The following is a 120,455-nucleotide window of genomic DNA, read 5'->3' as shown; positions in this document are numbered from 1 at the left end:
TTGTTATGAAAAGGAATAAAATATATAAATATATATTTGTAAAGACATATTTGAAGAGTAAAACAAATCTGTATATTAAGAGGTAATGTGAGAAATTTCATCCCTCATGTGGACTGTGATGTGTTGTGCTACCTTGTAGATCCGTAAGAATATATTAATTGGCCCGTAACTCAGATTCTGGGGTTGGTTGTGAAGTCACTCCTGCTCACTGAAGAAAACTCTCATCTTGCAGAGAAGGGTTATCCCTGTCATCTCATGGTGATTTGGTAATGCCTATGGAGTTAGGTTTGGTAATGCCTATGGATTTAGGTTTCTGATTACTGATTCGTGCAGCTGCAAATTTTCTTTTGCTTTCATTTTATGCAGGTTTAACAGCCCCAAAGCCATACACCAAGAAGATATTTAAGAATTAAAAACAACAGCAAAGAAATTTTTTGCCACATCAACCATAAATGCTTTACAAAAGCCATTCAAACAATCTTAATTTATGAGTATCTGAAGTGGCTGAATATTTTATCAGCCATTTTGCAAGAAACTTTTCCCTGGCAGCAGTATGTTCGGAACAATAAAAGAAACATGCAATCACAAATCAGCCATTGACAAGAAGCAATTACAAAAAACAACAACATTGTTCTAGAGGAATCCCAACAGGACACCTCTTTATCTGTGTTGTAGGTAGCGCATAGCAACACGCAAGCATATATGACCATCTTAATTTGGGTATCATCACCATATAAAGATGGGGTGGGAATTCAAATTCAGTTAAGTGTTGAAATGACTTTTCTTCCCCTTGTTTAAAAGGGTAGTCTCACTCAGAGGGCAACATAACTGTAACTGATAGGAACTATATTTTTGTGTTATAGCCAAGCTGCAGCTGCTACTAGATATGGATATCTATAGGCCATCCAAAGACCATCCATGCAAGTCTGTTTTGTACATACAAAAGAAGCAGCAACCTTTGTGTTCTGTTCTGTCTTCATCAAATACACATTTGCTTTTTATTCCCCTTCCTCCCCAAGTCACGCATGCATGGTTTTACTTTCTTGTCCTGTATCAACCTTTATCCTAAGTCTATTCTATGGGTATAATATTCCAGCCACCAATGTGTGCACAGGCAGTTCTGAAGAAACCTGAAACAAAATGGTTGGGGATGGGGAGAGGGGAAACAGCCAAACCAAGCGGAAGATACAAGCTTGTTCATTGCGCATCACCTGTTGGCCGAGGAACAAAGGTAGGCATGAGGCCATCATTATTTTCGATGCACTTATGAGCCATGTTGGCAGGGTGCTGTGATTAAAATATAATACCATGTATTGTTTTCCACTTATAAAGCAACATAATTTCAGTTGGAGACACTTTATGTGTTGGTGTTAGGTTTTTGCATCTGCACATTGCATCTTTAATCCCGCTGTTCCTTCAGGGAGCTTAGAACAGAATACATGGTTTTTGCTTTCTGTTTTACACTCTACTCCCCTAAGGTAAGTTGGAGTGAGAGAATGTGGCTGGTCCAAAGTCACCCTGTGAGCTTCATATATATTTTTTTACAAAATTTATACCCCACCTTTCTGCCTTCACAAGAATCACTAAGACAGCTAACAAATTAAAAACATACATAATAAAATCCCATCATAGAAACCCTTAAAACCAGAGCTAAAATAAATATACAAAAACATAAAACAACAGTAACAGTGTTGAGCAAGATCACCGAGGGAGCACCAAATGAAACAAAACAAGTCTTCACCTACTGGCGAAAGAGGGTAGTAGAAGACAGATTAGTCTCCCTGGGAGGAGAGTTCCAGAGTTTTGGTGCCATGGCTACCCACCTAACCTCAGAAGGCTGGAGCACCCAAAGCTGGGCTTCACAATATGACTGCAGTGGTTGGGTAGGTTCATAAGGGAGTAGCCAGTCCATTATAGGGATTTGAACCCCGTTCCATAAATTTGAATTCAACACTCAAGCCATTAAGTCACACTAGCATCTGTTTACAACTCAAACTTGTTCAGTGGTATGGGTGAGTTGCCATGTTCAAAGCCACATATAATGTACAGTAATGATGAGATAACACAGAGAACAAGTCCTGAAACCAAAAACCTTAGATGTTGGAGTGTTAAAGTTCATGAGAAGGATCTTGGTCCCTTCATATATTATGTCACAGACCTCAAGAATGGAGAAAGCATTCTCACTGGCATATTGTGCAATGTTTGCTGAGGAATTGCAGTAGTATGAAGCAAGGTTAAATGTACACAAAGTATGGCGTATGTAATTCTACAGCAGTATTGAATGACATCAACAAGGATTGTGGTTAAAATGCTGAGAAAAGTGAGCTTCTGCTGAGGTCCCTAACAATATCTGAAAAAGAAAATGGCATTTCATGAGCCATGTTTCTTTAAATCTACTTCTCACTAAAATAGTTTAGTACATTGTTCTGTTGACTATACTAGAAACATCCAGGCCAGAAATTTCCCCATAGCTGTTTTGTTCTTGCTCCAGGACAGCAATTCTGCATTCAAATGAATTATGTGCACATGAAAATTGCACAGTATATGGCTGGCAATTCTCTCAATGGCATCCAGTCAACTTTAATGAGAAATCCAACCTGTAATAGGTAAACTCCTCTCATTGTTGATTCCCCACCCCGTTATTTTGATTGGCTCATACATCCTGAACATGATAGAGGTGCTTACTGTAGTCTTAATGAGACATCCATAGAGGTGCTGAAAGACAAATGAGATCCAAGCAATCTGATTTGAAGAATGAGCACAAGAGAAATACTTGTTGGGGTCAAGTGAGAGTAACCTTGAGTCATTGTTAAAGTTAGTTAAATAGCCAAAATACTTTAGCTTCAGTCTGTGGATTATAAAATAGGTCCAAGCTGTTGGGAGCAGGCGGTAAGGCTTGGTGTATCAATCTTGGTAACCTGTGAATAAATAGAAGGTGGCAGTAGAATGTTTTGGTTGCCTAAGTAGATAAGCATGCTGCCAAAGTATGAGCCGGTCAACCTATGATGAGGGGGTTGTTAGCCTGTCAAAACTAGGATTAAAATTCCAACTAGTGTTACTTCATTGCCTTATTTGGATGGGCACTGCTAAGAGATGCTGCTTGGAATCTGTGACCATCGCTTGTTTAGCCAACAACTATCAGAATTTTACTCTTCAGATAAAAACATTAATGAATTCTTACATACTTCATCAAATGCTGCAAAGTTTGGATAGCTTTTAAGAATGCAAAACACTCCCTGATGGATCATTCTGGTGGTACATAAAGCCCAGCATCCTTTATCACACAGTGCCAACCAGTTGCCCTGGAGGACCAACCAACTGGTCATAGAGACCAAAGCCTTCCCCTGCTGTATATATTTTATGTAGGGCTTGGAGCTCCCCAAGGCTCTGCCCTCTTCTCCTCTGAAGCCTGGCAGGGTCGAGCCAAAGGAGCTTCCTCGGCCTCAGACCATGCGGAGGGAGAGTCCGAATCACCCTATCCCGCCGAAGCAGCCAGGATTGCTCTGCTGTTGTTACCAGCAATAGGACCTCTGACCAGACTCCTCCTCGGTCTCCGCTCCACTGGCCTTTTTATAGGTCTGGCTCCCGTCCCCGTCCCACTAGCCCCGCCCCCAAGGCCTTATTAGGGCCAACGCCACGGTTCCACAACCCCGCGCACCCAACTGAGCCGCCTGAGTGTCGCCGGCGCGCCTGCGCCCCGGGCGAGCCCGTCCACTTCTCACCTGGGTGTCGGAGCTGCAGCTGACAGGCAGCAATGGGCCCCCGCGTCTCCGCCCCTCGTCGTCTCCTGGCCTCCATCCTGCCTCCTCATTCTGTCGCCCCTGGGGCTCCCCAGCTCACAACCTCTCTTCCTTGCTTTGTGCAGGTTCTTTGGTCCGGCCATCCCTGACACAGGGCCTCGGCTGAGCCCCTCTACCTGCGAGAAGAGAACCCCCTCCCCGGTAAGGGAGTGTTCATTCCAGGTTCTCGTTCTCCATCCTTCATCCTTCCCTGGGAAGGCTTCAGGGTCTTTGGCGGGGTGGGCGAGTCCCAGGCAGCCCGGGGTGAGGGCTGTCTCGGGACATTTTATGAATAAATTGTACACAGCAAGAAAATAAAATTTGAAGAGGATAACTGAGCAGTTCCCTCTATGGGTTGCAATGTTTATTCCTAATGAATGGGGAACAACGTTGTTCAGGGCTCCCTCCTTAGAAAGAAGGTAATGGTGGAGACTCAGTTTACCCAGTGACTTGGCAGGCTATGCCTGGGCCAAGGGCTGTTGCCCCTTGCAAAGCAAGGTAATAATGATGTAACCATTTCACAAGCAGAAGCAACATCAAAGCTATATCAGCAACGGAGAATGCTTAGTGTAGCTACAGCTGCCACTATCACTGGGATGATTGACAACATAATGACAAGGTTATACAATTCCCCTAGACTCAAATTGTACAGAAATTATAATCTTGAGGAAATAGATCAGTTACATGAGGATAAGGCAGCCTCCTTAGTCACATCTCTTGCTGCACGGGCAAGTTGTCATAATACAATGCAAATATTAACATAATATGCTGCATGGATCGGAAGTGTTTTTTACTTGTGTGAGGGACAGAATCCCTGTGTTAGCGCGTTATTAAAGTGATGAAAGCACAGCATCCTAGTATTCTGTCAGCGTTATCATCATGCGTTTGTCAATTTCTACAGGGTTTGCAAAGGAACAAAATACACAAGGTTTGTTTCTTCTCTCTTTGCCACTGAAGCAAATGATCTGCTCAAAAGTCAACAGAGGCTGTCGTTTCCTTCTTGAGGCTTCACTATCTGCAGGTGATGAGATGCTGACTTCCCAGCAATTTTGCCAACAATAATTATTGTCCTTCTTGCTTCCATGACTTGTCCTAATTATATTCCATTTCAAAGTGGTCAAATCACCATGGTGTGGCTTGGCCTTTGTGTGCTAAGCATTTGTGTGTTGTACCCCTTAAGCAGCGAGAGATGACATAGCCAAGACAATTTTAACTTTGGATCAATATGATAAATCTTGGAGCTTTCTATCCAGAGGTGCATTCACAAGAAATATTCAAATATGATAGTTACTGCCCAAATCATACCATGGTAATTTTATATCTTAAGGAATCTGAAGATGGGGTAATTGTGTAGCAGACTTGGACATGAAGAACATGTCTCTGTATCAACAACAAGATGGTCTGGTGTCCTTTCTGCTGGTTTAAACAGCTACTTCATATTTGAAATTGTTCCTTAAGATGCCTGGATGAATTCTATCCATATTTTTAGTGTGCCAGTTAGCAATAAAACATCATCCTTGGTCACCCTCTGGTTGATGTAGTTCTTCAGATGTACTGCCAGAAAACAGTGCTTTAACTGTTGGCTCAGCTTTCCTACAATCTCAGTCTTCCTTCAGTACTACCCAGAGATCTAAGAAGGTCTTTATGGCATAAGAAAGAGGCATATATTTCCCAAAAAAATGTAAAGAAGAAAAAGCATGCCAGAAAACACACTGGTGGGTACCAAGGGTCTCACAACTATGATGTTGGGAATCACTGCTGTATAACATAACCTTTGCAAAAGAAAAAATAGCACCAAAACACCTGGGGAAATACTTGGGGGCCTTGAGAAGCACTGTTTTAATCTCAAAACAGCATGAACGTCAGGAGCAGCCCCAGCCTTGGATATGTCTTCCACTTTTTAAAGAAGTAATCTTGCCTTCCTGAAGGAATCCAACCTTTTACCTGTACTTCCGTCTTTCTTTTTGCAAAATCTCCTTTCTGAAATTTTATATTAGTGATGGACTTTCAGGAGAGGGGAACTCACCCCCACAGTGTTGTAGCCTGTTTTTCCAGTCTTGTGCCAGATCCTCTGCATTTCTTAGTAAAGTCATTCTGCTTTTGATGGTTCCCAAGGCACATTTGTTTACTGGGAGATTAAATTAAACATTTTTTTTACATCAAGACCCAAAATAACATTTCTCCACTCAGTCTGAAGATAGTGAAAGTCACCTATCTTTACTGTATTTTCTAGACTGTTTCTCTGATTCTTTTTTCCTCCTAGAAACGGGGAGCAGTTGAGCACGTGCTTTGCATTCAAAAGGTTCCAAATTCAGCCTGTGGTATCTCTCACTAATTGACCAAGTAGGACTGAGCAAAACCGTTGCTTGAAACCTTAGATATTCAACAGCCAGATGGTTCAAGAGATGGTCCACTAGCTTCTATCCCCTCAAATAAATAGAGCAGCTCATGCTACAGTTACTCTCTAAAACCTCATGCCGTTCTGGGCCACGCATACAAATCCCATTCTTAATGTCTGTGGGGTGTGAGCCCCTTGGTCCTTTCTCCTAGGTTGCCCTCCAACGCCTCGCTCTGCGGCAGCGGAGTTTCCTCGGCCTCAGACCACTCAGCCGGGGAATCAGAACTCTCTTCCCCATCTGAGTCCGCCAGGATTGTGGGCTCCTCACAACCAGCCCGTCCTGGCTATCCTCCTCGGCCTCCACCCCATCAGCCATTTTAAGGGCTTCCTCCCCTGGCTCCACCCCACCAGAGCCTATAAGGCTCCGTTTCTCCCCTTGCCTCAGGGGCCAATCGGGTTGCCAGGCTCCGTTCTCGGCCCCGCCCCTGCCCGGCTCTCGCCCGGCCGCATCTCAGCTAGCCATCGGGCGTGGTTTCCCCTGCTGGTTCCCGCCACTCCCTGTCCCCTTCCCGAGACCCAGGGACGTCGGCGCGGCATCGCTCCTCGTGCTCTCCGTCCGCTCCCAGCTCTGGTTGCTTGCCTGCAGGAGAGAGAGGAGGGACACATGAGGGGGCGTCGCATCGGCCCGCCGGCCGGTGGTCAGACGCTGCATCATCCCCCTCCGCCCTTTCGGTGTCGACTGTCTGCTCGCCCAGAACGACGGGCTGACTGCCTGCACAACCCCGGCCTCGGCTCCCCGGCAGGTCCGTGCCCTGGCCGCCCACCGACTCGCTGCCTGTCCAGGTGAGTGGGAACCCGGTGGAAAGGCCTGCGAGCCCCAGGCCAGAGCCTGTCGCAGGACACACACACCCCTTGGGGGGCTGGTGAGCAGTTGTCCATCTTCCGCCTCATATGCCCGTGAGAGGTAGTCCGCCAATATGTTCTGAGCGCCCAGTCAGTGCTGTACCATGAACTGGAATGGCAAATGGGAGATGTTCCACCGCAGAATCCGAGCGTTATGATCCTTCATACAGGCGAGCCATTGCAGGGGCGCATAGTCCGTGACCAGTATGAACGGGTTGTTGGTGAGGTAATATTGCAGGGCTCCAATGGCCCACTGGAGGGCCAAGGTCTCTTTCTCCACTCTGGTGTAGCCTTTTTCTCCATCCTGTAGCTTCCAACTGAGGTATAAGACCGGGTGTTCCTGCCCATCACGGACTTGCATCAACGCCGCTCCTAAGCCGGATCCAGAGGCATTGGTATGGACTAGGAAAGGCTTGTCAAAGTTGGGATTCCGCAGTACGGTGTTTCGCGACAAGGCTGATCGCAAATCGTGAAAAGCTCGGGCCTGTGACAGCGTTCATTGCAACCGGTGCGGGTGGGTCTTTCGGAGACCATCCGTGAGGGGAGCGGCCCAACTGGCATAGTGGGGAATGAATCGGCTATAATAACCTACAATGCCCAAAAATCGATGTAACTGCCGTTTCGTTCGTGGGGGTGGGATTGTCTCGAGGGAGGCCACTTTTTCCGTCACGGGCGTCAGCATCCCTTGGCCCACGACATACCCAAAGTACCGGAGCTCACGGAACCCAATGCGGCTTTTAGACGGGTTGACTTAGCCTGGCCCTTGCCAACGCCTGTAGAACGGTGGCCAAGTGTCGTAAGTGGGATTCCCAAGAGGGGCTGAAGATCACGATATCTTCGATGTATGCCATCGTGAACTGATGGCACTGGGCTAACACACGGTCGACTAACCGTTGGAAAGTGGTTGCCGTTCCATGCAGCCCAAATGGCATTACCCTGAATTGGTATAACCCGGAGGGGGTGGCGAAGTCCTCATCGGTATTTGCCAATACGCCTTCGTGAGGTCTAAAGCGGACACATATTGGGCTGAGCCTAACTGATCAATCAAGAGGTTGGCTCGGGGCATGGGGTATGCATCGAACTGTGCTGCTTTATTCACTTTGCGGTAATCAATGCAGAAGCGTATGCTGCCATCCGGTTTGGGCGCAAGCACTATTGGGCTGCGCCATGCACTACGAGAAGGTTCGATGACCCTTATCTCTAACATCTTTGAGACCTCCGTCTCGACAGCATGCCATCGCTTCCTAGGTATGGGTCTCCAGGGAGCCCGCACGACCGTGCCAGCGGGAGTTCGGACTTCATGCTCGACAACCATGGTATGTCCCGGCTTCAGGGGAAAACTTTGTGCGTGACGATGGAGTAGCTCTTTGGCTTGGACCTTCTGGCCTGAGGAGAGTTCACTATCGATCTGCGGAAGCTTCTCTGGCCCGTCTTCAGGGCCCCAAGGTATGTCCCCTTCAGGCAATTCCAGGGGTTCTTCCTCCACTCCGCACAAGTCGGGTCCGTCTGCTTGGGGGACCCATTCTTTGAGGTCATTTAGATGGACTTGTTTCTGCTGTCGACGGCTTGCTCCGCACTGGACCTCATAAGTGCAAGGCCCCAGCACCTTAGTGACTTCGAAGGGTCCCTGCCAGGGTATCCCTCCTCCGGGGCCGAAGACCCTACTCTGGACCAGGACTTGGCTACCCAATTGCAGGCTGTGAGTCTTAGTGGACCGGTCATAGTAGGCCTTCTGAGTGTGCTGTGCTTCTGACAGATTATGTGCAGCTGCCTCTCGGGCGACACGTAGTCGGTCTTGCAGCTGTCGCACATACTCCAGGGCGTCTTGTCCTGGTTCTGGCGATCCCTGTCCCACCCATTGGCCTTCCACTACCCCCAAAATCCCCCGGGGGTTACTGCCATACAATAGTTCAAACGGCGAGAATCCGGTTGACGCCTGGGGAGTCTCGGACGGTGAACAAAACGAGGTCGAGATACAAATCCCACTGCTGGGGCCATTCTCCCGCTAACTTCCTCAACATCCCCTTTAGGGTCCTATTGAACCTTTCCACCAACCCATCGGTTTGGGGATGGGCCACTGACGTAAAGATCTGCCTTATCCCCAGTTTCCGACGTAACTGCCGGGTAGCAGCCCCCATAAAGGAGGCTCCGCGGTCGGTCAGGATCTCCTTGGGTAGGCCTACCCTGGCGAACAGGTTGAGCAGCGCGCAGCAGACCCGAGGCCTGCATCGTCCTCAGGGGTATTGCTTCAGGAAACCTGGTGGCGTAGTCGACAATGTCCAGCAGGTACCGGAAACCGCGGGAGGTGCGGGCTAGTGGCCCTATGAAATCCCATACCTATACACGGGGTCTGTATCACCGGCAATGGGTGTAGGGGGGCGCGGGGTGGGGCCTGTCGGGACCACTGTTGACACTGGGGGCAGGACCGGCAGTATGCTTTCACGTCCCGGGAGATGGTCAGCCAGAAGAACTGGGCTAACAACCTAGAGAGTGTGTTCTTGACGCCTTGGTGACCCGCCCAAGAGTGGTCATGGCTCAGCCGGAGGATCTCTCCCCGATACGCTTGGGGTACCAACAACTGGCTACGTTCCCTCCCGGCCTCTTTTACCACTCTATACCAGCTACCACTACGTAGAGCAATATGCAGCCAACGCCCCGCCCTTCTCCCATCCTGAATGAGCCCCTCACGGCCACCATGTTCCTCAATGCTTGGAGCGTCGGGGCTTGATTCTGGGCTTGCAGGAAAGCTGGATCTCCTACCCAACCTTGGACTCTCTGGGATACCTCCGTACCCCTTCCGTCTGCTTCTACTCAGGATGGACCTGCGGCGGGGACATCCTGCTCTTCCCCGACTCCGTCTTCCTCTCCCATGTGGACTTTGTCTCCAGACTCCTGTCCGTGGGGCCCACTGAGGGCTTGGAGCACTTCTGGGAAAAAGTCTCTTCCGATCAAGACTGGGTATGGCAACATCTTGACACGGGCGACCTCGCACCTGTAGTAACGAGCCCTCCATTCCATGCCAATTGTCACCACCGGATATTGTTCCTGATGCTGGTGGAAGCAGGATATGGTTGCGATGCGCACGATGGGCAAATTGGCAGGTAAGAGATGTTCTTGTACCATCAAGATCGACGACCCACTATCCACCAAAGCATGAACGGGTTTGCCCTGGAGACGGATGGTGACCAGTAAGGGATGAGATCGGGTTCCCGTTGCTGCGCCCACCTGCAGGGCTTCTTCCCACCCGACGTCACATTCCATGAGGGGGCATTTGCATTTGAAGTGCCCCCACTGGCCACAAGTGTAACACGGTCCTCGCCCTTTTGCTTCACCTGTCCCGCGGTCGTCCTTGGCAAGGGCTTTTGGCCCTTCCAAGGAAACCCCTGGTACAGGTCGAGGGGTACCGGGGAAGGGTACCCGGGCTCTGATGAGCCCCCCACCCGGAATTTGGGGTACCAGTCAAACTCTCCCTCCTCGGGGCCAATTGACATTATTCGGGTTCCGAGCCTCTGCCTTGTTTCCTTCTCTGGGCCCGTCACGTGTCTCGAGAGTGGTTACATTTTCTAGGAGGGTCATGGTCTCCTCGAGTGTCTTGGGTTTATTACACACTAGCCAGTCTTTCGCTTGTGGCGGTACTACCTAAACCAACTGTTCTAGTATCACTTTATCGCTTATGGCCTGTTCTCCCGGGGTTACGGGCTGCAACCAACGATAAGCGACATCCTTCAGAGCTGTGACGGACGCCCTAGGAGGTTCGCCCTTCTTCCATGCCATATTCCGAAACCGCTGCCGGTAGGTTTCTTCTGAGATCGCATACCTCTCCAAGATAGCAGCCTTTAGCTGATTGTAATTGGCACTATCGGTCTTTGATAAGGCTCTTAAGGCTGCTTGGGCTGGGCCTGTCAACTGGGGCTCAATGATGAAGGTGCACCTTTCCAACCGGAAGCTTCGGCTGTACGTTCAAACGCCTCTAGATAGTGGTCGATGTCATCTTCCACTACTAATTTGGCCAGGGGAATGGGGGCATCCGCCCGAAAGTACCATCTGAATTGGCTCCGCTTGCCGTCCCCCGACCTGCTTCAAAAGCGTTATACATATCACGCATCATGGCAGCTTGAGCCTCTTGCTGATGCAGAGACATCTCCTTAATGAGGCGCATCTGTGCTTCCTGCTGCTGATGCATCATCTCCTGCATGAGCCTGCTCTGCTGTTTGGACAGCCATTTCCCCACCTGTTCCAGCTCGCTTGGGTTGGCGCCTCCTGCCTTTGCAGGCTCCATGGTTTGCGTCTGGGATGCGAGGGTTGCCAACAACTGCGGTGGTCGCAATAGGGGTCTACCGGCCCGCCAGCCTGGGGGAGTGGGAATCTGGGGCAGGGGCTTCTTCAGGCTAGCCCCTCCGTTAATGCCTGCATTCTCCACTACTATGTGGGGTGTGAGCCCCTCGGTCCTTACTCTTAAGTTGCCCTCCGACGCCCCGCCCTGCGGCAGCGGAGTTTCCTCGGCCTCAGACCACTCAGCCAGGGAATCAGAACTCTTCCCCGTCTGAGTCCGCCAGGATTGTGGGCTCCTCACAACCAGCCCGTCCTGGCTATCCTCCTTGGCCTCCACCCCATCAGCCATTTTAAGGGCTTCCTCCCCTGGCTCCACCCCACCAGAGCCTATAAGGCTTCATTTCTCCCCTTGCCTCAGGAGCCAATCGGGTTGCCAGGCTCTGTCCTCGGCCCCGCCCCTGCCCAGCCCTCACCCGGCCGCGTCTCAGCTGGCCATCGGGTGTGGTTTCCCCCTGCTGGTTCCCGCCACGCTCCTTCCCGAGACCCAGGGACTTCGGCACAGCGTCGCTCCTTGCGCTCTCCATCCACTCCCGGCTCTGGCTGCTTGCCTGCAGGAAAGAGGAGGGACTCATGAGGGGGCGTCGCATCGACCCGCCTGCCGGCAGTCAGATGCTGCATCATCCCTCTCGGCGCCGACCGTCTGCTCGCCCGGAACGATGGGCTGACCGCCCGCACAACCCCGGCCTCGGCTCCCTGGCAGGTCCACGCCCCACCCGCCCGCTGACTCGCTGCCTATTCAGGTGAGTGGGAACCCCGTGGAAAGGCCTGCGAGACCCGGGCCAGGGCCAGTCGCAGGACAATGTCATTAGCAACAATGCACTTTGTAGACTACTTCTTGCCCATAGGCGCATAAAGTTATATATCTGCTCCAGCTGGATCTCTGGAAGCACTAGTAAAGAATGCTAATGGTGGAAAGCAATTGCAGATGCTTCCAGGCAGGTAAAGAAGGAGCTAGAAATAAAGAATGCAAGAAGCATTTCTAGTTGCCAGCCAGCTGGGGATGAGCAAAGCAGAGAGGCCAGTGAAGATATGACAAAGCTATTACAATATCAGAACACTGAACAGTTCCAAATAAGGTGTAATAGTAGCAGGACATGCTGTCTCATGAATGTGACTGTTTTTAAGACTGGTTGGTGGCTAGAGGTAAATTACTGATGAATATAAGGGAATTTCTCTGGCTCCCAAAGGGTGATAGCTGTGTGTGTATGTCAATTGTATGTTGAAACATGGAAAGCTGAATGGCTCAACGTCAGATCAGCAGGGTAATGGTGGCAACACTACTGTGGTTAGGTTTAGTTGATGGGCTTCATGTGCATAAGAAAGAAACATGATCATAAGGAAATGGCTGCGAGCCACCCTGAGCCTGACCTCGATCGGGAAAGGGCAGGATAAAAATCTAATAAGATGAACTAGGTAAAAGGATTGCTTATGGCAGGCAAAGCACAAAGGTCAAATTTGGAGCACAGGAAAGTTTTAACTCCTTGATACATGAAGGGCAAAAGCACAGTTTGGCATCAGCAAACAAACATGATTTGGATATGCTGTCAGCAACAGATACTGGGGCCAACATAAATGCCTGGATTTAATCACTCTTGGTTTCTTTACGTAGTCTCTGTTCCTTCTGGAGATTACAACATGCAAGCATCAAGCGAACAAGTTTCACTATTGTGTGTTCATCAAGGAACAGCCATAACTCCTGCAAAAAAAAACTCATACATTTTGTTTATTGAATATTCCTTTGTTTGCCCGTCAAGATAACAGAGTCACTTGTCATCTTGGAAACAGCAATGCTGAACATGCCATATAGGCTGAACGCGCCATCCCCGAGGAGAGGAAAAGAAAGCCCCCCGCCCCCCAATGTCCAGTTCTTTTCAGAGACACTTGGGAAAGCAGGAAGCAAAAAAAAATTTTTGGCCTTGTACGCCACTGTGGGCATATGCTTATCTGGCTGATCTTTTCTATGGCTGGGCTTGAATGTCTGGTCCAGCTCTGGGAAGGACATTTCTCAAGACTGTGATGTGGTACCCTTTCAAGAAGATCAATGTTTCCAAGAATGCTGAAAGTTTATTTCTATTAATTTTACTCAACAGATGATGATGATGGAAGGAAAATGTGACCACAAACCACAAAGCTTGCAGTTGCCACTACAGCAAAGTTGTATTCAGCTGTCACAAACAAACCACAATTTGTGACATGAATGAGTCTCAGATCTTTGGAAATAGGTGCTCACAGCCTCCTACCCTTGTGCACAGTGTCAAAACAAGAAACTTTCAAGTTTAGGTGATTTTTTTCTTTAAACACAGTCATGATGCCTGAATCTGGATACTTTAACAAATATGTTTCTTTGCAACAAAGAGACTGCAGGTCAGTGCAATACTGTTTGCAGTAATTTTCATAAACTCTTGTGAAGTAGAATAACAGAGGGATACGACAGGCCAATCTCGATTTAGATTATTTCCTCATGTGCAGGAAAACACAATGAAAAGGGGTGCAACAGACTAGGGCTGGTTCATCTTCACACCAATCTGATGCTTGTGAGGTTGCTCTGCAGAAGGGATGTGCAGAGCCAACTTGGGAATCTGATCTCCCTTGCCAAATAAGATCCTCTGGTGAAATCTGTAGCTCTTCTGAATTCTCTGACTGATCTTTTTGTGGATATCTTTAACGTAAATTCAAATGCCATATAAAAATAGAGATTTAACTTAAGAAAAGTCATGTGTGTGTGTGTGTTAAGTGCAGTCGTCAAGTCACTTCCGACTCATGGCGACCCTATGAATCAAAGTCCTCCAAAACGTCCTATCTTTGACAGCCTTGCTCAGATCTTGCAAATTGAGAGCTGTGGCTTCCTTTATTATCCATCTCTTGTTGGGTCTTCCTCTTTTCCTGCTGCCCTCAACTTTTCCTAGCATGGCTGGTTTTTCCAGTGACTCTTGTCTTCTCATAATGTGACCAAAATACGATATCCTCAGTTTAGTCATTTTAGCTTCTAGGGTCAGTTCAGGCTTAATTTGATCTATAACCCACTGGGGTTTTTTTGTGGTTTTTTTGGCAGTCTACAGTATCCGTAACACTCTCCTCCAACACCACATTTCAAAGGAATCTATTTTCTTCCTATCAGCTTTCTTCAGTTCCAGCTTTCACACCCATACATAGTAATAGGGAATACGATGGCATGAATTAACTTAATCTTGGTGGCCAGTGACGCATCCTTATACTTCAGAATCTTTTCTAGCTCCTTCATGGCTGCCCTTCCCAGTCTCAATCTCCTTCTGATTTCTTGGCTGCATTCTCCCTTTTGGTTGATGATGGAGCCAAGGAATAGAAAGTCTTCAACAATTTCAATTTCCTCATTATCATCCTTAAAGTTCTGTAATTCTCCTGTAGTCATTACTTTTGTGTTCTTGATGTTCAGCTCTAGTCCTGCTTTGGCACTTTCTCTTTTAACTTTCAGCTGTAGTAGTTTCAAGTCTTTCCTATTTTCTGCCAGTAATGTAGTATATCTCAAATTGTTAATGTTCCTCCAATTTTCACTCCACCTTCATCTAAATCTAATCCAGTTTTCCTAAATCTAATTCAGCTTTCCTAAGAAAAGTCATGCTGCCTTTTAAAGATGGGTCTTGCATGCCTGCTTCTAGTTTTCCATCTGCCCCAATAAAGCTGGAGACCATCTCTTTACCATTACTCACATGGGATTACCTAATAATAGATACCAATGAGGAGATGTGTGTGTTTTAAAGATATAAAATGATTGAATAACAAGGTTATGCTTACAGTGGTTATTACCTTGAATCACATAAGTGAGTCTCAATAGTAAAATTTTGTAAAGTGTCCATCAAAGTTGAATTTTAAGATCAAAATCTGAAGATACATGTGAAAATCAGAAGGTCAAGTTCTAAAATGTTGCCAGATTTTGAATTTGTACAAAATTACATTCTTAAAAACATTGTCTCTAGGATGGTGGCAGGTCTACTTCTATAGGGATGGTGCATTTTTGGCTAAAAGTTAAAAGCGAACCAAAACTTAAAAGAAAATATTGTCCAAGCGGAATTGAATCTATGTGTATTCACAAGGAATAGCCTGCACTGTTTACAGCTAGATCATGAAACCATTTGCCCCATTCCAGGGGTCCAGTAGTCATCTGTGAGCAGCCCATGTGCAGCTATGCTTCTGAGTCTCTGAAAACAATGTCTCTGCTACCTGACAAGGTAAGTGAGATAAAATACAATTTTGATCACCACAAACAACATATAATTGGGGGCAGGTTGAGAAATGTCCATCTTTTTATGATCTGAATGGACACATGATGTACCTGTGCTTTCAAACACTTTAATTTTGATGTGGAATTTCCCCCAAAAAATAAAAAACCCGTAACTCTCAACAAACAAAACTAAAAGTTAGGCCATGAGTCTCATCCTAAAAGACAAATGTTAAATGTGCTGTTTTAGCCTAACAATTCCAAGAGGAGTGGCCATATTAGTCCATTGTAGCAAAGTCACACAGAAGTTCAATAGCACCTTAAAGACTAACATTTTATTTCAGCATGAGCTGCTGGACTCCTATGTATTTTAGCCTAGTCTATTCTAGGTCAGATTATGATATGATTTTATAGATCCGACACCCCTCCCTGTCTCAGTGCTGATTATTCTCAGTTATAAAGACTCCTAAAAATCCCATTGTCTCTCCAAATTGCCATAACTATACTAATTCCTTTATGCCATACTCCATTTCCGGCTTTAAACCGGTTCAGAAGGAGTTAAAAAAAAAAGAGAAGAAGCTCATCACCTGCTTTGAGCAATGGAATGCAGGGGGGAAAAGATACCCTCCGGGAGTAAACCGAGCTGTTCAAATAAATGTCACACCAGTTCCCCAGCTACATCAGTGGAGCCCATTCACAGTGGGTGGGGTGGGATACCAAAAAGGCAGCTTGGGATAGCCTTCCTTTTATGATCTAATGGTCTGCACAAGGAGCAGGAGCTACCCCCTTTGTGACCACCAACCTCACTTCTGAAAGAAGTACCAAAGAAGGTCCTGAAATGCTGAATGCAGTGCCCAGACAAGATCTCATGGGATACATTAAAATGTGATAGACCTTACCTGAAGTTACACAGTCCTACTCTAATGCTGCTGCCTGTGTATTAAATAGACCAGGCCTAGTTGCTGTGCCTGACCAGCCTGCCAGGTGCCGCCAGGTTTGAGCTAGTCTAGTCTGATCTGCCAGAAGTAGGTATTTGCACTCTTATACTGCCATTTGAAAGGTACATGGAAGAAACCCACCAATATAATTGTTTTTGTCTTGGTTTGGAGACTGACAGTGTCAGATCCATGACCTGAACCAGAAATTCCACGGTCCCCTTCTGCTACACCAGCCAGCATGGTATAGTGGTTAAGAGCGGTGGTTTGGAGCAGTGGACTCTGATCTGGAGAACTGGGTTTGGTTCCCCACTCCTCTACATGAGTGGTAGAGGCTAATCTGGTGAACCAGGTTGGTTTCTCCACTCCTACACATGAAGCCTGCTGGGTGACCTTGGGCTAGTCACACTCTCTCAGCCTCACCTACCTCACAGGGTGTCTGTTGTGGGGAGGGGAAGGGAAGGTGATTGTAAGCTGGCTTGATTCTTCCTTAAGTGATAGGGAAAGTCGGCATATAAAAATCAACTTTTCTTCTTCTATGTATCCTATTATTGCTGGGTTGGCAACCTGATACCCTCCTTATACAGTACTCTTGTGAATCTCAACTCCTGGTCAGGAAATTGCTGGCATAGCATGGACTGAACTGGAATATATGATGCCAGTTCTCAATGGTCTGCTGGAAAGACTGGTTTGCTCTCTACACATTGGATGAAGAGAGGCTTGAAAAAGCTCCTATGCTACTTGTTCATTGAACCATAAGCTGAGGTCACCCAATTAGCAAACATTCCTCCCGCCCATCTCCACCCTTTATATGAGCTTTGCTTCCATTGTGCAATTGATATGCATGTGCGCACATAGATGAGAGCACACACAAGTGTACACGCAGATTAAAGATTTATGAGGGGGCTTGAATTGGTAGATTGTACTGACCAGAGGAAGTGTAACCATCTGAGATCGAATGATAAATCGGTGGGGGCAATGGGATCAGAAAATAGTCTCTTAGCACTACAGGAGCAGGCAGCTGGGCGAGGAGAGGGTTTTCTGTATAAACAATAACTCAAAATGGGCCTCCCGGCACCCAAATTTGCAAACTTGGTAGTTAGCCGTGTCTGCAGGAGCAACAGCAGGGGTGGAGTCACTTTCTGACCTGAGAGTCCAAATATGCATTGAAGATCCATAGTATTGTTCTCCCCACCCCGCTTTGTATTTGACCATCCATTTTCTTTATTAAGCTGGAGCACAACCAAAAGATGCCAGGTTTTTATATTGCCTCCCACTAGAGTTGCCCAGTCCCTTTTCACCACCAGCGGGAGGTTTCTGGAGCCTGAGGAGGGCGGGTTTTGGGGAAGGCAGGGACCAAAGCTGCCATTTTCTCCAGATGAACTGATCTCTATCGGCTGGAGATCAAGTTGTAATAGCAGGAGTTCTCCAGATAGTACCTGGAGGTTGGCAACCCTACCTCCCCCTCCAATTAGTAAAGTGAGGGTGGAACTTGTGCACTTGTTGACTTCAAACATGCACCGAGGGAAAGCAGGAATGCATTCCTGAAGACCAAGGAGAGCCCCAGTTGTGCATAGAAGGCCACACAGACTGATGGCTTCATGTGTGCATGGGCTTCCTGCTGCCATGGAACTCTGGCTGCATAAAGCAGTGTGCAGGAGCCAGCCCTTGAGAGCCTGGGCTTGCAGGCTGACGAAGGGCAAGCAAACTGGAACAGTCAGTTTCCTCTGACATTCTCCTCTTATCCCATGAAAATGTTTCACGTCCACGTGTGTGCATTATCTTTCACTGATGTGATTAAGGAAAGATTCGAAAGAATTAAGACCATTTACAATAATTGTGTTCTTCTACAGGTTAATATAATTAATCTTAGCAAGTCATTAGCCACATTTCATAAACAGAGCAGCCCAATCATATGAATGGTCCATGTGTTTTATGTTTGCCACATATTGAAAAATTAAATCTGAACAAAGGCAACTGAAGGAAATGCTAGAGCAAATTGGTTTTATGCTCAACTGGGGCCCAGAGATACTTCACAGAAGACTGACTGCGCGCTTCAGGTAAGAATGTAAATCTTTTCTTTCTGGATTCTCTCTGGACAATGGGAGGAATGCTTTCCATTTTACAAAGTCCATAAAGTTGTCATGTTTTGCCTTCCATCCTGCCACCTTTGCCTACACATGTACCCAGAGCAGCTCTGCTTCCTATGATGTGTCTGTTCTCATTTAGTGGAAGTGAGAGAATTGCTCCCCTATCGTCAAATGGCAAGTCTATAATGGTCCAAGTTTCAATCACCATTGTTTGACAGCCAGTTAGCTTCTGACGTCTGTCCAGGGGCTCAGGGGACTTTCCTGAGAAGTGTGGGCAAGCCACCGCACAAGCCTACTTATGGAAATATCTGCAAACATAAGGATCTTCATGAGTCAATGACTACATAGAGAACAGGAGCAATGGTGAAGCTGTTATCAATGACGTGAAAAGCCTCAGGGTCCCGTATGAGTCATAACTCGGCAAAATCAGCTCTTTTTTTTCTTTGACTTCTTCAACCCCAGCCCTACTGCATTATGTTGTTTTACTAGGAATCTTTGCTGTTAGATTCAAATGCTGTTAGGCTTACCAGGTCCCCCTTCTCCTTCGGCGGGAGGTTTTTGGCATGGGGGGGGGTCACGCGCGCCCGAAGTGCTGCATCACTTCTGGTTTACACCCGGAAGTGCTGCATCGCAAGGGGACTTTACCACTCAGAGTGGGAGTTTGAGTGGTAAAAGGCCCATTGCGATGCGGCACTTCCAGGTATAAAACTCATCACAAGGGGCTGTTTACCACTCAAACTCCCTCACCTGGGGACATTGCAGGGGATACTAAATCACATCCCCTCTGGGGATGTGAGATTATATGTAGAATTGATCCATCTGGCTAAGGTTCTAAAATATATTCCCTCCCTGACGTCTCAGATGACGACCATCATGGGTATATTGCATTCCTCAGAGGCAGGTCCTGCGGCCCTTCCAATGATTACAAGCATTTGGAGGTCGTCAATTCTAATCGGACCAAGCCAATCTTTCATTCCTTCTTCACCAAAAGAGTTGAGAATCTTTACAAGATCCGACGTGAGGACACTGATTTCCGTACCAATAGCCTGTCCCGAATTCTATGGTGGTCGAAGCCCTGTCAGGCAAATATGGTTCGTGTTCACTTTCCTTGCCCCTAAACCGGGAGGGACGCAGGCTGGATGCCTTACCCAGGAAAGTCTATACTTCCAGTGCCATTGGCCTTCACATTTCTATTTCATGGTAATCATGGCCAGATATTATTATGCCTTCTGGGATGGAATTCATCCCAAATTAGTATCCTACCAGAGGATCAATGCCCGTCAGACTAAACTGCTCAGAGCATAAACATGACCCTCAACAGACAGCAGTTTATTGCAGCGCGTCACGTTGCAGACCCTTCCAGCAATGTCATGGCCTCGTCCATAGTCCTTCGGAGGCATGCATGACTTAGCTAGTCCAACCCTCCGTATGACACTTGGTCGTGTATCTAGGACCTTGCCCTTGAGGGGACCTCCGTCACAAATTGGGAACCCACCCTTTGAGGGCACCTCGCTCTTCAGCGATTAAACGATGCCTTCTTGATCGTCTCATGAAGGATAACCGCTAAGTCCTTGGGCATCGCCCCCACTGTGCCAGCTTATAGCCAAGATACTTTGGCAGCCAGTCTCAACCATCCCGCCTATACAGGTACCAAGGTACCTTTCCCCTCCAATCTCATTTCCACCCAGTAGGAGAGGAAGCTTTTGGGCGCACCTAAACCCAGGAACATTAATAATTTGAGATATGCTGATGACACTACATTATTGGCAGAAAATAGTGAAGATTTGAAACAACTATTGCTGAAAGTTAAAAGAGAAAGTGCCAAAGCAGGACTACAGCTGAACATCAAGAAAACAAAAGTAATGACTACAGGAGAATTACACAACTTTAAGGTTGACAATGAGGAAATTGAAATTGTTCAAGACTTTCTATTCCTTGACTCCACCATCAACCAAAAGGGAGACTGCAGCCAAGAAATTAGAAGGAGATTGAGACTGGGAAGAACAGCCATGAAGGAGCTAGAAAATATTTTGAAGTGTAAGGATGTGACTCTGGCCACCAAGACTAGATTAATTCATGCCATCATATTCCCTATTACTATGTATGGGTGTGAAAGCTGGACAGTGAAGAAAGCTGATAGGAAGAAAATAGATTCCTTTGAAATGTGGTGTTGGAGGAGAGTGTTACGGATTCCGTGGACTTCCAAAAAAACAAATCAGTGGGTTATAGATCAAATCAAGCCTGAACTGACCCTAGAAGCTAAAATGACTAAACTGAGGCTGTCGTATTTTGGTCATGTCATGAGGCGACAAGAGTCACTGGAAAAGACCGTCATGTTAGGAAAAGTAGAGGGCAGCAGGAAAAGAGGAAGACCCAACAAGAGATGGATTGACTCAATAAAGGAAGCCACAGCCTTCAATTTGCAAGATCTGAGCAAGGCTGTCAAAGATAGGACATTTTGGAGGACTTTCATTCATAGGGTCGCCATGAGTCGGAAGCGACTTGACGGCACTTAACACAACACACAAACCCAGGAAAGGTCCTAGCCCATCTCTCAACCGCCCTACAAACCTAAGCAGGCGTAATTAGATGCTCAAGTGCGTTTCACAGTCCAATGGTCTCGTCGTTACAGTATATGATGTCCATCACTGATGATAATTGGGTTCTCAAGATAGTAAAGCATAGATGCTTTGTTGAGCTCGAGACGCTGCTTCCCTACCTATTCCGGTTTGCACTACATTGCCGGCTCCTGCCCAACCCCTACAGGAGGTTCAGGAACTTCTGGGGAAAGAGGCCGTCTGGGAGGTCCCCTCCGAGGATTGGGACTACGGGTATTATTCCCGTCTCTACCTAGTTAGCAAAAACAGGGGGAGCGCCCCTCTCTAGACCTGGGGGAATTGACAACGCTGTCGAGATCCACAAACTTATATGTTGCTCATATGTTAAATACCCAAGGTCCTGCCACTCTCAGATGAGCAGAAGCGGTTTGCCGTTGGGCTGGTGTGATGCATATTGCACATTGCAATCCACAAAGACTGCGGACACTATTGCATTTTCTTTGCAAAGGTAAGCACTATGGATATGCAGTTCGCCCTTGGTAGTGCTACGGCACCTCACGCCTTCAAGAAGTGCTTATCTTTGGGAGTTACACACCGGGCCCTGCAGGGCTGTGTCAATTTCCATACTTAGATGACTGGCCAATGGCCGGTTACTCAGAGCTTGCCTTTGCTAGTCAGGTGGAAGTTTTATTCTCCGTCCTAATTGATCTGGGCCTCCTGGTCAACTATAAAGTCTCCATTGACCTATTCTAATGCCATAGATTTGTGGTACCCACCTGCACTTGGCCACAGCTAGAGCTTATCTTCCAATACAGGGAATACGCTCATTGAAAGTTAGTTAACCTGTTCTAGAAAAGGTTCCAAATGACCCCTAAAATTCACTACTTGAGACTCCACTGCAGTTGTTGCCTTTGCTCGTTTGCGAATGCTTCCCTTGCAAGCTTAGTTTTTCTGACAGCATTCCAGCCGAACATTGACCATTAATACAAAAAGCTGTCGATCCCTACATCGGTGATTGCCTCGTTGGACTGGTGGTCCTCTTGGCCGGTGTTGCCTCTCAAACACCTGTTCCACAGGCTCATTTGTTCCTGACGACTCCTTATCAGGACGGGGAGCTCATTGAACGGCCCATGGTGTATGGCCTGTTCAAGTGTCTACCCTGCACATTAACTTTCTTGAGCTTCATTCTATTAGGCTTGCTCTCTGTTCCTTGCAAGGGTCCTCGAGGATTGACATGTTCAGGTCACAATGGACAGCATTGCCCAGCACAAACAGGGTGGCACAAGATCCATTTGCTATGCGCATAAGCCATGCAGTCTCGGACTGGCCATAACACATGGCTCCACTGTCACTGCCATTCACATTGCAGGCACAAGTAACATTCTTGTAGACTTCGTAAGTTATCATCCTGGCGATTGTCACAGACTCTCTGTAGACTCACGTTGTCTCCGTTATCTCTTCCTAAGCTGGGGCACCCCGCAAATGTTTCTCTTGTGACTTAGCACAATTCAGCATGTCCTCAATTGTGCTCCAGAGCGGGGGTGAGCCCAGGCTCCATGGGGGATGTATTCCAAATGACTTTGTGGGTTTCCCCCCCTTCCCCTTGCTGTGCAAGGTTCTGGCCAAGATCTGGGCGGACAGGACAAGTGGCATCCTGGTAGCACCATTCGGCCCAGGAGATCTCAGTTCATGATTCTAATGCCCCTGACTTAAGGGAGTACTGTCCCTCCCCAAGATATTTCTCACATTCCTTCCAGAATCAAGCTGGCAGCATGGAGAATTCTATGTAATCTATGGTCAGATGGGGTGGCTCAGGTGCCGCTGCACCCCATTTAGTTGTCCACGAGACATTTTTCTTGAGGCCGAGCGGAAACGTTTTTCCCTGTGGGCTGCTGACAATGGTTTGTCCAGAGCTGCTTCTCTCCTGTCATCAATTTTTTACTACCTCGTATGTTTAATGATGCTGGACTATCCAATCCCTCAACTACTGTTCGGCCCTTCACGCTGAGTTGGACTCTCTTTCTGTGTTTTTTCACACCCAGACTCACAGAGGTTTTTTGTAGGAGGACATAATCAACCACTATCCCCGGGTATCTCCACCTGTTCCTCAGTGGGGCTTTCCCTTCATGTTGTCCCAACTCATAAAACACCTTTTGAGCCTTTGGCCACCGGGGGCCTCTCTTTGCTATCCTTGAGACTGCCTGTCTGGTCACAATCACCTTGGCCAGTCGTGTTAGAGATTTAGCGGCTCTTGCCGTTCCTCACTTTTTACTAAGTTTCACGCTGATCAAGTGGTGTTGAAACCCAAGCTTTCTTTCCCACACAAGGTCTCGTCTTACCTGTGTCATTGCCGACCCCTTCTTCCGATACGGAGGGGGCTCTATTACAAAGAACCTTGTTTGCAGGGGAAACATTAATATGTTATTGCTGTAGTGACCGCCGTAGGGGGCACCGAGCTTCCCAGCAGACCCTGTCCAGGTGGATTGCCTCAGCCATTAGACTGTCTTATGAGAGAGCACATGTGGATTGCCCAGACATGATCAAGGTGCACTCCACAAGGGCTTATGCTGCCTCCGTCACCTGTTCGTCTAAAATTGACCTCCGAGACATCTGTCGAGCGGCGACATCATGACGCACTATGAGGTCGACGTGGATTCTTCTAGAGAGGCAGTAGTGGGACATGCCGTCTTGCCGTCATGGGTCCCACACCCACCATCCGGGGAACCGAGCTTGCTACTCTCCCAATGTGGGACTGCATAGAAGCCACGCAGATGAAAACAGAGTTTCACTTACCTGTAACTGTTGTTCATCTGGTGGATCTTCTATGCAGTAACACATCCCTCCTTCCTTCCCCGCTGTGGGACCTCTCCGCAATCATGTGGTTATTGGTTCCGTGGTTGCAGGTTGGAGAACTGGAGGGGAGAGTGCTCCCTCCCCCTGGGTCATGTGACCGCTGGGCGGGAAGGCTGCATGCCCCGAGGGGAGGGGGAGCACTCTCACTTTCGATTTTGCTAGAAGCTGACAAATTTTATCCGTGGCTGGCCTGCGCCTGCACAGTCCCAATGTGTTACTGCATAGAAGATCCACCAGATGAACAACAGTTACAGGTAAATGAAACTCTGTTTTATCATATTTTGTGACCAGAATGCTGATCGACTGAATAGCTCTATCACACTTATAATCTGCCTTGAGGAAGTGAGCAATGTGAATTATAAATGAAAACAAATACATGAATAAATAAAATAATAGGTAGGTTTGCCAGATTCAGTACCTGACAGGATTCTTGAGCCTTTAACGGTCAAACAAAAGAGAGAATTTCAGGAAGTGCAGTTTCTTCTGCCATAGTCCCCTGCATCTACTCTAATTTTCTATTTTCTGTTAAAAAATATTGAAGCCACGTTTCGTATTGCTTCCAAAAATCCAAGGTAAATGCCAGGGTAGTTCACTGAGTGCATGTGTACATCCATCGGTGCCCACATCACACTGAAGTACGATGTTTTAATTAGATTGTTTGCCTTTCCCAACTATCTGAATCTCACTTTCTAATACTAAAACACTTAAAGTTCCAGCCTAGCATTGCATATCTCACTGTTTCGATACCAGCACATCTACTTTTTTAGAACATTTGTGGATTTTCTTTGGTGAGTTCAAAACAACAAAACAAAGAGGGGGAAATAATGTACAGCATACTTCCCCCACCCTGTATAGAAAATAAGAAATTCACCGAGCTCCCAGGAGAGATGGTGACCTTTTCGAACCTTCGCTACTGTGGGTGGAAGCAGATTAGCTAAAAACAATTATGAACAAAATTGTGCCTTTCTGTTATTTTATGTCCCTGAAAGTACTGGGACAGCTTCCAAGCTTGTACATTTGCAGCCTTGAGCAACTGCCATTGTGCTTCGAGGGGTCTTGTCTGCACAGGTTGTTTTTGGTGGTCAGGGTCTACAGCAGTGATGCCGTACTGTGTATCTGGTTCCTGTGGTGCTGGTGGGATGATGTGTGTTATTTACGTGCAAGCAAGAGCCATGCCAGCATTGAGTTCTCCAGCATCACAACATCTGTACGTTCTTTCCCACTTCTCCCACTCTGGAGCCTAGGAAGTGCCTGTGCAGACAAGCAAGGAATGTTCCATTTTGCTGTTTCTGGGTGCCAACCTATTTGTACTTTTTCAACTCCGTTCATTAAAAAAACGTTTTCCTTTGGTGGAGACAGTAACAATAGAGCTGGAATGTCTGTTTAGTAATGGTAAAAATGGCTCAGAGGTATCACTGCGGATGCCTGAATTACTCCATTTTCTCATGCCTCCTTTGGCTCTCTTGGCTAGTTATGCGGTTGGCCAGCATGAAGGAGTCAAGGTCTGTCCTTTGTTGACTTTTCCCTTGCTGCACTCTCCTAGAATGTCGACAATCCTGCCTGTTTGATAACCGGATGTCCCAGTGAAGGAGACAGTGGCTTCTCAGCAGCTCTTATCCTATCTAAATATGAATTGAGCAAATCCAGTGAACATAGGCTAGGAAGTGACTCGAGGCTTCTTGAGAAAAGGGGATACCCCAGGCTGCTTAAGATGGGCCACCTGGTATAAAACATGAAAGTAAAGACCTACTTGTTCCAAACTCAGGAACTGAGACTGCTAGACATCATTCATTTTTGATCAACTGTGGCTGAGTTAGTTTCTGCAAAAACAATATAAAATATATTTTTAAAAAACCCTGTTATACCTTTCAAACTAATTTTTATTTGCTTAATTTTTGCATTTTCTGCCATGCATGGTGCATGCATAGTGAGATGAAAATGAATTCAGGGTGAGAGGAAACTAAAAAGATCCTCCTAATTTGCCTGCAAAAATTCAGATGTGTATTCCCTAATATTCTCAGCATTCTCATTTATAACTGCTGTATTGTCTAGGGTTTTTATGGGGGGAAACAGGTGACTTTCAAGCTTTCAGAAACCTGAAATTTATGCATTTTTTTTCTCCTACAAGGCAGTTTCCCCCCAGGCAAACACACTGTGCAGATACCCGCACATAAATAGTTAGCTGTTAATCATCTTGAATGTTCTATATTTCTTGTTAATAAGTCTCTTTTGCAGAGGCAGCAGTAAACCAGGGGTCTAACTGCATGTGGCACAGTCTTTGTGGTGGGTTCAGGTCATTCACAAGGATCATTCCCCACTGGGAGCTTAGTTTCCAGGTGTGCGGAAGCCTGATTCTGATCAGGACTGCAGTATGCAAGGAGAGGGTAGACCTGGGAAATTGCACATTGTAGAAGAGGTGGTATTTCTAATCACTCCCCCAACACACTGATTTTACAACAATCTGCTTCCCAGAGACAGAATCTCCCTGTTCATCTCTACCTGCAACCAGTCAATTGACTCAGATGAGCACCAGATTTTTAAACCAGATCGGATGCAAGGTGTGCCCGAACAGTATGTGTGAATACCTGCCATGCAGTTGGTTGTCTCTTGTCTAATGGTTAACAATTATAAGTTGATGGCATAAGAATCAACATCATCCGAGCAGAGAAGGCAAATGAAAATAATAAAGGGGTGATTCATATCAATTGTTGAGTGTGGATACAGGGAGAGAAGGAAGATGATTGGCCTCATGGATGCTGCAATGAATTTCTGACAGATTGTGGCTTAGCATGTTTGGAAAACTTTCAAAATGTGAGAGGAACTTGGTAAATCTTTAAGCCCAGAGCTGCCTTTTAACTTATGCTGGCATATTCACAAAAAGAAAGGCACCACAAGATGTCTGCCCCACACTGATACAGGTCTTAATCCTCAACAAAGGTCCCATCCACATTGCATGGGAAGCATCTAGTATTGCCAGATCTCCCCTGGCCACTGGCAGGAGATGGGGAGTTAGGGTTGCCAGATCCAAGATGGGAAACTCCTGGAGATTTGGAGATGGGGCCTGGGGAGGACAGGGACTTCAGTGGGTACAATGCAATAGAGTCTACCCTCCAAAGCATCCATTTTTCTCCAAGGGATGAGCTGTAATTCTTGAGGATCACCAGGTCCCACCTGGAGGCTGGCATCTCTAGTAGCAGCCCAGTTTAAACGAGATGGGGGGTGAATGCCAAGTCTCACAGAACAGAGCTTTTGCAGTTTTGCCTTTCCAGCATCACATTTAAATCAAGCCAAAAAGAGCAGAATTATACCCTGTGATTTTCTGGCAATGAAAGAAGACTTGCTTCATTCCTTATAATGAGGGGTCCAAGGGGAATGAGTCTGGATACCAAGGTTGGTTTTCTTTCCCTAAATTATCTTTATTATAAACACTGGCTGAGTTGGCCAGCTCTTTTCTGATTGAGTGGAAAGTTATTTCCACAAATGAATAGGATCGGTGCCTTGCACTGTTTTTTCATGGATAGGGTTGCCAGGTCCCTCTTCGCCACCGGCAGGAGATTTTGGGGGCAGAGCCTGAAGAGGGCGGGGTTTGGGGAGGGGAGAGACTTCAATTCCATAGAGTTCAATTGCCAAAGCGGCCATTTTTCTCCAGGTGATCTGATCTCTATCGGCTGGAGATCAGTTGAATTAGCAGGAGATCTCCTGCTACTACCTGGCAGTTGGCAAGCCTAATCATGGAAGCTACCACAGGCCTTTCCAATGTGCTGTTTGAAAGGAGTACATTTTGCTTGTCCTTGATAACAAAGGCTCTCTGGAAGAACAGGGAGGAGGGAGCAGCTACAGGAAGACAATTACTATTCTGTGTGAGTTTCTGTCTAGTTGTGGAGATGCTGCTGAGTGTTTCCAGTCAAGATACACGTTGAGAGCCAAGCAAGCACTTTTAAAGCAGATATTTTCATATATGCCTGTCCTTGGGAAAGAAAAGGGGGGAACGAAGCCAGAGGTCAAATGACAGGAAGAGCCAATGTGGAAATGGCATCTCCTATCATTGAAAGAATTTCCAAAAGGTTACCATAATGCTGGGACTTGAGTCATGGGTTTTCCCATGTTATTTGACAGGGTAGCTTTATTGTCTTTTTGGCGCCAGTTGAGGGTGGAGGGGGGGGTCTGGCTTGTGTCGATGGAGAATCAGATGGCTTTGCTTGAGAAAATGCAAAGTAGATCTACTATGTGAATCCCGATTGCAGCGTGGTAACACAAGATTCTGAGTCTGCAATCCAGAGAACATGTAGCTAAATTATACATATACTGTAATCTCATGTTACAGCTCTATTAAGACTGCACTATGTTACAGTGTGAGTAGAAGACCCTCTGAATGCCTACAATCTCACTGTCTCTGTTTGCGGAATACTATTTTGCGGCATTTGTTCCTGATAAAACACTAAGCCTATTTCTACCTCCTGCCTAAGATACATAAACCTGGGAACCCTGGATTCCCCATTGTTTCGAGCATTGGAACCATCACCGTAGGAGTATCAGGATATATGGACTCCCTTCTGAGACCATACGTCATTAATACCCCCAGCTATGTCCGAGACACCACAGACTTCCTAAGGAAACTACAGTCCATCAACCGCCTCCCAGAAAACAGCATTCTAGTCACCATGGATGTGGAGTCTCTATACACCAACAATCCCCCATGACGATGGGCTACAAGCCATTAGAAATACCATCCCTGACAACAACAGTGCAGATCTGGCTACACAACTCTGCAGGTTTGTTCTCACTCACAACTACTTTCAGTTTGGTAAGGACTTATACCTTCAAATCAATGGCACTGCCATGGGCACTCACATGGCTCCACAATATGCCAACATTTTCATGGTAGATCTAGAACAACGTTTTCTGAACTCATACCCACTGGCACCTCTCCTTTACTTGAGATTCATTGATGACATTTTCTTTGTCTGGACTCATGGCAAAGAAGCCCTTGAAAGATTTCACCAGGCTTTCAACAACTTCCACCCCACCATCAATCTAACTGAATTACTCCGAACAAGAAATCAACTTCCTAGACACCACAGTACGGATCCACGGGGGACACACAAGCACCACATTGTACCAGAAACCGACGAATCGGCAAACGTATCTACATGCGTCCAGCCACCACCCCAACCATATCAGACAATCCATTGTCTATAGCCAAGCCCTACGCTATAGTCGCATCTGCTCCAATCCTTCAGACAGAGATAGACACTTGAGAGACCTACAGCAAACATTTTTGCAGCTACGATATCCTGCTGATATGGTGAGAAAGATGATTGAGAAGGCCAGAATGATACCCAGGCACAACTTACTACAAGATAAGCCCAGAGAGAATGACAACAGAACACCTCTGGTTGTCACTTATAGCTCCCAACTAAAACCAGTCCAATGTATTATTAAGGACCTACAACCAATGCTGGATTGTGACACTTCCCTCGCTGAAGCACTGGGGGGGGGGCGTCCCTTTCTTGCTTACAGACAGCCAGCTAACCTAAAACAACTTCTCACCCATGATGATTAAATACTTAACAGGAACATGGACTCTGGCACCAAGGCCTGCAACAAACCAAGGTGCCAACTTTGCCCTCATATAGATTCTAGGAACATCATCTCTGGACCCACCAATGTCAGCCATACTATCTCAGGTTCATACTCCTGCTCATCTTCTAATGTGATTTATGCCATCACATGCCAGCAATGCCCTTCCACAATCTACATTGGACAAACAGGTCAGTCTCTTAGACAAAGATTAAATGGACATAAGTCTGACATCAGAAACCACAATATTCAAAAACCAGTGGGAGAACATTTCAACCTTCCAGGACATTCTGTTGCAGATTTAAGAGTAGCAGTTCTCTTACAAATGAATTTCAAAGGGAGACTGGAAAGAGAAACTGCTGAATTACAGTTGATATTCAAACTAAAGACAATGCATTTACCTGGGCTGAATAAAGACCTTGCATTCATGGCTCACTACCAATGCTGATTTCTCCACACCCATCTCTCCCCTGGACATCACAGGCTCTTCTGCAGACCACACCTAATCCCATCACACCTGCTATTCACATTTACATACTGTTAACATTTACATACTAATGCTTGTCTGAATTCACTCTCCTCTACTTAAAAACAGATAGATTCACATTCTAGCTGTATCTGAAGAAGTGAGCTGTGGCTCACGAAAGCTCATACCCTGCCAGAAAATATTTTTGTTAGTCTTTAAGGTGCTGCTGGACTCTTGCCCTTTTCTACTACTGCAGACAGACTAACACGGCTACCCACTGTGAATTAAGCCTATTTTGTCGGTTTTCCTTGCTGGGGACATTAAACTGTTCTAGAGTAAGTTCCTGGAGAGTGCCAATCCTAATCAGTTACACCCTTCTAAATCTACTGAAGTCCGTGGGCTTTGAAGGGTGCAACTCTGTTTAGGACTACAGTATAAATCATCTGCATTCTCTCTAGAGCACATCCATGCAGATATTTGCACATGGACACAATGTAGAGCACAAATGGCTTGCCATTTCACACGTAGCAGCTGCTGTGGAATAGTTGGAACTGTGGATAGCCTATTTTAGGGTGATTATGTAATATTAGTATATTATTAATGTAAGCATTGTTCTGGCTTTCAAATGAGTGGAAGGAGGGCTACTGAAGAGCACAGCATGTAGAAAATGGGGTGGAGCCTTCAGCAACATGTAATTGTTAGGTGGGAAAGGGCTGAAGAAATAATCTTTAGTATGAGAATTGAGGTGTTGTAAGCATGACCCCATGCTTGCAGGAAGAAGGCTGGAAGTCCCTGTTTTCTAAATGCAGGATATACTTTAAACAAGAGTATGTCCAGTGTGGTGTAGTGGTTAAGAGCGGTGGTTAGGAGTGGTGGACTCTAATCTGGTGAACCGGGTTGGGTTCCTCACTCCTCCACATGAAGCCAGCTGGGTGACCTTGGGCTAGTCACAATTCTCTTCGAGCTCTCTTAGCCTCACCTACCTCTCAGGGTGTCTGTTGTGAGGAGGGGAAGGGGAAGTGATTGTAAGCAGGTTTAATTCTTCCTTAAGTGGTAGAGAAAGTCGGCCTATAAAAACCAACTCTTCTTCTTCTCCTTCTCCTCCTCCTCCTCCTCAGAAAGGAAATGAGTAGCATACAAAATAGGTTCACAAACTCCGGGTTTGGAATTCCTGGAAATTTGGGGGTGGAACCTTGGCAGGGTGGAAGTTGGGAAGGGGAGGGACCTCAGTGAGGTATAGTACCATGGAGTCCAACCTCCAAAGCAGCAGTTTTCTCCAGGGAAACTGTAGGGTGGAGATCAGTTATAATTCTGGGAGATCTCTAGGTCTCACCTGGAGTTTGGCAACACGAGTACAACATATTCAGCACTAATACAAAAAAAGTCAGTGGCCTTAGAAGGGTGTGATTCAGCTTAGGACTGCATTTCTAATGCCTAACATAGAATAACATAGTGCCTTCCTTCCTGTGATGTTTCTGACTATACAGACAAATTAATAGTACAGCACCAGGTAACACCTGCAATTGTACAATGCACCATGCTCCTTCTGTGGGAAAACTTCATTTTCAGGACTAGCATTTTAGTAGAAAAGACAGCTGGAAACAAATTTCCTTGGAGTTTGGAGGATGGGGCCTATGGTTTTTATTATTTTACAACAAACCACTCTGGTTTGTAGTGGATTTATTAACCAGTTTCCCAAACCACTCTCTTAGATTGGGCGTTATATTCTATAGACCATTTTTTCACACAAGTAGGGTAGGGGCTGTGGCTCAGTGGTAGAGCATCTGCTTGATATGCAGAAGGTCCCAAGTTCAATCCCCAGCATCTCCAGTTACAAAGGGACCAGGCAAGTAGGTGATGTGAAAGACCTCTGTCTGAGACCCTGGAGAACCACTTCTGGTCTTAGACAATACTGACTTAGATGGACCAAGGGTCTGATTCAGTATAAGGCAGCTTCATGTGTTCAAGTCCTAATCAAAAAAATTAACCAAATTCCAGATAACAATACATACAAATGTATTTCCTATTTATGTTTTGGGGTCAGGGGTTAGCTGTTATCCCCATGGTTATAAATGAATCCGCCTGACTAAACAATGTCTGAGCTCTGGCCTTGGTCTGTGGGTTGGCTCTTCTCTCAAGTCTATGGAAGATAATACACCCTAAATGATTATGCAGTTTGGACAGTTAGTTGATTAGTTCCTTGGCACTGGACAAAGATTCACTGATCTGAAGAGTTTATGGGCAAAATTTCAGAGAAGGCTTTTAAGCAGCACACACATAAAGAGATCAAGAAGTTCAGCAACAGCACAACTTCTAGTAAAGCACATAATCACCGTTTGCCCTCTGCTGTTCCCTGCACTGATATTTAGTTAGTCATTCTGTACCTCCTTGTTTGTACTAAATAACTAGCAAAACCATGGAACACAACAGCTCAGCTTGCTAAATGCAAGCAGAGGCTGGGGTACCAAGACTGGATTTGGAGAGGGAAGCAAAGAAATAGGAGGGAGGGAGGAACATTTACAAAGCTGCCATAGACAAGATCCATGAAGTCAAAGGACAGTGGTAGCAGTTGAAAGGAGCATGAACGAAATCTGCCACTTTCCTACAAAGTAAAGAGGAGAAACTCCCAGTAAATTTTAATGAAACACCCTGAAACATATGAAACAAATAGTGCCACAAGTTTGCCAAGTCTCCAAATCTCCAAGTGACCTTTTTTTCCAGTGAAATCAACTCTCCCTAGAAATCAACCCGTGAAAACAATGAGTCAGTGTTCCCTTGTAAGACTTATATAATCAACCTGAGCCAAAAGGGAGAGGCTACTTTCGGAGGGCGCTCATTGCTTAATGAGCATTATCTTGAAAAATATAGGTATGTATATAAAAATTCTTCTTACATGAGGTAGAATAGATGAAAAATCTCAACTATCCAGAGGAAGGAAGGATTGAAAGAAAGAAAATTGTACATAAAATATTCTTGACTGTCATCTCTTTTTATTCTATCATTTATTAATAGGCTCCACGAGTCCTAGGGTTGCCAGGTCCCTCTTCACCACCAGCAGGAGGTTTTGGAGGCGGAGCCTGAGGAGGTGGGGTTTGGGGAGAGGAGGGACTTCGATGCCATAGAGTCCAATTGCCAAAGCAGCCATTTTCTCCAGGTGAACTGATCTCTATTGGCTGGAGATCAGTTGTAATAGCAGGATATCTCCAGCTACTACCTGGAGGTTGGCAACCGTAATGAGTCCTCACTTGTATTAGAAAACCCTATTTAGCTTCCCAAATTTTAATGAGCTCAGGCTAGTCTGGGACATCCAGGTCAGGACATATAATTACATATGCTAAGAAAATGTTATTGCACAAATCTGTAGTGTTGTTGGTGGAGACAAACTCAAGCACTCTGCCATGGAAGCTCACTTAGTGATCTTGAGTAAGTCTCTCTCTCTCTCATCCTAAGCTACCTCACAGGGTTGTTGTCATGAGAATAAAATGGAGGAGAGGAGAACAATGTTGTAAGCTGCTCCAGGTCCCCATTGAGGAGAAATGTGGGATAAAACTTTCTTAAAATACAAGCCCCAGACAGACTGGTAAAAGGGCTACCATATAGCTAGGCTTGCCAACCTCCAGGTATTACCTGGAGATCTCCAGCTATTACGACTGATCTCCAGCCGATAGAGATCAATTCACCTGGAGTAAATGGCCGCTTTGGCAACTGGACTCTATGGCATTGAAGTCCCTCCTCTCCCCAAACCCCACCCTCCTCAGGCTCCACCCCAAAAACCTCCCACCGATGGCAAAGAGGAACCTGGGAACTCTACATATAGCAGTCAACAGTGCTGAAACACCTGAAGTGTATTACTGAAAACTTATGGATGGCCCAGGCACAGAATGACCAGGATATAATTTCTTTGGTTCAAAGAAAAAAGGGGGAAAGGAGAGAGGGATTTCTTTTCTAGAACATGTAAACCTATCATCATAAGATGCAGAATAAAAGTTTCCTGCCCTAGGTTTATATAAAACATTGGTCTTTTGCCTCTTATTAAAATTTACTGAACAATTTTGGCTGCAATCACATACCCTTTGGCACATCCCACATATTTCCGAAAGGTCAGCAGTTTATTAGGAAAGTTTTAAGTAGGCAAAATTCAAAGCTGGTCTTTAAAGTTAGAAAGCAAACTTAGTTATAAGAGTTGCTTTTGGTATATTGCAGCATGATCAATACAATAGATACATATATAAACACAGTGTTACAATAAGGATGCTATCAAGAAGTAAATTATGTTGTCTCTTTTTTACTAGTCCCAGTGTAGCGCTTGTTCATTTCAAAAGGGCTTATGCCTAAGAACACTTCAGCTGATTCTGCTTGGTATTTTCTAGGGGCAAAGCTGATATGTTTTAGGGGCTTTCCTGTCCCAAATGCAGTTGTGCGCAAGGAAAATGGCCTGGCCCAGATGTATGAAACAGCTTGTATCCCGTGAGGGAACGGTAAATTGTGAACCTGTCTGAGCAACTGTGTGAACTGGATATCCTATTATTGGAATTATTAACGTGAAGATATAGTTGCTATTTGTATCCCATGAAGGGATTATGATATATATGAAACTGACAAGAAAAATTGAAGCTATTTGAATGATAACGAACATAGATGATTAAACGGGACTGAGGAAGAATTCAAGAAATTGAAATGATCATCTCCCAGTTTATTTTTTCTGCATATTGAAATTTTTCTACACTTGCAGACTTCAACCGTGGAGTGATTGTGACTGTACTATGTAATTCTATTGTCTTGTAGCGGTTGTTATTACCAATATAATTGTTGTTAAGTGCAGCTAGTAGCCTTGTTCTGTACTTTCTTTCTAACCCTTGGTATAGGTACAGAGGTGTTGTATTGGGTTGCTCAACCTTCAGGTACTATCTGGAGATCTCCTGCTATTACAAGTGATCTCCAGCCAATAGAGATCAGATCACCTGGAGAAAATGGCCACTTTGGCAATTGGACTCTATGGCATTGAAGACCCTCCCCTCCCCAAACCCCGTCCTCCTCTGACTCCACCCCAAAAACCTCCCACCAGTGATGAAGAGGGACCTGACAGCCCTACTTGGTGTACCAAAAGCAGTCTTTCCCATTTATGACAGTACAGTTTCCATTTAATATTTAATAACAGCTTATTTATAGAATCAGAAAATTTCAGGCTAAAAAAAAAAGATCAGTGGTGGCTGGTACCCACAGCACCCATTATAACAGTGCTCCAAGTTCTACCCATCTATTCTGTACTGCTCTGCCCACCTGAGATTTCCATGGGCTTAAGAACACTATTCCGCTTATCACACTGAACTTTTTCTAAAAATCCCCCCTTTAGCTTCTGTGAATAAAGCAGGGTTCTTAAAAGGGACAAAGAATACCTTGAGGGTTTGAATTCCCACTCTGCCTTGGGAGCTTGCTGAGTGACCTTCGGCCGGTCACATACTCTCAGCCTAGCCTACCTCACAGGGTTGTTGGGGGCAATGATGAAAGCTGTTTTGGGTCCTCACTGGGGAGGAAGACAGAGTATAGAAAAAAATTAACACATGAACAAATTTAAGGAACATGTTCATTATAAGAAAGTAAAATGTTCTCAACTTAAAAATTGTTATGAATATGAATAAACATAGAGAAGGGGAAATAACTTCTTCAACTACCATATTTCTGGTGCTAATGATTCATAGAAAAAACAATACAAACAGACTCTTGATCTTGACAAGAGGATTATACATGTTTCTTTTGGCTATCAGGGAATCACTGATTTTCTATTCATTTATTTCAAGCCCCACCGGAAATGTGGCAGCCCCACCTAGTGAGGAAGGCTGGTTACAGCCTGTCTCCAATCCAGAAGTAATATATCAGTAATCTGAACTGTGCCAACATTCCTATTTCAATCTCAAATCAGTTCTATCCATACAAGACATTCTGACCTTTACCCTTAGTAATAAGCACAAAAACCCAAGTATTAGGTATACTTCTATAAATAATGTTGTTGTTTTTTTAAAAAAAAACCTTGTCTGTTGTGTCCAAATGATCAGCAAGTATCAAGTTATTCTTTATTTGTTGTGGTTAAACTGGACATGTTTTCTGAAATTCGTATCTCAGTGCAGTCACATTTCTCCAAATTTCAAGATAGTATTTTATTCTTGAGACAATATAATTTTCCTAGGATAAGCATATATGCACACATATTATCTCTTTAAAAGCTCAGAAGAGAGTAGGATTTAAGGTGGACATGGGAATTATGTGTTTAGTGGCAATGTCCACTGATTTCCTGTGGGATTTTGGACAGATTAAGTCATCATTTTGAGTGTCTTTTCTCTCCCTACTCTTTATCCTGAATCCAAAATTTGCCTTCTGCCAGTGCAAGGAGGGCAATTTTGAGATTACTCCCTCCAACTGCAGACCCCCACTTCACCTGCATGTTGTTCATGATGGTCCCCCATCCCAAGACCATTATTGGTAACTTAATGGGTGGCAGCAGGAGGGGAGGACTGCAGAAAACTATCCCAGCTTACCTATCTTTTGCTGGTAGAAGTAACCTATACTGGTCTCAAAACCAATGGATTCAGCTGCCCCCCTTTAAGTATTGTTAATAATATTTGGAGGTCATGGCATGACATTAAATTAAGGCAAAGCAGTGTACACAGGAAAAGATTCTAGAAAAGATTCTGAAGTGTAAGGATGTGTCACTGGCAACCAAGATCAAGATAATTCATGCCATCGTATTCCTACTACTATGTATGGGTGTGAAAGCTGGACAATGAAGAAAATTGATAGGAAGAAAGTAGATTCCTTTGAAATGTGGTATTGGAGGAGAGTGTTACGGATACTGTGGACTGCAAAAAAACAAAAACAAATCAGTGGGTTATAGATCAAATCAAGCCTGAACTGACCTTAGAAGCTAAAATGACTAAACTGAGGCTATCATACTTTGGTCACATTATGAGAAGATGAGTCACTGGTAAAGACAATCATGCTAGGAAAAGTTGAAAGCAGGAAAAGAGGAAGACCCAACAAGAGATGGATTGACTCTATAAAGGAAGCCATAGCCCTCAGTTTGCAAGACCTGAGCGAGGCTGTTAAAGATAGGACATTTTGGAGGACAGTGATTCATAGGGTCGCCATGAGTCAGTGTACACGGGGTGCGGGGAATCATAGTTAAAGGAGGCAAAGTGGTTTGAAACTTCCTAGTGGTTACCAGTCTAGCTAGAAAGGCTGTCAAGTCTGGCAGAGGAAACTCCTGGAGATTTGGAGGCGGTGTCTGTGGAGTAGGGAATTTGGAGAGGGATTGCACCTAGAATTTATGGTATACTATAGAGTCTGCCCTCTGAAACTGCCATGTTCTCCAGGAGAAATGATCTCTGTAATCTGGAGATCAGTTGTAATTCCAGCACCAGCTGGAGGATGGCAGAAAGGGCTTGGAAACTATAATCTTTGTGACAAATATGATAGTACTGCAGAAATGTCAAGTACAATTTTGAGTTGCCTTAAAAAGTGTCAGGGACAGGCTGAAGCCTCATAGTGCAGGAATTTATTGACAACTGAGACAAAATATTTCAGTTCTTGTTATGAATGTTGTTCACCAGCACAGAGACCCTGAGGTCACTGACCATCAGTGACTTAAACAATTGGAAGCTGAGGACTAAAGTGCAGCAAACAGAATATATTTATATTGCATGCCTGACCAGGAGAAGAAGTGTTTCTAGTATTTCTTAGGCCTGGCTGATCCAAAGGCCAGCCAGTTGCAGGGATTATTTGTCTACACTGTTATTCCTGTCTGTGCCTGAAGAGGTCTCTGGGGCACAAGTCCCACCAGTCTCAAATCCACAAGTATCATCTTCAAGATTCTCAGAGTCTCTTCTGGCAATTAGGGGTGTTTTAAGGAACAGAAGACTTGGTTTCTGATCTACTCTAATCAGGCCTCAGCCAGTTCAGAGCATTCAGTTTGGGGCACCACAGTTCACAGAAGACATTGACAAACTGGTGAAGGTTCAGAGAACAAAGATAAGATGTGTTTGGAATGCAAGACCTATGAAGAAATGCTGGAGGAAATGGGCATATTTACTCATGAAAAGAACTGAAGTGCAAAAGTGATCGATAGTCTTTGGTTTTTTACCATCCAAAAAGAACGCAGGAGGCTGAGCCAGATCACCTGTTTCACAAACAAGTAGTTACTCTCCTTGAAGATTTCAACAGATTTCAAAACGATGTAATTTCCCGTCAGCTGTTGTCCTTGGTGTCGTGTGCCTGACCCTTGCTCTAATTGAGCTGACTGACTCTCATCACAAAGCTCCAGTGAGAACACTTGTCCCTCAACTGTGTCAAACAATGGCCCATCCTATGGAATGTTGTATACAAATGGATGCAAAAGGAAAGTCCAAAGCTGTTGGACACATTTAATAAGAACATGGAATGTGAGAAGTATGAATCAGAGTAAACTCGAAATCATAAAACAAGAAATGGAACGTTTAAACATCGCAATCCTGGGAGCGAGTGAATTAAAGAGGTCTAGATTAGGTCATTTTCAGCTAGAAAATTACAAAGTGTTTTCCATGGGAAATGACAAACACAGAAGATATGGAGTTGCTCTGACAGTGAGGTGAAATATAGCAAAAGTAGTCAGGGGCTATAATGCAAAGTTTGGCCAAATAATATAAATCAGACTTCATGGAAAGCCTATCAACATAACCATAATTCAAGTTGAAGCCCCAGCTACAGATGCTGAAGAGGAAAAAATTGAAAGCTTTTATTCAAGTGTCCAGGGGGAAAAACTGATCATACACCTAAACAAGATGTGCTGATAAGCAAAGGTAACTGGAACACAAAAGTAGGAAACAAAGCAGAATCAAATATTGTCAGAAGATTTGGGCTAGGAGCATAAAATGAAGCAGGAACGCAACTCATAGCATTCTGTGAAGACAAGTTGTTCATGGCAAACACATTTTTCAGACAACCAAACAGAGCTGTATATGTGGACATCATCACCTGATGGCCAATATAGAAATCAAATACACTACATCATCAGAAGCAGAAGATGGAGAAGATCTATTCTCTCTGCTAAAACATGACCAGGAGTTGATTGTGGTAAAGACCATAAATTGTTAATATCAAAAATTTGAATAAAGTTGAAAAAAAATACCAAAATATTCATAGCCCCAAAATACAAGTTACATCTCTGAAGAGTTTAAAGACCATGTAAAAAATAGATTTGCATTACTAATTTCAAGTGAACACGAGGAAGAACTATGGGTTGAAACTAGAGACATTATCAAGGAAGACTCATAGGATCGTCATAAATAGGATGCGACTTGATAGCACACACACACAAATTATTTACATACATGTTTGCAAGGTCAGAAATCTTCCACACAGGTTGGGTTGAGCATGCAACTTTGGATAAAAATACATCACAGTCCCCAGTTTGGTCTTCACTCAGAATCTAAATACAAAATATGATCAGGGATTTACACTGCTATCTTCAGAAGAGTTATACTATACCCTTCTTACCTAGAAGTGTATAACCCTTTGCTGGACAGCACTGTTAGATTCCATCACTTGCTGATGACTGCTGCCTGCTCTTCTCTCTCAGTCGGCATGCCAACTGCAAGGTATGTGGCATGTTACTCAATCACAACAGCCAGTATGAGTGGGGTTGTTATTGTGGGTGCAGCTATGTTTGTTTTCATCAGACTCTATCAATGTCATTTGAGGAGAGGAGAGCGACCAGAATGGTCAAAGGTCTGGAATCTATGCCCTATGAGGAGAGCCTTAAGGAGCTGGGTTTGTTTAGTCTAGAGAAGCGAAGGTTAAGGGGTGATGTGATAGCCATGTTTAAATATTTGAAGGGATGCCATATTAATGAGGGAACTAGCTTGTTGTCTGTTGCTTCAGAGACTAGGACACGGAGTAATGGATTTAAACTAAGAGAAAAGCGATTCCACCTAAACATTAGGAAGAACTTTCTGACGGTGAGGGCTGATCGACGGTGGAATGCACTGCCTCAGAGGGTGGTGGAGTCCCTGTCTTTGGAGGTCTTTAAGCAGAGGTTGGATGACCATCTGTCGGAAGCACTTTGATTGTGGGATCCTGCATGGCAGGGGGTTGGACTGGATGGCCCTTGTGGTCTTTTCCAACCTTGTGTGATTTTGTGATGAGATTACATAATCGAGGGCATGGGTAATTCTGTTGTCGGCTTGGCTGGCTGTTTCTCGTGTTTTCTAAGTGCGTTCCCTCTAATCTCGTGCTCACAGCTCACCAATAAAAGGTTCTCTTTAAACTCCCGCATCACAGATATAACTTCCTGGCAGCCTTAATCTAATGACATACCCAAGATGCCCATGGCTAACTGTATGAGTAAATGAACCATTAGAATATTTATTTTAAAAACTCAAAGAAAACAGCAAATATTTGCTTTAGAGACTTCCTGTCACAAATGCCCGAGACTCATAATCTGTCATGAGCTTGCTTGGGACACGTTATCTGCCACATGCCACTGGTGGTTCCTGTGACAAGAGAGAAAAAAGAAAATAATAACGTCAACCTGGGAAATCCTCCTGCACATGCATCCCAAAGTTAATGGAAACAGGAGGGACTCGTACATTTCCCATTCAATTCAACTGACATGAGCAGAAAAACATAGCTTGGTTTTTCTGGCTTCTTAGCATGTTATCAGATATGAACTACATGACCTACTGGATCACTTCTATGTTGCCACTTTTTACTATGAAAATGCACAGAGCTACTGCTAGAGAAGCACGTTGGGGCTCTGAATTCTGCTTTTACGTTCTTCAGAAGGGCACTGATTGTGCAACAAGCACATTCCAAGTAGTCAAATGAATTGTGTGTGTATTTGTGTGAGTGAGTGAAAGAACAAGTAATATGAAGTTTTCTGTAAATAAATCCAGGAGGTGGTGGCAGATGCCGAGGGAAAGGCTCCCGAAACCTGGGTGTGAGCTGTGAGGAAATCTTACTGAGAATGAGTTTCCCTCAGACAGAACAACTTTGCCCCTAGTTTCTGATAGTGGCCTGTCAGGGACTGGGGCAGAAACATTATACGGCTCTTAGAGGAAAAGGCAGGACACACGTGTGGCAAGTAAAGTATTAAAAAATACATCTGGCTTTATGTGGCGCCTACTGTTCAAATCACTGTATGTTGTCCAAAGTATAAGATGAAATGCCAAAACGTTTAAAATCAGTGCCTTGTTTTCCCAAGCAAGAATTGCTGTATGGTGTTGCTGAATGACAACTGGCTTTCTGAGTGGCCCCAACGGGCTGCCTCTTTGACCTGAAAAGCTATTTAAAGCTGGACTTGCTCAAAGAGATTATCAAGACAGGAATCCCTGTGCCAGTCCTGAGCAGAGAGTGGGTTGGAAGGGTGCATTAAATAAAGCGGTACTAATGAAAACAGCATTTGGAATATGTGTTTCCAAAACCTAGATGGTTGCCTCCCTGCTTAGCAAGTATGGAATACTATGAAAATTCGGTTCCTGTTGTGGTCAGGGTTCCCTCCCAGTGAACAAACATCAGTATCTTTTCTTGCTCCAAGTACAAGAAATATTATTCTTTCCACTGTCAGAGCTGGCTTGCACTGTTGTAACCTGGGTCTGTGTGAGAACACATGGTGTATCCAAAGGCCAAGAAGCCGTCCCAGATGATCTGGTCAGGAAAAGGGGCTGAAATGTGGCAGAGAACTCCGTTGTTGTCCAGTGTGAAGTATTGAAAGCAGATGAAAGCCGCCTTAGCCCGTAAACGCACGCAGGCGCAGGCACCCCCACCCACCCCCTTTGAAGAAAAATTAAAGGAAAAGCAAGCTGAGATCTGGTTACCATTAACACTTGCTGGGGAGCTCTGTCGAAGAACTTGCCAGCCCCGGGCCCTTTTGCCTATTTCAGAGAAAAGAAGCAACCCACAAGGAACCTTTCGCAAAGTACCACTTCACTTCATTTGCTCATATTTACCAGAAAGTACCGATTCCTCACTAAAAGACAAAAAATACTTTCAGGTACCGAAGCTGAAATGAACTTAAACATTCCACTATTAGTGCTTTGTGTCCAGACAACAACTCTAGATTTACACTTTTAGTGTCAAGAACATTTCCCTCCACATGAGGCGCCACTGTACAGCTGTAGTTTCCTACAGAGGTGGCATCCGGGATGGATCTTTTGTAGCGACTGAGTCATAAAAAGTTAAAAAGTGCAGTTAAAAGCTGTAAAAAGCAAAAAGCGTGTAAAAAGCCAGAGGTTTGATGTAAGATTCTGCTACAAGTGGTTGACAGCAATATTTTTATTGCTAACAGCTTGTTCGCGTCAGGTCAGATAATCTTTTCTTTGGGTGAAGAATCACTGTGTACAGTGTTGAGTATCAACTGTATCAAATGGGCAGCTAACTGAAAGAAAACCAAGAATGGAGCATTGCTATTTCCTTGGGAGAATGTCAGTCTGAACTCTACACTTCGACGTGTCTTTATCATGTTCCACTTAGTCTCTGCATATCACTCCCTGTGCTAGTGCTGTGCTTTGCACTTTTCCCATAGCTATGGGATTTGTCAGGGGTGGGGTGGGGCTTGATTTTATTTCCTGAAATACTAAATTAAACAAATGGAACTATGTACTTCCTAACAATCAATGCACAACGTGCCAAAAAGGTGATGGGGGGAGGGGGGAGCAAAAGGAAATACCCAAAGCAGCAAGGTGTCTCTGGTGATTCCATTTGTACAAAATCAGCTTGCTATTTGCAAGGAAAAAGGCAGCGATAATTTCAAAAAATAAAGGATAAGGCAACGGCCAGGAAAGCAACGAGCACAAAGATCTGTTCGAATTAATTGTGCGGAGGTTTATACTGCTTTAATAAAGTGCTTTTATATGAAAGGGAAAAAACCCTCAGGATAGGGTTGCCAACTGCCAGGTAGTAGCAGGAGATCTCCTGCTAATTCAACTGATCTCCAGCCGATAGAGATCAGATCACCTGGAGAAAAATGGCCGCTTTGGCAATTGAACTCTATGGCATTGAAGCCTCTCCCCTCCCCAAACCCCACCCTCCTCAGGCTCTGCCCCGAAAATCTCCCGTCGGTGGCGAAGAGGGACCTGGCAACCCTACCTCAGGAAGTTTAAAGCTAACCAGGGACTAATCACAGGATGAGATGCAGGCTCTACCAGCTCCTCAAACATTTTTCAGACAGATGCTGGAAATCCATTAGTGCAAACATACCTTAAATGAAATAAAAGTTCCCCATAGCGGAGCAAAAGCAATACCAGTAAACTCCTTCCAAATGGCCCTCTAGCCGGAGCTCCCCATTCAAGAATTCTGAAAATCTTACCTCCCAATAGTACTCCAAATGAAGTCGTATAACAAATATGCCCTGTAAGATTCCAGAGCATCTGTTTGAGCCCTAATTCAGATACAGTTGACGCCATGTAACCAGGTGATATAGACTATTCCCCCCCCCAAGAATGAGAAATAAGTTGGATCCCTCCAGTACAGCTGATCTGTGAACCCCAGACTGCTTTGCTTCTTTCCATTAATTTAGATCTATGGCCTTTGTGTTGCTTCCCAAGTACACACAGAGGGACCTGTCATAGGGAACCACACGCCAACCATTGTGGCACAGTGGTTATAGTGTCTTACTAGGATCTAGAAGACTCAGGTTCAAAAATCCCAGCTCTGCCCTGGAAGCTCACTAGGCATAAGATTGTTGTAAGGATAAAATGGAGGAGATGTGAATAATGTTTTAAGCTCCTTTCCCCCCATTGGGGTAAAAAAGGGGGGCAATAAATAACTAAATAAAATAAATTAATAAATAGAAGAGACAACATTTTTGTTCCATCTCATTCTCTGTTAACTGCTATGAGCCCTTACCTTTCTGTTCAGAGTGTTACCAGCACATGCAGAAGTACTGATGTTTTTGGCTTGTGGAAAGACAAAGAACCTTTCTCTGTTGGGGGGAACTCAGTTCAACATCTTAGAAATCCCCAGAGCCCTCTAAAATGTAAATTAGCTGAATCTTAAGAAGTTTCTGTTTTGCTGCCAGGTAGACTGACTGTGTAACTTATACACACACTGTCTGTAAAATGTAATAAAAAGAACATGAAACGTAATCCCTTTTCCCCTCTGGATGCCGTAAATCAGTTTGTTTTCTATGTTCTAAAGCCACAGGCCACACAGCCTGACATGCCAAGGCTCAGCCTGGGAATGAAGAAGGTAAAAGCTGTAGGATGGGATTCTCTAGAGGAGGCAGCATTGAAGAGGTAGGATTTGTGAAGAAAGGGGCTAAATCTGGCTTCCCCAGATTTTTCTTTGGACAATAGCAGGAAGCTGTGAGTACAGTTTCCTTGGAGCAAAGTACCACACCTGCCCTGCAGCACTGTCCAGAAATTATGGCTTGGGTCCAGAGGTGTCTGTCCACATGAAAAAAAAATTGTCTTTCACTGACAGTAAGGCTGCCTCTCGTGTTCTACAAGAAAAGTGCAACGATAACAAAATACTCTTCTACGTATGCAAAAGCTTTCCCAAGGAACTATTAGAGCACAGCATGAGTTCTTGCACAAGCTGTTGTGCAAGTATTTCCAGAACAGTGGTGATGTGATGGCCATTTCTCCTTCCAGCTGGATCTTACCTCTGTGCATCTAATAACACTCCCCTGAAGTGGGCCTGTACAAATGTCACTGTCAACAGAATTGGACAGCTCAGGTGCCCCATGGAGACAACCTGTGGCCTATGGAAACCCTGCCATTATTCTGAAAGCTTGAGATAGCTTGAAAGAGCTCAGAAAAGATCACTGGCTTCTGGTTAAAGATGGGTGATGCCTAGGGCTATGTGCATATAAGCAAAAAAATTTAAGGAAAACCAAAATGTTGTACCAAGGGGAACTCAAATTCTCTACAAAAGAAGGCTGCATTCTGTGACCTGAAGAATTATTGCAGTTAATCATAGTTGAACATTTGGAATCTAAATCCCAGCCACCAGACTCTTCTTCAGCCTTTCCTCTGGCTCCTGATGTTTCTTTAAGGCATTGCTCATTGTTCACAGTCACAAGGCAAAAGCTGCTTTAAAAAATGAGATTATTGTAAAGCTGAATTCTGGAACTAGTTTCATATTTTGAATTTTTCTGCATTTGCAAGGGATATATCCAGTCCTGGTTACAATGAGAATACTATTTAATTTAGCTATTACTGAAACAAATCACTTGTGCCAAGTCATTTTGTTCAATAGTTGCCATTTCCAAGTTATCTGGTACCAGAGATCACCTTTAACCAGCTCACTTGGCAGCTGGGTATTTTTTAAAATCACTCTGAGGCCATTTATTCATGGCTGTTTCCTCACGGTCACCCCGCTGACTACTTTGGGGTTTTGCTTTGATTATGCTTGCATTTTCTGACTGTCAGAGGTGGCCTTACTCTCCCCGTGTGTTTCCCCCGCGTTTTCTGCATGCTGGCTAAACACAAATCCAGAAAACATGGGCAAGATGCGTGGAAACGCATGGGAACACATGAAGCTGCCTTATACTGAATCAGACCCTGGGTCCATCCAAGTCAGTATTGTCTACTCAGACCGGCAGTGGCTCTCCAGGGTCTCAGGCTGAGCAAGGCGACCTCTCATGGTCGAAAAATGCAATCATAATCAAAGGAAAGCCCTGAAGTAATCAGCGGGGTGACCGCAAGGAAACAGCCATACATAAAGGGTCTCAGTGTTCTCTCTCCAGTGCCCAATTCATCCTTGTGGAAGCAGCTGTAGTTTAGGAAATCCAGCAGAACATAGGTTAAGACCTATTATTGCACAGTGTTTTACATCTCTACTAGGCAATAAATATGCGTTATCAGGCTGTTTGTGTTTCTTAGAATAAACTGGAAGGTGAACTCGTCTTTTCATGGCATATGGATTTGTTAATGAGATGGAAGGTGACTGAAAGAAAGCAGGTTGCTATGTATCTCTTTCAAGGAAATTTTCAATATTACTTTCCACAGTTTAAAACCTGTATCTTGAAAAAACTGCTCTAAATGCAGACTTTTTCCTAAAGAAAGCAGGTTGCTATTTCTTTCTTTCAAGGATATTTTCAATATTACTTTCCAGTTTACAGCCTGTATCTTGAAAAAACTGCTCTGAATGCAGATTTATTTCCTAAACGTTTTTCCTACTTTTCAACGGAAACTCCTAAAGCACCTTCTAATTAATATAATACAGCAATAAAACAGATTGTTTGAAAGCACATCTGGCCCCTTCAATCCCAGCATGTGAGCTGCTATAGTACATGTGCTACCAACCTGCATGGCTGCAGCCTCTCTTCCCATGCTCACCATGGGATAGGGCAGAAGGGTCCTTTCCCTGGTACAGTTCCGGTGCTCTTAATTGTGCATTACAGCAGGCCCTGTGTGTGTGTAAAGTGCCGTCAAGTCGCAGCCGACTTATGGCGACCCCTTTTGGGGTTTTCATGGCAAGGGACTAACAGAGGTGGTTTGCCAGTGCCTTCCTCTGCACAGCAACCCTGGTATTCCTTGGTGGTCTACCATCCAAATATTAACCAGGGCTGACCCTGCTTAGCTTCCGAGATCTGACGAGATCAGGCTAGCCTGGGCCATCCAGGTCAGGGCACAGCAGGCCCTACTTGAGTCCTACAAATGAATGTTGTAGGGAAATGGTCTTGCAAGCCCCATTTCTGCCCACATGGAATTTAGAAGTTCCGTGCCAGTCCTGGTCTCTGCCAATGAGGCCCCTCTTCTCCTTACTCCCAGTGTAATCTATTTACCTTGGACTGCCACCAACTAGTTGTTAAGATTATCTCCTGCTAAAGGATTAGTACTCCAGCACTCTTTGCTGCATTGCTGTTTAAAGGCTCTGCCTCCGTTTCCCCTCTTGTTTGCTTGCACTAGCTAACATGGGGATGAACATGTGGATTCTGAGGATGAAGGGATCAAAGGCTGCCCCCCTTCTTCACTTCTCCTCGATAAATTTGACTGAACAGGGCTTGACAAGGATACGGAGACTGGTCTACCAATATTCAAAATGTTAAGAAATTTAATAAAGAAATAACAAGTATGCACAGCATTTTGAAATCTCAATGGAATTACCAAGTATCAAAAAGCAAGTGAATCCTCCTACCCTGGTTCTAGGCTTATCCCTAACAATGATCAGAATAAGGATGGGCCATATATCCATGATGCTGCAAGTTTCAGAAAATTAGTAATTTAAATAATTTTTCCTTACATGTCTTTTCTTAAGCCTCTGGACCAAATTAGATGCTACAGGCATATGAAATAATCTCCCAATTTTTATCTTTTAAAATGAAAATCAACGGTGGGACTGGGAACTAAGTAAGGGTGGGAGCTGCTTAACCCCTTCCCTCAGGCCATTTTCTTCTCAAAATCCCCCACAACGTTTTCTATGGGGGAAGGGATAGAGAGACCACAGGAAAAATCTTTAGGCGAAAAGACACTGGCAGGGAGAGATCTTGAACGGGACAATGGTTTGAGGAGAGTTAAGCAAACGCTCTCCTATTCCTCCACTCCCTCTGGGATTCCCCCCCCCCCCAGACATTTCTTCTGATACCAAGAAATTTTGGTTGACATGTCAGGAGATTATGTCAGGTCACCCATTATGTCAGGTCTATATTCTTCTGTTTGTTAACACACTCCATTTTCTATTTTTTAAAAGTAGCTGTTCAATTTTAAATTAGGCCTGAAACATCTTTAGCCTCTTCATGTTTCATCGCCACATCCACAGAAAGGAACTCTCTTGTGAAGGATATATAATATGTATATTTTTGTAATAAACTGTGATATCAAGAGGCAGTTTTTAGAAGTGTGTGGGACCACATATTTCAAGAACCAACTTACAGGAAAATGTTTTTATTTGTCCATTTAACAATAAGACCATATATACAAAGTATGTCAGTCACCTAAGGCTGCATTTCACGCCTTGTACACAGAGTCCGCTGTAGAATTCCAGGCATCCAGCATAAAGTCACCTTTGGTCATGTCTGTCCATAACCTAAATGAATACAAACACAATGGATCTACTATTTGAACACAAAAAAATGGGAGTCTAGGGATTTTGGCCAAACAGGCTGATGACTTGTTTAATGAGTTTCTCTTTCAGCTTTTCTTTGTGGACACTCAGCAGACCAAAGCCCGGCCAGGAGTTCTTCTGTCACCTTTATAGCAAACACACTCTGGATTACAGCGTCAGGCCTGAAGGGCTAGGTTTGAGTCAGTATTTGACAGGGAGCCACACCTCTCTCTCCGTCTTTCAAATCTCCCCTTTCAGCTGGGCACTTCTCTCAACACAGATCATAGAGAGCTCAGCATTACATAGAGAGTGTAGGGGAGATATTTATTGAGTGTCCCCCTATCTTGTAAAATTTGTACAGGCTGCATCATTAGAACAGAACAAGCAGTATTTATATAAACTCCTTGCTGGCCCACAAGGCTCTCCTCAAAAACAGTTCAGACAGTCCAGGTCTGGCAGCCAAAGCCTCCTGTGTTCTTGCTTGGAGTTGTCTACCAACTCAGAAATCACTGTAGACCCTTTGCTGGCTAGAGGGAAATGTGTACATGTTGACATTAAAAGTCATGTGCATTAAGTGCATTAAAAAGTACATTAAAAGCTTCAATCAGTTCTCACTTGCAGGTAGTCCATACAAAAGAGGATTCTTAGTCCACATGAACACACCTGCCAGAATGAGAAGGTACCGTGGATTTTAGGTGGAAGTTTTGTTTTGTTTTTAAATGACTTCCCAGCAAATAGAAACTAGCCTATGCTAGTTTTCTACTAGTAGGGAGAATATGGTTGCCAGGTCCCTCTTTGCCACTGGCGGGAGGTTTTGGGGGCAGAGCTTGAGGAGGGTGGGGTTTGGGGAGGGACTTCAATGCCATAGAGTCCAATTGTCAAAGCGGCCATTTTCTCCGGGTGAACTGATCTCTATTGGCTGGAGATCAGTTGTAATAGCAGGAGATCTCAAGCTAGTACCTGGAGGTTGGCAGACCTAAGGGAAGATTTTTTGATGGTAGAACACCTCCTCACCTGAAGTACTATATCACCAATCTGTTTTGATGTGTAGACCTACAGTGGAGCAGCCCATGTCCCAGCCACGTTGTAGCAGTTAATATTTAGCCAAGCAGCCTCACTACAGTAGAGCATTCAGTGTCCAGCAACCAACATGCTCGCTTGCCTGTCATGCTGCCCCTTGAGGCTGGTAGGGTGAGGCCAAAGCAGGCCACTGCACAGGCCATAAGGCAACTATTTCCAGGGAGGAAAACCTCATCCGTTATGTTTGACTGTATTGATAGCCCGGCCGTTGGCATTGACAAGGTGCTTACTTTCCCCGCTCTGGGTTGGGGAGCTGCACAAAGCAATGGGGCTGAGGAGCCTGGTTGCCAGCTCTAGATTGCAAAATTCCAGAAAATTTTGGGGGTTGAGCCTGGGGTTTGGGGAAGGGGAGAGACCCCAGTGTAGGATTGCTAACCTCCAGGTACTAGCGGGAGATCTCCTGCTATTATAACTGATCTCCAGCAGATAGAGATCAATTCCCCTGGAGAAAATGGCCGCTTTGGCAATTGGACTCTATGGCATTGAGGTCCCTCCCCTCCCCAGACCCCGCCCTAAAAACCTCCCGCCGATGGCGAAGACGGCCCTGGCAAGTGGCAACCCAACCTCAGTGGGGTGAAATGCATAGACTCCACTTTCCAAAGCAGCCATGGTATCTCCATGAAGTTTTTCCTCATTGAATATTGATATTCTCTTACCTACCTGCAATGAGAAGAGCGCAGAATGATGTTTGTACTCTTTGAAACACGACATATATGAACTGTTCCCTTTCTTTCACCTTTGAGGTTGTTGATTATATGTCTGTTTCATGTTGTAAGAAGAATGATGTTTGTACTCTTTGAGACACGACATATATGAACTGTTCCCTTTCTTTCACCTTTGAGGTGGTTGATTATGTCTGTTTCATGTTGTAATTGCGTGGTGTATACAATTTGTAGTTGACTTATAACACTGACGTAGAAGGTTAGACACAGTCGCATATAAAGATAATTTTGCACTTTAAGCTTGATTTCGCTCCTGTACTAATTTCCTGATCTCCTCCATACTAGTACAGTGGTGTCTATTTCTCCCCCACCACCTGGAGGTTGGCAACCCCTACGTGAATCGGTCTCCCCAGCCGGCCCCCAAGTTGACCTTTGCAACTTTCAAAGCCCTGGACGCGGCAGCGTGCGTAAAGCAAGCGTCCTCGACCCCTTTGCGTAACCCTTAGCCAGCCAGGTCAGAAACCCTGCAGCCCGGCCAGGCCAGGCCAGGCCAAGCGACCGCAGCGGCGCGCGCGTGAGGGACACGTGCGAGGCAATGACCGCCCCGCCCAAAGTTATTTGAGCCCCTCGAGGCCGGCACCTGGCGCACCAGGTGCACCAGGGCAGGTGGCGCCTCTCTCGAGGAACGCGCCGGCCGGGCCGCCCCAGCTGCCTCGCGCCTGCTCCTGAGCCGCCTCAGAGTCCCCCAGTGGAGTTGGCGGCTTTGGGGCCGGGTCGTTGGGGGAAAGGCTCGCCGGTTCTCCCTGGGGGGGGCGTAGCCAGGAGCGGCTGAAAGTCCTCTGGGTCGCGACGAGAGCTAGAGGGCAAAGGGTCAGGCTTGCTGGCGGGAGCCGACGTGCGAGCGGCGGCGGCAGCGGCTTCTCCGGCGCGCGCTTTTACGCGCTGAAGGCAAGAGGGGAGGAGAAAGCAAAGTTTCATCATCGCTTCAGAGAGCTGGAGCCGGCTTATAAAAAGGGCCGGCTCCGGCTCCGACGCCTGGCTGGCTTGCTTGCCGTTCTGGCGCGGGGGAAGCAGGCAGCCACCTGACCGGGGCAGGCGGCGGAGCTGCGGAGGCCGCCTGTTCGCTCCCGCTTCGGACTCCGCAGGAATCGCTGGAGAGCTCAGGGCGGACAATGGGAGTTCGGGCCGAAAATGGCAACGCTCCCAGAATCGGCGGCGGCCGACCAGGGTTCAGCACCTGCTTCGGGAACAAGATCTATAACATAAAGGTACACACCCTTGCCGGCTCCGGGGGTATAGGAGGACCTCAACCGACCATTTATATTTAAATAAGCAAATGTGCTTTAATAAAGAGAGCACTTTGACACCGCCCAAATCAATAATGCACCTTCAGTCCCCTTTCAATGCACTTTGAAGGTGGGTTTGACTGTGTGAACTGGCAAAATCCACTTGCAAACCATCGTTAAGGTGCCCTGAAAGTGGATTGAAAGTGCATTATTTGGGCTGCGTGAAAGTGCCCTGAGTCTTAAGGTTTAAGTTAAACTTGCTCATTTGGGAGTGTCTTCGATTCTGGGCTGTATCTGCGCTGTCAGTGAATTCCATGGTGATGCGGTTGTGTGAGCAAGTGTGTGTATTTTGCAGATTTTAGAAGGATTGTGAATTTTTAGAGCCGGTTTAGGGAGAATCCCTAAGCGAGCCTGCTCAGAAGTAAGTTCTGTATTATTCAGTGGGGCTTACAACCAAGAAAATGTCCATGCGATTGCAGCCTTAATCTTGTTGATTCCTGTGGGACCATATCGATTTATGTCCAAGTCCCCTAAACTTTAAGGGCTCTTGATTTCATAATGGTATATCTCCCTCAACTGTGTCCTATATATGCTTACTTGAGAGTAAGTACCGTTGAACTCTGTGAAGCTTACTTCTGAGTCGGCAAGCATAGAGTCTGTCTGCATAGGTAACTTTGATTTCAGCACAGTATTTACAGTTGGGGGTTCTTCTGATGTCAAATAAATCCTACAATGTTGCACTAACCCAAATTTATAGTGTTGGTTGCTAAGGTGGTGTTCTCTTCAGCAAAACACAGGGCTTTATTTACATACACCTGAGTTCTTTCATCCTGATTCACAGTTTTAGTGCATTCCTGTGTGTCACCTCAAAAGCAAGCTCCATAATGTGTGGTGCTTTTCCCCAGGTAAGTGTGCATAGGATTGCACTCTCGGAATACTACTTTGTAAATCAATGAGAATCTGATGAAGTTTCTTTTCTAAACTGGGGGGTGATTAATCTGTCAGTGAATGGAATTGTATTTTTGTGGTTTGCTGTTAATCTTCCAGTGGGACATCTAAAAGCCTCACTTCCCCTCCCTCTGATGGTGATGGCTTGCTGTAACTGCATGAGGCTTTTTGGAGGGTGGGTGACAGCATTGCCTCTTGGGCATGTGTGTGTTCTGTGCATTCAAAGAAAGTAGCAGTCCCTGGTGTACACTCTTGCCAATTGAAGAATGTTGAAATGCTGAAAGATGCAGTCTTTGCAGAATAGAGCCTGGTAATGATGGGTTTTTTTCTTGGGCTGGAAGAAATGAAAGGCAGCTGTTCAGCAGCTGGGAGAATAAGCATACCATCTGAGCATCTCTTCTGGCCCTTTGATGGGCCACCAAAGAAGTTCAGAAAGATTAGAAGAAAGTGGATGGAAAGAAGAGACTAATGAGTTTCCTGAGTCAGAGAGCAGTCTTGGTGCTGGGTCTTAGGCTGCTATTCAGAGCATGCGTATTTGGGAGAGAATTCCATTTAAATCTATGAGACTTGCTCCAAGTGAGTGAGCATAGGCTTGCAGTCTTGTGGAGGAAAGCTGGTTAAAAAATCATCTAGGCCGTACAGGTCACTGTGGCAAGACTGTGGAGAAAAGGGCCTGTAACCAGGCACTGTGTAACAAGTTGACCAAGAGAGAAACTCTAATCAAAAGTCTGTTTCTTGTTTGTTTGAAAGAAGAGACCACTGAGTCCCAAAAGTGCATGGAAAGGCCCAGAGAGAGCAAAGCATTTGTAAGATGAACGAGGAGATACGGATGCTGGGATTACTGAAGTAATCTAGAGTGAAAATGGAGTGGTGCAGTTTACTTACATGCAGTGCCCTTTGGGGATGGAGGCAGATACTGATGAGATTGCTGTAAGCTGCCCTGAATCTACAAGAGAGGATAAGGCATAGATCTTCCGAGGCTTTTCATGAGAACTTTGGCTGATAGTGGTAGAAAAGGAAATATGGGATCATTCTTATTTGAATGGCAGGCCAATAGGGACAGGGTTTTTTCATTGACTCTCACTTGTCCATTCCAGAGCTGAGAAAGAGGTAAAAGTGCTATGCTGTCTGTTGGCATTATGTAAGAATGCTGTTTACAGTCTGACAGTGACTTTCCCTCTGACGATGAGGAAAAGTTTGCCAGCATTCAAACCTGGCATTTCATGATGCCGCTTAGCAGGCTGGAAATGCTTTGGCTAACCCCGGACATGGAGTAGTAGCATGGAGGTAGGAGCCGCTGGGAGTGTGGGGGGAGAGGTAGTTGTAAATTTCCTGCATGGTGAAGGGGGTTGTACTAGATGTCCTTGGTGGTCCCTTCCAAATCTTATGATTCCAGGACCTGTAAGAAAGAAAGCCTTGAAATTGGTTCTTAAGAACCAATTTCCCTTCCCTTGTATTCTTCTATCATCATTTATGCTTGGTCGCTTTACCCTCCTTTATTCCCTGTTTCAGCCGTTACCTCATTTTTTGGAAGCTCAATGCTGTTTCAACGCAAAACGAACCTGGCTTTTCCCATTGGCCCGAATTAAACTGTTCATCCTGGCTCATTCCGGAGTCACAGAGCATGCATACTCTGTTCTCAGGTTGAGCTTTGCCCCACCCTTTTCCAAACCCCTCTTCAAGGCAGCATGCAGATAGCCAAACAGGGGAAGCACAGAAGATTGGCTTCTCTCACAGCCAATCATGAAGTAGTGTGTAAAGAAGCAGGAATTCAAGGGCTTCCTGCTACCTCGGAGCTCTTTCTGAGCAAAAGAAAGGTTTTTTAAAAACGAGGCTTGAATTCCCCCCCCCTTTCAGATTGCTCCATTTTTTGTTCTTAAAAAGCTTTTTTATGAGGCAGTTGGGTCTGGGGGGAAGGAAATCTTCTCTCAGGGTGAGTACTGCTAAGTCAGCCAATTACAGAGCAGCATTTAAAGGGGTGGGACTTGATTTGAACTTGGGAAACTGCTTTTCTGTATTCATGCCTCCATTAGCACACAGTTTCATCCCTGATCATTCTAGCCAATGCATACAGTTTCCCCCAACCCGAGTTACTTTGATCCTGGCTGAAACGGGGAATAAAGGAGGTTAAAGAGACCATGCATAAATGACCCATGACAAAATCCATTTTCTTGGCCCATTCTCTCTCTTGCATTCTGCAATTTCATATGTAGGCTGTTCACTAGGTTGGCTCTTTGCAGAGAGTAACAGGTATAATTTAGGAAACTTTTTGATAGAAGAGATGTAGTTGCCACCATCTGCTTACTGTAGCAAATAAAATATTCGCTTTGCTGCTCCTTCACCCAAGACAAGAGGAACTCAGTGTTCCGCACAAGGTCTAACAATATCCTCAACTATTAACCTGCATCATAAACTATGTAGAGCAGAGCTTGTTGCGTGTTAATAAACGTGTCTTGTATAGTAGGTGCAAGTCTCTCAACACTACAGGGTGATCTTCACCCACTCTGAGTGAACAGATTGCTTATTTACTGGATTGTGTTTTAAACCAACCTCTCTTTGAAACACCCCTTTCTGCCGTGAATATAAAATATACACCTAACAGATTCACACTTCAATGCATCTGATGATGAACTCTGACTCACAGTATCTTATGCTGGAATAAATTTTATTAATCTTTGAAGTATCATAGAATCATAGAGTTGGAAGGGACAGCCAGGGTCATCTAGTCCAACCCCCTGCACAATGCAGGAAATTCACAACTACCTCCCCCCACACCCACAACATTGGAATCAACATTGCTGACAGATGGCCATCTAGCCTCTGCTTAAAAATCTCCAAGGAAGGAGAGCTCACAACCTCCTGAGGAAGCCTGTTCCACTGAGGAACTGCTCTAACTGTTAGTTCTTCTTAATGTTTAGACGGAAACTCTTTTGATTTAATTTTAACCTGTTGGTTCTGGTCCAACCTTCTGGGGCAACAGAAAACTACTTGGCACCATTCTCTATATGACAGCCCCTCAAGTACTAGAACATGGTTATCATATCCCCTCTCAGTCTTCTCTTCAGGCTAAACATACCCAGCTCCTTCAACCTTTCCTCATAGGGCTTGGCCTCCAGACCCCTTACCATCTTTGTTGCCCTCCTCTGGACACGTTCTAGCTTGTATACATCCTTCTTAAAACTGAACACAATACTCTAGGTGAGGTCTAACCAGAGCAGAGTAAGCGATACCATCTCTTCGTGTGATCTGGACACTACTTCTTTTGATACAGCCCAAGATTGCATTTGCCTTTTTAGCTACCGCATCACACTGGTGATTCATGTTCATTGTTTGGTCTACTAAGACCCCAAGGTCCTTTTCTCACACACTACTGCCAAGATCTACCCCATCCTATAATTAGACTCCTGTTTTATTGTTCTGCTACAGATGGCTACCCATCTGGAATAGATATAATTTTTTTAAGGCAATGGTGAGTAGTATAAAGGATCTGAGGCCACTGGCATCAACTGTCGTAAGACCTCCTGTTCCAGCAGTCACTCTTTATAGGTTCAGTGAGGCAGTTGGCCCCACCCACTGAAGAATGTTTCCTAGCAACCTGGGACAGATAGTACCAAGGACAGAAAGATAGTTCTTGTCTTTAGGGAGTGAGACTTTTCTTCATACAGGTAGAGGGAGAAGAGGTTCTGACTACTAGCATGAGCAGTGGTGACTGATGAAGACACAGAGGCAGGGACAGACTTGTGCGCTGTCCTTTCCCTGGTTCTTTTGCTCTAACTGCTGTTCTTTAAAGGTTCTGTGATGGAAATAGCCCACGTGTGCTGCCTAGCAACCAGTGCCTGATGTTTTGGTCCAAGCCTAGGTATCAATGGATACTGTAGCTCCTGGCTTTTCCCAGTGCCTTGAGTGATGAAGGTTTGTCTCTTGCTTTATGTATTTAAAATATTTATAGTCCTCTTTTTTCCGTTTGTGTGTGTGAGCGCACACGGTCAAGTCATAGCTGATTTATGGCAACCCTGTAGGATTTTCAGGGCAACAGACGTTCAGAGGCGGTTTGCCTTTGCCTGCCGCTGAGAGAGCTCTGAGAGAACTGTGACTGTCCCAAGGTCACCCAGCAGGCTTCATGTGGAGGAGTGGGGACTCAAACCCAGTTCTCCAGATTAAAGTCTGCCACTTTTAACTACTGCACCACGTTGGCTCTCCTGTTTTCTTCCTGACAAGGATCCAAAGCAGATAACCCCATTTGAAACAAATATATTTTTGAAGACAAAACCAAACCTGGAATCCAGAAGAAACAGACACTGTTGTTGAAGTCAGACATCCTCCTGCCCCTGCTGAAGAGCTCATATTTTCCTCCACCTCAGAAGCCTTAAGAGTATAAGCTTTACAGACATTTTCAAGAAGGCCAAGAGTGTCAGCAGAAATGTGCTGGGGGTCTTTTTTGGGGATGGGTATGATGCTCCCTTTTTTGGTTAATCCGCAAAGTCATTTTCTTCTGCATTCCTGGTGAATCCCCCTAGTAGATAGACAAAGGGGGCTTGTTTTTACTTGCATTTGGGGACCAGCTATGACTATTAGATATAGTGATTATGATGTTAATAACTATATCTTGGCATGGCCTTAATTCTTGTAGTGATTGTATGCATTGAAGTGGTTCTTCTGCAATCAGTTGCCATCAAGCCAAAGGAAATGGCAGTTTGGGTTAAATTTCCTCTCCTTATGGCAACAATAGTTTATTTATTCATTTAAATATTTATATGCTGATTTTCTTCCTAGTAGTAGGGGAACTCAGAGTGACTTACAGCATCATTCTCTTCTCCATTTTATCCTCACAACTCTGTGAGTTAGGTTAGGCTGAGTGAAAGCTGATTGTCTGAAGGTCACCCAGTGACTGAGCTTCCATGCCAGAGTGGGGATTTGAATGGGTCTCCCAGATCCTAGAGTGCTGCTGTAACCACTACACCACACTGCTCATTCCCCCCGGTGGAATGATGTCTGGAGCTGAGATTCAGCAGGTGCCCCTCTGTGCAGGTGTTTAGTTGCCACCTTTCAAGAGTTGGAGCACTCCCAAGAATCTACCTGTACAGAACATGTTGGCTGTGTTGGAAACTAAACAAACAGCATAACTCTCATAAGCACCACTGGTAGCTGCGAAACACTGCTGTAGTGCCAGTACAAGACATTCCTTCATGAAATGCACTCCAAGCTCTGGGCTGTCAGCTCAAGATAATGGGACTTCTATTTGTTTTATGATGCTGTGTTTACAGAGTGCCTTTCTCAAAAGTTTCTCCAGAAATAATAAACAGAGTATTTTCAGATAGAGCAGAGGGCCCCTGAGCATTCTCCCACCTCCTGCTTCTGTTTGATCTGCTGGAGTTGCTCATATCCCTGAATCACTTCAGCATGACTGTTGTTAGGGGTGGCCCCAATTACTGATGCTACAGTCATGAGGACGGGGGACCGAGTGCCTCTCCTACCTTTGTGCTTAGATATTTACTGTCCAACTTGTAGCAAGCTTGTATGTTTTAGGAATTATGGATAAGGGGCAACAAAAGAGAAATGTTGAGGGCCTCCCCCCATGAAATTAATAATCGAGGGCTTGAAAAGAACCCTCTGAATTAAGCTGTCAGAATTGCCCAGGAAAAAGTATATCTCAATTGCCTCTCAGCTTTAAATGCAAGAATGTCTAAGGTCCAGGAAAGCCCATTTTGAACTAGACTGTTTAAATAAGCAGGGATTGTTTGAAGGGGCGGGGATTGCTAGCTAGTCCAGCTCTAGCTCAGTAAGAATCCAAAAAAGCAGCAGCCTGTAAGCAGGACTGTTGAGTATTCTGGCCCTAAAAAAACTGCAACTATGGATACATTTTGTAATTTAGATTGCAAGCCTATGTACACTTACTTGAGTGTAAGATCCATTGGCCATTAGAAAATGTGGGTTCTTGACGTGCCACAAAGGACTCAACCTGGACAAGTGGGCTCTTAAAAAGTTTTGAAGATAACTGATTTGTGTGGATTTATTTTCAAGGATGGCAAGATCTAACCCTTCACTTGCAATGCGTAGTCCTTATACTACAAAAGCAAGCCCCTCTGATTTCAGCACTGTCAAGTGTAAGAAAGGTGAGGGATAGCTTGCCTACTCGAGCTTTCCCCCACTTATCTTCCAAGGAGCTTAGGGTGGCGTACATGTAGGGTTGCCAGGTCCCTCTTCACCACCAGTGGGAGGCTTTTGGGGTGGAGCCTGAGGAGGGTGGGTTTGGGGAGGGGACTTCAATGCCATGCCATAGAGTCCAGTTGCCAAAGCAGCCAGTTTCTCCAGGTGAATTCATTTCTATTGGCTGGAGATCAGTTGTAATAGCAGGAGAGCTCCAGCTAGTACCTGGAGGTTGGCAGCCCTACATACATGGGTTTCTCATCTCCATTTTATCTTCAAAACAACCCAGTGAGATAGGTTAGGCTGAGTAAGAGTGACTGGCATAAGATCACCCTGTGAATTTCATGGGGAATGGGAATTTGAACCGAGGTCTTCCCAGGCCCAGTCCAACTAACCCATGCTGGCTTGCGTATAGGGCATTTATGCATGGTCGCTTTAACTTCCTTTATTCCCTGTTTCAGCCAGGATCAAATTTTTCAGTATCCACTCTATCTCATTCATTGGAAGCTCAACGCTGTTTCGACGCAAAACGAACCTAGCTTTTTCCATTTCTCTTCTGGCCCGAATTAAACCATTCATCCTGGCTCATTCCAGAGTCACAGAGCATGCATACTGCATTAGGGGGAAACACAGAAGATTGGCTTCTCTCACAGCCAATCACGAAGCAGTGTGTAAAGAGGCGGGGATTCCAGTGCTTCCTGCTACCTCGGAGCTCTTTCTGAGCAAAAGAAAGGCTTTTTAAAAACGAGGCTTGAATTTCTCTTCTCCCCCCCCCTTCAGATTGTTCCGTTTTTTGTTCTTAAAATGCGTTTTTATGCAGTAGTTGGCTTTTTCGGGAAGGAAATCTTCTCTCATGGTAAGCCAATTACAGAGCAGCATTTAAAGGGGTGGGACTTGATTTGAGCTTGAGAGACTGCTTTTCGGTATCCATGGCTCGATTAGCACATAGTTTCATCCCTGATCATTCAAGCCAATACATACAGTTTCCCCCAACCCGGGTTATTTTAATGTGCAATGAACCCAGGTCCAAGCAGGGAAATCCAGCCCATACATAAAAGACCATAGGGAAATTGTTTCTGATGCCATTCTTCACACTGTGCACATTTTAGTTGGGCTTGGGAACCTAATTCCTTCAAGTTCTGAAAATGCCTTTCCTTAGAACCAAAATCTTGACAGTTAAAAGGCTGTTGTAGGGCAGTGTTGCTGGCTGCTTTTCTACTTGGCTGCTGCCGAAATGTTGGTCAGAAAACAGGGTGTAATAACTTGTGATTGAATCAGGATGTAGCTGACATTTATCTTGGAAGCACTGAGAATAAGGGTAGACCAGAGGAAAATAAGTCCTTGCAAATAAGAGAGATGTGATTTTGAGAATTTCGTTGCTGAGTGCCTGGATGCAAAGAGCGAGCAAGACAATTGAGAAGAGAGAGGTCAGGATCACAGGAGATGAAGTTAGCTTATCTGTTACCTTGGAGTAAGTGGGTGATACTGAGCTTCTGAAACTTTTTTAATGTGCATGTGTATCACAAGGTGTTCTTTACTCTTTATGGATTTTTGTTTTGGCTGGTGCATTTGTGCCAAGTGGAGTTTTTAAATGGAAATCTGATAACCAAAAAGCAGGACGCTCCCATGGGGAACATTAGTGGCTGCTAGCTTAGCCAGACTGTTTTGGGGATCTAAGAGTAGGTCAGCCCATTTTATAGAGGGAGGGGTAGCTAAGTGCCTGAGTTTCACCAAGGAGCGGTCACTGTAGATAAGATTAGCATGAGGGAGGGGAGTGTTGCTGGTTCTCAGAGTAATGCTGCGCGGCTCTCAGAGTAATGGCATGGCCTCAGGTGCTGGTATGAGAAGAGAGGTTGCATAAGGTATAGGTCAAAAAAAGCAAAAGGGATCTGAAGCCCCAGCGGAAGGCAGTATTGCACCCTGGCACTTATCTGCAAAGTAAGAGAGAGCACACAAAGTACAAAGATCAAGCCCTAGCGTAAAAAAAAAAACATGCACACACACGCTGGGAAGCAAACAAATGAAAATAGTGGCAACAGGATTCAGGAAGTGGGGTGCTCTGCAGGTACTTTCTCTGAACTTTCTCTTGCCAGAGAAAAGGATGCAGAGACCAGTGGATTGTTGGATAACTGAGACAAGTTATTGGCCACTGCAGAGATGGGGGAAGTACAAAGATACTTGCCAAAGGGGGAAGCCCCAATCCATTGGGCATTTGATACTTTGGCCATAAAAATGATCTCTCTAAGGACTGGGTGTGGGTGTTTTTTTTTTCCTTTGGCAAATTTAAATTGGATGTTAGCATATCAGTAAAAGGTTTAAGGTATTTATTTATTGGTTTGTTTTATTTTGTATCTCACCTTCACCCCACCAGGGACTCAGGGTATCTTGCGCAGATTTCTACCCTTTTTATGCTGACAATGACCCTGCTAGGTAGGTTAGCCTGAGAGATGGTGAGCTGCTCAAGAGTCGCCCAGTAAGCTTTGCTGCTGAAATCCAACACTGACAAAGTGCATGCATTACTTGCAAATGGTTTCAGGTTCAGCCCTGGCCAATCCAGTTAAAAGGATCTTGTAGTAGGTGTGACCTATTTTACAGGACTGTTTGTAGAGATTACTAATATGAAGCTGTTCAAACATTTGAAATATGCTGCCTAAATGATTAGTATGGCTATATCATGTAGCAGATGGATTCTTTAATTAGGATCATAGGGTTAGATCCAGCCAGCCTTTTCACTAAATCTCAACCCAGTTTGGCTCCTTACAACAGTCCCCATCGTGTATGGATTTTGCCTATGTAGGTCCCATGATCCCCAGCATGGCCCTTTTGGGTGGTCAAAGGGGATCCTTTTTTCACAAGCAGAAAAGCTGGTTGGATCCATCCTGTCAAGACTGAGGTTCAAATCCCTTCTCCCTGGTGGCCTTGAATCGGTCTGTACCTTTTAACTTAGCATCTTTCACAAAGGTGTGTTGAGGATAATCCAAAGTAGGCAGCTTCTTCACTATACAATTGTAATACAGCCTTGCAGCAGTTTAAAAGTTCCACAGTTGCACAGAAGATGTGTGTGTGGGGATCTGAAGAAATGTAACAGGAATAACAAGAGCTTCGTAAGCTTACTGTAATGTACAGTGTGCACAATTGATTTTAAATAATGGAGCCAGACAAATTTTTAAAAATGCACAAGCTAGCAGCAGAGTTTGTGTGTGTGCCATCAAGTCGTTTCCAACTCATGGCGACACTATGAATCAGGGTCCTCCAAACCGTTCTATCATTAACATCCTTGCTCCAGTCTTGCAAACTGAGGGCCGTGGCTTCCTTTATAGAGTCAATCCATCTCATGCTGGGTCTTCCTCTATTCCTGCTGCCTTCAACTTTTCCTAGTGTTATTGACTTTTCCAGTAACTCTTGTCTTCTCATAATGTGACCAATGTATGATAGCCTCAGTGTAGTCATTTTAGCTTCTAGGGGCAGTTCAGGCTTGATTTGACCCAGAACCCCCATATTTGTCTTTTTGGCAGTCCACGGTATCCATTACACTCTCCTCCAACCCCATGTTTCAAAGGAATGTTGTTTGGAGTCAGCAGTTTGGCAATCAGTCAAAGCTCTTCTACTTAATACTTTAAAGGTTAAGATTATTTATTTAATTTATGAATGCATTTCTCTGTAGGGTAAGTTAGCCTGAGTGTGTACAACTGGCTTAAGGGCACCCAGCAAGCTACCATGGCAGACTGGGGATTCGAACCTGGGTCTCCCAGACACTGGTCCAACACTAGTTGCTACAGCACAGTGACTCACAAGATAGTACATTGGGGGGGAAAACCTTACATGTAAGTTCAATTTTTTAAAAACAATAGTGGACGGATTTAGATACTACCCCACCCATACACAGAAAATCTCTAGGGCACTGGTTTTCAACCATGGCTGTGGTGGGGGGGTTTTTTGGGAGGGGGAGGCTCAAGAGTCACTCTGGCATGTTGCAATAGCCTATGGAATTCTGTTTCCCCTGTCCCTGGTGACAAGTAATTTATTTAAACCAATTTGTACTAATTAATCCTTATCACTTGAAGAAAGTGGAAAGCCAGAGCTAAGAAGCTGTAGGGAGTTTTGCAAAACCACTAAGGGATGCTAACAGAACCCAACAACTCCACAGAACCTTGGTTGAAGAACCTTGCTCTATAGGGCTGCCTGTGAACGTAACATTAAGTTGCCAAGATAGGCTCTTCTTCCTTACTCCAGCTTCTTTGTTCCATGCTGGCAGTACAAAATGGTTCATGGTTGGGCTTAACTGTACTTGTACCCAGACATGAAGCAGCTGTTCTTTACCAGTTTACCAGTCTTGGCAGTGGGTAGACTGACTTTCTCAAGCTGGCACTGTTCCTTCAGAGATGAAGGAAGCGCTATAATTGGCTTTGTGTCCTGACTCTAGATCAACCTGCTTCCATTGAAAATCAATACTCCTGACCCATAATCTTTAGCGATAATAAATTTGGTGGTTGCCATATGCTTGAATTTGGCCTTAATGGCTGGTGTTGAACCTCTTCAAGTACTTGAAGGGCCATCATATAGAGAGGATGGTGTGGAGTTGTTTTCTTTTGCCCCTGAAAGTTGAACCAGAACCAACGGGTTGAAATTAAATCAAAAGAATTTTCAGCTAAACATTAGGACGAACTTCCTGACAGTTAGAGCAGTTGATTCTGTGAACTTAAGCAGATCATGAGAGGGAGGGTAGGAAGGGTTGGGTCAATGATTGGCTCTCGTGGCTCTTTCTTACATGCCCAGGGTAATGCTGATTGCCACTTTGAGGTCAGGCAGCAATTTTACTCCAAGCCAGATTGGCAAGGGACCCTGGAGGTTGGGGTTTTTTGTTTTGTTTTTTGCCATCTTCTGAGCATGGTTGTGGGAATGTGGTGGTGGTGGGGGGTAGTTATGAATTTCCTGCATTGTGTAGGGGGTTGGACTACATGTCCCTGGATGTCCCTTCCAGCTCTATTTTTCTATGATTCTGTGTTCCAGCAGTTGTACTTTATGATTTCTGCTAAGCTTGGGAAAGATACTTTGAAAGTGTATACATCATAGGCTGTATTTCATAATGGATGTTTGAGTGTAGTCTTAGTAATTGTTTAAGGGTAAACAAAAGTGTTGACTGACTGTGTTATCTTATATAAGCTGTGAGAAAAAGGAAGGTATACATGATGAAAGAGTACAGGCAATGTCAGATACTAACTGTAAGTATATGTAGAATTTAGTTGGCATGCTGAAAGCTAAATTGTGCTCTAGTTTTTATATGTTGTTGTCATAATATCTTATAGAAGTGGCTAAATTGGGCTCCCCAGCCGCCTTGAGCCTGTGGGCACCTTTGGAATTCTGATACAAAGTAGTGGGCGCAGTCACAAAATGGCTGCTGCATAAGGTGGATCCAGACACAAAAATGGCTGCTGCAGCTTATCTTCAGTCACACAGTAAAGATCCTTGTGCTGTGGTGGCAGCTGCTGTCCGAGCAACATTTTTAAAAATCTGCACAGCCAATTAAATCTCCAGTGGCCAGTCAGAAGCCTTGCTGAGCCAAAGCTTCACCTGGCCCCACCCTCTTTCTAAAAATATTTGGTGGGTGTCAGGAAAGGTGAGTGCCATGATACCCACAGGCACCATGTGGGGAACTCCTGGGCTACGTTATGGGCTAAGGGCCATATCTAGTCTGCCCTTCAATTTGTTGGGAACATCAGCCCACCGCACTGCAGCATCTTTCAATCAACAGATTTAACAAATTGTTAAATAGTGCAAGAAGAGAATGGAAGAGAGGATCACATGTAGGTCTGAGCCCAACTTGGAACCCTCAAACGTGGGTTCCCAAACCTAGTGGTTCTCATGCCAAATGGTCTGCCCCTCCCTGTTAATACAGCCTAAACAGAACTGAAATCTGTTTCTCAAGGTAATCATAAGGGCAAAACAGTATCCCAGAAGGGAACATAGGTATCTGTGCATGCAAAGGTCCCAGGTTTGATCACTGGCCTACATGAAGGTCTAAGACAGTTGCAGAACATGTGATGTGCATGTAGAGGTTCAATCCCTGGCATCTCCATTAAATGATCTCAGATGGCAAGGTGGAGAAAGACCCATTTCTGCCAGGAACCCTGGAAGGCCATTGCCAGTCAGAACAGAAAATTTTGACCTAGGTAGACCAGTGATCTGACTTAGCTTAAGGCAGCTTCATATACTCACTACCCATGCATAGGGAGAGCTCACTTGTTTATACCACACCAGGGGTCGGCAAACTCATTAGTCAAAAGAGCCAAATATCAACAGTACAACGACTGAGATTTCTTTTGAGAGCCAAATTTCTTAAACTATATAGGTAGGTACACTATTTATTAACTTAGTAAACTTTAATTAAAGTTTTAAGTCTTAATTAAACTATAGGTACACTGAATAAAACTTGATATCATACTTAATAGTGATCTTATTTATTGATAAAAATTAAATTGTAAGTCCCTGCCATTTCCCCCTCCCCATCCGGAGTCCTCGTCTGGAGGCCTGGTCTACTGCCATAAAAGCCTATTGGTAGACCTGGCCTCCGGCTGAGTTCCTTTGGGAGGCCAGGTCTACCCATTGGCTTTCTTGGCAGTAGACCTGGCCTCCGGAGGCCCATAGAAGCCAATTGGTAGACCTGGCCTCTGAAGGGGGACTTTTTCCCCTCCTCTGAGTCCAGGTCTACCGCCAAGAAAGCCAGTGGGTAGACATGGCCTCTGAGGAGGGAAAAAAGTAAGTAAGGTATCCATAAAATTAAATCATGACAATGACTGACAAACACTTAATGTGAACATTGTGAGCAAACTTTTCTCTAGATTCACAGACGCAGTAAACACATGAGAACATAAGAAAGGCCGTGCTGGATCAGACCAAAGCCCTTCAAGTCCAGCACTCTGTTCCCACAGTGGCCAACCAGGTACCTCCAGGACGCCCACCAGCAAGACCAGTGCAGCAGCATTGTCCTGCCTGCGTTCCATAGCACCTGATATAATAGGCCTGCTCCTCTGATCCTGGAGAGAATAGGCATGTATCATGACTAGTATCCGTTTTGATTAGTAGCCATGGATAGCCCTCTCCTCCATGAACAGGTCCACTCCCCTCTTAAAGCCCTCCAAGTTGGCAGCCATCACCACCTCCTGGGGCAGGGAGTCCCACCATTTAACCACGCGTTGTGTGAAGAAATACTTCCTTTTATCAGTTTTGAATCTCCCACCCTCCAGCTTCAGCAGATGACCCTGAGTTGTACCATTACGTGTGTCCTGGGTCGGGGGCCCCACCCCACCCAATTTTTCACTGAACAGTAGAAAGGAAACCTTTATACACCACTTCATGTTACTGAAGTGGCTAATAGAGCATAAAAATGTACAAAAAGCCATACTGGATCAGACCAAGGTCCATCAAGTCCAGCAGTCTGTGCACACAGTGGCCAACCAGGTGCTTCTAGGAAGTCCACAAGCAAGATGACTTCAGCATCACTATCATGCCTGTGTTCCACAACACCTAATATAATAGGCATGCTCCTCTGATACTGGAGAGTATAGGTATGCATCATGACTAGTATCCATTTTGATTAGTAGCCATGGATAGCCCTATCCTCCATGAACATGTCCACTCCCCTCTTAAAGCTATCCAAGTTGGCGGCCATCATCACACCCTGGGGCAGGGAGTTCTACAATTTAACTATGCGCTGTGTGAAGGAATACTTCCTTTTGTCTGTATTGAATCTCTTACCCTTTAGCTTCAGTGGATGACTCTGCTTCTCCCTGACTACTCTCTCCACACCATGCATAATTTTATACACCTCTGTCATGTTACTTCCCTTTTTTCTAAGCTAAACTGCCATAAGCAGTTTTAAACGCTCCTCATAGGACAGTTGCTCTAGTCTCCTCATCATTTGGTTGCTCTTTTCTGCACCTTCTCAAGCTCTGCAATATCTTTTTTTAGGTTTGGTGACCAGAACTGTACACAGTATTCCAAGTGTGGTCTCACCACAGATTTGTATAAGGGCAGTTTTATTCTCTATTCCTTGTCTATGACAAACACTTTCCACTCATGGCTGTTTCCTCATGGTCACCCCGCTGACTACTTCAGGGCTTTGCTTGGATTATGATTTCATTTTTCGACCGTGAGAGGTTGCCTTGCTCTTCCCATGCGTTTCCGTTCATCTTGCCCACGTTTTCTGGATTTGTGTTTAGCCAGCATCCCAAAAATATGGGCAAAACACGTGGAGAGAGTGAGGTGACCTCTGATGGTTGGAAAATGCAAACATAAGCAAAGCCCCAAAGTGGCCGGCGGGTGACCATGAGGAAACCACCATGCATAAATGGCCTGAGTGTTTTCCCAGCTCACCCTATTCTTCCTCCCTTACCTAAACGACTTACCTAAACGACTTACCTAAATGACAACCACAACACGCTTTTGGATTCTGACCCACAGTTTGAGAACCACAACATGAAATTATTCCGGGACTCATATTCCTTGTCACTTAATTTAATGGATTAGTTAATCTTTAATGATTTGTAGCCATCCTATCATGTTGACAGTCATAGCAACTACAGGGTCAGAGAATGACTTCTGAATAGGTTTTCCTAATCTGTATTACTGATTTTTAATATGGAGCCCAAAAGAAAAATATATTTCATGTTAAATAACAAAGACTATAGTCAAACACACAGATAACTGTGGCATCGTAAAGATGAACATATTTATTGGGCCATAAGCTTCCATGAACCCACTTTCTCAAATATATGACAGGTTACACTCAGTGGGTTGAAAGCGCAAACAGAAGAAGGGGGAGTATTATGAAGGGATGACAGCAGAAGGTCAGGTGTGCTATACGCTATATTGCAGAGCACAGATGAAAACAAGATCTTGTCAAAAATTAAGAAATCCAGTCAGCTGGTGTTAAACACTCCCAGCTCCTGATGAATTTGGCAAAGTAAGATGAGTAGCATATATTTGGAATATGGCATCAGAAAGTAAATCGTTGAGAAGGCCACTTTCTCTCGGGGCCCTGGATAAAAGTTCAGGATGGGCCCTCAGAGTTACTGCCACCCCTCACCAGGATCAAGCTAGGAGTGGCCCCGGCCCCTGCACGGCAGGTGGGAGCCATTGCTGGCGGCTGGCTACCCAAGCCCTGGATGGAGCTGGCACAAATGAGCTCACTGCCCAACTCCAGATAGCACGGACCTGAGTGGCTGTTGCCAAGAGTGGGCAGCCTGAGCCCCTAACAGTCTAGGTATGAGTGGTGGCAGCCGGAGCCTACTCCTTTTCTTCTTCCTTTTCCTCCAACAAGAGTATGCCTTCTCATGGAGCCCCCCAGCATGGAGGTGTGGGACTGCCCCCCCCCGGTCTACGTGAGATGGAAGTCTGTGCTTTCCTAACAACATCTTGTTGGTACAAGACTATGTAGCATCTGGGCGTGAAGAGAGAGATGCCTGCGTAATCTGTCTCACTTTAAAAGTAAAGCTTGGCTTGGAAAACAGGGAAGCAGCTTGTATAAACAGCCTGCGGGCATGATCATTCATCCATTCTTAAAGGGTAAACATTAGAGTGATTGAAAAGGTGATTGAAGAAAGCCTAGGTGCGTATGCCGGGTGATAGGTGCGTGTGCATGCATGCCTCATTTTTTTGCGTGTCTTTCACGGCATGCCTGAATATTGCTCATGTTTGCCTGAAGTTGAGAAACATGATCTGGCTTGGGTGCTCCAACTCCCTGCTCTATGAGAGTCACTTAACTTACAGTGAAAGAGGATGAAATAGCTGTGCACCCGACTGGTTTTATAGCAAGCTTTTCTTTGTTCTTAATTTTTTCTGGGTTGGCTGGTGTGCAATGTTGCCTCTTTTGTTCACTTGTGCGAGTCATCCATTTGCACAAGCAGTGGAACAGCGGAGGTATGTAGCTTCCAGATCACAGCTGCTCTTGCAATCGTGTTGTTGATGAAGAGAAACAAATCAATTGGGATTTCCTTTTTGATTTCCTTTAGTGTGCTTCCAGATGTTGTCCTTTTTCCTGCAGCGCTTGCAGTATTATCTCTGAGACTGTACTTTCTGAGTTAGGGCTACTGATTCTTGCTTTCCAGTTGTGTGTATGACAGACTCAGCAGACTTTTGCTTCCCTGAAAATGTTAGCTAAATGTCCATTTGCCTGTCTCACACACAAATATACACACTTGAGCAGGCTGATTTATCTCCCCACCCCCCACTTTTTACCTCTCAACACTCAATGCCTGCAGCATTTTCAGTCCTCATCAGGCAATTTTAAAAAGGGTTTTGTTTTTGTTTAGATTAATTTGCAATGTCGTACATTTCTGCATACCTGAAGAGACCATCAAGTGGTAGAGAGCCTTGCCTTGTATGTGAGTGGCCTGGTTTTGCTGATTACAAGATTGTTGTGTGTATTGGGGGGGCACAGTTAAAACTGCTTCAGGGGAAAGTGGGAGCCAGCTAAATATAGATCAAATAGTGAACAGCCTACTGTGTCTCAGGATGTGGAACGCTTCCTTTCCTTAGCCTAGTCAACATACATCCTCTAGGAAGCTCTCATCCTTGTTTCTCTCCTCTGTCTTTTTCACAACAAAAATATGTTCAATTCTTAAGACTGTTCATTCATTCCACGTCTGTGTAGTATTGCAAGACTCTGAGCAGCTTACATGATATGTAAGATTTTATAGCAGGAGAAGGGGGGAAACCACAACGAAATGAAACATGACCAAAACAGCTGTGGTCCAGTGGCAGTGATGCTAACAACAGCTTGCAGTTGTTATGCATGTCCATTCTGGAGGTTATTAGACAGTGACTGGTGCCAGATTGTCTCCCCACTTGCATCTGCTGCCACAGGGCAACTGGTTGTTGTGGTTGTATTCTTTCTTGAAGGGAAGAAAGCAACTATTCCAGCAACTATTGATTCTGTGGCCTATGGCTAAGGCTAAGCTGATATTTCCCTTGCTAGATTTCTTCCTGGGATGGTCTAACTGCACCCTTATATAAGGAGCCATGCTGGATAAGACCAGTGGTCCACCTATCTCAATGTCCTGTTTTGCGCAAAGGTCTACCAGATGCTTTTGTGAAGTCTGCATGCAGAGAATGAAAACTGGTCTCCATAATTGATTCTCAGCGGCTGATAGTGACATACTGAACCTGGAGATTCCACTGTCCTGTCATGCTGATAGAACTTATGCTTTGTGAATTGGTCTGTTCTCCCTTTAAGGCTGTCTAAGCTAGCGGCCGTTACCACATATTGGAAGAGTGAGGTCCATAAGTTAATTACACGCTGTGTGAAGAAGTACCTTCTCTTGTCTGTCCTGAATTTTCCACTCATAAATTTCACTGGGGACACCCCAAGGAAATGTATGGCATTTCACAGTTTTATGAGAGCAGGAAGAAAAGACTTCTTTATTCACTTACTCCATGCCATGCATAATATTAGAAATGTCTGTTATGCTCCCTCATCATGTCTTCCAATCATCCCTTCTTCTTCTGGCTGCTACAGCTGTAAATCAATTATAGAGATCACCTTTGTAGTGCACACATAACCTAATAAAAGGGATAGCTGGAACTGTGTCTCTGAGATGCATGGCCAGTATCCTTCAGTACCAGCAAGGTCCGTGTTGGCTGTATGGCTATGAAACAGCTATAAACCAGTGTGCTGGCTAGAGTGTCTGACTAACAGGGGAATCCAGGTACAAGTCCCCACTCTGGGTGACGTTGTGCCACTCACAGAGCAATCTTAAGGGGGGGGGTGCCACATAGGAGCCGACATGACCCCTACACCAGCATCTGTGCCACTTGCGCTGTGCAAAGTGGCACAGACGCTGGCGTAGGACAACTTACGCCAGCCCCAGGAATGACACTGCAGCACGGGCCTTGCATGCTGGTGCTTCCATAGGGTTGCCAACTGCCAGGTAGTAGCAGGAGATCTCCCACTAAGTCAACTGCTCTCCAGCCAATAGAGATCAGATCACCTGGAGAAAAATGGCCGCTTTGGCAATTAAACTCTATGGCATTGAAGTCCCTCCCCTCCCCAAACCCCGACCTCTTCAGGCTCCACCCCCAAAATCTCCTGCCGGTTGAGAAGAGGGACCTGGCAACCCTATGCTTCCATGTTCACAGAAGTTAATTCCTCAGCCGGCATCAGTGTTCCCAGGGTGTTTTTAGGGGCAGAGCTGCCATTAGGCAGCTTCCAAATGCCTGTTGGCCTGGGAATGCCCCTTTGTGCTGCTGTGGGGCTACACAAGTAGCCCCATGAAACATCAATGGATGAGTTTCATGGGTTTTCCTTTAATTAATTTAAGAAATTTTCTGGCCAGGAAGCCTCTCAGGAGGTGGCATGCCTGCACTATTCCTGGCCATCACTTATCTACCCCCCTTAGGATTGCTCTGTATCTCTCTCCACCTAATCTACCTGGCAGGGTTATTCTGAAGCTAAAATGGGGAGAGCATGTACATTGCCTTGAGTTCCTTGACGTAATGTTATGCCAAATAGAGAGGTCTCCTTTTATTAGGGGAAATTAGCTAGGAGACTTGTAGAGCTTTGCGAGAGGCTGGCATCAGGAATCTTTCAGACCTATTTTTATGGGGGTGAGCACATCAGTGGAAAAAGTTCCCAATAACAAAGCCTTTATCAAATAATCAAATTTGTATACACACTCACAACAAAACACACAAATCCCAATACATTCAAGAACTAGGAAATAAAAGGTAGGAGGGGATGGACACAGTGGTTGCCAGGGGAAAGTATATTTACCGATCAGAGGGGTGATGTCCAGAGAGGCAGCTGTGTGGAACAAGAAACGACCAGCATTTCTCTTAAGGAAAGCGAAAGGGCTGTACATGCAAGTACAGGGGTGCGCACGTTTTGGTTCCAAGAAAACGGTCACACTTTGCAAGAGGGGAGATATTTATACCTGAAACGTATCCTGGGGCAGTATGAAGTCACTGGTAACCAAACATTCCCGGTGGACAAAGGCTTGATTGCTTTTTGATTAGTTTAGGAGTTCGGGTGAGAAAGACAGAATGTGGGTACAATGCCTAGGATCTTCTTGGTTAAGTTCTGCTATAGATTTCTAGATGAGGGGAAATGTCTTGGGAAATGTTTTTCAGGAAAGAGGGGGTGAGTCTGAGGGGTTTGGTTTCTGGCTATTTTGCAACTTAATGGGTTTGTTTTTGGTCATCTGGCCATGCCGAGTAAGGATTCCAGGTTCCCTGAATGGTGTTTCATTATTGATGAGATTACTGGGGTTTTCTTATCAGCTGCAGGAGAAAGCTAAACATATGCTGAGCAAAGTGTGTTTCTGTCTTATTGTCCTCTTGGTTGCACCTGGCATAGCCTGTGGGGGGGAGGCAGGCAGACAAGGCTGAACTTGCCCAGTCTGCTCTGGAGTGTGCAACAAAGATGGTTGCCAGAAAAGTTCCATTTTGTCTCTGGCTCACTGGGCATATTTAAGGTGTCCTGGTGGGGTAACAGTAAGGGCAGGATAAAATAAATGTTAGGTGAATGTGCTGGATATCTGGGACATTATACATTTTTTGGGGGGTCTAAATTGTACATGAGGATCACATATATCACTACATTAAAAAAAAAACTGTAGAGGATAAAAATGTTTTCCTAGCACTTGCTGGTACCAAAAAGAGACTCTTGATTTGGAAAACACACCCTGTACTGAACTGAGTACTGCACTGAATAATGAATTGTTTCCTGTTACATTTACACGATTGCAAATGTAATGAGATTATATTCCAACCTGTACTGTCTCTATCCTATGATACAACAGTAGCTGATAACCAGCGCACGCCCGCCCTATCACCTGATCATGATACTTGGCATCATCATCAAACAGCTGCACAAACTGTGGTTAAGACATGGGCTTTAATAAAGCACGTACTGTTCTCCAGAGAGACATTTCTTTCTTCCTAAGCACTAGCAGTCCGCTTTCAATTACTAAAGAAGATTCCATTCCTGATCTCACAAATACCCTGGTTCACAGTAGGTTTTCTTTGCAGAAGATTTCTGGAAAGAAAAGTTGCAAGCTTGGCCATTAACAGTGGAGCTCAAACTCCTTTTAAGACCCATCACAGTCACAAAAGTTGACTGGCAGCTTATTTTGTAGATGGAGAGAAATGTCCACAATGTCCCAGCCAGCATCAGCTGTGAGGGGTACAGGTGGCACTTCCTGCAGAGGGACCTGCAAGCTGCTGTGGGTGGTGGTTGTGGCTAGCAAAAGTTCATTAGAGGCTGGAATACATGCCAAGCTTTTCAAAAGCCCAGATTTATTTGCTGTCTTTAGTTAGGTATATTGAGGACTTTGTAAATAATTATTTTGTTACGTCCATATCCTACCTTTCTTTCAACATCTGGAAACTGTAAAGATTCCCAAGGAACCAGTGGAATAAGATCTGAGGCAAAGCCACGAAGCTAGGCTTCTCCCTTCTTGGTTTCCAGACATTCAAGCTTTTTAGTCATAGGAGGAAGGGGCTAGAAAGCACACATACCAACACCCCAGTTACTGCAGTTTCAGAACCACCAATGGAATAACATCAGAGACAGGGTTGCCAGGTCCTCCCTGACCACCAGTGGGGGATGGAGGGGTAGGGTTGCCAGATCTAAGTTGGGAAACTCCTGGAGATTTGGGGATGAGCTTGGGGAGGAAAGGGACCTCAGTGGGGTACAAAACGATAGAGTTCTCCCTCCAAAGCATCCATTTTCTCCAGGGGAACCGATCTCTGTAGTCTGCAGATGAGCTGTAATTCCAGGGGAACTAACCAGTGGAGCCTAGGATCATGCACTTGCTCCCCCCGCTAAGTAAGTCATCACCCAAATGTGGGGGGGGGGAGCGGAGAGCAAACGTACAATCCTAGCCTTTGCTGGCTCTCTCTGCGATTTTTAATAGTATTTTGGATTATATGATGATATATCAGTATTCCATTGGATCAGCAGAAAAAACAATTTAAAAACGCGGTGTGGGGGCACAGAGAAGGAACCAACCATGGCTGCCTCCATCTCATATGTGGCTTCCTGGGGCATTGCGGATGGGATGGCTGAAGGCTGGCTGAAACAGGAGCTGGAGGAGGGGTCGGAGAATGGGGGCATGTCATGATGTAGGAAAATCAACCTGTGGCTGAACTATGCACCTACTCACATTTGAGATAAGCTCAGAAGTAAGCTTATTTTCAGGATAAAACAGGGATTAGAAAACCCAGGGAAATTGTGGAACAGAAGCAAACTGAGCCCTGAGGGAGGGGCACATCATGCATAATCTCCGCAGAGAATCGGGACATTCTCGGGAGAATCGCAAGACAAACCAGCCATGCATAACCAACCTGGAAAGGCAGCATGGTGCAGTGGTTAACAGCAGCAGACTCTAATCTGGAGAACTGGGTCCAATTCCCCACTCCTCCACATGAAGCCTGCTGGGTGATCTTGGGCCAGTCACAGTTCTGTCAGAACTCTCTTAGCCCACATGGAGGCAGGCAATGGCAAACCACCGCTGAATGTCTTTTGCGTTGAAATCCTTACGGGGCTGCCATAAATCACTGCAGTCTAACACGGCCACCCAACTGAAACTATCGTCATCTTTTTGCATGTGAGCTTTATTCATATGAATATTGATAACTGTGGTGCACCTCAGTATTGCCAGTGGGAGGGTGCTGCAGCTGGGTATGGGGGATTCCTGGGGTTTCATTTGATCATGCGCCTAATTCTGTGTGATTTCGCTGACAGGTTTTTGTGTTCTGCCATGGCATGCTACAGCTGTCTCAGCTCCTCTACAGTGCATACTTCAAGAGCAGCCTGACGACCATTGAGAAACGCTTTGGCCTTTCCAGTTTCGCCTCTGGCTTCCTCTCCAGCTTACATGAGGTAACGATGTTGAGCGTAGTCCATGAGAAGGATGCTGGAGGCACTTCTGAGCTCATTGTGTGTTGACTTGAACCTTCCAGGTATCCATGGTTAAGTAGTGGTTTTTTCCCTCTAGCCCAAAAATGGGGTGGGCTAGGGGAAAACAAAAGAAAAGTGCTAGTTTTATGGTGTGGAAGAAGATGCTTATTATGGTGTCTTGCCACCAGTCACCAACTGGAGAATCTGTTTGTGAACAGTAGAACAATGTTACAGTGAGTCAGGATAGCTTTGGCAGCATACTCTAGAGAGTAACTGTTAGCCAAACTAGTATTATGTAAATGTGTGGCTCTTGCCAAAACAGCAACTTCACGTTTAGCTTACTTTGCCCCACCACGTCTAGTAGAACTTACTTCATGTCATGATGTTCTGTGTTCCTCTGCCCTGTGGCATTGGCTGCTGCAGTTGAAAAGCAGACCACTGAGACATCGCAACACAAATGAGCCTTGTTTGGGAGCAAGTGAGCATTTAATGGAATGTGTAGTTGGGCTCTCAGTAACTGTGAAACTGCCATTCAAAGTAGAACGCTTGTCTGTTTCTGTTCCTTAAGTTGTTTCCCTGTTGCTGCCAATATTTAGGAGGGGCCCATCAACTCCCCTGTACAAGTTTTTCTACCACATTGTGCAGGTGGCTGTCTTTGGGCTCAAAAACAGTGCAGTGTTATTTATATTGTTGCTTGCCCTACAAAAGACTGCTGGTGGGGACTAGCAATTGCATGTGTGTATGTTAGAAGGAGAGATTTAAAGAAAGGTGGCACAGATACTATTTTGGAGTAGCACCTCCCCCCATCAAGTGATAGGAGAGCCTCCCAGGGAAGAAGGTAGTGAGAAAGTCCTTGTGGGGTCCAGTGGCCTCTGGCTTTGTAACTGTTCCTCTGAGAAAGAAGAAGACCCAACCTACATTTCTGTACCTCCCCACAATGGAGTCCTGCTACACCCATGGATTTAATAGAGATGCGCTTTCTGCCAGGCCTTCAGAAGTGTTGCCGCATATGATGTCTAATGCCATGTTACACATTAGTGCTTTATTACAAGAAGGTGCAACCCCCCAATTTGTTACGGAGGCGTGAGTCAGACCATTACAGCATCCCCTGCCTGATCCAAGACTTAAGACTGGAGCTGTACATAGCCTGGTAGGATTTCTTATAGTAACACCTTTAGTCATACCCCCATAATTAAGCTTCTGTCAGTGTTTCCCATGAGAAATCCCTCTTTCTCAGGGATGTAGTCATCCCTCTGGATGGGAATCCAGCCAACAGCAACAGTTTTGTTGCTAGATTCTAGGTTTGCTTTAAACATAAGAAAGGCCCTGCTGGATCAGACCAAGGCCCATCAAGTCCAGCAGTCTGTTCACACAGTGGCCAACCAGGTGCCTCTAGGAAGCCACAAACAAGACGACTGCAGCAGCACCATCCTGCCTGTGTTCCACCACACCCAAAATAATAGGCATGTTCCTCTATTACTAGAGAGAATAGGTAAGCAGCATGACTAGTATCCATTCTAACTAATAGCCATGAATACCCCTCTCCTCCATGAATATGTCCACTCCCCTCTTAAAGCCCTCCAAGCTTTGCTTCTCTGAGCTCCACGTGGAGTTCAGAAGACCCTCCAGCTCCAATTATTTATTTTCCTCAAAGATTCTCTGTTTCCTAAGGCAGAGTTTAAAGTCTTTTTCTCTTAAAAGGGTTCAGAGCCCCCCCCCTTCCTTCATCAAAAAGATCAGTAGCTTAAGGCCTATTCTGAGGGGCTCAAATACCCTGGGCAGTTCTCTGGATTTGAAGTGGGATGAGGATCTCCATCCGTTGTTCCCAGCCGCTCTGCATCCCTTCTTCACTTACTCCACTGTATCCAAGCTCATGGTCTTCCCTTTGGAACTGACCCAAGGGAAAAGGAGTAGCTTTGGATGCTTATAGAGATAAGAGTCAAAAGTGTCTGGGGCAGACTTGCACTACAGAGGGCCACTGAAAGCCAAGCGTTGCAACTGAAGTCAGATTTCACCCATACTCAGTTGTCAGCAGCAAAAAACATATTGTTTCCTGTGTGTGTGTTTGTGTGTAAAGTGCCATCAAGTTGCAGCCAACTTATGGTGACCCCAGCAAGGGGCTCTCAAGGCAACTCTTTCTTGGCGGTCTCCCTTTGAAGTACCGACCCTGCTTAGCTTCCGAGATCTGACAAGATCAGGCTATACCATGCCACCTTCCCTCCCACGTTGTTTCCTACAGTCCCCGAATCAGGTTTGGGTTCAGTGAGACATAAACGGGTCTGGATCTGGGATCTTGTCCGCCCACTGCCATAGCTGCTGTAAATGAAGCATACCCACTCACCTGTGGGAGATCCTCACCCCCCCACCCCATGCAGTATTGTTTTGCGCTACTTGGGGCTACAATTAGATTTTGGCCTTGTTTGAGCAGCTTTTGGTTTAAACCCTAAGGACTCAGAACCAGCTGCAGTTTTGATTTTTGTTGATATTTGGCAAAGCATCTGGAGTCTGGCAAGAGCTGCCATCCAGTTCTAGGAGTCTTGCAGGGGGAGAACACGGAGGAGATGCGTTGAACTAGCAACGTCCCCGCTGCATGTGCACAGGCTGTACTTTGAGCATGGCTTTGGAACATGTGCCACACGTTGGCAGAAATGTAAATCTTATGGGGCTGAAGTAAACATGTGGCTCAAGTCCTGGCACAAACAAAAAGGAGACCAGAACCAGCAGTTAGCCATCAGGGTGAGCACTGTTGTCTCGCATAGCTCTGCAAGGAAAAGGATTTGCCAAACCCTCACATTAACTAGGAACATAAGAGCGGCTGTAACAGCATTAGTACAATGACCCATCTGTTTAAGTTTGCTGTCTGTCACATTCTTCAAAGAATGTCCTAGAGAAAGAAGAGCCTATGGTTCTAGAATAATATCCTGTCTCCTGCACTGATGAAAACTTAACAGTGCAAGGTGCTATCAATTATAGCACCCTTCATTTAGTCTACAGGTAAAAGGGAATCCAGAAATTAAACCATACAGTCCCCCAATGTTATACTTCCTGGGCCAAACAAATTTCCTACTCAGAGTTCCAGGTTGCTCCTGCAGGCTACTCTGCTACCTATGTAATTTGCATACTGTTAAAGAGCACTTGTATGGATACTTCTTTCAGTAGGCCAGGATAGTAGGAACTGGGCTGGAAAGTAAAAAGAGGACAAATGTTGTATCTTTTCTGGCATATTATAGCATATGTGTATGAGCCTATTTCTTCCAGTTTACGAAGTAGTTATCCTTAGAAGAGAAGTACAGTTGGTAGGTAACATCTGAGCCCCTCTTGTGCCCTGAAGATGGAGCCTCAGTTCATCTGCATGAAGTAACATGTCTGCAGAGAAGCTTTAGTCATGGCCAATATTAATTCATCCAGTATTCATTGTATGAGTTCCTCTAGCCTGGCCTATAGAGGTATGTTCGCTCCACAACTAGGGTGTTTTGTGATACAGGCCTCACATTGGCACAGAAGGTATGTTGGATTGAGGCTGCTGATTTTGCCAGGTCTCCAGTATGTCTATAAGGATGATGATAAGCAAAAGTTCTCAACTGGGTCTAATTCATACATTATCATAAAACCCCATGTATTAGGTACTTGATCCTAGTTTTTAAAGGATCTTTTCCTCATAAGCCTTGTATGAAGAGAATCCCAACACTGCAAACCTTCTCTCTCACCTCACCTTCTCCCCCAGCTCAGCCATACACTTAGCAGCTTTGGAGGATAAACAACTTCCCTCTGGCAAGCAGATCTAGCTATGGCATTTTTATCCTACCCATAATCCAAAGAACTCGAAGCTGCATATATGGTTATTCCCTCCTTTGGTTTAACCCCACCACAGCTCCCTGAGGTAGGTGAGCGTCATGGCTGAGTGGAGATACGCTTGCCATTAGAGCACCCTAGCAAGGGAAAGCAAACTGCTGTTTCTCTGTATAATTTTTACTGGTCTGATTGACTGTATTAATAAATTGAATTGAATTGAACTGCAGTTTCTTTCTGGTTGGGTAGCTCAGTCTTTCCCCTATCTACCATCACATTATAATACTACCCTGTTTGGGATGGCAGCATTTATCTCCCCACTTCAGTTGAGCTATAAAATACAGTACCCTCTGAATCATTATTTGCAAGACTGATCAAGAATTCATTTTTCATCATTCGTGCAAATGTAGAAGCTGCTGCTTGTGTTGATGGTACTGGGTCTATTACTACAAGCAGTATGTCAGTCTGTGCAAAATGCTGTGCGTGCTGATTTCTTTCATGCTTATGCAAATACCACATTCATGTTGATTGCCTTTCATATCAACGTTGTGGTTTCACCGTACGAACAGACTGCTGTCAGCACAAGCAACAGTCGCCATGTTTGGGAGAGTCATGAAAAAGGGCTGTTAATATGTCAACATCCACATCTGCCTTCCATCAGGATGTGGCTTTTGCATTGTCTAGCATAGCACTGGTTCCATACCTAGTGCATACTTTTCTTACTGATTTTGAATCTTGGGGAAAATATGAATGTGTCAGAATTGTACTTAAAAGCCACCCTCTCATGCCCTGAAATGCTCCAGCAAAAACCTGAACCATACCCTTCCATTCATATTCACAGCAGGGGACACAGGAACTTCCTAAGTACTGTTTATACAAACAAGATGTTTGCTTGCACTTGGGTGACCTGCGTGGCGTGGCGGCCTTTTCTGTGCATTTTGCTGTGGCAGTAGCCCTTCCAGCCCACAAGCAGATATCTTTGCCATCCTCCCTAAGTCCTTTGTTTGTACTTCAGGGCATTTTTCATACTTTTATAAGGGCTCCCCTGCCTGACTCTTTCTGGGATTGTAATGTTTTCTCATTTATTAGAGCAATTCCAAAAGCCACAAAACCAGGCAGGGGAGCCCACGCTACATACACAAGAAAGGACACTTGGGCACAATTAGTGTGGCTCAAAATGTTAAATTTGCCTCAACGTTTTTGGATCCAGCCAGTGTAATTGTAACTTTTATGAAAACCACACATTACGCTTAACCATGGCATCCCATGCAATATATGGATGTTTTGAGACAATGAAGAAGGGAATTAACTCATACAAGAAAACCCTAGATCCACATAATTCCTACTGAACAGAGTCTAAAATCCAGGCTTTTAACTGACACCAGGGAGAAATAGGATTCAAATCTCATGTTTGTATTCTTGCACAATGCTGACTATTAATGTTATGGTTCAGTAGATTTGTGAATGTATTGACATGTAGGCTCAGAACCTCACTTGATTTAAATCAGCATCCTGAATTGGCTTTCATCCCCCCCCCCCAAAGTGTATTTGGCAGAAATGAAAGCTGAGTTATTGGCAAACCATATTCTTTGGGGCCATTATTTGTTTCTGAAAGTGGCCTTTGAAAACAACCCTAACAGTTTCAGGCTTGATGGCAAAGCAATCAATTAGGCCAAACTTTAATATTTCATTTCTCCATATTAGCACTTTAAGAAAACATTGCTTTTATTATGGACAATAAGCATGTTTGCGAAACTGAGCCTATCGCCATCCACTAGCTACACTTTGTTACATAGGGTACACACCTAATTCCTGGAACACATGTTCTTAGGAATGTGAATCTCACTATTGAAAAATTGCCAGAAATTGAAGAAGCATGATGCGAAATGGGGACTAATACCAGAATCCCATTTTTCCTGGCTTTTAGATTCATGAAGAGTTTCCTGGTTTGTCTGTATCCATGAAGAGACTTTTTATATTTACAGTGTCTTTATTCTCTTGGACGCAAGAAGTATTGTATTATTACAACATTAACATTGTGATTTTTCTGATTTCCATTATTGTTTCCTATAAGGATTATTTCTGCATTGCTTGTATTGCTCTGCATTGCTTGTATTGCACATATTGCCTTGCATTCTTTGAATTGGTCTTATAAATTGTTTGGCAATTGTTATATTGGTTAATGCCTGGTACTTCCTTGTTATAAACCTCTAGGTAGTAGCAGGAGATCTCCCGCTAAGTCAACTGATCTCCAGCCGATAGAGATCAGTTCACCTGGAGAAAATGGCCGTTTTGGCAATTGGACTCTATGGCATTGAAGTCCCTCCCCAAACCCTACTTTCCTCAGGCTCCACCCTAAAAACCTCCTGCCGGTGGAGAGGGGGGACCTGGCAACCCTATTTCATTTATGTAGTTTAAGCAAAACCCACTGTGTGTTTGCATGAATGCTGGGCTCCATTCACACATACCCTGCAGACCCAGCCCAAATCTCCCCCTCTCCCTCCTATGCTGACACACCCAGGTAATGCTGGAGAACAAAATACAGCACATAGGCTCACTTATAATTTTAACTGGAAACCTCAATCATATACTCATACATATCCTTAATGAAACAAACACATTTAGTTCTGATAGAAACCATTTCTTGATGGTATAGAATTTTTTGGTCATGTTCATTTGTTTTTATTTTTGTCATGGGTTATGAAATGCAGGCATGCTGTTAATGCCTGAAATTATGTATATCTAGTAAAATGTGTTTCATTAAGGATATGAATGAGTATATGATTGAGGTTTCCAGTTAAGATTATGAGTGAGCCTACGTGCTGTATTTTGTTCTCCAGCCTTTAGGTACTAGCTAGAGATCTCCTGCTATTACAATTGATCTTCAGCTGACAGAGATCAGTTCACCTGGAGAAAATGGCCACTTTGGCCATTGGACTCTATGGCACTGAAGTCCCTCCCAGCCCTCCTCAAGCTTCATCCCAAAAATCTCCAGGTATTTCCCAACCCGGAGCTGGCAACCCTAGTGGGGGAGGGTCTATTGTAAAAAGGAATGTGTCACACTTTGATAATCTTCCAGCTTTTGTCAGCTGTCTCTGATTGTCTTATCTCTCATCTCCCTTTAGTGTATATTGATTTAGCCCTTTGTTAATGAATTCTTCAGTGCATTTTACTAAAATTAGAAAGTAAAAGAACATTCGTCTTTCCTAATGCGGTCAGGGGAATATGTGGAATATAATTTTACTATGCCAGATTTTTGGTCTGGGCATCATTTTACTGGCTGTGATCTTGTTGGTGTCATATTCCTCAGCTATGATGGGTGAATCAGAACCTCTTGAATCTCATGCTTGGAGTCTTTTCTCACCTACAGTGCGTGTTAAATTAATAAGTTTCACCTAGGGGAGGGCTGACTCGATCATAGCAACATCAGGCAGTGACTTGAACTTGTAAATTGAGCCTTCACATAACAAATATCAGATCAGGCATTAAAAAGATTGCTGATAGAATTTTCAAATCATCTTAGACATTATCCTTTTCAGCGGATTTGTTGAAGCGCTTGGCTGCAAATCACCAAATGCTGAGTGATCTGGAGACGCACAAGCATGTGTAGACCAGCCCATAGTTTTTGCAAGCATCTGGCCTCCCTTAGCATCCTACTAATCTCTTGTTCTCTCTTCCTGCCTGCTGCCATGCTTACGTTTTAGCCCTTCTGTTATGTGCTGGGATTTCATTTTCTTCAACAACTCATGGGTGGAGAGGGATGCTGGGGTTTTATTGGTTTAGCACAGAAGGCAGGCCTATATTTGAGTTCCCTCTCCCTTTGCACACAGTGCCCTGCAAGCTATTCACGTTGTTTTCATCATCCTTAATTGTTTACACTGCTGTATGCTGAAGAGGCCTAAGTATATAGAACAAGGAGATAAAGCAAAAGGATTGGGATCCTATGTAGGACCAAGCTAACATTCCTCAGCTCTGCAGTGCTGTCTCTAGGGTTGCCAGGTCCCTCTTCGCCACTGGCGGGAGGTTTTTGGGGCAGAGCCTGAGGAGGGCAGAGTTTGGGGAGGGGAGGGACTTCAATGCCATAGAGTCCAATTGCTAAAGCGGCCATTTTCTCCAGGTGAACTGATCTGTATTGGCTGGAGATCAGTTGTAATAGCAGGAGATCTCCTGCTGCTACCTGGAGGTTGGCAACCCTAGCTGTCTCGTTTAAGGATGGTGTACTCATCAACGTGAGTGAAACAGTCTCTTCTCTTGGTTTTTGCTACTGCTGTGGCTATCCCAAGTCTTGTCAGTCGGAAGTGGTTTCCTGCAGGTGTGACTGGTGTGACTGCAGATTAAAGCACAGCAACAACAGGGCTTCCACATGTCAGGTTTCCCTGCCCCAGTATCCCAGAAGTGGCCACCACCACCCCTTCCCTGGTCCACCAGGGCTCTTGCAATTTAAAAAAAAATGGTACCAGATTATTGCTATATCGATATACCATTGTAACAGTGGGTGTAGCAAGTTCTCTGAATTCTCAGCTTTTTAATTAAAAAAAATAAGTCTCTAGTTCCTTCCCTTTCAAAGACATGTTTTTTTTCTTTATATCTCTGTAAGGGTAGGGGCTGGAGACTTTAAAAAGAAAAAGAAAGCTGAGAACTCAGAGAACCTGCTACACTTATTGTTATTACGGTATATTGATATACCAATGTTCTGGTGCTAATTTTTTTTTACAAAAAAAAAAAAAAAACAATGGTGATGGGAAGGAAATGGCTGCCATGTGGACTGGAAAATCCAAATATCCCCACCCTCACAGTAGTCATACAGGCTTTACTATGATCTTCCCAAAAACTTTGAAGCAAAGCAGGTTTGGGGAAGGTTGGATAAGAGCCATGGAAAACCCCAGAGGTGCACGAATGCCGCATGATGCTGGAGGAGGGGGGAAAGTGGGGGGGGGGGGAATGCCTACCAAGAGCATTGAACTAGGGACTGAGGGCCTGTGTAGAAAATGGCCTCATTCAGCAAAGAAGGAGTTACAAGTTTTGCAGCTGTGTCAATTTCACATGTGTGGCTCAGCAGCAACTTCACTCTTGGGAAATGTCTTGAACCTACCACAGTTCTTCCTACTTAAAGTGCGTGTGCGCACGTGCGCAGGCACGCACACACACACACACACACATACATATATATGGCACCAACCATGGCATACATAAGCTGAAAATGACTAAAACTAGGAAGTTAAAAGTAGAGGTGCAGATGCAGTCACTGCTCTTTCTCCTGTCTCAGGGTTGTTTCCACCTTCTCAGCTGTGCTCTCCATTTTTCACAGATTGGCAATATCGTCCTCATCATCTTTGTCAGCTACTTTGGGAATCGAGTTCACCGGCCTAGGGTAATAGGCTTTGGAGGCCTGCTGATGAGCGTAGGAACCTTCCTTCTGACTCTTCCACATTTCCTCTTACCCCCGTACAAATATTCAGCAACATTCATCGGTACGTATTTTCCCAAAGATCTTCCCTTCCGTAGCCCTTGTGCAGAAAGTCAGGGGCTTTGTGAAATCATGCTGCCTCCTGTCCTTGGGGGGTCTGTCCTAAAACACAAACACTGGGCAGACTTCACAGATTGGCTTTCACAGTATTTTGTGAGGTAGGTATGATGTCTCCCTGGTAAATAAGCTTAAAAAATGTAATTGAATGTGTAACTACTTGGCTTTCAGCCGTCCTTTCTTCCAAGATCCCCTGAGGCATGCTACAGTCTCTGTGCAATGACTTGCCTGTTGTGGGTGTGCCAAACTGGATTAGTGCCAGAGCCACCTGAGGCAATGCATGTTTTGGTTCATGTCTCGTATCAATGGACGCTGTTCTGTATTGAATTGCTTTGTTCAAAGTGCCCATGTCAACAGACAACCCACCAAAAATGAGCAAGGGTTGTTTGCAATGGAGAGGTAAAGGTAGCCCCTTTGTAAAACATACATTTTCCCCTGCTTCCTAAGTTCAGTAACACAAAAAAGGACAGGTGCGCTACTCTTCTTGTAATCAGCCTTGCCTCCAAAGGTTTGCTCCTTTCATTTTATATTAAGCAGCATGTCACCTATACCCACAAACAATCTCATAGGCTGGCTGGAGGAAGTGTTGCTTCTCATGGCACCAGCTGATGTTACTTGAGGTGGTGCCAGAGGTATGCTGAGAAATTCAGCATGTCAGTCGCTATGTTCTTCTCAAAGAGCATAGTGTGAAAAGGGGAAACTGCTCCAAGATGGTTGGCAGGTACATATAGCTTCCTTCAGTACCTTCTAATCATAGGAAATGAACATGTAATAACTCTTAGTTCTTCTGTCACATTCATCTGAAATGCATCTGGACACCTGCATGCAGGAAGTAAACTGAAAAGTATTGTTCCCACTTGCCATTAAAAAGGAAGGGAATAGAGGCATCAGAAGGCCCAGGAACACTAAGGCATCTCCTGCAGTAAGACTGCTAGGTACACCAAAAAATCTTTGCATATAATCAGCTAATTTTGCAGTACTGTGTTTCTGTATGCAACCACACTGGAAGTATGCCTGTGAAGAGAAAGCATATGGAAAATGTCATGTTGAAGTTGAAAGTCCCTGTGGATTTTGCAGGCATGTTCTTGTAAGCGAGAGTCAGCCATAGTTCAGTGTCCAGTTCATAGAGCTTTGCTGTGGATTTTCATACGTGTTTTTTCGTGGGAAGTGGTCCAAAGTCACACCCATTAGATGCGAACACTGTAGCCTGTAATGGGCTGTTTGTTGAAGGATGTGCAAGGGAAATGACCTTTGTCCAAATGATAATTCGGGCACTAAAGCTAACAGGGTCCGTCTAGGTCTGCTGAAGTTTAGAGGAAGATATAATTAGTAAATGGAAACATTAGATAACTACCTAAGTAAAGTGCACATTTTAACAATGAAGGCCTGTGTCTGTGGCCTGTGTCTCTGGGTTGGACCCAGCAGTCTTTCAGTGGAAGTTACTTCCCACAGGTGTTCCCCGCTTTCCCTTCCCCCGGTAGCCATTTCTGGCCCTGGGAAAATTGATTTCCAGGATTGTGGAACCCCCATGGAGTAACACCCATGTCAGTTGATGGGCTGCAGTGAGGGTATGAAGGGAGTGAAATCACTGCACCTGCCTCTACTGTCAGCAAGGTTGTGCTGATGGAAGAGGGAGCAAATTGCAGCCCACCAATGTAAGTGGCTATTACTGTGTGTAAGTCCTGCAACCCCAGCAATCAGCATTCCCAGGGTTGGTGATGACTGCATGGAGGAAGAAAAAGGTGCCAAGATCATTAGTCCTTGTGCATCACTGGATCTTAATCCTGTTTCTTTAGGCAGGATGAATTTTCTCAGTTTTGAGATTTAGATACCTTCCTGATGGGCACTTTTACAGGTGTGTTCCCTGTGATAAATTCTTAGAAAAATTCAGACAGGATGGCTTTGGAGATAATTTCTAATTAATAGAGAGCCAGTGTAGTGTAGTGGCTAAGAGTGCCAGACTAGTATCGGGGAGACCAAGGTTTCAATCCCCACTCGTGCCATAGAAGCTCGCTGGGTGACCTTTAGTGTTGCCCACCTCCAGGTGATAGTGATCAGTTCCCCGAGAGAAAATGGCCGCTTTGGCAATTGGACTCTATGGCATTGAAGCCCCTCCCCTCCCCAAACCCCACCCTCCTCAAGCTCCACCACAAAAACCTCCCACCGGTGGCGAAGAGGGACCTGGCAACCTTAGTGACCTTGGGCCAGTCACACTTTCTCAGCCTAAGCTACCCCACAGGTTTGCTGTGAGGATAAAATGGAGGCAAGGAGAATGACGTCAGCGGTTTTGGGTCCCTATTGGGGAGAATGGTTGGGTACAAATGAATTAAATAAATAACGTATAAGAATGAATGACAAGTTCTCTGAAGGAAATGCATTGAAGTTCTTTATAAAAACAAAAGCCTTCTCATCAGTTGCTCCATTTTTCATTTATATCAGTTTGCTCACGACACACACTTGTGATTAGGTTTTGTCTCTTGTTTTTGGAGTCCCCTTTAACCTTTCTGTGTTCATATGTCCAGATTTTGATCTCGGGACAGATTTAGGTCTGGTCTACATATGCGGCAGAATGGGGTGGAAGAATTCTGAAGCAATAGAATGAGCTGTGTGCCGCTTCAGACTGTAGGTGGGAAGAGCTACATTTCCCTACTCCTCAATGTACAAATGTGATTACATCAGGGAGAGTCTAGACTAGTCTAATGCAGTGCTGGGTTACCTTTTACAGGGAATTATTAATGTAGGGGGAGTTTGAACAATATACTCCCTCCCCTGCAGTCTGAAGTGGCCCAGCCATTTCTTCCCCCTCACTCAGCTGCCTGTCTAAACCAGGCCTTAACTAAAAGTATATTTGATGCCAGCTGTGTGCCCTGTAGTAGGTAATTCCAAAATGTGTGTGTGGGAGGGGGTTCTGCCCCAGAACAGGAAGGGGGAGCAGAGGGGTGCAAAGCAAGCTGGCGGGGGGGGGGGGGGCTCTGTTCTCCAGGAACAGCTGAGGATGCTAATGCAAGCTCCCAACAAACTTTATTCCCTACTTCAGTCTCCCATAGGGACATTGTGCCACACCCTGATTCTCTTCACTGACTTGCGTGGTTCTGCCCCCCCCCCCCAGTTTCTTACCACAACCTCCTTTAAGTTTTCCCCCAGCAGACATCATCATCCAGGAAATGAGGGGAGTGGTTCTTTGATCCTACTCCAGCCTCTCCCTCACCATCCTAAGGGCTGCAGCTGATCCTAACATTCAGCTGCAGCCCGTGTTGTGCCCTTCATGCCAAGCCAAGGCTGTCCCACTGGCTTAACCCTCACAGGGTTTCCAGTGCCATGACCGAGGCCAGCCCTCCAGCCCCACAACCCCATCACACAAAGTATTTTCCCCCGAATGTTTCTCCCAAATTTGCTTATCATTTCTTTGTAAGGAGGAAGAAACTCTCAGAAGGGATCACTTAATATATTTTAGGGCAAAGTTAATTTATTTGGTATTTTTATCTCATTAATCCCAAACCATTTTCACTTAACAAAAACATATTTTGGCATGAAATACATCTCTAAAATAACCCCCATGGTAATTGAATTTATAAGGAAAACCCCCCGAGATGGTTAGGAGAGCCCCTGTTTTTTGGAAATAACATTCGAACCTCATGTAATAATGGTTTCTTAATGAACATGTATATGACTGTTTGTGATTCTGTGCCATGGTTTGTGGGAAGCTCTGTTATATCAACACAAACCCCTAAATTATTCGGTCAGCATTTTTCCTTCTGCCATGTTGAAATTTGATCACACCCTACCACATGGCCACAGAGTTGCTCATTAAGTGCTGTGAGTTGACGGGAATGTTAGCAGTTGAGAAAATGAATACATAACAATGTGCAAAGAAAGAAGAGCATTGATGTGCATGGCAAGAGAAGTCGCATGTGGCTTAATTTTTGTACTGGATTCTCAGCAATAATAAGAATTGTTTTGTTCACTCTAAAAGGAACCGCAAGTCCTTTGATTGATAGGTTGGGATTGACTTCACTGTTTCTTCCATGGACAACTTGTTCACCATAAAAGCTAATGGATAATGTGAAAGCACATGAGAGCCGTGGCCAACCCAGCAGTGTCCTTATGAACCCTTCCATAATCATCCAGCTGGCTTTTGATCTTGTCGCCTTCAATCCAGCTGCAGAAGACTCGGTTCCAAACACATTGCTGCATTTTGGTTCAAAGCCCTTTCTGAACATGGCCCTAAAAGCAGTGTTGCAGTAATACCTTGAAAGAAAAGGGCGATGACAGCTGCTGATTAAAATGAGGAAGTTTATGGTTCTGGCAAGTCTCCAGGAATGAGGGCTCATTAGGGATGTATTTAGCTCAGAGCATTTAAGTCAACCTCATTAGTGAGGTTTTGGAATGTGTAAGTGCAGCTACTAATGCCACAAACTGCTGATCTCCAGAAGATGATTTTACAAAAGCCACTGAAAGGAAAAAGTCAACTCTCAACTCAGTTCAAGCATACATAGGGACTTCTTCGGATCCAGGACAAGGTTCTGGGGCCCCCATGTTCACTATTGTTTATTTGACAAACCAAATGCCTGGTGCATAAAAACACTAGTAGGGTATCTGACTTTCCCCATATGAAGCTCACTTATACTCCCTTATATAGATGAGACAACTGGCCCACCAAAGTCCGTATTCTCTATTCAGATGGACAGCAGCTCTCCAGGGTTTCAAATGGAAGTCTCCCACATCACCTGCTACCTGATCCTTACTGGATATGCCAGTGAGCCTGACCTCACATATTGGGCTCTGTTTACGTACTGTGTATAGGGGCTTCCACAGTGAATCATGAGAAATCTACATTATACTTCCAGCACGGGTGAATAATGTATGTGCAAAGAACAGTAGTATGGGATGTTTTCCCAGCTGTATATTTTTAGACAGATTTTGAGATGAAAAGTTATGCTCGTGATCAGTTGGCACTCTGTTTTTCAGAACTGTTGCTTTGTTTTCTTCCAGATAATAACAGCAACATTACAACTGAGATCTGCCTCAGAGAGAGTGAACGCCCAGTCACAAACTTCACCGTGGATACCCAGGCAGAAAAAACCTCTTTGTGGGGGATAATGGTAGTTGGCCAGCTGTTGGCAGGAATTGGGACTGTCCCAATTCAGCCTTTTGGGATTTCCTATGTGGATGATTTTGCAGAGCCAAACAACTCTGCATTGTATATAGGTAAGTGCTTTCCTGTAATCTAAGTAAGACAGTGCCTTTCTGTTTGCGGCTTGGGCTCACATTACCTTATTGTACGTGTGCTTTGGGGGAGGATCCTCACTGCACAAAAGTCTTCCCATTTCTGACGTACAGCAAGTTTAACTAAATGGCACAAATCTGACAGTCCCATCCATTGATAACGTCCTGGCTTCTTCCACGGGTCTCGAGTCACGTGACCTCTCTCGTTAGTTTTGACTCCACATCAATTCGGTGTTGTCAGTTAGGTCCAAAGTCACCCAGGGAGCTTTATATAGATTTGCACCCATGTCTCCCTACTCTTACCCAGACACTACTACCACTACACAGCACTGTCCTCTGTAATATAAACTGTAATATTGAAAGGACCAAACACCCAGCAAGACTAACATGGGTATCCTCAAAATCCCTAAAATTATTCTCATTGTAATTACTTGAGTCACAGAGGTGGCTGAGGGGGTGCACTCCTGTAATTGCAAGAATTGCCATAAGGAACTCCCTTCTGTTGAAGACCGCTCAGCCGAGCATCATAAAAGGCCTTGTGACATAGATATGAGGACCATGAGGAGAACATGGACTGAAACAGGATTCTGTAAACTATCAAGCAGTTCAGCTTCAAGTTTTAAAATTGTGACTGGATTTGCTCACAGGTCAGGACAGAGTTTGATTCATGTTTGAATGAAAAGTTTGTGCCTCTTATGGGTGGAGGAGGAGAGGACGTTTTTAGCTTCTTTCTGCCATGGGTTACTAGGCTGTGAATTTAACAGGTAGACTCTCTATTGGAGGCTTTGGGGAGGGTGTGTGTGTGTGTGTGTGTGTGTGTGAAGTCCAGTCTTAAAATCCATTGCCTGAGATTTTCCCCAGTGTTGTACCAGCACAAGGAGCCCAAGCCTCTTCCAGTCATCCTTATCATATAACACAAGGTGCTGCTAGCATTCCATGCCGATTCCACAGGGGTAAAGGTGACAGCTGTGTCCCAGAGTTAGAACCAGCTCTTGGCATTCTGTCCCTTGGGCCTCTAATGCCTGACTGATGTCCTGCTGCCACTGTGCAAAGGGAGGTGGCCTGAGGCTGCTCAGTAAGTGGAAATTTTTGGATTTGGCAGCTGGAAATTATAAGACTACTAGTTCCTGATCTAAAATGTTTCCATTTGTTGCTAAGGCTGTAAAATGTTTCCTCCACCACAATTCCAAATGACTCTGCTATGGACTTTAGCCTCAGGTTGGCTATTAGTATCCCAATTGCTTTTTGTTTTCTCCCTATATTTATACTCCGCCTTTCTCACCGAAAGCAGACGATTCTGGATGACTCAGGTCAGGCCTGATTCAGGTATAGGTGAGCACTTAAGAATCCCTCGGTGTCTAAGTAGCTTTCCTATATCAGATCTGTGAAGCTCGGGCTTCTCTGCAGACACCAGGGTGCCCTCCATAGCCTCCTTGACCCACACCAGAAGAGCTTCCTCAGCCTCAGACCAGTCTGAGGGAGAGTCAGAGCTATCCTCTCGCTCGGTGGTTGCCAGGGTGCCTTCTGAGTATAGGACTCTGGTAGCCTGTGTTTCCTCCTTGGCCTCGGCTTCCCTGCCAGCTTTATAGGGAGAGCACCCAGGAAACCCCTCTCAGGTCCTCCCAGTCCCTGCCCCCAGGAGGCCATATAGGGGCCTCCAGCTCCACCCGCCTGCATCCTGGCAAGGCTGGCTTCAGCCAGGGAGGCCTGCTGAGCCACGTCGCCTTCTGGGCGTGGGCTGATGCAGTCCGCCAATCCAGAGCAGGCTGCTGAAGATGTGGACATAGTGAGCCTCATTCCCCTGCCTTGCAGGTGCCCCTGGCCTTCCCAGGTGATGGTGGGGCACAGGTTGTGGCTTGCGGCCCTTTGGACCTCCTACGAGCCCACAAAATTAGGACGAACAATGCGATAAAGAACACTGTATAAGATATGCCATAAACAATGCAGCAACTAGGTTACAAAAATTCAAAATCGATGCAATACAAAAAAGATGATACATACAGAAAACAGTGTAAGAAAATAGAACCCAATATAACGCATACAACAAAACAGTGCAATAAACTATAACCCTATTCCCTACATGAAAGCGCAAAAACAGAAATATAAGAAAATCTAAAATAAAGTGGAAGAAGTATCCTGGCAGGAAGTGCTATATTTATGCCTGAACGAAGTGGTTCAGTTGAGGGTTTATTCCCCCACTCTTGTGTTCTCCAACTGATGTTGGCCTTTTTGTTAGATGCCAAGCAATTGTCAAAAGGTGGCTCAAATAAGTTGAGAGCAGGATATGGTAAAGGGTCATAGAGACTTGCAGGCATTAAGGATTGTGGCTATCAGTGTATCTTGATAATGAGGGTTCGTTGTTCCAAACTATAGTTATTGAAAAGGAAACCAATTACATGATAACATTTCTTTCCAATGTAGTAAACATAGTAAATTTAATGATTAGCAGGCTGTAAAAGATTGGTAAAATGAGACCAGAGGGTTCAATTTTACAGCGCTTGCGCATGCTAGTGAATAACAAGCAATAATACTTTAGCATATTAGTCATTGGGGCCCAGGCAGGTCTGATTGTACACTGAGCTTAAAATAGAAAAGTAAATCAGTTATGCTCTGTTATGTAGACTAAGCAGATGTAGGTGAATTTCCTTATTTTGCACAAAATATTTCTGCAAGTCACAGGAAGGGGCAAGGAGCTGTCTAGGTTGAATGCTCCATTACTACATCCATTCTCTGAAACAATGTGGTAATTGAGTAGTAAGCATAGATAGTCAACTGGATCATGACCCTCTTTTTACTATCCTCACCCTACTTCACTTCTATAGAATTAACAGCTATGGGTAGCAAGGCAGAATGTCAAAACTCTTAATGATGCGGAATGTGGAAACTGAGACTGGAACCTCTTGGCCAGTATGAATCTGTTTTATTCCACGTGGGAGTTCTCGCTCCACAAGCTTTCCTGTGGACACCTCAGGTTGTCATTCTGAGTTACTGTGCTTTTCCCTGAAATGCTCAGTCTTGTTCTGTGATTTTCTAAAATACTCTGTTGCAACCACAGTGTAAAAATAATGCTGCCATTTTATAGCAAGTACAGTTTGGTCTGGGAACACTTAATCCATATTTTTGGTACAAAAGACTGGGTGGCCATAGTCAAAATAAGTAAGAACAAAGCACTTTTGTGCTAATTGCTGAAAATTCCAGACTCTCTGTTGCCTTTATTTTCCAGAATGTTCAATTTTGTTGGCAGAGTTGATGCTTACGAAGTACCTGTTGTCAGTGCTGCTAATTTTTGTGGAGCTGAGAGATGATACAGCATCCCCAGTCTGAGCTGCTGAAAAATCTATGGATTTTGGAATCCATACTCTACAAAGCCAAATAGTCCTCAAGAAATATTGTGGCATGCATCTTCATCTACGTGGCAACCACTGTGATTTAGTTGTTAGAGAATCAGACAAGCAGTTGGGAGACCCAGGTTCAAATCTCCATTCTGCCACAGAGGCTCACTGGACCAGTCGTATACTCCTACCTCACAGAATCATGGTTGTGAGAATAAAATGGGGGAAGGGAGAATGATGTTATAAGCCACTTTGTGTCCCCACTGGGGAGAAAAGTAGGGTATAAATATATAAATAAATAAATGCATCTCATGCTGAACATTAAACATTTAATGTAAGTGCATAAGATTAAGAGTGATTTAGTCTGTGTTATATCTTTTTACTTCTTCCTATTAGCCCCACTTCTGTAGGTATTGCTTGGCAATAATCCTTTTCGCCTTTGAAAACAATCTCTTGAATGCCTTCAATGAATTTAAGTAGCTTAACTTTGTTCAGGATTGCTGCTGTCACTGTTTGTTCCCAGTTAGGATAGAGTACTCATAAAATTAGGATCTAAAAATATGTATGACTATAATTACTAACAACAGTGCAATCCAAAATAGAGCGACACCCTTCTAAGGTCATTGACTTCAACTGTACTGTGAGACTGTGGTGTCTGTAGAATGTGGCAGCACCTGTAAGATACTGAGGAAATCTGAGCTTGTCTTTTTGCAAGCAAGTATGTTTCCAGTATGTTTCCATCCTGACCTGGATGGCCCAGGCTAGCCTGATCTCATCAGATCTCAGAAGCTAAGCAGGGTCAGCCCTGGTTAGTACTTGGATGGGAGACCACCAAGAAATACCAGGGTTGCTGTGCAGATGAAGGCACTGGCAAACCACCTCTGTTAGTCTCTTGCCATGAAAACCCAAAAAAGGGGTCACCATAAGTTGGCTGCGACTTGATGGCAGTTTACACACACACACGTTTCCAGACCCCATTTAAGAACTCTCTGTCAGTAGCTTCTGCAAATGCTTAAAGGCTTTGGGTAAGAAGGTACAATTCTGAAGCTTCCAGATGCTACAGGTCCAGGATTTCCCCTTTGACAATTCATCTCTGTGATTCTGCCAATTTTCATCTGTTATCCCAAGTGTTTTGGGAGTCCTCCATTTCTAGCCTTCAGTCCCTCCAAGCGCTTCTTTTGTGTGCTGTCAATTCACAGCTGACTTATGGCGACCCCGAAGGGTTTTCAAGGTAAGGGATGTTCAGAGCTGGTTTGCCATTGGCTGACTCTGTGTCACGCCCCTGGTATTCCTTGGAGGTCTCTCATCCAAATACTTGCCAGGGTCAAGGCTGAGAGTATTGTGACTGGCCCAAGGTCACCCAGCAAGTTTCCATGGCGGACTAGGGATTTGAACTTGGGTTTCCCAGATCCTAGGCAACATTTTAACCACTACGCCATGCTGGCTGTCTTCTAAGCGCATAGTTCATCCCAAATAAGCATTCTGTTTTCAGTGTGCATTTGTGCCAAATCCAGAATGTGTGTCCTTATACATATATGTGCTGAGCATTTTCATAAGTTTGAGACAAATGGTGGATGGAACATTGTTAATTAAGAACTGGTAAATTTCAAGAAGATTGGTGGCGTCCTTTCAGATGGCAATCTCTCTTTTCATAAGCATAGTTAAATTGTGGAACTCCCTCCCCAGGATATGGTGATGGCTGCCAACTTGGAAGGCTTTAAGAGGGGCATGGACATGTTCATGGAGGCTAGGACTATCCATGGCTACTAGTCAAAACGAGTACCAGTCATGATGTGTACCTATTCTCTCCAGTATCAGAGGAGTATGCCTATTAGGTGCTGTGAAACACAGGCAGGATGCTGCTGCAGTCTTGTTTGTGGGCTTCCTAGAGGCACCTGGTTGGCCACTGTGTGAATAGACTGCTGGACTTGATAGGCCTTGGTCTGATCCAATATAGCTTTTCTTATGTTCTAAGTAAGTGGTAAGTGAGGGTCCCCGTGGCGCAGAGTGGTAAGCTGCAGTACTTCAGTCCAAGCTCTGCTCACTGCCTGAGTTAGAAACCAACAGAAGTTGGTTTCAGGTAGCTGGCTCAAGGTTGACTCAGCCTTCCATCCTTCAGAGGTCGGTAAAATGAGTACCCAGCTTGCTGGGGGTAAAGGGAAAATGACTGGGGAAGTCACTGGCAAACCACCCCGTAAACAAAGTCTGCCTAGAAAACACCGGGATGTGACGTCACCCCATGGGTCAGGAATGACCCGGTGCTTGCACAGGGGACCTTTACCTTTACCTTAAGTGGTACAGCATTGTAGTGCTGAGAGAATATTATCTTTTTTGTTTTAAAGTCTGTTTACCACTCCTGTGTCCTAAAACATGCTCTGCACGGAAAGACTGTATTGGGTGGTAAGCAGCTTAACTGACATGCCTGATTATCCGTTAATTCATTTACTCGTTCCATCTCTCTCACTTTCAGCAATCTTATTTGCCATATCAGTGTTTGGGCCAGCATTTGGATATCTCCTTGGCTCAGCAGCACTGCAGATCTATGTGGACGCTGGAAGAGTTGACCTGAGTGAGTATCTATTATTTATTTAAACTATTTTTATGTTGCCTTTCCACCTAGTTAGGATGCAGGCCTTACAGTTTAGGGAGGCTCTAAGCTGTGGTTGCCAACTTCCAGGTGGTGCCTGGAGATCTCCTGGAATTACAATTTATCTCCAGACTACAGAGATCAGTTTCCTTGGAGCAAATGGATGCTTTGGAGGGTGGACTGTGTGGCATTACACTCCATTGAGATCCTTCCCCTTACCAAATCCTGTCCTTCCCAGGCTTTACTCGCAAATCTCCAGGAATTTCCCAACCCAAAGAGGGCAACCCTACCCTAAGGTCTCATACATTCATGAGCCGATACTCTGAGTCATGTAATACGTCTGACACTTGGAAATTGACCCACAGCGATGCAGAATCTGCATCTGTATTTTTATTGATAGAGTTGTGGCAGAATGCATAGAATGACTTATCTGGCTACTGGCTCCTGTTACAGAGTCTTGGTATTTGCTGAGTGACTGGCAAACCAGACTGTTACAGTCAGAGATAATGGCATGTAGCCTACCAGTAAAGTTTGAAGCCTTCCTACAGGGTGAGGGCTATATGTTACAATGGACACGAGTCATGTCAGAGGTCCCTTGACATGACTCCCAGCTATACATGCATAGGGGGACTCACCTTTACAATAAGCTATGCTGCTTGATGCTGCTTCAAGCACTGTGAGGATGAGGAGGGAGGATGAGCTTTACAGTTCCCTCCCACACTGTTTTGGCAAGCAGAAATAGCCAGATGGAAGGGATGTTTGTGAGTTGTGTCCATTGTAACATATAGATAAGCCCTCAGGAGCCTTCTTCCAATGGTCAAGCCGCTTAAGCTGGAAGAAGATAGGAAACATGACCTGTGGTTTTCCCTGATTTCCTGTACCTGAAACAAAAAAAGGAGCACATCTTCACTGAGCCGATGAGTGCTATAAAGCCAGTAGCAGGTTAGCAAATATTATTGCTGTGAGCTTCATAATGTGATTTAAGTGAGCAATAAGATAATTGGGCATGCAGTGGGCAACAGTGACTCAGAGCTGTACCATTGCCCATGATTTTGAATGGGGATCACAACGTACAGTTGTGGATAATCAGTGCCCAATAATAATAATAAGAGTTGGTTTTTACATGTCGACTTTCTCTACCACTTAAGGAAGAATCAAGCCGGCTTACAATCACCTTTCCCTCCCCACAACAGACACCCTGTGAGGTAGGTGGGGCTGAGAGAGCTCTAAGAGAGCTGTGACTAGCCCAAGGTCACCCAGCTGGCTTCATGTGGAGAAGTGGGGGAACCAACCCAGTTCACCAGATTAGCCTCCGCTGCTCATGTGGAGGAATGAGGAATCAAACCCGGATCTCCAGATCAGAGTCCACTGCTCCAAACCACCGCTTTTAACCACCACTACACCACACTGGCTCCCCAGTAATGACTGGGAATCTGCTTTTCAAAAAAAACAAAACTGCATAATCACATTTGCTAATAAGTACCCTGAACTTGTAAAGCCAGCATGTGTGATGGTGGAACTATTCACTCTAGGGTGTTTTCCAGTGGGAAAGCAGCCATGTAAACATTGAAATAAATAAGATAAGCTATCCATAAAAATAGTGAGTTTTCCACAGTAGTTGTTAGTGCAGCAAGACAGATTTCATGGCCTTCTGTTCTATAGATAACTGGATCCAGAGACTGAGCCTAGAAGATTGTTTTATAGTGCAGCCCTAAGCAGTTACACCCTTCTGAGTTTGTTGAAGTCAGTGGGCTTAGAAGGAAGGGCTGAGAGCGTATCACTGATTCTGCCAGTTCCCTCCGTTACAGGTCCAGAGGTGCACTGTTTATTCTAGCAGCCAGAGGCTTCTCTTTTTAGATTGTTTCAACGCTGAAGAGTTCTGCGTTTCTTTGGAGCCATGTAGGTTTACAGGTTTAACAACTGAGAGATACTGAAAATTAAATGTGCTGAGATTAGGTGAAAGCAAAACCTTGGGTTCCTTCTCTGTGTTGACAGGCAACTGTGGTTGCCCCTTGACGATGTCATCCAATGTGGAGTGGCATAGTCATGTCCAGGGAAGCTGCGCCATTGTTTTGGAAGGGCATGGGCTCTTTTTGCATGCACGCTTCCTAATCCTGGAGGGCAGGAAGTCTGGGCAAAGCAGCAAAAGGCTGGAGGCTGCTGTTTATTCCTTCCCCCTCATAACAATGAGGGGAGACACCTTCCATGCTAACCCTAGTGAAATGCAAACCTCTTCTGAGTAAGGCCTCCTGCCTGGAGGATGTCCGCACTAGAAGTGGAATGACTTTCTGTCTCTTGTCTAGAGTCCCTGGGGAGTGCGGACTGAAAAGCCGGCCTCATTAAAACTGTTGTTCCACTAACATCAGTGGCAAAGATTGTGCTTGACTCTCAGCCAGCAAACCTCTGCCCAGCCTGGGAACAATGGTGTGGGAGATTCTTTTCAGGAAGAGAGCAGCTAATGTTTCCAACCACCCTGCCTGCACATATCACTAGTTAATTGGATTCAAAAAGCATCAGGAATCTAAGGGAAAGAGAGTGGGTTCTGATTGTGAAGAAGAAGGGGGGTTGGTTTTTACATGCCGACTTTCTCTACCACTTTAGGAAAAATCAAACCAGCTTACAATCAGCTTCCCTTCCCGTCCCCACAACAGACACCTTGTGAGGTGGGGGGGGGGCTGAGAGAGCTCTAAGAGAGCTGTGACTAGCCCAAGGTCATCCAGCTGGCTTCATGTGTAGGAGTGGGGAAACCAACCCGGTTTACCAGATTAGCCTCCGCCGCTCATGTAGTGGGGAAGCAAACCCGCTTCTCCAGTTCAGAGTCCACCGCTCCAAACCACCGCTCCAAACCACCGCTCTTAACCACTACCCCATGCTGGTAAACAATTCGTAGGATGTATCGCTTCCTCCCTGAGGCCCATTTCTTAGTCGTGATGTGAGCTTTCCACTGTGACTGCCTCTCCCAATGTTTGTTTGATGACTCTGCTCACAGTTCCAGCTCAATGCATTTAGCCACCAGAGGGCACTCATTGCCATGCCCCCTCCCCCTACTGATGCCCCTGTGTCTGGCTCTGCCCAGAATCTTAATCCTCCTTGCCCCCTCCCACAGCCCTCTTTAAAAAGTGCAGTGAGTCATGCATGCCCTATAGAACTTCCCAAAGTCTTGCAATACTCTTTCCTCTCATGAGAGTTCTGCAATCATTTTGTTTACTCAGTGGTCGCTTAAACAGCCAAAATGATGCTTTTTGTGAGTGACAGAAGCCCCATAGGGCACCCGCAGCTTGTTGCACTGTAGGCAGGATGTAAGGTTGCTGCTCCCCCAAAGTCCACAACCTCAGGGGGTTTGTGCCCATCAGACTTGTCACTGAAAGGAAGCGAGGGCAATTCAAAGTGATGGAAATGAGGGCCAATAAATACACAGGTCTGTATTTTTCCCCCCAAGGAATGCTGAAAAATCACATTTTTTTCTTTTAGAAACTCTTGAACTGTACCTGTAATGAGGGAGGCAGTTCTTAGAATCTCAATTTGGATTTTATTAACTTTTTTGGAAAAAAACAAATATAACAACTTTTTTTTTTTTGCTCCTTATTTATTTCCTACACAGAAATGTGCTGGGCGGTACAGAGCCCCACCAACATCACACACACACACACACACACACACACACACTGTGCTACACAGCAGCTAGGGTTCCATTGAATCCGGCCCAGCACTAAGGGAGTTCCCTCCCCAACCCCAACCCCCCGGCCATACAGCTGATAACTGGCTGGCTTAGGTGACTTTGCTTCATCAATAGATGCTTCAAGATGCTCGCCAAGTTTTCCTGCACATCTCATTTTTAAAAATTGCTTGTTTATTCATTTTAAAACTATTTAAAAAAGTAATCAAAGATGCAAGTTTGTACTTAATTATTTTCAAATAAACAACCCTAAATCTGGTGTGAGCTGCCACCAGCAAGTGGTCTACCAAAGCTTGGAGTGAGTCCGTGGCCAGTGCTACTGCCAGCTTCATAATTGCCTCGCCCCACCCCACCCCCGTATTAGGACCTTATCAGTCTACTCTAACTGGCAACAGCCTCAGTTGGCTTCTTAGTAGAACCAGCTCAGTGACATAAAATAGTTCTCTCTTGTGTTTGCAAACCTTTTTTTTCTCCACGTGTATTTTGAAGGCATTCTAGAATGCCAGCTAGTTCCCCAGTAAAAAGGTTTATTGTCATTACTGGTAACAAGAGGGAACCCACAAGGATTTGTGGGAGGCATGTTATTTCCCCCTCCACCACTGTTTCTTCTTTCCCTTTCCTGAAAGCCCCCATAGACGCTTCCCTTTTCCTAACCTGCAGCTGGTAACCCTATCTCCTTCCCATCCAACAGCCAACCTTCCTTTATCTGCCCCTTTGTCTTAAGCTTTCCCTCTCCCCTCCCCTCGGCAGCCTCTACTCAGGAAAACAGGCACCCAGTTTTGTGGTGCCAGTCATTCACCAACCTACCTTTTATCTATCCTCCCATCTTCAGTTATATTTATTATTTATTTACTTTATTCTTTACCCCACTTTTCTTCACAGTGGGGACCAAAGCATACATTATTCTCTTCTCCTCCTTTTTTATCCTCACAGCAGCCCTGTGAGGTAGACTGAAAGTATGTGACTGGTCCAAAATCACCCAGTGAGCTTCCACAGCAAGATGGGAAATCGATCCTGAGTCTTGCAGACCCTGCTCTGAACCTGTAACCACTATATCACACTGTTTTTCAAAGGGTGGCTGCTGTTGAACAGGAGCCAGCAGCCAGGCCTAGTTGTTTCGTGCAAGTCAGGTGGTATCAAGTAACTCAGTGGTTGCTGACAGGCCTGTGTTTGCCTACCTACAGGTGGGGCTTGCAGGTCTCCCAGAATTATAACTGAACTCCAGACAGCAGGTATCTGTCCCCCTGGAGAAAATGGCTGTTCTGGGGGGCGGGGTGGACTCTATGGCATTATATCCAGCGGAGGCCTCTCCAAACCTGCCCTCTTCAGACTCCACCACAAAATCTCCAGGAATTTCCCAACCTAGAGCCAGCAGCCCTGTTCCCCAATGTATCCTCCCTCAAAGGCCAAAATAGGCCTGGAAAGGGCCCTGTCCGCACCTTTTACTGACAGAAATTGAAGCCTGGAATGCTGTGATTGCCACTGAGGGAATCCGTTGCTTAAAGCTATAGGCTTCTTTTATCATTTTGGTGTTTTTAAACCCTCCCAATGTATTTTTTTCTTAGATATCACTTCTTCTTTTTTTACAAACCTGGGGCCCTTTTGAGGTTTGTAGAAAGATCTGTCTTGCCCGTTCACAGCTCCTGTCAACGGGTTTAAGTACCCTCAGATTTGGCAGACTTCGCTATTACATAGATACATAATAAATGCAGGGTGGGAAAATAATATCATAAGTAGATCTCATCCCTGACCCCACTGCTGGTTTCCACTGACTTCATCCCCTTGCCCTTTCATCCCCAGGCAGGGTGGAGACTAGACAGAGCAAAAGAAGATCTAGGCAAATGCAGTTCTTTAACAAAGGGCCAGTCTTAGTACCAGGCAATGAGAAAAGGATAGTTTGTAACTAATTTCAAACAATTTAAGAAACTCTTAGGACAGGTTGCCTTCCACCTAGTGGTCTGGTCCAGCATATTTCTTGTCCCGTACTGTATTCTGGGAGTACTGGTAGACTTCGGTCATTTATGCATGGTTACTTTCACTCACGTTCACCTGGGGTCTGACTCGGTTGTTCCTTAGAGTTATGCATGAGTTTACCATTCATTAGAGATGACCTTACGCCCAGCCCTAGGAAATCCCTGGTTTTCCCGTTCCTGTAATAACCCAATTCTTTGATCTCCCCTGAGATCAGCCCAAGTGAAATCTCCATGCATGTCACTCCATGCATGTCACTCCATGCACGTGACAGGGGAGTTGGGGGTGGTGGTGATATTTCTCTCACAGAAAGGACTACAGCCAATTACAAAGCAGCGTTTCAAGGGACAGGGACTCAAATGCTTCCTGGTTTCTTTCTGAGCAGACTCACACAAGAAAGGATTTTAAAATGATGCTTGGCTTTCTCCCCCCCCCCATTTTTCAAAAAGGTTTGTAAAATGGCATTTTGGTTTCTGCCAGGGGGGAGGGGAAATGGACATTTCTCTCACAGAAAGCACTACAGCCAATTACAAAGCATCTTTTCAAGGGGTGGGAACTCAAATGCTTCCTGATTTGAGCTTGGTGACTGCTGGTGCATAGATTCGCAACAGAAAAGTGTGGGTCGAGCAACCTTCGAACCCCAGGTAAAACTCCCATGCATGAACAACTTTCCACTGCTGGAAAATTATCTTCTTGGCCCTTTTGAATCAGCCCTAAGGGCTATGCAACATTTTCCATATTTTGAGGGTATTGCTCAATATTTTATGTATAATTCTGTTTAGTGTGGGATAATGTTTAGCACCATATTTTCCTTGTAATTTCATGCCAGATAGAAAAATACAAAATGACCTAGGAGAACCTGCATAGCCTCCAACTGAGAAATGTGGTCACTCGATTAAGCATTCTAATCACAACTACCAAATCCTATCATTTCAGTATAGGTCTTCCTTGTTCTAAATATGGCTGAGTTATCAGTAGCAAGATATCAAGGTCTACAGTAGCTTCCAAATAGGATTCATCCCAGGTCTGGAGGCCAGTGTGGCAAAGAGAACACACAGCCCGGCTGTGCTTAGGCTTGTAGGAAATCCAGAGTAGACTGGGGTGTGCTTTTTGTAAGTGAATTGGCTGCCTGAAAAATGGATTTCTCCATGTGTGGAAATCTTTGTTGTCTGTTGCTCATCTGATAAGAAGTGAAGAGAAGACATTGCATGGAGAATGTAGAGAGATCTGTGATACCAGCCAAGGACATCCTTCCAATCTAGATGGAACAAAACGCCATGCAAACCATCTCAGGACCACGAGGTTGATTCATTGGGCTTCATCTTTTCTTCCCTGTGTCTTCCAGAGACTATAGACTTGACTCCTGGAGACCAGCGTTGGATTGGCGCATGGTGGTTGGGACTTCTCATTGCCTCAGGTTGCTTGATGCTCTCATCCATTCCCTATTTCTTCTTCCCTCGATACATGATCAAAGGGAAGGTAAGTGTCAGGAGCTAGTTTGGGGTTAAGCCTTTTGAACTGTGACTGAGTGAGCAGATGGGTTTGTCTGATTTGAAACAGCAGCCAAACCTTGTCAAGGGAAAAGGTCCTTTAATAAACCTCACTTGTTGCACAGAAGAGAGTCTGTTTCACTCTCCTTTTGCCTCCTGGCATGTCCTGGGTTAGACCTTGTTTTGTACCATCTGTCTGCTTCCTAGGTTGCAGGCTGCCTGAGCTAGGACTCCCTCTAGTTATTTTTCTTCTAAATAGCAGCTTCCTAGTTTACTGGGGCTCATCAGCTACCATCATCTCTGTGAAGGAAAAGCCTTCCTGTATTCCTAGTAGGGTTGCCAACCTCCAGGTGGTGGCTGGCAATTTCCAGCTATTACAACGGATTTCCAGCCGACAGAGATCAGTTCATCTGGAGAAAATGGCCGCTTTGGCAATTGGACTCTAAGGCATTGAAGTCCCTCCCCTCCCCAAACCCCGCCCTCCTAAGGCTCTGCCCCCAACATCTCCAGGTATTTCCCGACTCGGAGCTGGCAACCCCAATTCCCAGAGAAGTAAGACTCCAATATGCTTGAGCACAACAGCTTGTACTGTAAGCTAGTTTTGGATTTCCATTGGGTAGAAACTCCCATGGATGAAAAAGTGCCTGTAAGTTAACTCCATGTCTTGCCGTGTCTTGGGGCCTTTGTGTCATTGCTGAGAGTGGTATACCAGGATCAGGTCATTTTGACAATGAAGTTTACCTGCTTGTTCTGTGGCTAAAGAATGAGCCACAAGTGGAATGAAAGAAACATGCTGCGGGTGCCATTTGACAGCAGAGAATGCAGCTTATAAACGCTTCCCCGGGGGGTTGGGGAATTTAAAGTGAAGAAGGAAGGAAATGGCTGCCTGGAAAAGAGGAAACTGGAGTCCGAAGGGGAGGAGTCAAGGAGCTAGAGGGGGAAGATGGGAAAAATTGGGTGTTGGTAATGGGAATCCCTGAACCGCTGTATGCATGTTCGCGCCCCCAGAGAAGACATCACTGAAACGGAGAAACCAAATAAATTGGCTTAAAGGGTTTTTTGGATAAAATGGGGAATAAACGCTTCCATGATGGTTTCAACACAAAACGAGGGGGGTGGGGTTTAAGGTGCAATCAGTAGGGAATGAAACGTTTTGCAAAATATTTCAAATGCTTGGTGCAGTAACAGTTGAGATGATAAAATGGCATATTCCGATTCTTTGAAAAAAGGCCCAAGTAGACATCGGTGCTGTGAAAGGTGGTCTATAGCAGACCTTAAAATACTTCATTCACTGGGGATGGGGGAAAGGGAAGGGCACAAACTCTGCTTTAGCTTCCATTTGTGCAATTATGATCCTTGGGTTAAGTGGGGATACAAACCTCAGCCTTGGCAGAAGCCAAGTCACACAAAACATGATTCAAAAAGGCAAACTGTCATCATACAGCTGGCAAGGTTCATTTACCCAGATGTGCCGGTCTTTGTTTCTTGTGTCAGCCCCTTTCATCCTGCTGGGGAAGAACCCTCGGCCACCCCATGATATTACCATATGGACTCAACTGGGCAAGGCCAAAGAGAAGCTGGTTGTGCCTTTTCTTGGCCTGCCTTTGCCCTGCAATCTGCATCCCATCGCTTGCCCTACATGCTCTGATGCTATAGTTTGTAGCATAGTTCCCAGGATCCCCTTTCACCTTGGAAATGTAAACAGTTTATCATGGCTTGTTATCCACACACAAATCATTTTCTCTGCTCCTTACCCCACAGGTAGAAGCTGAAGTGGATGCCTTGAAGAAGAAGATTGAAAAAACAAAGGCCGAAGAAGGATCCTTGTTGGAATTTATTAAAAGTAATTTATTCTTATTCCAACTTTCTGAGTAAGGGGTTGTGCTACACATGTGGAATGCCTCCCAGCCACCAAAGTCTGAGCTTTATCCAGAAATATTTGGGAGTTTTGGGTCTGGAACTGTTAAGCATAGGGAGAGGTGAGAAGCTTCTGGAGAGAGACACTCATAGCTCAATAAAGTAGGATTTTTTTTTCTGACAACCAGAGCTTCTAGAGACTGGATCTTAGTTCTAGAGGCAGGAGATCTTTTGAGTTACCAGATATTAGTAACCCTGGGGAATGACGGTTTCCATCATCATGTCCTCCTTGAAAGTTTCTTGCTATAATCTCCATTGTGCTCTGCTGTAATCAGTTCTTGAGATATTTTGGCTTACCTTTTTAAAGAGGTTTTATATCTTTTCCACATGTTGTAAGTATCCCTTCCCTAAACAGTTAACAGTCAATCTAGGATGGCATCGTTGACCTTTGAGACCAGGGCCAGGTTAACATGCTTTCAAAATCCGGCCCAAGAAGAATTCCAGTCCTTCCTATGGGGTTTTCTAATGCAACCAGCATCATTTGTAGAATCCTGTGATGACTGAGAGAACTTTTTTTCATTTAAAGAATGCTATCATTTGTATACACTGCTGATGAGACCCTTTCTCTGCCTCTAACCTTTTTGCCCCATTCTCTTCTCTTGGGTTTCAGAGTTCCCTCAAGGCATCCTCTCACTGGTTCTCAATCCATACTTCTTATTGCTGGTTATAGCTCAGTGCAGCTTCTCCTCGGTCATCGCTGGCCTGTCTACCTTTCTCAACAAATACCTGGAGAAACAGTATGGGACCACCCCCTCCTATGCAAACTTTCTCATTGGTAAGTGCACATTAATGGTTCTGGACTGACAGAATCTGGTTTACCTGCAGCACAAATCTTTTCTCTGTAAGAAGCTGTAAACAGAGCACCCTTTATGGCCTGGAGGGTGGCGGATGCTGTTTGTCTTGGCCGTTATAGCAGATGGTGGCCCGTGACCCATCCCACTCTGACTGGGAATCTGATGAGGGTGGGGATGGGGCATAGAGAGGGCAGACTGGAACAGATATCCCATTGGGTTTGTCAGTGTTATGTCCCATTGGTAAAAGGATGTCCCTGAACCACACTAGGCATTAAGCACTGAAAAATTATTGGGGAGGTTTAGTGGTTAGAGTGTTGGACTAAGATGTCAGAGACCCAGGCAAGAATCCCCACTGTGTTGTGAAAACTGGCAGGGTGACCCTGGGCCAGTCACACATGCTCAGCTCTTGGAGGTCTCTGGTCTGGTGCCCCTCTCTAAGTGGGATGCATTGGGTTTTTCTTTTTTAAAGCCACTATGAAATATTGCCTAGCTTGCGCACCGGCTTTGCTGTGTCAAGGGGTTAAGCCCAGTTGTGCACTGATAGAGCACCACACCCTTTGAAACCAGAGAGATCAGATGGGGGAGGGGAGAGACCATGGCTTAGTGCTGCTCTTCTCTTGCCCAATGGCAACAGTGGCTTGGGACCCCACTGATGGCTAGAAGACACTCTATAAACACTCCTTTCCCACTCCCCATATGCACCTTGCCTTTATGTGGACAAACTGGGCTGGGGGGAAGTAACTACCTTCTCTCCCCCAACCCCAGGTGAATCCCTTTGCCTCTGGAGATAGGCCACAGGATTCATGCAGATTCCTTCCCAGGAGACGCTCTGTGACTTGTGGGCAGCCTTCGATGCAGTGCCCAGGACCCCCAGCTGCGGATCCTGCTTGAACACAAAGACATTATGAAAGTTACTCTTACTAAGCACCAGGGTGTGTGGTTTCCTCCGTGCCTGGTTGCAAGGCTGGCTTCCTTCTGTTGCTCTGAGAGATTTTGCTCTTTGTCAGCTCAGGGCCTCTTTCAACTCTTGCAGGAACCATCAACCTGCCTGCTGCTGCTCTGGGAATGCTGTTTGGAGGCATGCTCATGAAGCATTTTGGCTTCTCCCTGAAAACCATCCCACGGTTCTCCACCGTTGTACTGCTTGTATCCACGTTTTTGTGCCTTCCGCTCTTCTTTATGGGCTGTTCCACAAAGAAAGTGGCTGACGTTTATCCACCCAGGTAATGTGTTCTACTTTCAGCACGTGTGGGAGAAAACTGTAGCGTTTAGGGTTGCTGTCACATCTGGGGTGGGGACTTCCCCATCCACATCTGCCTACCAACATTCCACTCTGAATAATTTCTCCCTTCTTTTTACTCCTTCCCTTTCATCCCCCAACGTGTACTACCTCTGGGTCTCTCTGTCCTCTTCTTTTTGTGATACATAAGGGGAAAGGTGGACTGCTTCTACAGACGGTATTTGCTTTCCAGTACTACACAGATTTTTAAAAAGTCTAGTCATGTTGTTCTCCTGGCTTCCAACAGCCCACTGTAGTGTAGGTTGTGGTGTCTGTATGCTGATGTCTCACTGCATGTTGTAATGTCCCAGGAAAAAAGTTGCCAGAGGTGCTTGCTATGCTCTCAGTTGCAATGCTCAGTGCTGAGCCAGAATTAGGATGGCAGCTTTTTGAATATGAAATGAAAGCTACGCTTACGGTGAAATCCATTAGCTACAATCTGTTTTCGATGGCATTTTCTCCAGCAGAGTGGATATTGTAGACATGCTGATATCTATTTAAAATAGGTTGCCATTAATTAAGGGAGCATGAAGATAACATCTTGAACTTGGCTTCTGTGGTCCCCCCATTCAGGGATGTAAGGACATTGGTGCTGGGACACAGTCAGCTTCTCATTCATTCACAAATTTAGTTATTTTAATGCAAAAGAGACTAGACAAGCTCTCCGACACCTCCTCTGATCTTTCAGTGAGGCGTAGCTGTGTTTGTACAAGGTGATTGTTTCCAGGTTCAACCCTTGATAATTTCTACTGGAAAGGATCTCGGGAGGGAAAAGAGTTCCCACTTTTGTAAATCAAGGTAGACAGCACTGGCTTAGACAGGTCATTGCTCTTGCAAACAGCACTATCTTACCAAAGTAAGATGTAATCTTAGCCTCAGGTTGCAATTTGCACCTAGAATGCTCCCAGCTTTAATTAAGGTTTTATTTTCTTCTTTTTCTTTCTTGACATTGGATGGCTGGTTTCCCATCCAAAGTGTTTGTGTCTGTATGTGAATAATAACTGAGACCAAGTTCACTGAGAACCTCAGAGGGCTGTAGACAGGAGGCCAGGCTTCTGAATGGCAACAACCCAACATCAGCAGAGTCTGGAAAACGGAGGTTAATCACCCAATGTGTTGAAGAAACTATCTGTCACTCATCCTGCTTAACTTCATTTTATTTTGTCTGTGTTCTGATTTTTTGGCAGAACATCAGGTTCCTCGATGCAGAATCCATGCAACAAACACTGCTTCTGCACTGGTATCTTCCACCCTGTCTGTGGAGATGATGGTGTGGAATACATCTCTCCCTGCCATGCAGGTTGTACTGGCTTCATCTCAAATTTTTCTACACACATGGTTACGGTACGTAGCCCTAGGGCATCTTCAGGGGCCAGGAAGAGGATGTGGAAGTTTTAGTAGCTACTGGTTTAACTTTGGCAATTTATGCACCGGAGGTTTTGCCTTGGATTTGCCACTCAGTCTAGATGCACATTTTCCCCATCCGAATTCTCAAAACTCAACAATAAGCCCCCATGCAGAATTTTGATAATCTGGATGGGGAAAATGTGCATCTAGAGAGCGGCAAATCCAAGGCAAAACCTCCTGTGCATAAATGGCCTTCATGAACTGTAAAGTGAAACAGGATTGAGGAACGATTCTGGAGCAAGGCTGCTCAGGTTGTGGAAAGGTTGGGAGAACACCTGGCAGATGGCCATTCGAGAGCCAATGTGGTATAGTGGTTAGTGTGTCAGACTAGGATCTAGGAGATCCAGGTTCGATTCCCCATTCTGTCATTGAAGCTCGCTGAGTGACCTTGGACCAGTCGTGTACTCTTAGCCTAACCTTTTGCACAGGGAAGTAATGTAGGGATAAAATGGAGAAGAGGTGAATAACGGAAGCTGCTTTTGGTCCCCACTGGGGAGAAAATTAGAGTATTAAATATATAAATAGAAATAATTTGACCTTAGCTTTAGAAGACGTCTGCTATGGGCTTGTTTGGCCATTGTGGCATGGTCTGTTGAAGCATCAGTTGTTTACTGGTAACAATGGATGACTGTGAGGGAGGGCCCCTGGCTTTGAAAGATAACATGCCCTTCACATACAAAACATCCCAGGAGACTCTTGGCATCTCCTGCTTTAAAAATGAAAGTATCTCAGGAAAGAACTCTGAACAGCAGCAGCTCACCAGGTTCTCAGGCTGAATACGTAATAATGGAGTGGCTGGACCCCAGTGACCCAGCTGACTTAGGGGAGCGGCCATGGGTCAGTGATTGAGCATCTGGAAGACCTCACCTGAGACCCTGGAGAGCCACTGCCAGTCTGAGTAGACAGTACTGACTTTGGTTGACCAATGGTCTGATTCAATATAAGGCAGTTTCATGTGTCCATGTGTTCTTGTGACTGTGAAGGCAGTTTCTCTAGGTCTGTCGTAGAGGCATTTCTCTCTGGCTTCCCATGGTCTCCCAGAGAAAATGCTGGACACTAGCTTAGGTTTGCATTCAATGTATCTAAGAGAGAGCCTCTTTCCTGATGTCTGAACTTGCACTACTGCAGTGGGATTGCGCACATTCCATTACTTTCCCTCCTCCTGCTTAACCTGCTTTGTGGCCTTTGGCAGCCACAGGATGCCTCCTCCGTGCCCGGGGAAGAGCAAGGACCTGTTAGAGCCACAGAAGATTCTGCAAAGGCAGTACTGATTTCCCTGAGATGACTTTTAGTTTCTTTTCTTATGTTTTAACCAGATGTACACAAACTGCTCCTGTATCCACACAAAAGCTGGACAGTCCTCAGCAACGATAATATCCTGCCCGATTAGTTGTGCCCATTGGCTGCTTCCTGTTATATTCCTCATCTCATTTGCTGCACTGGTAGCCTGCCTGTGTCATAACCCTATGTACATGATGGTGTTACGGTAAGCGAAGGGTTCGGGGCTGGTAGACTTGGTGTAACAGAAGAACTAACCCTGCAAAGCTCCTCTACAGTAAAGTCCTCTTCCTGTTTAGGACATACGCCAGCTGTCTATTCCCACGTGTCCCACCAGCTTTCTAACCATAAAATGCTAAAAAATAAAAAGTTAATTAAAAAAGAGAGTAAAATCATTAGAACTGTCAATTTGGTAAAAATTTTAATGAAATCCTACATACGTTTTCTAAACATATGGAGGGTTGGACACCAGCTACTTGATTTAAAGTAACATCTTACAGCTGGAATGCCACCACTGAGAAGGCCTTGCCATTACTCGTATGGGCCCACTATTGGCTTTAATATAGGAAACAGATACGAGCTTTAGAACCTCACTCCTTTGTGTAACAAATCCCCAAAGGTAATCATGGTGGTTAGTTGTAATTTTTCAGCTGGAGCAGTAAGTCACTTTTGCGTGTCAGATGTGCTGTGTTTTTATCCTGTACAGAGTGGTGGGCCGTGATGAAAAGTCCCTGGCCATTGGAGTCCAGTTCTTGTTGTTGCGATTGCTAGGTAAGTGGCTGCCTGACCTTGATATACCTCTTGTCCTAGCATCCAGCAACTCTGAAATGTGTACCTTACATAGTGTGCTCAGACGTAATGCAAAACCATGGCCTAATTAATATAAGTGTGGTTAGTGTAATCTGAATGCAAGCCCACCCCATTGACTACGGCTAGTTAGGTCCTGGTCAAACTAGGATCTGAAACCGGTCTGCGGTTTATTAACCACTGTTAGTCCTAGGACTTGAATGAGTGCAGACAACAGCCTCATGCCCTCCCCAGCTACAGAGCCAACTGGCACGGAACAAAGGTGATGAACCCAGCTCTTCTCCATCATCTTCTGATATCACAAGGTTACTACTGCATAAACCACAGCTTCACATTATGAGCCATAGTCTATGTAAGCTAAGATGGAAAATGCATGTATGAATTGTTTGTGAGTGAGTTGTAGGGACATAAAAGCTTGCATTAGCTATCCTTCTCCTCTTCCTAGCCAAAGGCCCTAGCAGTTGGTTCAGTGCTGTGTACCTTCTTTGTTGCAGTATTAAATGATATTTGACAGGTGCACTTTCTCCATAGTTACATTTAGGTGGTTGTCTTGTCTCCTAAAGAAACCAATTTGACTTCAGCATTCATGTATCTTGCTGTCTGTCTTTAATTTCTTAAAATTAAAATGTGTAGGATTCTGTAGCATGGATTTTGTCTTAAGTGAACTGCAAATGTCTTAGTTAAACTAATTACCATACCTGAATATAAATCAATGTTTCCCCATTAGCTGAGAAAGCAGACCTGGGGCTTCTTATTTTAGAAAACATGACATATGAGGAAACATGATAGAGGTTTGTAAAAGGATGCATGGAGTGAAGGAAATGGATGGAAAAGCCTGTTTCTCTCACAGTGGAAGAGCTTGAGGCTACCAAGTAGCCATGATGAGTAGTACATTCAGGACAGAAAGAGAATGTACATTGCCACACAGTGCATGAGTAACATATGGACTTCTCTGCCACAAAATACTAAGTTGGCAGCTAGCTTTGACTTCAAAAGAGGATTCATTTAGGAGAGGTCCATTATATCTTTCAGCCATGACAATTAAATGAACCGTTCATATTTTGAGACTGCATACATCTGAATTACATAGTAGGGGAGGGCTGTTGCCTTCATACTTTGCTTGAGTTTCCCGGAATTATCTGGCTGGCCACTTTGGAAAACAGGATGCTGGAATTCAATGGACCTTTGGGCTGATCCAGCAGAGCCCTTTTTGTGCTATAGTGACATTCTGCAGTTTTGCATCTGATGCATGCAATACTTCACACCCAGAATCCAGAGCATAGCTCTGTCTGAGATTTAAGCTCTTACTGTTTTCCCTGGGGATCTTAATGGCAAAAGGAAGTTCCGCATCATATCTCAGAGTCTTTTGGGTAGCCAGTGTTCAGATGTGAGCAGTGCATAACTAATCTCTGCACTCTCATCTTTTTTTCTCTTTCTCTCCTTCTGAAGCTTGGTTGCCAGCTCCTGCCCTCTTTGGCTTACTCATTGACTATTCATGCATCTGGTGGAGGAAGCAGAATGGCAAGATAGGATCCTGCGCTTACTATAACAACCACCTCCTGCGCAGCAGGTACTCAGCTGGGTCTCTTGTTTTGTGTGTTCCTTAGGTTTGGGCTTTCTCATGTGAGGCATGTATCTGCCAACTGGCTCAGGGCTGTCACAAAAACCAGTTCTTATTTACCATATTTGGACTTAACGGAGCTCAGGTTTCCATTTATCCCATTTTATCTGCAAAACAATCCCGAAAATCAGGTTAACTGAAGAGGCAGTGACTTACCCCAGTGCCCTCTGTGTGGGAATTTTATTGAAGCAGCCTTGAAGCAATTCAGCAAGCTTACCCCTCTTTCCGATAGTGGAAAACAGAAGCAAAATTAGAAGAGTGAAGAGCTAAGGGGAAAGCTGTGCTTGTCACATGGCTTTGTTGCAGTTATCCATGTAGGTTGTTTGTCAGAAATGGCTCGGTGTTGGCTGGACATACATTTTGCTCCCCAGCTCCACCAAGAGCTCTGATCCCTGCTCCGTTTAACCCACATATGCAAGTGCATCATCATGCTGAGCCTTAAGGCTAAGAGAAAAACATGATTCTGAGAACTATTAGATTATTGTTCCATGGAATGTTTTGTGGAAGACCCAATTATCCAAGCCCCCGAGGCCATGTGCACAGATGCACTTTGGCATCCTTTGATTGCTGCTTGCCATTTTGTTGATGAAAGCCTTCTGGAAGACCTTCCAGGTGACTCAGATCTAGGACCCGATTAGGGCCCCAGGAATTTCACCTGAGCCACACCCAAGGAAGCCGTGCTGTTGTTCTAGGAAATCACTTTAGATCTCTATGTCAAGGCCCAGGCTTCTGCAGTAGACCTTCTGTCTTTGCTCTCCCCTAGAAGAATGCAACAAGCTCTTTGTGAGGTAAAAATGGATGGTTGCCAGCAAAAAAATTCCTATATATGCCTTGCTGAGTTACTCTCAGATGAATGAGTGAATTACCTTGCCTGAACAATATAGTATTTGTGGCGATATGAAAGCTCTGCCTTGGCTGTACCATCCCAGAGGAGAAGAGAATAGAATAGTTAGGGTGAACAGAGGCCATTCCTCTGGATTACCTTTGGAACTCCAAGATTAGCCACTGGAAATTTCTAGATCACTTCTTGCCTTCATTGCATTCTAGATGCAGTCAGTTCAGTGTCAGGAGACAGCATCACAGAATTCTCTGACAGAGAGAGGAATCCACAATGCGATATCCATTTCTTAGTCAAAAAGAGACAAATTTGCAAGATGCCAGAAAAAAAAAACCCTATTCCCTATAATTAGAACCTCAGAAATCAACCCCGGAGTATTGTCAATCTCTAAGGGTGAGAAAAACATAGGCCAGATTTTTCTCTCATTTCTGCTCACTGGAACTTCTTCCACAGTCCAAAGTGGCACAGAACCTCTTCCCAAGAGAGATTTGTAGCCTCCACAGGTGCAAGGGAGGATGGAGAGTTCTGGGGATAAGAGGGGAAAGGATAAATCAGCCTTAGGCAAGCCATGTTCTCTTAGGAATGAATTCCAAAGTTCTTGGTCAAAGCCATGGGAATCCTCTATTCCACTTAAAGAGATGAGGAACATCCAGGTTCCTCCAGATGTCGTTCCTCTTCCTTCATTCCCTTTCCAGCCAGTTTTAATGAGTTTGTTTATAAGGCATGACAAAAATCAAATCTGACCATTATTTCTGTGACAAAGTGTACCTAATGTCTGAGGATGGCAGGGAAGGCCTGGTTAACTTCAAGCTGCAGTGACAGCTTTCCAAGGCCCTGTTTCCTTCATAAGCCAATGAGTTGCCAATAGAATAATAATTTATATAGCACTTTGAAAATGCTTCGTATGCATTGTGTGTGTGTGTGTAAAACTGCCATCAAGTCACTTCCGACTTATGCTGATCCTATGAATTAATGACCTCCAAAACATCAAAGAGGATCTCCTTGACTTCTCCTATCCTCATTAATGCTTCCTTGGATGCTGTTTGTTAGAAGTTAGATCCGTGGCTTCCACCATGGTTGCCAGATGCAAACTATGCCTATGCAACTGGGAGCATAGATATCAACTTGAAGACTAAACTATCTAAGCTTGTCCTTCAAGCTATCACAATGAAAAAAGGAAAAGAAGCCTTCCAAACTGTCCCCTTCCTTTCACATGCACCCCAAAGTGCTGCACATCATTCAAGAGCATATCCAGAGAGTGCAAACCCATATGGCAACAAGCTGAGATTTGAGCCTGCACTCTCTTGTTGCTGCTCCAGGAAAAAAAACACAATTTCTGTGTGCTACCACTACAATGCACTCACAGACTACCAGTGTTGAATTGGCTCCAGAAATTGTTTCTATGGGCTACACCTTGGAGTTTGTCAGAATACCAAAAAACAGATCCCCCCCAAACACCCTTCGTGAACAGTCCTTTCAAACACCAGCAGAACTTACATTTGCACAGGACATGGAGTTAGGGACTTGATGAACACTACGCAGTCCTTTCTCAAGGCAAAATGTTTCTTCGGCCAAACCTATCTCTCATTCTAAAAAATAACTCTGGTTTCCAAAGGGTTCAAGAACTCATCCTCCCATCATTGTCTTTTGTGACACCCCTTCTCCACTCACACAGTGCTTTCAGCTTGGGTTTACCGATATGCACAAGCCTACTCCTGATTCTGATTCTTTATTAACATTTTTTTCATAGTTTGGTCATCTGTTGTGGGAATTGGTTGTTCTTAATGGCAGCAGCAGGGCAGAAACTTTCTTCACTTATGGTACTTGGGGCACAAGGGAAGAGCCGCCTTCCTCCTTTGGTGAATATTGGAAGCGCACCTTCCTAGCCCTAGAGAAGGGACTTTTCCCCATGTTAATTGCCATCTTCTAGAAGTTCACAGAAAGGTCCAGAATATCCTTGGTCACACAACCATTGGCCGATGAATGCATATATTTGATGAACTTCTGTGCTGGCTTCCAGAATTCTGTGTTCCCATAATCCAATCCCAAGATTTCTTTTTTACATCACATTGCAATTCCTATTACATCACCAAGAAGTTTTTTTCTGGATATTATTCCAAAACAAGTGGGCCAGTCCATACAACTAGAGGTTTATTTGATTGGAGTTTCATCCTTTTTTTCTTTTCTTGGCAGGTACTTGGGTCTCCAGGTGGGTTACAAACTTCTTGGTATTCTGCTGTTGAGCTTAATCACCTGGAAGATGACCAAGAACAAGGAATACAATGTGCAAAACAAATCCGCTGGCCTAGTATAGCTTTGCACTACAAGGACCCCTCTTGAACATCACTTTATGCCTTGAGCACTGTTTTGTACCTTGCCCATATTTACTTAACAGCCTTTGTGGCCTTTTTACATTAAGGGAACAACTTCATATTCACAGCTGAACTTTCCATTCTTGCACATAAGCTCCTGCTATGTGCAGCCCAGTGAAATGGACATTGCGGTGCTGGTAAATGGAGCTATGAGATGGACTCCCAAGACCTGGCCAAAAGGATAGTGTTAAAGAGCCAGTGCAACCCATTCTGTCTGGGACGTCTCAATGAAATTGTCCATGGGTTTGGACAGCGATGCCCAGCGAAGGCCCTTGTGGTGTTATAGTCTATAGTCAAGAGTGGACATTTCTTTTGTTATAAGCAGATGAGACAGGCAGTTGAAAGTAAGACAGCCTAGACTCTTGAAAAACATTAGAGGGATAGGAATGGCAAATGAAAGCTGTTACAGTTAAGAGAACATAGTTTCTTAGAAGTCCTTTAGTGAGAAGGAAGCAGTCCTGTACTGACTGCGTTGTATTGTGCCAAGATTTGGTGCAGCAACAGTTCTCGGCTCCATCTCCACTTTCATACCACCTTTCTTTCTTTCCTCCTCCTCTTCCCACTCCCCCATTACACAGGTCAGAGTAAACATAAACTTTACTCACTGTTTAAAGTTATTGTTCTGAAATATTGAATTTTTAAATAAAAGCAACTTTTTCCAATTTGTTCAACGTAGTTTTATTGATCTTGAAAGAATCAGACTGCCAATATTCTCCTTGCCACCAGGCTTTCCGGTTGCTATAGTGATACCACCGCTGATCCCAGGGTGCTTTGAAAGGAGCTAATCAAAGTATGCATGGGGTGAATTGGTTCTAAAATTGACTGTTTTGTTCTGAAGTATAAAGAATGCTTCATGTATGTGTTGCTGATAGTATCCCTGATTTTATATTGTTTCAGAGAAATTGAAAATATGTTGTTTTTTTATTGTTTTGTTTACTAAAAACAAAAATGAACCTGGCCATCACTTGGGTTTGGAAAAGCAAGGCTGAATGAAACAAAACATTTAAAAAGACTGTCTGATGTATGGTATATTGAATTTTTATTATTATCAAAGTGCCTCTAGATGGCACTGTTGCCTTTTTAAAACATCATTGACCTCCACCCTGTGTGTAGTTGCTGGAATGAAAATTGCTTAGTAGAAGACACTGCAGCAAAGAGAAAGTGAATCATCTGTAGCAGAGTGGGCATTCAGACCCGGGCCTCCGAGATCCTAGCCTGGCACTCTGAACACTACACCGCACTGGAATATATGGACATCGTTTTGAGTGTGCAACAGAAAAGCAGTATGGAAATATTTCACATATCTAGAATCATAGAGTTGGAAGGGACCACCAGGGCCATCAAGTCCAACCCCCTGCACAATGCAGGAAATTCACAACTACCTCCCCCCTCCACACCCCTAGTGACCAGAAGATGGCCAAGATGCCCTCCCTCTCATCATCTGCCTAAGGTCACAGAATCAGCATTGCTGACAGATGTCCATCTAACCTCTTCTTAAAAACCTCCAAGGAAGGAGAGCTTACCACCTCCCGAGGAAGCCTGTTCCACTGAGGAACCGCTCTAACTGTTAGAAAATTCTTCCTAATATCTAGATGGAAACTCTTTTGATTTAATTTCAACACGTTGGTTCTGGTCCGACCTTCTTGAGCAACAGAAAACAACTCGGCACCCGGCAATATCTAAATATTGGCTGTGGTACCATTTAAATGTCTTTGTGTTCAAAAATAGACTGACTTTGAAATGCTGGCATACCTTGCCTAAGATTTTTTTTTTGGCATCTGAGAAAAGGATAAATTTAAAAAAATGCCCCACAATGACATTAAAAAGGTAAAGGTCCCCTGTGAAAGCACCAGGTCATTCCTGACCCATGGGGTGACGTCACATCCTGACGTTTACTAAGCAGACTTTGTTTACGGGGTGGTTTGCCAGTGCCTTCCCCAGTCATCTTGCCTTTACCCCCAGCAAGCTGGATACTCATTCTACCGACCTCGGAAGGATGGAAGGCTGAGTCAACCTTGAGCCGGCTACCTGAAACCAACTTCCGTCAGGATCGAACTCAGGTCGTGAGCAGAGCTTGGACTGCAGTACTGCAGCTTTACCACTCTGCGCCACGGGACATTAAAAATATATAAATCTGACAACTTGCTGTCTTTTTGCTGGTGTCCAAAATCTGCCACTACACATCTCTATTTTGTAGTGGGGCCAGCCCTAGGTATTGAACATGTTTTATCTTCTGTGCCGCTCCGGTATAAGTCTGTTCTACATTTTTAAACATTATCTGCAGACATGAGCGAGAAACGCCAAACTTCATTGCTACTGCTGGGCAGTGGGTTTCCATTAGGCTTCAGCCGAGCGTAGAACTTTGGTGAATGAATGACATGCTTCATACATTGGAGGCATGATTGACAACTCAAAATGATGAAACCGCCAGTGTCGATGGGTAGCTGGGGCCTTTCTGTATTGATGAACAGAAAGAGAATTCCAGATGGATTTCGGCCAACAAGAGATAAGAGAGAAAATACTCCTGTGGTTTCTGCTTCCTCATTGCTGAAGAGAGGGTCACTCTGAGGAATGCCAGCACTATCTTCTGAGTTTTAGTGAAATAGAAAATTGTCCTGGGGGGGGGGTGCAGGGAGGGGGGGAGAAGTGGTGGTTGGGGGCACAGTTGCATTCCTTACATAAGTTAGAAAATCCCACCTAGAAGACTGGTCTAATTGCCCTGCCTGCACATATTAATATACTGAAAGGATTACCGTAATGGGTATTCTATTCTTCCTTATTGAGTTTCTACTGAAAACCTATGGGGTGGGAGGAGAGAGCTCACAAAAGAATCAGCTTTCAAGAAAGGGTGGTGTGCCGGGTGTACTCTTACAAAGTTTCTCCTGTCCTCTCTTTTCCTTTTCTAATCCAGAAGCTCCAGCCAGTGGCACAGAGGGTACAGATTTGTCTTCTCTTTATCCCACAGTATGGTCTGTTTCCTTGAAGGTGTGGCTGATGCCAAAGCAAAAAATGCCATCCTGAACAGAGCCAGCCTATTATAATTCAGGGCAGCCAAGTATTAGCTTCTGCCTCAAGTCGGCGATTCTCTACAGAGTTAATAGATCCATATATGGTTGGCATTTAGGCTTTTCACAGTTTTATTCTGTTACTGTGAGAAGAAAAAGGCAGTTCTGACTGCAGTTAAGTCAAGTTTTAAAATTGATTTATAGCCACAAAAGTTTGATTCGCAGCCTTGAGACCAATATGGTATAGTGGTTAGAGTGTTAGATTAAAATTGAGGAAACCAGGGTTCAAATCCACTCAGGCATGAGGCATACAAGGTGACCTTCAACCAGTTATTCTCTATTTTATGGAATTGTGAGGAAGAACTGCCCTGAGGTCTTTAGAGGAAGGTTTATATATGCATACATACAAGTGGGGACCTGCAACTCCTCCGTCCCCCCACCTTTGCATCCTTCCCTCTCCCCCCTTCTCAAATAATCCCTCACCCCCTCTTTCTCCTCTTCCCCTTCTCCAACAATCTACCCCCTCTTCTCCTTCCCCTTCTCTGTCAATATTCCCCCATCTCTCTTTCTCCCCCTCTTCCCTCCATACCATGACTACTTCTTCAACTACAGCGTTGGCGGCAGGGCCCACAGCAACCACCCTGTCAGTGGCAAGGCCCCCGGCAGCCAGCAAGGCCCCTGGGAGCTGCTGTGTTAAATGTGCAGGTAAGTAATCTGCGCATGCACAGGTAACATTTTGGAGGGGGGGCGGGTTAAGCCCTCCAATATAATTTTTTAAATTTCTAAGATTTTTCTGCAAACCTGGGCGGGGGGGTCTCCCAAATTTGAAGAAAACTCAGTGTGGGCATGATCCATGGATTTAGATATCCACAGATCTGCTCATACATGATAAGATAGATGTAGTGTGTGGGTAGTGCGGTCAAGTTGCTTCTGAGTTACGGTAACCCTTATGAATTAATTACCCCCAAAATGTTTTATCATAAACAGCCTTGCTCAGGTCTTGCAAACTGAGGGCCATGACTTCCTTTATCGAATCAATCCATCTCATGTTGAATCTTCCTGTTTTCCTGCTGCCTTCAATTTTTCCTAGCATTAATTTTCTTTTACAGTGAGTCTTCTCATAATGTGACCGAAGTATGATAGTCTCAGTTTGGTCACTTTGCTGTGTGTGTGTGTGTATAATTGTTTTGTGACAGCAACACTGCTATTGACAGGTAACTGACCCCATTGTCATGCAACCAGCAATGGTTTGGATTTTATTTTAGGCCCTGTTACAATGGTTAAGTAATTAGGAATGTTAGCTGTTTAACATCTGTCAGATAAATAAAAATGGTTCGAGCACTCAGTGACTAAAAATGGGTCGCCAGCCAGCCTCTCCTAATCTGCCACTGAGAATAGAGTACTTTAAACTACACTTCCGTGACTCTTTTAATGTACCCCTTTCAAGCTCCAATAAATGTAATTGCCCTTCACATGCCAAAGGTGGAGTTCTGCTTGTTCGTTGTCTTACGAACCTTCCTAGCTATATCATTTATAACCTGTCACTCACACCAGGTTGGTTAACCTTCTTTGCATTTACTTGACTCTTTATGAGTTTTGCCAGCTGTTTCTTTGCTCTTGAGCACCTTCAATTATTATTGCTTTTTAGCGCAGAACAATAGAAATAGAATTGCAGAGGAAATTGAGCACCAGGCGGCAGTTCATTTCCAAATGCTAATTCATTTCCATGTGCATTTGGGGTGATTAAAAAAAAAAAAAAAACCTCTAAAGGATAGCCGATTTTGCAAACTCATGTTGAGCTCACCAGATGAATTCATATTAGTTAGGGCTGTCTGGCTATAACTTAAATGGGGGGGGGCTGCACACACAATAAAAGACCTTCCAGTTGTCATTGATAGTCATCATGAGGAGAGCAGGAAGCAGCCAGGAACCCTCTAGTCTCTGGCCAAGAATCCCCCCCCAAAAAAAAAAACCACCACCTGTGGATCGCTGTACTTTCCGTCTTGTATGGGAGCCAGTTATGGCTTCAACTTGGTTAGGCAGACAGAGAAAGAGAGAGGCACAAAGTAAACCCAGCAAACTTTGTGACAGAGTGAAGATTTGAACCTGGGTCACTCAGATTCTAGTATGACACCCTAACCACCACAACCATACTGGCTCACCTTGGTGATTTACAGTTTCCTATATGCATCTTTAAGTTTTATAAATATTTGCATTTCTTCTCAGTTTTTCTTCATTCTTGTTTCTTTCTTTACACTGAATTTGTTACGCTGTTGTGTTGTTCTGTAGCAAAGAAATGTTTGCTTGTTACCTGTGAGCGGCTGATCCTTGAAGAAAGCTCTCAGATGCTACATGACAGGGTAAAAAGAGTCAGGCTTTCTTCTGTTAGGCAGGACCCGATAAAGGGCTGAAGAAAGGAGGAGGAGAAAGAGGCAAAGGATTGTTGTGAAAGCACCATGAATCTTGGGGAAGGGTTGGGGTGAGGCCAAGCAACAGGGAAATGGGGCATCAGAGAGGAAGGAAAGGGGAGCAAAATAAACAATGTGGAGAAAACCAGCTGGAACCATCAGTCCCAATGCCAAAGCAGCGTTGGTAGGCACTTGCAGTATTGCATTGAATGCCTTTGCCACTCTTATCGCTAGAGTCAGTCAAGCACTAGAGTTTGGACCATTAAGGAGCAAGAGGGTTGAGCAGCATGGTCCTGTCTGGTCCTTAGAGATTTATGGTCGGTGGAAGTGTTACCCAAATCAGTCCCTGTGTCCTACATGGGAAAACCCTGAGACAGGGGCAAGAAGGGACCTTTTGACTTAGTTGTATACATGGGTCCAAATATGGCACCACAACTCTTGAGAAGAAAAGATGAAAGAGAGGCAAGCACTTAATCACCATTAACTTTATTACCCTATCCAAGGTACAAAAAGAGAGGGGTGAAGTCAAGGCAGAAGTACGGGACACCAAGCGATTACAATAGTACCTCAACAGTTATGTATAGCACGCCAATAAAATCATTTATGTTTGCCCAATCCTAGTGTGTTGTTGTGTTACTTTTCAGCTAAATGCCCAGTTAAAGTTACTGTTAACCCAAATTGTATTCCTCCCATGTAGACAGTCCAGAGCAAACCAACCCAAGAGGAAAGAGGTGAGGGGTTGCCCTAACAGGGAACAAAAGGTGTGGAGGGATAAAGGGGAAGAAGATCTGGATAAGAGGGAAGGAAATCCCCGACCAGGTAAGAAGGCTATAGAGAAAACCAGCTAGCAGTAGGGAAGACCAGCAGAGAATGGGAGATGCAGGAGCTAAGAAATGGGCAAGGTTAGATTTCAGAAGAAAAAATAAAATGAGAGAGAAGAAAACATGCTCTGCTTCTCTGGACAGAGAGAAGGCAGGGTTGCTCCCACCAGCAGCCCCCTGACCTCCACTGTTGCTTGGTAGGCCAGTGGGGGGAAATTAAGACAAAAATCACTGTTGCATGAATGCCA

General features: G+C 44.9%; 1 protein-coding gene across 1 annotated transcript; it reads left to right on the top strand.

Annotated features, from left to right (window-relative positions):
- The first annotated feature begins 50,935 nt into the window (after positions 1–50,935).
- Positions 50,936–114,175, top strand: SLCO2A1 (solute carrier organic anion transporter family member 2A1). Its single transcript, XM_056849314.1, has 14 exons — positions 50,936–51,054; positions 73,910–74,047; positions 83,163–83,325; positions 88,371–88,586; positions 94,407–94,505; positions 101,516–101,649; positions 103,422–103,503; positions 104,188–104,352; positions 105,405–105,594; positions 106,838–106,994; positions 108,374–108,543; positions 109,042–109,106; positions 110,592–110,712; positions 113,795–114,175. The coding sequence occupies exons 1-14, from the start codon at positions 50,959–50,961 to the stop codon at positions 113,913–113,915; spliced, it is 1,917 nt and encodes a 638-aa protein (XP_056705292.1). The 5' UTR covers positions 50,936–50,958; the 3' UTR covers positions 113,916–114,175.
- The last annotated feature ends 6,280 nt before the right edge of the window (positions 114,176–120,455 follow it).

This window comes from Euleptes europaea, chromosome 5, assembly GCF_029931775.1.
Source record: "Euleptes europaea isolate rEulEur1 chromosome 5, rEulEur1.hap1, whole genome shotgun sequence".
Lineage (NCBI taxonomy): Eukaryota > Metazoa > Chordata > Lepidosauria > Squamata > Sphaerodactylidae > Euleptes > Euleptes europaea.
Note: the sequence above shows the minus strand (reverse complement) of the source record. Positions and strands in the feature narration are given on the sequence as shown.

What these genes read in the sequence shown, in the direction of transcription:
- SLCO2A1 (XM_056849314.1), top strand. Translation starts at nt 50,959, where the DNA reads ATGGGAGTTCGGGCCGAAAATGGCAACGCTCCCAGAATCGGCGGCGGC. An exon ending in GATACATGATCAAAGGGAAG is followed by an intron (nt 101,650 to 103,421) that starts GTAAGTGTCAGG and finishes CTTACCCCACAG; the next exon opens with GTAGAAGCTGAAGTGGATGC. An exon ending in CTATGCAAACTTTCTCATTG is followed by an intron (nt 104,353 to 105,404) that starts GTAAGTGCACAT and finishes CAACTCTTGCAG; the next exon opens with GAACCATCAACCTGCCTGCT.